We start from the raw sequence: 144,179 nt of genomic DNA on the forward strand, positions 1-144,179 counted from the left end.
GGGACTGCCGCATTAGCGCCTGCTCCTCCAAACCAGCATCCCCTGCTGTCATTAGGCTCATAAACAGAGCCAGCAATTAAGCATCTCACGCTGCTCAAATAAATGGCTGGGCGTGCATGCACTGCAGCATACACCATCATGTGGCGAATCACATACTGCCTGGTGGGGGTCCTTTATTCAGTTGTTAAGCCCCCAGGATATTCAACGTTCTGGTCTGATGGTGACAAGGGAGGCTCAGCGCTAAAGCAATGAGTGGGAGGGGGGACCTTGCTATCCCATAAAGGGCTCTAACAGACTCAGTCCTCTGGTTTTACAAAAGGTAGATCGTTCCAAACCAACCTGATCTCCTTCTTTGAGAAAGTAACAGATTTTTTAGACAAAGGAAACGCAGTGGATCTAATTTACCTAGATTTCAGTAAGGCGTTTGATACCGTGCCACATGGGGAATTATTAGCTAAATTGGATAAGATGGGGATCAACAGGAAAACTGAAAGGTGGATAAGGAATTGGTTAAAGGGGAGACTACAACGGGTCCTACTGAAAGGTGAACTGTCAGGCTGGAGGGAGGTTACCAGTGGAGTTCCTCAAGGATCGGTTTTGGGACCAATCTTATTTAATCTTTTTATTACTGACTTCGGCACAAAAAGTGGGTGTGCTAATAAAGTTTGCGGATGATACAAAGCTGGGAGGTATTGCCAATTTAGAGAAGGACAGGGATATTCTATAGGAGGATCTGGATGACCTTGTAAGTTGGAGTAATAGTAATAGGATGAAATTTAATAGTGAGAAGTGTAAGGTCATTCATTTAGGGATTAATAACAAGAATTTTAGTTATAAGCTGGGGACGCATCAATTAGAAGTAACGGAGGAGGAGAAGGACTTTGGAGTATTGGTTGATCATAGGATGACTATGAGCCGCCAATGTGATATGGCTGTGAAAAAAGCTAATGCGGTCTTGGGATGCATCAGGAGAGGTATTTCCAGTAGGGATAAGGAGGTTTTAGTACCGTTATACAAGGCACTGGTGAGACCTCACCTGGCATACTGTGTGCAGTTCTGGTCTCCCATGTTTAAGAAGGATGAATTCAAACTGGAACAGGTACAGAGAAGGGCTACTAGGATGATCCGAGGAATGGAAAACTTGTCTTATGAAAGGAGACTCAAGAAGCTTGGCTTGTTTAGCCTAACTAAAAGAAGGTTGAGGGGAGATAGGATTGCTCTCTATAAATATATCAGAGGGATAAATACCGGAGACGGGGAGGAATTATTTAAGCTCAGTACCAATGTGGACACAAGAACAAATGGATATAAACTGGCCATAGGGAAGTTTAGACTTGAAATTAGAAGAAGGTTTCTAACCATCAGAGGAGTGAAGTTTTGGAATAGCCTTCCAAGGGAAGGATTGGGGGCAAAAGATCTATCTGGCTTTAAGATTAAACTCGATAAGTTTATGGAGGAGATGATATGATGGGATAACATGGTTTTGGTAATTAAATATTCATGGTAAATAGGCCCAATGGCCTGTGATGGGATATTAGATGGGGTGGGATCTGAGTTACCCAAGAAAGAATTTTCTGTACTATCTGGCTGGTGAATCTTGCCCATATGCTCAGGGTTTAGCTGATCGCCATATTTGGGGTTGGGAAGGAATTTTCCTCCAGGGCAGATTGGGAGAGGCCCTGAAGGTTTTTCGCCTTCCTCTGTAACATGGGGCACGGGTCACTTGCTGGAGGATTCTCTGCTCCTTGAAGCCTTTAAACCACAATTTGAGGACTTCAATAGCTCAGACATAGGTGAGAGGGTTTTTCGCAGGAGTGGTGGGTGAAATTCTGTGGCCTGCGTTGTGCAGGAGGTCAGACTAGATGATCATAATTGTCCCTTCTGACCTAAATATCTATGAATCTATGAATCTCTTTTAGGGCTCCCTTCCTCCTGCAGCAGATCTTGGCTGGTCTCTCTCTCTCTTCCAGCCCAGCACCGTTCTACCATAATGCATTGGACCCACGTGTGTGTCTGATGTGGCCTGTGCAGGCCACAGCCGTGCTCTGGGAGCGTCTGTGCCACCCTGGTGGCAACCCCACATCTCTAAATCATGCAGACCAGTGTCTCCATTTAGACTGTGCCGTGCTCAGGGGAGCTGGCCATTCCCCTCTGTATCCTGGGCTGGTTGCCTTCTAAATATAGGAGCTAATTGGAGCCGGCTGCTTGCCTTTCCCTGCGGTTTCTTCATTTCTATCAAAATTGTTTTACTCTGGCAAAAGTCCCCATCCCATAATCACTGGCTTCGCTGCCATGGCTGCTGTGGAAGGAATTAATGGGCCTCAGATAAGAAATTGACTCCAAACCCTGTGATTACATCAGACATTTAAGTCAGCTTGAGGGGCTCTCCAGTCGGACTGGGAAGACGTGCGTCTGTGTTACTCTTTCTGCTGTTTACGTGACCAGTGTGGGAAAAGACCCTGGTAGCCCCTTCACCCCGCTCTGGAGCCAGGTGTTCAAGTGCTCAGCACCGACAGTGTGAGGCCTGGTTTTCCAAAGATCTAAGCACCCCGTATGCACCCGAAGTGCTGAACGCTTTGGAAAAACCAGGCCTCTGTCCACACCCCCAATGCTGGAGCCAGCGTACTGCACTCAGGACGCTTTGGCCAGATCCTCTGGCACAAATCCTGGTAACCTCCACTGGAGCGGTGCCAATTTATGCCACAGGTGACCTGGCCTATTTGTGTCTTTTGCAAATGTATCAAAACTCTTTCTCCGGGGTGGAGGTGCTGATGGGTCTGCATGGGACTTGCCTCCTGAGCAGTGTAGCTGACTGGTGCCAGCCCTGGGGATAACCTGCCCTTAGGTCACAGACTTTAGTTAGAGCCATTGGCAGAGCAGAGCATGGGGAGGAGGGAGCAGGGCCCCTGTGAGCAATCCCTGCCTTGGTCCAACTGGACGAAACATCCTAAGAAAGAAAGGAGGCTGAGCATTTGGACTAAGAAACTGCAGAGCTGGGGTTTGAACCTTCTTTATATCCCAACATCCTTGGTGAGCCTCTCCCTTGCGCTCCCTTGGGCTTTGAGGCTCCTGAGCTGCCGCCTTGCTCATCTCCTGATTGCAGATTCTTGGTCTTGTCAGACTGCCCACGCTGGTTTAGGCCCTAACCTATTGCACAAGCTACATTGCTGAAGACAGCCAAGCCCATGGGGCTGTGCGCCAGACCCCCAGGTGCCCTGCCAGTCGGCCCATTTCAATCTGAGACTGTTATAGAAACACTCTCAGAAATCACCCTCTCCCGGCAGTTACATGAAACGAGCCTATGGGGTCTCAGTTCAGTTCCCTACTGCCCAGTGTCCACGTCACAAAAACCACCCTTCCCCTTGGCACGAGCTAGGAATTGTGTTGGGAGTGATGGACTGAAGGTATTTCTGATGTAACATCGGAGCATCCCTGACTCTGAGAACTGGACTTGTTTGGGGCACCATATAAATGAATAACTCAGTAAAGCTCAGGACTGTCTCTGATTAAAGACCAACCCTTTCACATCACTGGGAGAATCCCTGAGATCAGTTTCCACTTGCATCCCCGCCAAGATCTGTTTGTACAGCTCAGCCCAGCATGGCTTAATTGAGGCCATTTGTGTGGACTGAAGCTCTGTTGTGAGATGATTTCCCCCCGACGGCAACCTGGTTTTGGTTTTCCTCTTTCTTTCTTGTTAATCTTAGCAGCAGAGGGGGTTAACGCAAAAGGGGCTGGGCTGACAGCCTGGCAGGCCAAACTCCTCTCTGTGGCCCCAAATCAGAAAAATGCATCTCACTAGGGTGACCAGATGTCCTGATTTTATAGGGACAGTCCCGATATTCAGGGCTTTGTCTTATATAGGCCCCTAATACCTCCCACCCTCTGTCCCGATTTTTCACACTTGCTGTCTGGTCACCCTACATCTCACTGACCTCAAATGCCTTCCTGGACTGGGGCCTTCCTCGCCTATTCATGTGCTTAAATGCTTGGCTGCATCAGGGTCTCCATCCCCAGAACAGCTAAAGAGGGGTGGGTCAGCCCTTTTCTGGAAGCTGAGAGAGGTTACGTGAACCTCTATGCGACTCCCTCCCTGTCCTCTCTGCTGAGGTTGCTGAAAAGAACTCAGCCTGCTCTTACAGACATGTGGGAACACACAGGACCAGATTCTCAGCAGCTGTAAATCAGTGTGCACTTCCATGGAGCTTTGCAGCTGCTGAGAATCTGCCCCCGCACCCTTCTCCCACCAGAACTTTGCTGTTTGTTCCCTTTGCAACTGTGTTTCCCTTCTGACCCTTGCAAAGTAGCACAACTGGTGGACCAGTAGTTTTGCTTTCTGTAAAACCAGAGCATTCAGCAACTACCAGCGTGCTAGGGTGCACGCAAAGCCCCCCACAGCAAGGCTTCTGTGACTGGTGTCCAGCATAGGGACTCATGTTAGCTGGCTGGTGGCCAGCTATCAGCACTCCCCCCATCTGGCTGCCAGACCTGCATTCCAACCCAGAGTCAAACAGGAGACCCCTGGCAGACACTGTGCCTGCTGATCCCCAGGGGATCCTGCCTTCCCACCCCGGCTCCCAGCAGCTGCCTCCCCTGGATGTTACTCTTTGCAGTTGTCCGACCCTGTCACTGCAGGGAGGCACAGTTGCTTTTGTCCCTCCCATCTGTATTTAGGGAACCTTTTGGGTTACTGTTCTGAGGGGTTGGCTTACAGAACCCCCCTTGGGAACTGCCACCTGATGTGCCGAGACTACCTCTGAGCCCGTTTTCCCTGGCAGCTGGGGACTTCAGTGCCCTGCCTGGTCTGAGCCAGACTCGCTAACCTGCTACAAACACAGACCCAAGTCTGAACTACGTCCCCTAAAAGCTGCAGACTTAACTGAAAACAGCTTAAGAAGTGTTCCTGTCTCCAGCACTCAGATATCCAGCTCCCAGTGGGGTCCAAACCACAAATAAATCCGTTTTACCCTGAATAAAGCTTATACAGTGTAAACTCATAAATTTTTTGCCCTCTATAACACCGATAGAGAGATATGCACAGCTGTTTGCCCACCCCCAGATATTAAAACATACTCTGGGTTAATTAATAAGTAAAAAGTGATTTTATTAAATACAAAAAGTAGGATTTAAGTGGTTCCAGGTAATAACAGACAGAACAAAGTGAATTACCAAGCAAAATAAAATAAAACACGCAAGTCTAAGCCTAATACAGTAAGAAAGTGATTACAGATGAAATCTCACCCTCAGAGATGTTCCAATAAGCTTCTTTTACAGACTAGCCATCTTCTAATCTGGGTCCAGCAATCACTCACACCCCTGTGGTTACTGTCCTTTGTTCCAGTTTCTTTCAGGTATCCTTTGGGGGTGGAGAAGCTATCTCTTGAGTCAGCTGAAGACAAAATGGAGGGGTCTCCCAGGACTTTATATAGTTCCTCTCTTGTGCGTGGACACCCTTCCCTCCCCCTGTGTAGAAGTCCAGCTACAAGATGGAGTTTTGGAGTCACATGGGCAAGTCACATGTCCATGCATGACTCAGAACTTTAAAGGTAGAAGCCATTGTTTATATACTACCTTGAATGTCCCCAGGTAGACTTCTTATGTGAATTGGAGCTTTCCAAGGTCCATTGTCTGTTAAGAGTTTCTTAATTGGGCACTTAACTTGCAAATTCCTTTCTTAAGAAGCTGACCAAATGCCTTACTAAGGCTACATAAAATCAAACAAGTACACAGCCAATATTCATAACTTAGAATACAAAAATGATACATTCATACAAATAGGATGAATATATTCAGTAGCTCATAACCTTTGCAGAGATATGTTACATGGCATATGTAGCATAAAACATATTCCAGTTATATCATATATACATTCATAAGCATATCTCCATAAAGCATTATGGGGTGCAATGTCACGACTGTGTTTGCAGGTTCCAAAGGGGTCACTGTTTTGTGATGCACATTCCCATGTTCAATGCAGAAGTGGTGTCTTTTGGGGGTATCTTGGACCACTGGGCCTAATGGTGTTGAACATGTCTGGCTAGAGAGAAACACTGCTTGTTGGGCCTTCCCAATGCTCTTGTTGGGGGCACTCAGTTTATGAGTTTCAAAGCACATTTTCTTTGGTGCTTTCAATCCCCTGGGATCAAAGAAGCCAGAAAGAGCCAACCTGCCCTCTATCTGCTTCTAGGATATCAGTTTCTGTTCTACGTCCCCTGCCAGGGGGCCATTGGCCTGGGTTCAACATCATTATCAGGCCACTGGTAATCAGGAAGAAAGCAGGAGGAAATGTTAAGGGGGAGCCTGGAGGACCAGCCCTCTTTGAAATCCTCAGATCCTCCGGCTGCGAGGGACGGTGTGTGGGGAGGGCAGATGGAGGTAGTTGGGTACCAGAAGGATACTGTGCGTGGCTTATCATCCATCTCTGCAAAACTGCAGCTCCTTTTCACAGAGAACAACATTCTCCCTTCAGTTAATGGAGCCAGAAACCTTCTGACCAGGATGGAGTTGAGTCAGGAAGGAGGGCGCCTCCCCAAATCAATGCAGGGATGGCACCGGCCCAGCATGGGCAGCTGTGCATCAAGTCCCTGTTTTGTGCTTGGAACCCAACTGGGCATCATTTATTTTTCCTCCAAGTGAGAGTGCAATAGTTATGCTGATCAAAGGGCTCGTTCCTTAGGCAAGGAACTCTGTGGCCCAGTGTTCATTATCCTTCACCTTTCAGTGCTGGCCGGAGTGTTTACTGCAGTCCATCGCTCAGACCCTATGGACCAGTGATCCATCTTGGTTGCTTTTGGTGCCATCTCCCCTCCTGGGTGAAGCATCTCTAGCCTGTCCATGTATATCGGCTGCCTGTGCCCCCCCTGCAATGGAGAGCACAGAGGCCTTCGCATGATCGCTGCTGGTGTCCCTGCATAATAACAGTCTAAGTCCCTGACTTTCAAGTCAGCTGAGCAGATGGGCACTTCCAGAACTGTCTGATCTTGTAGCCAGACATTAACTTAAGGTCCATGCTCTACATTTCTGCCCTCCCCCCACCCCCCTGCTGCGTCGTTTGCCCTTGTTTGATGTCTGGCAGCTAGTTACCATGGCTTTCCTCGCAGTCACTGTTTTCAGATCAAACGCAGTTTAGTTTTGAGGCCAAGATAAGTGGACTCCCAAACCTTTTATGCAAGTTCTGCTCCTGCTGGGTTTGCCTTGCAATGCTGGGCTCCTGGGTCAGCCCCTAGGGTCTGCATCCATTAGGGAACCCTCATTCCTAGCTAAGCTGAAAGTGCGGCCAAGCAACTGCCCTGGCAGCAGGTGGCAGTTGAGGTGGGCGAGGTGGAATGGGGCATATTCTCTGGCAGGAATTTGTGCAATAAGCCCACCAGGTGGAGTGCTGTGACTGAGACTAGAAGAACCAGGCGACTGGCCTCCAGGCCTGTGAATCAGCTGTGATTGACTCTAATCCAGAGTGTCAACGCTGAGGCAGAATATTACATTATGGGACAGGCAGGTGGCTGGTCCTTCTATCAAAGAACAGAGTCCCATGATATCTAATTGGCTAAGGGCATCTGTGTTTAACCAGCGATGCTGGTTACTCTACTGGGCTTAGCTCATCAGCTGGGCTACTCAGCGCTGCACTAAAGAAGTGCTTATCTGAGTGCAGCAGAGACAGGGAAAACTGAATTTCCCAGGCAGATACAGACACCTCGCCCATGCACAAACATCACACACAGGTTCTATCTGCACGTGTGCCATTCACAGTCAGACCTCCAGCTTTGGATGGGGTATAACCCCTCATACATGAGGGCATGAGCCCTCTCACTAACAAAAACTCAGTCCCCTGGGGCCAGGTTATCCCAAAACTGTAGGGTTTCTTTCATATTTCTCTCAAGCAATTAGCTCTGGCCACAGGCTGAGTCAAAATTTTCTGTTCAAACTTTTTTTGATAAAATGCTGTGCAAAAAGTATCTGCTATCCTTGAAAACTTCCAACTTTTCATTGGGAGACCAAAAACTGAAAATGTTTTGGATGAAATTGTTTGTTGTCAGCTGAAAATATTTGGATCTCAGCCACAAAGTCAAAATTTGCTAAAGACCTATTTTCTAGCCACCGCTAATCTCTCTCTCTCACTATCTACAGATCTCTATAGATACACACATACATCTCTGTTCGGGCTGGTTTCCTGTCTGCTTTTTCAAAGGGTAAACCTCTTCATCTCAAAATTCAAGAAGAATAATGGTCAAGATAAGAAAATGTTCATTCTAAATCTATGTCCCACCTGCTGCCCCTGCCTCCTCCTCCTGGATTGGATCTCCACTCACTCGCCTACTTCCCCATTATTAGAGCCACTACTGCAGTACCTTGCTTTTTCCTTTTCATGGCTCTGCCATTTAAAGGGTGAATATGAAGTGGTAACAGAGAGGGCAGCCACTATTGTGGCTTTGTATACAAAAAATACATAGAGCATTTTGTTCAAATGTTTGTCTCGAAGGAACCGCATTTGTGGTTGCAACAGTTAACAAAAAAGATTCTCTCGTCTTCCCAGTAGCTAGCTGCGTCTTGGCTGCGTGCCGCCTCACTGGAAGACAGGATTAGGGACTGAAGTTGCAGACACATAAGAGAAGATTTGTTCTTGTGTTAGCTGGACTGGAAGATATTGTTTGTGGGGATTATGTTGCTTGTACATAGAACAGTCCTGCTTCCAAATTCTGTTGGCGACGTAGAAGAAAAACAATGTCGTGTCCCTCTTGAGATCTGACAACAATGCCAGAACAATGCTTTGCAATACTAGGGGGATATTGTTTTAGGATGGTTTTATATGGAGCTGCAGTGTCTGGCATTTCCTTTGCTGCAAATAGGCTAGAGCCTGAGCTATAATAGAGTCAGCGGGCTCTATAGTTCGTTAGTTAAAATGATTCATTTAACTGGGAAATTAAAATGATTATTAGTTATATTACAGGAGGTACTTTGAGGTCCCATTGTGCTAAGTGTTGTACTAAGGCATAAGAGACAGACTGCATCTCAGAGAGGCTCCAAAATAGACAAGACACACACACACACTGAGAAAGCTGGAAAACTAAATAGTACAGGCCGGATCCTCAGCTGTGCTCCTTTGACTATACTGATTTACGCCAGCCACCAACCTGAGCTAATACATCTATCCCAGTACATTCTCTTTTCCAGCCTGGGGCGGCTGGAAGCCTGCAGAATGTGAGGCAATGCAGAGGGCTGCCTGAGGGGGAAAATATACGTAGTAAATCTGCTGCAGCATAAAACAGGTGCATTCCATGCAAGGTCCTGGGGGAAAGATGAACTCTGCCGGTGGGTGTTTACTTAAGGGCGAGTTGTAAGTTGTAGTTGCTGGTCTGTCCCTACTTGTTAACTCTTGTCTTATACGTAGATTATGAGCATTTTTGCAGCAGGGACCGTCTTTTTGTTCGGTCTTTGTACAGCACCTAGAACAATGGTGTCCTGGTCCATGACTGATGGGTCCCCATGTGCTCCCACTAATAGAAAATGCTGAACCCCAGCCCCAGAATAATACAGAATCCCCCCACCCCAATTCCCTTTCACCGTCGGAGTCTGCTTGTTACTGGTCCTGGCACTTCATTCTGTAGTATGGTCCTTCCCACTTCCTGGACTAGGGATGCCCAGATGGCGGGTGGCCCTGTGCTCTCCCCTAAGTTCACAGCTCTCCACAAATAGGTAGACTCAGCCAGTGCCACCCAGAGGATTCAGGGGGCCTGGGGCAAAGCAATTTCAGGGACCCCTTCCATAAAAAAAAGTTCCAATACTATAGTACAGTATATTGCCCCGTGGCCTGGGGCAAATTGCCCCACTATTCCCCCCCTCTCTGGGCGGCTTTGGACTCGGCTGCAGTCATCCCTGAAATGTGACTGGTGGTTCGAATCCATTTTGTAGCCCGGGACTGTACGGCAAATGCAGTTGCTGTGAAGTGAAGGAGAAAGGGTGGCATCAGTTACCTGCCTGCAGGCCTGACACACAGAACCCTTCGTGCTTGGGAATGGGGAGGTGTTGGGACTGCTGGGGCTGATACCCATCTTCCAGCAGAAAGCAACTAATCCTAGATGGAATCCTCTTGCCGAGTACAATGCCTACCATCACCCAGCTTGTTTATACTTGCCTCTGGTAAGAACATATTCTAGCAAGTCGGGGCCTCCCTCCCCCCAGGCAGGTGTGTTCAGCACAGGCTTCTCCTGTACTCTGTACAATGACACTGGGAAAGCTGCACACACGCCACCATCCTCCTTCCCCACTGGGTTTCCCGCATGACTGTTGTCTTCTCCATCCTGATCTAGCCTAATGTGGCTTTGGGGTTTCTAAGATGTTATCGAAACAAAGGGGCACTTACAACTCCCTCTGATTATATGCACCCAGTGTAAGATCTGCAAGGAAAGTCAGCCAGCAGAGGTCAGCTGAATATGAACTCACCCAGGGGAGGTGACTCCCCAGCAGAGACCAGCTCAGCACAAATCCTGCAGGGATATAGGGAGCCCCCCTTTTAGCTCATCTGGGAGATCTGCTGCTTATAGGCTATAAGAACATAGGAATCGCCAGACTGGATCAGACCCAAGGTCTACCTAATCTAGTATCACGTCCCTGACAGTGGCCAGCAACAGATGCTTTAGAGGAAGATGCAAGAAATCCTGCAGCAGGCAGTTTTGGGATAACCTGTCCCCAGGAAAAGTTTTTTTCATCAAGTTAGAGTTGGTTTGTGCCTTAAAACATGGGGGTTTATATCCCAAACAGAACTCTTGGGGTTTTTTTATTCCCTTACTATTGAAAATAATAAATGACCACTCCTTTAAAAACAACTTTTTATACAGGCAAAGTTACAATAAAACGTTAACATACTACATTGTACATTATGTATTCCTTGTTCTGGATCAGGTTAATATTCAAAGAACCTGGCTAAAGGTTTTGGCTTGCTGGCTGGGAAGCCGTCCTCTGAGTGCACTAAAAGAGGTGACCACATTTCTAAATAGCTATCTTCTTTTTGGTGTTTCTCTTGTGTATGTATTTGGTCTGAAAGCTTTTCCATTACAAGAACAGTCCATATTTTACTATACACAATTCCATAGGAGCAGAAGTCACATTTTCCCAGTGCAATACAAAGCCTAGCTGCTAACAAATACAATATAAATTGATTAGTCATTCTGTTTAAAATGTAGACCCTTCATTGGCGTGGTATTGAAGCCTACTAAAATCTTAGCATCAATGGTATCTTGTGGCAATGAGTTCCACATTCTAATTTTGTGTGTGTGTGTGAGAGAGAGAGAGAGAGAAGATTCTAAACCAAGTTTCAGCTACAGCAAGTTCAGAGAGTGGGCAGGTTGCTTACACTAATGAACTAAGACCGCTCTAGTATCTTGGTACCAGCCAGCAAACACAGCATCCAATTCATGAAACAGATGCATTTTGATAATGTTAGAATTGCAAGGTTTGTTAATAAGAAAATGACATTCCCCTCGCCTTCCCCAAAAGTGACGTATCGGATGATGCTTTTTGGTCTGTCCGGATGAGAGCCGGTTGAAAATTTTTGATTGAAACTTTTTTCCGGTGAAAAATGCAGATTTGGAGATGCTAAAATGTTTTGCCAATTTGTGTCCGTGTCCCAAAATTGTTTCAGTTAAAAAACCACACAAATCAAAAACCAAACCTAAAGAAGGAAAAATGGCCCCGAAACTAAAATGTTTGATTTTTCAGTTCAAAATGACTTTTTGTTTTAAAAAAATCCTTTAATTTTATTTAAACAATTGAAAACATTTAAAAATGGTCAAACCTGACATAAAACACTTTTTTCAACCCAAAACAATGTTTTTTCAACTTTTCAGTTCTCCAGAAATTCTGAAAAAATTTTGTTGGGTTTGACCAGAAATGAATTTTTTCAACTATTTTTTGGAATTTCCCCTGAGCCAAACAAATGGGTATTCACCCAGCTCTACACACAAAGCACTGGGGATGAAGGAACAACAGTGTTTTATTGTCACTATAAAAACCACTCTGCAGAGTCATCTCAACAGACCCAGGCCCTCTGAAACGTAGCTTGCAATGTCACATACGCACAACAGCACTGCCTACAGGTGAGGGAAGTTTGCTAGAAGTTTTTGATCAAGGCAGCAATTTTTCCACTGCAGTTCAATTACAATGTAAAATCAAGCACATTAGGCTGAGGCTCTCAGGAGCTATTAATTCTCGAGAAAAGGATAATGAATCTAATAAAATTAGATTTTCCTGCTCCCAGAGGGCCCATGTGAATTATACACAAGGTATAGACAGCCGTGGCCCCATTTTAATGCATCATGTAGGCCTGAGGCTGACAGTAGTGCATAGTATGTCATAGGGATTGGTAGTGGAAAATCTCTGATGCTTTCGTATAGAACCTTGTTTGAGTGAGCAGTGAAACAGACATTCTTAATGCCTAGGAGACTAGAGATCAGAAGGGAATATAAGGTAGTATACATCAGCTGGGGGTCTCTGCTACTGTTCTAAGCAGCCAGAACCCACTATGAACCCCAGGGGCAACCTCAGCCAGTTATTGAATCTATCTATCTACTGATATGGCCAGCCAGAGCACTACAGGATCTGAGCATTTGGAAATAAAGTGTTTAACTACAGTCACTAATTCGGAGCTGCAAACACACTGTGTTGAATAAGATATTTGTGACAAAGGCAGTGTGGGAGGAGCTCCAGCATCAGAGATTGTAAAGCAGCCACTGCCCAGCTGCACTACAGGGCTGACACTTAGAAGCAATGCTAGAAGTGAGTATCATTTAAGGAGCTGGGAGACAGGGCTCTTGAATCCTATCCTCAGCTTTGACACTGTGGGACCTGTAGTATGTCACTTCACTTTTCTGTGCCTCAGTTTCCCCAGCTGTAAAATAGGGCAAATGATTCCAGCCTCTATCACAGGAGTGCCTGAAAGCTGTAATACTGTGTGTAATGTGCATTGGGATCCTCAGATGGAAGGGGCAGGATCTAATTTTTGATGCACAATAACCTTCTTGTTATGCTGCAGGGACCTGATCCAGTGCACATGACAGCCACGACAAGGATCCTATCAGTTTCTATGTGGGTTGGATGAGACCCTAGAGGCTCAGCCACAACTGGGCAGACAGGCCCATTTCTGGTTCCTTGGGTTAGGGGGAAGAGATAGTAAGTTCACCTGAGCTACTCAAAGGGCTTGATTGTAATCATTGCAAGCTTATGCTCTGGAGAAGCCAGAAACACCTGCTATCAAGCAGAGCCAGCTCCTGCTCACGGGAGTATCTTTGGTGCCAGCCATCATCACCATATGTAGGAATGTGAATTGCATTGCCGTTACAAAACCGCTCTCTCTTTCCTCTTTTTCTCTCACTCTGAATCTTTGGATTTGGCCGGATGCTCAGAAGCTGCTGGGAAGCCAGCTCCGCTCCCTGGCCCTGGCTCTTCACGTACTCCTGGGTCCTGACTGGTTTGCGAGAATGAAGATTAATGACTGCTGCTCGGTGCCTTCTGATCCACTTCATAGCACCATCTGTTGCGTGTGCTGGGGAAGGGATTAAAAACCAAGAGGAGTGGAGAGAAGACACCAGGTTAGAAAGGGAGAGTGGAATAAAACAAGCCTTCCCCTAACCATCAGACCTTACCCATACTATGAAAATAGAAAGCATTCCCCAGGCAAAAAGTGTTGTCAAGACAGATAAGGCTGAGACTTTGCCCCTAAAATCTCCACTGGGCAAAATGGTGCAGCCTCTGCTCAGACCCCATCCCCTCGCCCCCAGTGGCTGTCAGAAAAATGGAGGTTGCCTCCTTGGTAATAGAATCAGAGAGCTGATGTTTATACAAGACAAGGAGGACATCCGGACAGCCTCTGGGCGGTTCTAACTTGAGCTGATCCAAACAATTTTTGGAGACAAAAGTGGGTTTTTGATTAAATTAACATTTTTGGCCAGGAAACATTCGTTTTGGTCAACATTTTTCAGGCTTTCCTTGAAAAACAAAACACTGGAGAAAAAAATTCCAGTTTTCAACAACTGGAAACCAGCACTTTTGGCAGAAACCTGAAAAATTGTCTGACAGATTTTCATTTGCTTTGAAATTTTATAAGACAAATAAAACACAGGTCCCAACGAGTTCTAGCTCTCCCACCCGCCTCCTCTTCCTGGCACATCCCAGACTGACCCATGTAAACTTTAATCATGTTGGGTAGCCTATGGAAATTCAAGAATTATCTTAGGCAAGATACTTGTCACAATGATAGCTACCTGCTGCTGTGGCCTCTAAATGCCCCCATACAATTCAGACCCACCCAGCTATTCTATGTTCTGTGGGTGGAGAAGATATGAGTTATGACCTATTGTGGGAGGGTGCTTGGGGCATGGTAGAACCTGGAGCTCCTATGTGTAGGGTGGGACACACATGAGGTTCTGTTCCAGATCAGAATCTATAAAGATGGTGATCATCAATTATCTGCAGGGGGCTGAGCGTTGTGTCCCGGTCTCAATATAAATACATGGTAGGGGGTATGCAGTAATTGTTCTAGTCGGTTCAATGTAATGTGCAGACAATGTTCCAGTGGGCCCAATATAAATGTAGGCAGAGTTGCAGACAGTCCAGCATACAGGGAGGCAGCAGTCCAGTCAGTCCAATATACACATAGGTTGAGCTCCATTCAGTCCAATATCTGTATAGGCAGCACTGCAGGGTTCGGGATCGTAGTTAACAAGGAACCTACTGGAAATGTAGAATGAGAAGGAAAGTGGGTTATTTCCCTCCTGCAATAACCAGTTCTGGGGGGTCTGGGCATAAGCAAACAGAATGCAGCATGCATATGAGCAAGAGGTATATAAAACAGAGAATTCTTTGATCCTGAAGCACTGAATCTCTGTGATATAGGATATACCAGCACAGAGGCTAATAAAACAGTGAGAGATCAGAGGGCCAATTTCAGGAATTCCTGCCCTAGGAACAGAAGAATTCTGATCTAAATCAGACAGGAGGGAGGTGTGTGTGTGTGTGGGGGGGGCACGTAGTTCCAGCAAACAATTAAAATCTGGAGATTAGTGCCTGCCAGGTCCCAGCAGGAGTCTGGAGAGCTAGGTAACCTCCATATCAATATATCTTTATGAGAGCATTTACCTCCTGGTGCTTCAGATGCTCTCCAGACACTCTGAGAAATATATATTAAGAAGTAAATAATTTGTGCTATTCCAAACAAATGAGCCCCCAACCCCCATCCTGAGATCAGAGCTGTGGGCATTTTAACTGGAAAAGCATTGTGTTTTGTGATATTCATGGCGGAATTGCCTGTAAATATCATCACAAGCCTTGGGGAGATTGGCTGACAGGACGGTGGCCATGCCAGCATTTGGTGGAGCTGGCTAGGACTGGAGCAAACGTATCCGTGTGGATCTTATTGGGTGGGAAACCTGATTTTTCCTGGTGTGATCCAATTGGTTATTGACACACACGCAGCCTCCTGTTTGTTCTTGTGGGTGAACTGTGCAGCAGATGAGCTGCAGAAAGCCTAGAAGGAGACCAGAGGTTCTCAGTGAGCTATGCAACAGACAGGGGGTGGGGGAGAGGGAAAGGGGGTAGGACAGAGCAGAATTAGGGGACTAATTGCCTGTGACACTGAGCAAACTGTTTGGACGATTGAAACATGCAGTGAAAATTTAGCCCTGCCATGCTGATATCTATGGAGAGAGAGCACATTGCATTGTCCCTTTATGTTCATGTTTCCCCAATGAAAAATTCACGCTGTAACTTTAGTGATACTAAGCAGGCAACAATAGACGCTTGGGGTGGGGGGACAGGGGATCTTGGCATTATCTCTTCTACAGCTGTGAACATCTGTATTAATGCCCAATGACTGTACACTGAGCCCTACAGGAAACTGACAATCACTTGGAATCTGGCTCCTTAGAAGACAAGTAGAAGGGATCTACCTGGGGGAATGCCAGGGGGACAATGCCTTGGGCTCAGTCCCTCTAGCCACTGGGTGGCACTGTTGGTTCAGAAGAATCTGGCAGGAGCAGTATTGATCTGGGAGTTAAAAAGATGATCAGCTTCCAGTAACAGAGGTTCTGAAATGGCACTTTTGCCAGCTTAATAAGTCACTTCTGCTGACTCTTTCTGTCGCTGATAAAAGGCACATTCTACGCAACTGTATGGAGTAAAGAATGGCATACGAAGCTTCAGTTTAGTGTTGCCGCCTAAGAATCGTATGGTACTGGATCATCACTAATTTAGAGACAACGCCCTTACAAACCAAATTCATTTGGGAGGGATTATGCTCCTGATAGTCACTCCAGCCTATGCGCAGAAACTAAATGCTGAAGCTGAATCGCCTTCCTTTCTCTTGGATATTTCATACCACACCAGGACTCCTTATTCAGTTCTTCTGAGATGCTCTCCAGATAAAGATGTGTGTCAGGGCATATGTCACATGGTTTGGACAAGATAACATAAGAATGGCCGGACTGGGTCAGACCTACGGTCCATCTACCCCAGTATCCTGTCTTCCAACAGTGGTCAGTGCCAGATGCTTCAAAGGAAATGAACAGAACAGGGCAATTATCAAGTGATCCATCTTGTCATCCAGTCCCAGATTCCAGTAGTCAAAGGTTTAGGAACACCCAGAGCATGGGGTTGTGTTCCTGACCATTTTGGCTAATAGCTATTGATGCACCAATCCTTCAGGAACTTACCTAATTCTTTTTTGAACCCAGTTATACTTTTGGAGTTCAGAACGTCCCCTGACAATGAGGTTCACAGGCTGACTGTGTGTTGTGGGAAGAAGTACTTCCTTATGTTTGTTTTAAACCTGCTGCCTATTAATTTCAGAGGGCAACCCCTGGTTCTTGTGTTATGAGAAGGGGTAAATTACACTTCTTATTTATCTGAGTTCCTTCAGAACTCTTGGGTGAATACCATCTGGCCCTGATGACTTCTTACTCTGTAATTTATCAGTTTGTTCCAAAACCTCTTCTACTGACACGTCCATTTGGGACAGATCCTCAGATTTGTCACATAAAAAAATGGCTCAGGTGGGGGAATCTCCCTCATATCCTCTGCTGTAAAGACTGATGCAAAGAATTCATTTAACTTCTCCACAACAACCTTGTCTTCCTTGAGTGACAATCACTTTAAAGCCCTCGGCAAACTGCCAGTCCACCTCAGTCGTTCAAAGGAGTCTTTCTGCAGTCCATAATAGGGACAATCTGAGCTCTGTCAGGTTGCTGGCAGGAGAAAAGCAGATCACACCCGGGACCAGCTCATACATCAACGCTTCATTTCTATAGCCACTAGAGGATCCCATCCGCACCAGCTGGGAGTTCTTCTGCAAGGTTCCTCTGCTGGCTTTACTAGCAGGAGGTGCTCTGAGTGCCTTGCAATCATCAGTGAATGGAAACTTTTGTGTGACCCCTCCCACCCCCACACCATTGAGGCCCTTGTTACAAGCACCAGACTTTATCTCAAGACTTGAGCAGATTCTTGGTTCTGAGCCCATCAACGCTGCTAACTAAATGGCGCGTGGGACCCCATGGGGCAAAGTGTTGCCTACCCTTACTGACCCAGGCCGAGCACACCGAGGCAGGGCTCCCACAGCTGACAGTCCCTGGGATTGTTCTTGGTCCCACTGGAGTCAATCGGAGATTTTGTTTTATTGGCTTCCATGGGAGCAAGATTGAGCCCACCAAGAAGCTAATTTCTAACATCAATTATCGCCATGATCTCAATGAAAGCACCTTGTTTTTTCATAGTTTTCTTTTTGAGTCGATTCCTTGCTGGGCTTAAAACCTCGGAGGCCTCTACTCATCCCAAGAATAGGAGCGGGGAAGGCAGCAGGGAAGCAAGCCTCGTCCATTCTTTCCCCTCAATGTGCCTCACTTCTGGGCTGCAGAGACCTCCTTGTCGAGGTCAGAAGGGAGTTCAGTCACTATGGCTTACTTAGGAAGACTGTGGTCTCTCTGCTGAGACTGCTAACAAGAGGGGGTCAGTTAGTGCTAGTGGAGATCTGGACACCCATTCCAGTAGGAAATTGACTGAGTCCCCAGATTATTTTGCAAGGCATACACAAAAGAGAGTGCATGATGGGTGCATTTTTTGGACAACCTTGCAGTGTGTACCTCAGAAGCAGTCATTTTCAGACACTCCCGGCCCTTGCTGGTTGGTGGTATGGGGATAGGTGTTTTGTTTTGGATTTCTGTTTTTGCAGACTCCAGAGTCTCCGCTGTGTGTTACTGCATGGGCTTTATGTTTGCACTGACTGAGATACTAAGGAATCCTGTGTTTTCAAAAGACAGAATCCACATTTTTGAAGCATGTTACATCTGGCAAGCCAGCAGGAGGGGCTGTGAGCTGCTGGTCCCTGAAGTGGGAAAACAACCCTCCCCAGTGAGCAGAACCTAGAGTCCCATATAGCCAGCAAATGGAACTGGGAGCATGGCAGGGGATATACAGAGCACAGGAAGCAAAGATGGTTGAGGCGAAGCTGGAAAGTCTATGTTGACAGCTAGAGGGGCAGTTTTACCAGCTACGGGGTGAAGATCTCCTTATTTGTGACCACCTTAAACATTTCAGGAGAGAATCAAAGTAGAGTTATAAGAAAGAGCCGGTAAGCTCTAATTAGGTGCATTAATCAGAACTGAGACAGTGAGGATGTTGCTAGTTTGGAAGATCAGGTCATGCCTCCATTGCTGGACCCCAGGGACGGGATGGAGCAGATAGGGAACAACCGCCCCTAGGGAACAAAATAGTAGAGAATCCAACCCCAGTGGGAGAAATGACAGCAGCATGAGCTCTGCACTATGCTCCTGCTAGAGAAAGATTGCATAGTGACAGGACAGACTGGAGGTTTGAACTGGAAGGATGGATTGAGTTTGTCAAGTCTAGCCCATCAAATAGAAACAAGACTATGAAGGGGCTAAGGAAGGCAGTGGTCACAGCAATTTTAGCTGGAACAAGTCTTTGGAGCTACATGGAAGGAAATAGTACCATGACATTACTAAATTTTGAGATCCTACTGTCAAGAGAAGGGTCAACGGAACTCTATTGTAATCTTGCCAGTGCAGCCCAGAGTCCCCTAGACGCAGTCCCCAGTTTTCGAGGAGCAGGACAGTTCTGACAGTTCAGCAGATGATATACAGATTCAATTCCTTAATCCTCAAGGCCAGAATAAAATTGTGCCTGTTAACATTGGTGAACAACATCTGGAGGGCAGCCAGACTATAATCAGCTCAATAAATCCGGATGCTGATGCCTATTGTCCAGCACTGCAAATGACTCCCAGATTGTTGGTGATTCTGCTGGAAGTGCCAAGGTATCACAAGGCTATGGGTCAAAGGGACTCCAGGAATCAGTGCCAGCAACACTGACAGTCAGTGGCCGATCAGGATGAGTAAAGAATGGGGGATATTCATGTATGATCAGCTTGGTACACCACGTTACCAATATAGGAACCCACAGACCAATTTGGTGAATCTCTCTGAGTTTGTCTCTCCAGTGAACCAGTCACTAGAATAGTTAGTGCCAGTACATTTAGTTCCAACAGTAAATACCCCAAGATTAATTGCTTAAGAGATCCTGTCATATTTAAATGGTTAATCTGAAGTATAGGCATATCTCAGTCATTACACAATACATTTATGATGCAAAATTGAACTCATGACCCTAGAAGTCTTGGTCCTTGGGCAGTGAAGGATTTGTTCATGCTGGAACCAAGTAAAAGTTTTATAACCAAGAAAGACTTACCTTTAATGCTGAAATGTCGGGACGACATTTAAAGTTGCAGGTGGCGGGGGTATGAAAGGCCTATGCAAAAAGGAGTGCACAGACACACAAAAGGGAGTGCCCAGGAGTTAAACCTGTTGGTCAACCCTCCCAGTATATTCCCCAGAGGGGGTCATTTTTAACACTCAACCCCCTTGTTGGCTGGGGTTGCGGTGGTTCGTGAGGGACATTTTGTTTGGGGCTCTGTTTTCGCACAGAACTCCAGGTCTGCTCCATGTTACAGGCGTGTCCTGTTTATACGGACTGATATAATATAGAAGCCTGTGTTTCCATGTTTTGAAGTGTATTACAATTTCACACAGCCCAGTGAATAGCCATCAGATGGGTAGCAACTTTCAGACACGACTGACCTAGTTCAGATGCATGCCGGTGAACCAGCTGTGCTATAAAGGCTGGTGTTCCAGCAAGCATAAAGCTGCCCCACATCCCATAGGGCACTATGTCAGGCCACAGTTGTTGCTGACTCCCAGACAGAGACAGGGACCAGCTGTAGTGTCTGAGACAGAGACTGTAGCCAGGCTGGGCTACAGCAGCCGTAGGGCTGTGCTTACATCATAACATATTTATTTAGCAACAAGGAATAATGTATCTGGAAACCTGCCTCAGTCATCCCTGAAATACTACATTGGAGGAGGCAGGCTCCCCACCCCAGGCCTCTCCAATACCCAGACGTCTCACACTCCCCTGCTCTCCCACAGTGCTTAAAGCACCTGATAATGGGCATGTCTACTCCGCAATTAGACACCAGTGGCTGTCCCAAGCTAGCTGACTTGGACTAAAGGGCTTAGGTGAAAGGGCAGTAGATAGTGGGGCCCAAGAGCTCTGGGACTGTCCCACCTTGCAAGGTCTTAGAGCCTGAGCATCTGTACGGCAATTCAACAGCCCTTAGCCCGAATCCGCTGGCAAAGGCCAGCCGCGGTTGTCTAACTGCAGTGTAGACATACCCAGTAATTCATAGCCAGTAGGGATCCTCACGGTCATCCAGTTGTCTGATCTCCAGCATAGCACAGGCTGGTGATTGCTGCATATAGCCCCATAGCTTGTGACTGATTTTAAGCCTCCAGTTGACGGTGGATGCAGCACATCCCTTGATAAGCTGTGCCAGTGGATAATTACCCTCACTTAAAAATTGGCACCTTATTTTCACTTTGAACTTTTATGACTCCAGTTCCCAGCCCCTGGATCTTGGAATGACTCACTTGATTTATTTCTAGGTTACATCTTTCCTGGGTCCTCCGTAAATATCCGATGCATCTAAACATGTGAACACCATCAGCAAAAACAATCCCCCGAATTCACAAGAGGGCCAAAGTCATTCCTGTCCTGCAGCTCTGCTCTGCCAGTGTGTCTAGGAGTGAATTTTGATGGTGCAGATCTCCCTGGGGTGAGAAGGTGCTGACAGACTCTTTGGGAGTAACAGTGCTGTGGAATAGAAAGCATCACTGTAATTACTGTCATTTGAGTGCCATCATGGCTAGGTAGGGACATGCCAGCAATTTAAGAAAGGTCAACGCTGCGTGGGACTGATTACACCTGCAGAGAAGAGAGTGTGGGGTGAGGGAGAGGAACAAGCGTGAAGCCTCAGCTGCTCTTCCACTGGGTTTCAGTCCTAGCAAGTTGGGTTGCTAGCAGTAACGGCGCTGATGTAAGACACGGCTGTCGGGCATTTGCCTTGGCATCCTGGGAGATTTCGGTTAAGAAGTTAGGACAATACAAGTTCAGCCTGGCATGCACAGGTGAATGGGGCAGTCTGAAAGAAGGCATGGATTTGGGCACGGGCGAAGGAAACCACGGGAGAACAGTCAGGGGTGAGACTTGCATGGACCCCAGGAAGGTGGAAAGTGTGGTGGAGAGGGGAGGGAACTCAGATGGCAGACACCTGTCTGCACCAAGTGCCCCTTCCCAGCATCTGGCATGCCTCTCTGGCTGGGGGAAAGTCCGATTGCAAGACAATTTGCTGCAGAGGGGAAAGGGAGCATTTTGGATCTGATGGGTGCAGGAAGGAGTTTGGCTTCATGGATTTTCAAGTCAGGGCCCTTTATGAGGCAGGATTATTCCTTGGGGGTCACTCAGTCATTATTCCCTTTGAACCCAGCATCTGGATTCTTAGTCATCTTTATTCTATTTTTCTTCCCAGTTCACTTGCCCTTGGAACAGTTGGAGCATGGCTGTGCGTCCACCAGCATTATGGGTATGTAAATGCCATACGGAAGTTATCATTACTCGCTGCTGCTACCATGACTGCAACACACTGTCATACAACCGTCTGCATCCTCCCAGACAATAAGCCAGACAATTACCTCTGGCTGCTAAGACTGCACTGCCAGCCCTGAAATTCTCTGGTGCATTGCAGGGGCTTCGGACCCTCAGGCTCCGAGCTCCTTCTCTGACTCATTGCGTGGCTGCTCTATTCAGGACTGAAATGAAACTGTGGGACAGGGAGCTATGGAAAATATCAACAAGGGTCGGGCTTTGCTTTTCACTCTTCTTTCAGGTCTGAGCTGATTAATGCAAAAGGGAAATGCCTGAGAAACACCAAGCAGATGATGAACTGCAAAGAGAATGGGAAATGACATCTCCTTGAATTGTGCTCTGTAGGCTTGCTGTTTGCCATCCCTTAGAGTCGATCTGAGGGTTCCTTTGAAGGTGGATGGAAGGAGGGGGAATTTTGCATGGGACCTGACTAACAGAATGATGCTGACAGAGTCCGAGCAAGAGATGGCTCCCTGGAACAGAAGGAGGGAGAGAGAGATGGATGGAAAGACTTTGTGTGAGATCAGCAAATGAAAAGTCAACCACTTGACCCACTCTGAACTTATTTCAGATCCATCAGGCATCGAGAAAATTGAGATCATAACTCAGACTGCTTCTATTGGTCGCATTACCATTTCCATTATACTGGGCTGTTTATCTTAATTGGGCCTCCACCTGTCCTGGGACTAATTGCCAGGTCATGCTGACCCTAAATTAAGGAACCAGAGATTTTTTTTTTTTTTTCTTTTCAACCACCTGAAAGTCCAACTCTAGGCCACATTTTTCCAAGGGCTGCCTATCCTCCAAGGCAAGTTATGTATTGAACACCATGCCCACATCAACCCACTTTGTTATTAGTGTGATTATTTGTATTACAGACTGTCTAGAGGCTCTATGACGCCAAACAATGGGCTCCTCCCTGAGGAGCTCACACTCTACAAAGACAAAGGAAGGGTTTTTATCCCCACTTCACAGAACTGAAGCACTCAGGGATTCACTGTCTCACCCCAGGTACCACAGGAGGGGGTAGCAGAGCCAGGAACTAAACCCAGATCTCTCCTGAATCCCAGTCCAGTGCTTCAACCATGAGACCATCCTGCCTAACAACAATGGGTAAAAATTTCCACGATGCCGAAGTGGTTTAGGGGGCCTCCTCTGTCAGTCTGCTTAAATTTCATGCGGCTGTGCCGCATCACCTTCCATGTACATAGATATCTTTTTAAATATAAGCATCCATCTTGTAGGTGACACAGGAAAAGGTGGGTTTGCCAGAGAGGGGAGCGGTTTGAGGAACGAAAGGTTGCGGGTCATTCTAGTCAGAAGTGGTTAGGCACAACTGTGACTAAAACACAACAAAGTTATTTTTCTCCTCTCCTTGGACTCACTTTTAATTCCTTTCTCCCCAGCAGAGAACACAAGAGCAGGCATACCTGGCTGGCAACGTGTGTGCTGTATCCCCCTCTAGTGGCTGCTCCACTAGATGCTAATAGCCTACTCTAGCTGCCTGCTAACGATGACCCAAGCAGTGGATTTGTTTAAAAAAAAAAAAAAAAAAAAAATCTTATGGGAGGATGCTACCTAAGGATGCAGCCAGGACAGTGTGGAATGAGGGACTTAGTCCCACCTACTCCCCCTCCCCACAAGGGACCCTCTCCATCCCTGGCTCTAAACCCACATCCTGCAAAGCTGCCTGATACTTGGTTCATGGTATTTTTTTGTGAGCCTACATTGCTTCCTGAAGCTCCTTTTGCCAGAGGATTCTCTGAGGATTTTCTGCCCATTTCTTACACTGTGTATAGATAGGCTGACTGTTAAATCAATACCTGGCAGTTTAATACAGCTGATATTTACTAGCTGAAATCCAAATGCCGCAGGTAGGAGAGGAGATATCCAAAGACAGAAGATCCATCTCTGCCTGCCATGCCATGGACCCTGGCAAGGTAAAGGGAACTCTAGAACCTAGAAGAACACAATGGAATTTGTGGCCAGCTCAGCGGGTCTTATTCATGTTGCTAAACAATAAAGATAGATACGGCCCCATTTATTTGTTTGCATGTTTCCGGACCTTTGCTAAATGGTGGTGCATCAGTTGAATGCAGTGTTAGGGCTTTCTGCCTGCACTACACTTCAGTCTGCAGCCTCCTGCAGAATAAAACAAAGCACAGGAAGAGATTGAGCATTGGCCTGCTAAACCCAGGGTTGTGAATTCAATCCTTGAGGGGGTCATTTGGGATCTGGGGCAAAAATTGGGGATTGGTCCTGCTTTGAGCAGGGGGCTGGACTAGATGACCTCCTGAGGTCCCTTCCAACCCTGATATTCTGTGATTCTAAAGGGGATGGCTACACAGAGGATTTTTTTTTTTTTTTTTTTTTTTTTTTTTTTTTTTACCGTGAGTTAATTTATTGCCAGTTAACTCCAGGTAATTAACACCCCTATAACAGCTCATCTGAACACTCCCCAGATTTTTGTTTTAGGCCACACACATTGGTAGCATCAGTCAAGGATTTGTCTACACATAAAAATTAATTTGGAATAAGATGGAGTGTGAATTTAAAATGGATTAACTACCGATTAACTCCATGTGTGGTCACTCTGAATTGGCTTAATACACCAGTAACTAAACCAAATTAAGGCCACTTTAAATTCTGAGTGAGAGGGTCCATGCAGGGGTTTACTATAGTTTAACTGATCTGGACAACCCCTGTAGACAAGCCTCTAGACTCAGATGCCCTGCCTATTACATGAGCTGCAGTGCCTAGACCCTGCCTGAGATGAACTGAGTCACTTCCACACAATTTATAGCTCATATCATTAATCAAGTGCCTCCCCTCGGTCTCAGAACGTCAGCGGGGCCTGTCAGACAGCCGTGCCAAGCAGGATGCTGTAATGACTTGTGTCACGTCTAGACACCTAATAAAAAGCCATTCTGCTCACTGAGCCAGCAGCACCAGTCAGGCTCAGACACACACAGAACCCTGGGTACTAAGAGGTTACTTGGAAGGGAATATGTATGTAAACAAGCCAATGAGATCAATGCAGTTCGCAATTGCAAGCATCCTGCTGCCGATGGGATGTCGTTATCTCCCAGCAGTCAGATTCCCGGCCAGGGCAAGATTCTTAGGCACAGATCACATGCAAATCCAGTTCCAAGAGGTATCTTTCTTCATCAGATAGCATCCCACTCAGGGCTAATAGAGAGTCTCCCATTGGCTGGTTTTCAACCGCACGTGTGTCCAAACGGGAGCATGGAGGGGGATTCATCACACACTTCCCTCTGCCTCCCTCTGCCCAATCAGCAGACATTAGGACTGTGTGCGTGCAGAATACACCAGCATAGAGGGGCCAGAAACGGCTCCATTGTTAATGGCAGTCAAACTCCTTCAAGCAGAAGTAGCTGGATAGGGCCCACCCCTCCCAGGGCTTTCGGTATTGTGTTTGAGCCGCAGAATGGCATGCTCATCGGGCTCCATGCAGCGGTTAAAGCGATGTATGGGACTCCATGTTTCTTGCACGCTGACTGGGCTCTGAAGTGGTTAGAATCATAGAATATTAGGGTTGGAAGAGACCTCAGGAGGTCATCTAGTTCAACCCCCTGCTCAAAGCAGGACCGATCCCCAATTAAATCATCCCAGCCAGGGCTTTGTCAAGCCTGACCTTGAAAACCTCTAAGGAAGGAGATTCCACCATCTCCCTAGGTAACCCATTCCAGTGCTTTACCACCCTCCTAGTGAAATAGTGTTTCCTAATATCCAACCTAGACCTCCCCTGCTGCAACTTGAGACCATTACTCCTTGTTCGGTCATCAGCCACCACTGAGAACAGCCTAGCTTCATCCTCTTTGGAACCCCCCTTCAGGTAGTTGAAGGCTGCTATAAAATCCCCCCTCACGCTTCCCTTCTGCAAACTAAACAGTCCCAGTTCCCTCAGCCTCTTCTCGTAAGTCATGTGCCCCAGCCCCCTAATCATTTTCGTTGTCCTCTGCTGAATTCTCCAATTTGTCCACGTCCCTCTGTAGTGGGGGCCCCAAACTGGACACAATACTCCAGGTGTGGCCTCACCAGTGCCGAATAGAGGGGAATAATCACTTCCCTCGATCTGCTGGCAATGCTCCTACTAATGCAGCCCTATATGCCGTTGGCCTTCTTGGCAACAAGGGCACTCTGTTGACTCATATCCAGCTTCTCATTCACTGTAATCCCCAGGTCCTTTTCTGCAGAACTGCCACTTAGCCAGTCGGTCCCCAGCCTGTAGCAGTGCATGGGATTCTTTCTTCCTTCCTAAGTGCAGGACTCTGCACTTGTCCTTGTTGAACCTTCCATGTAAATCTGCTGAGGAAAAATCTCCCCTTATGTTCAGCATTCTTAAACCTGACTTGAATGTTCTGCTAACATCAAAGGCCAGGATGAGGTCTGAAGGCCACTTCCAATCAGAGCAAGCTCAGCCTGGAAAGGCTGCCTTTGGGCTCACTTGTTACAGTTGCTGCCCGTGGACCATGAGGGCCCTGCCTGGGGTCTTAAGGGAGGTTTTTCATACATTCAGCAATTCCAAGGCCAGAAGGGACCACTGTGATCATCTAATCTGACCTCCTGGATAACACAGGCCAGAGACCTGCCCCAAAACAATTCCTAGAGCAGAGTTTCAGAGAATTCACCATGACCCTGGGTAAACTGTTCCCATGGCTAATTACTCTCACTGTTAAAAATCTGCACCTTATTTCCAGCCTGAATTTGTGTAGCTTCAACTTCCAGCCATTGGCTCATGTTAAACCTTTGCCTGCTAGAACTTAGCCAGTTTAGCCTCCAGATGGGGATTCCACTGGGTTAACCCTCTTTCTACTATCTGACCGTCATACATCCAGTAAAACACCACTGCCTTGTATCACCCTGGTCAGTGCAGAGCCCGAGCCGGTTTCATTACGCCCAAGTGTGCATGTGGAGACAGTTCAGGCCTCTAGCAAGGAGGCATGGGCTGAACTCCAAGTGTGAGTCATCTGCTTCACAGCATCATCACCGCTAAATCCTCCTCCAACATGGAGCAAGGGAGGGATGCACAAAGCTGGTTCCCTGCATCTCAGCCATCCCAGGGGGGATTCTGAAACATCTCCTCCTACTCTGGAAAGGAGGGGGGGAAAGTCTGCTCCTGATGCGAGAGCAGAGTAAACCCCCATCCTTGTCTTCTGGGAGGAGAGTGCTTTGTCCAGCAGAAACACTGCCCGCAGAACCTGTGCTGACCTGTTCCCTAAGTGTGAACTCGTCCCGTGCAGAGGCCAACACAAGATTTAGACAAAATAGGGCATGAGTGGCAGCTGAGTAGCGTATAGGTTGTGTACTGGCTTTTCCAAATCACCAAAACTCCTGAGTCCAACCTGGCAGCCTCCTCTACTGAGATGGTGTGATCATCAGGATGCACCCTGCAAACCCCAGGAGCGGTGACACAACCCTGCCCCTGTGTGACCTTGGGCTAATCACTTCATCCACCTATCTTCGCTTCCCCATCTGCAAAAGGGAGTAATAAATGCTTACTCACCACCCTCATGGGTAAGGTTTACGTTGTTAGCATCTGCATACTGCTCTCAACACATAAAAGTGCTGGATAAATACGAAGGAGGTGTATTAAAGAAGATAAGAGGCAGGATGGACAGGGTGTCCTCACTGATTCCCTCCTGCTTTCCTCATGGTGACAGCTGATTTTACACTCTCAAAACTGCCTGCGCTTTCCCCGTAGCGAGGGCAGAATATTACCGTTTGTAACCTTGCCCAGGCTTGTGTATGCGAAAGGGCTCATTTTGGAGCTGCCGCTGGACTGCAGGGGAACAGCATGATAGAAATTCATATGGCAATCTCCTACCAGGCCCCTCTGTCACCTCTGCTTGAACATCCTTTTCAATCAGAAGGAAACTGAATTTCTCTGAGGTCTTCATGTCTATTTGATTTCCTCCTAAAGTACATCTATCTATTTATCTCCTTTGTGGATTTAGGGAGGAATAACAACATCAAATGCACTAAGGACCGCTAACGTCTTTAGACCTCAAGGGGGTTGGAGACCATTTCATCAGGCTGTGGCAGGAAGGGCAGCTGTAGAATTGAGGAAACCTGTAATGGTGGAATAAGGGGCAAAAATGCATCCGATCTAATGCCAGCCAGGAAAGGAAGGTAGAAACGCAGCAAGAACCACTGAAACCCCTAGCAACACTAAATGTTCCTGTAAATCTCTTACGTGGGTTCGCATGCTAAGAAGCCTTTAAAGGGAAAACAAACAAGCAAATGGCTCATGGCTCTGTATGTAAACTAAATACCTGCTTTGCCCTGTACCTTTGTAAATGGCACACAGAGTGAAATGAGAAAACCCCGGCACCGACAGAGAGGGGAGAAAGGTTAAAAATGGAAAGGGATCTTGCAATTCGAGTGACACTACAGATTACACAGTCCAATGAACAAACATAAGGGCTGCTCAGTTCCATCAGAGGCAGTTGCCTGTTCCCAGCGGTCAGAGTTCTCATGACACATTCACCAGATCACCCATGAGAAAACGCAAGCAGGGTTTAGAAATGGGTGTTCTGCAGCCCACGGGGTGTGGACCAAAGTGTACACGAAAATGAAAGCAACTTCCTTCAGCCTTTATTTTCTTTTATGGGCAGGTGCTTTTGGGTGGAGAAATACAGCAATATTTTAGCTACTCTAAATCTGCAACCGAAAGGGACTGCTGTAATTAGTCCTTCATTACAGAGCATTCAGATAATCCATGGGTGGCAATGTGGCTCCTGCAGTCAGGATTCCGCAGGTTTGTGGACATTCAGATGCTGCATGCCAGCTTTTGTGCTTCTTGGACAATGGAGAAAAGTGGCAGGAACTTAAATGTGTTTACATGGAATTGCATGTAAAGAACTGCATTTTAAATAGCTGATTAGATCCAGGGATTTTGGATCACTTGTGTAGTGACCTCTCTGAAGAGCATAGGATGTGCTCAGAACATTTCAGACCTGTGTTCTGAATGGGGGTGTGTGTGCGCGCGCAATTTTGCGCCCGCAACGATTTAAGGTTGTGGAGAAAGCAAGAGATCTGGAGGTTCAATTAAATATTTCTGTTTAACAGTCACATCAGCACTGTAATAGATTTAGTATCAGTTCAGCTCTGTGACTGAGAATAGCAAAGGGGAATTCTGAGAATTGAAGCGAGTCAGAGTAGGGCTTCAAGCCTTCTCCACCTGCCTTTGCCTGGCCCAGGTCCGAAATCCTTCGCCATGGGCCAGCTCCTTTCGTGCCCCACTGACAGCACCTGGAATAGCAACACAACAATCTCCTTTCTTGCTGGTAAGCGTAGAGAGACGTGCAGTGTGTGAAGTGGGCCAGGTACTTGCATATGCTGTGCCACTTCCTTTGTTCCTCGGTGCTGCTGGCATGGTGAGTGACCTGGGTGAAGGAATCTCCCCTGCAGAAAGGTCGTGGCTGGAGAGTGTGCAGTGCGCAGCTGGGAATGTCTTCCAGCACTCTCATTTCCCAGGTGTGATACTTTTCATCAAGGCACAGGGAATGTATTTCCCTAAGTGTGGCAGAATGGCAGGAGTTCAGTAGGTCTGACCTTATTAGTGTCAGCCTTAGAACAAGGCATTAGAGAGGCGCTAACACCTATGTCTTGCCAGTTAGAGCTCTAGGAACCAGGTCAGTACAAACACTGCTGTGCTAACACCTTCCCTAATCGCTAGCTGCCACTCAGAACAATGTGAATCGAGCTCATTCTATTGTTCCGAGGCATCCACCCACACAGGACCACTCTAAACAATGACTATCTGTTCTTGATGCTAAGAGACCCTTCTAGGTGTTTAAAGGACAGAGGGATACAATTTTCAAAAGTGTCTAGGTGATTGAGGAGCCCAAGTCCCTTTGATTTTCAGTGGGACTCGGGTGCTGTTGAAAATTTGACCCAGAGGCTCCATTCCTGGATTCTTAAGGGTTAGGGCCCAAATTTCAGATATCCAGTCATTGAAATCTACACTGATTACCACGCCTGCATATGCTGGGTCAGATGGCAGCTGGTGTAGGTTGGCATTGCTCCACTGAAGTCATGATATCCTGTGGTTTTGAAGCCAATGGAGCAATGCACCAGCTGAGGATCTGGCCCATGAATTAGGTACTCAGATACCTTGGTGACTGGCATAAGAACCTGCATAGAATGGAATTAATCAGGAACCTGCATGTGCAAATGGACAGCTAAATGCAGAGCTAGCTATTTTCCATGAAAATGTCTAATTTGCATGAGCAATCACAGCCACTTCAGGGAGCAGATCTAGTGAGTGATTGTACCCCTTGGGAGTATCTGCAAGTCTGGAAGCTGGCTTTGCTGGGGCCGGGACAAGGGCTATGTCCACACTGCCATTCAAGTGCTCTGGGGAAGCAGGGACCAGCAGCCTCAGGTGCCCTGGGACTCAAGCATCACTGGCTGCCCCAGCCACAGGAGCCCAGATTGGCAGAGCCTGCTGTGTGCCCTGATTGGCTCAGGTGCACTATTTAAGGCCTGGTTTCAGAGTAGCAGCCGTGTTAGTCTGTATCAGCAAAAAGAAAAGGAGTACTAGTGGCACCTTAGAGACTAACCAATTTATTTGAGCATAAGCTTTCGTGAGCTACAAGCTCACTTCATCGGATGCATTCAGTGGAAAACACAGTGGGGAGGACCGGACATTGTATAAATAGGAGGATCCGGGGCTCACTACTACAGACGTTGTTGCATTCCTGATACCTCACTCCTGGCTTCTTAGCCCCAAGGTCCAGATCCCCCTGCCCTGCTGCTGCTCCCCTACCCCGACCTCAGCTGATCCTTTCACCTTCTGACCGGGCATGGCTCATCGACTCCAACCCTGACCAGACCCTTTGGCATGACTCCTGCGCAGATTGCAGCATCCGGAGTTGACCCATGCCCCATAGCCGGGATCCCAACGTCTCTACAGTTCTGGCCTTTCCTCCGTGACTTCCACTTTCCACTGCCAGCTTCACAGCCATATGCCAGCCAGTGTGGCAGATACAGAGCAGGGTCCGGACAGGCCTCTGATTGAAAGCCCTGCCTCCAGTTTTGATAGAGACCTCGCTGGTGAACTTCAGGCCTTGGCACTAAAATTAACAAATGATACTGTCAGATCTGGGGTCTGAGCTTGATGAGGAAACTAATATTATGGTGCTATCTCCACTAATAAAATCACGCATGCTGAGCCTCGGAACGATAACAGCACCCTGATAAGTGGCTTGATGCGTTTAGCCTGATGCATCAGTATCAGCACTTGTTAGCATGATGAAAGCTAAGCTTCTGCAGTTGCTCAACGTCTTTGAGAGCTTAGGGGGCTTTCAAGAGTCTTGGAACAAATGAATCCAATACTTGGAGAGCTATTCTGCTCAGCGGAGGAGTTTCGTGCGTCGTACATGAAGGAGAAGTCTGACCTTTGCTAGAATAGTAATTAACCGTACCACAGGGCAGGATCTGTGAGAGAACACAAGCAGTGGCAATGTAAACTCCGACCCACGGCCGTACCCTAGCACTGACCTGGGGAGACGAGTGGAAGCTCCACTAGCAGGAATCAGTTCTGGGACCAATGAGATCCCGTTACGCAGGAGCTGGCGACACTGGTTTGCAGAGTTATTGCAACTCAGCTAAGTGTTGCCTGACACAGTGTTTTGCCTGACGCCTTTTTGCTGAGCTGCTCCCTGTTGCTATGAGCCTTAGCAAGCCCATTCCTTATTTCAGCACCAATTATTGGGTTTGGGCTCAGCCCCGCCAGCCTCCACCCATCCTTGGGGAACAGAATAAACCAAGGAAGGAAAATGTGCAACTCAGGAAAGCAAAAAGCAACTTGCCTGGCATATTATTATAGAGGATCCGCCTCTGCTTTCCAATTCCAGCTCACATTCACTCCTGGGAATTACTGCACTATAGAACTGCAGCAGCCACCTCATTCTCTAGTCTAGCAAAGCTGTGAGTCAGCTCATCATTACCTGGTTTCACAGAAAGAACTCTACTGGTGGAATGGGAAGTTGAGGCTGAGGTTTCTCTTTTGGGAGATGCCATGCAGGGGTAGGTTAGAAACTCACTTGCATCCTGGCTCGCATGCTGCGTCATGATGCCGCTGCACCAGACAAAGAGAAACCCAACTCCTAATTCTACCTGCTCCATTAGATTTCATTAGGTAGTCTCCCCCTGGGATGTGGTTTGAAGCAAGAGCTTTTGCTGCACCTGGAGAAGTTGCCCTAGCTGACTGTCATTACAAGCTATTGAGAGTGCATATGGACAGAAAATGGCATGCTAGGACTCAGTGCAAGGGAAGGTGTTTTGTTTTTTAAAGGCTGCTGCAGATAGGGTGTAGCTGCTTGTGGGCCCCATCTCCCTTCTCTTCTCTAAACACCGCTGTTTTCAAATGCCCAGGATCTTCCCTTTTATCTTATGTATCTGGCCCCATCACCACAGTATCTGAGCACCTCAAAATCTTCAGCGTACATACCCTCCCAACAGCCATGTGCGATGTTATTAGATTATGAGATATTATATTATCCCCATTTTACAAAGGAGAACTGAGGCACATTGGGCCAGATTTTTAAAGGTATTGAAGTACTTAACTCCCATTGATTTCAATGGCATCTATACACCTTTGAGGATCAAGGCCTAAGTGATTTGCTCAAGCCCTGTGGTGGAGCAGGCAGGGAGACATCCTGACCACTCAGTCATCCTTCCGCCCTTTAAAATAGGGAACTCTCCTTTGATTGGCTGGTGAGTTTTTCAGGCCTCCTTGCTGCACATCAAGGAACCTGTCCCAGGGCTTGCCTACACAAATGTTTAGTTCATGGCAAGCTGGGGTGCGAGTCTACCCTACACTAGTCCCACAGGCTCCCCATGGGCAGTTTATGCATGGCAGGCTAATCGAAGAGCATGAACAAACTGTTAAGGTGCATGAGAAGGATCTACAGTTAGCCCACAGCAGGCTAGTGCAGGGCAGATTCACACACTAGCTTGCCATGGACTAATTGTTCCTGTAGGCAAGCCCTTTGTTCCCAGATGGAAGGGAGAACTGAGCAGGGCTTTCTCCAGCTCGCGTTCCACATGGACAGCTTTGGCTGTGTGCATGTGATATTGCTCACAGGGTGTGAACTGGAACTGGCAACCTCATGTGTTCAAAAATCACGAGTCAGGCACCCCACAATCATGAGATTACGTATGATTTTTAAGCCAAAGAAAACATTGAGTGCTGCTTCTTTTAGCCTCCCGGATTCTGAGCCTTGAGGGTGCACTCGTTTCCTGTTTCCAAGCTTTTCTCCCCTACCACAAGGGCTAGAAACTTTCCCCGCCCCCTTTAAATGAAAGCAGAGAGTCTCACAATCTCTTGATTCCAGCCTCTGGGGATTTCACACAACTTGCCACATATCGTGAGTCGCAGCATAAAATTCTGAAAATTGGCAACGCTGGCTGAACTCTCACCCTAACCCAAACCCTGTGTCTGAGTTTGGAGCTCAAAGCTCCTGTCTGTTAGAGACCTGGGCCGGTCCTTGAAGATTCTACTGGTGGCCAGTCATCTAGTCCGGCACTCGGGCTGTAACATTTCCATGGATCAGAGAATATACAGGTGTAATGCCAACAAACCCCGGTCATCGGGGGGCGGGATCGAACCTGGGATCTCTGGAGCTGAGTGCATGAGCCAAAAGCCAGCTGGCCCTGCTCAAATGAGTAGGGCAGACTCATTAATCTCTAAGTGGTCTCAGTGCCACTGGAGGGGACAGAACACCACATTCAGGAGGTGTGTGGGTTACATGTATGCATGGGGGAGTCGAGATATTGCTATTAGCATTCACTGGATCCGGACAGGGAGTGATCTACTACCTTCCCGGCCTTGCCGTCTGCCCCATTGCATTTATTTTCTCGCACTGGAAGGTCTGACGTTGGGAGAAAACAGCAGCCTCCCTGGGCATGGCTGCAGGAGCTTTCATTATCTGGACACATTCATTACCGTTAAGGGCCCTGTCTCAGAAGAAGTCTCTCTATAAATTGTGTTCATTTAAAATTATTATTACAAGATGTCGGGCTAATGAGTCTTTCTTCCCCTTTGATTATTTATAAGGCATTTACTTTGCATTAGCTGTGGCTGCTGGGATGGGATCCAGGTCCCAGTAAGTCAGCTGGCTGTGGAACAGGGACCGAGTAACCCTTTTCGATTGAGGAAGGCATTAAAGCCCGTCTGATGGACACTTGGCGAGGTGGCAGGATGTGTCCAGTAAACAGGGACAGAAGCACCCTTGCACTCCTGCTTTATTGCTACATGGACTGAAGAAGCTGGCTAGGTCATTAACAAGGCTTTGTTGTCACCACTGTCTAGCCCTAAAGGTAGTAGAGGACTCTGGTGGCTCAATGCACCTGCCTGCAGGAGACTGGCTTTGGTTTCAGACCTTCTGTTCCTGTAACCAAAGTTTAATGAGGCAACGTTGAATTCAGGGTTCCAAAGCAGAGCAGCCATAGACTTCAATGGGGATATCCTAGTGCCCCGGCTGCTAGACTCAATGGCAAAGCTCCCTTTGACTTCAACAGTGGCAGGATTTCACCCACGTATTTAAGGGGAAGTGAGCAGATGTGAAAGAGCCAGGTGCACGGACAAATGCAAAGAAGAACTAGTCTAGCAAGGTGTTGCTACTGGCTGTTCCTGGCTTCCCGAGGGTGAGACATGGGGAACCAGCCAGTTCTAATCCAATTATTGCAAAACATGACCAAGTGCCAAAGCGAAGGAGGAGCTCTGCAGAGATTAGCCAGAGACAGGAAGAGTAGTGTTGCAGAGGAGACAGCAGCTACAAATATGGTACCCCACGTACCCATATCTGCCACGCCATGTCAATGTCTAACTGTGCTAATCCATGCCAGCAGGAGGATGCTCTTGTGGTGAAGGCACTGGACTGGGAGTTAGGAGATCTGTGTTTGATTTCCGGCTCTGCCGCAAGCTCCCTGTGTGACTCTTGGCACGTGACTTAATCTCTCTGCACCTCAGTTTCCAATCTGCAAAATGGAGGGGGGTAATACCTAGCTCTACATAGGCCTGTTCATCAGTAGCTCTCTAAATGCTTTACAAATGGAGGTAAGCATCATTGCCCCGTTGTATGGATGGGGAAACTGAGGCACAGAGCAAGGAAATGTCTGGCTCAAGGTCACCCAGGAGGCCAGTGTAAAAGCAAGGAACAGAACCTGAGTGTCAGTCTGGTACTCTAGCCCCTAGGTAGCACTGCCTCTACACTAGCATTGCCCTGCTGCGGAGGGGTGTTGCAGCGATGTCATTAATACAGACGTGGTGCTTCAGGACTGTAATGGTGGGGTCCCGCGTGTGTACGGAGGCTAATAGAGCCATCTCCTACGCTGCAAAGATAACAGTGGTGTAAAGACTGTTTACATTAGACTGAGACACTAATGCAGACCCAGAGACTTATGTAATTATCTACCTATCCGCACCAAAGAAATTAACGCCCGCTGTGTGAAGTGTCGGGACATTCATTCTTACAAACCAATCCTCTTCATACTGGATATTGCTGATAGATACAGACGCTGTCACAATACCATTAATCGTGAGTTAAGCTCACTGAACCAAAATTAACAGCAACAAATTGAAATTAGAAGTAGCACACAGCCAGCCTCAGGCAAGGTATGGGCTTTATATTTCAACCATTTCCAGGATTTGTTGGGACAAAAAAGCTCCCGACTCCCCCTGAAGTTCTTGGAACAGCAAATAAATTAACACTGACAACCGTAGATTCAGCTTCCCAAGCACCTACTCCTGTGCTTCCTCTTTCTCTTTTGGTGGCTAATGCTCAGCACAAGTTATGGATTCAGAGGAGAAGAGAACAGGCACTGGATGGATAGCACCAGCCTGCAAAGCTAGCATGCAGTATCCGACATGCACCTTTCCTTTTTTGCAGTATGGCTGTTCCAGAGAAGAGTCTAGCAGGGAAGGGAGGGGATTTGTCATTTCCTCTTTGCTTTCCTTTAACTGGATCCCTCCCAGTCTATCCCCTTCCCCCCACCCCTTTGTTCTCTTTCATTTTGTGGGGCTGGCATGACTTGAACTCCAGGAAAGCTTTTGTTACTCCATGGATGTGATTTGTGCAACCATTGCCACCCAGATGCAAGGTGTGCACGGCATGTGAACGGCAAGTCACAGACAGTCAGGCGCCGGGGTGACTTTGGCATGGGAGAACCTGGTCTAAGATTTTAGCCACCTGGACGTTAGCCATTTCCATGAGGCCCTTTTAGCGCTAAACTCCCTGGACTCTGAGTGGAATACCAAGGAACTATAGAGACAGTCATTCTCAGGCCATTATGTCTGGAACCACCAGTCCCATAAGGCTTTGATCCTACCCCAACAGGACTGTGGAAAAGGACTTCCAGAAGGCGATTTTCACTTTGCTCAGTGCAACATCTCGACAACAAAGGAGCACTGCCTCAAAGTGCTCCCTCTCTCTCATTGCTCCCTTCGCTTTGGAACAAACTCGCTCCCGGCCCGGCCACGCCGCGTGCAGGATAAATGGGATGTGTCTGGTAGATGTCAATGGTAGTAGCAACCTCAGCCCTAAGGACTGATGGGATAATGCCCAAACATTCCTCAGCCCGTTCTGTCTCCCACTGATATGTCATCTGTCTCACTAGCAAGTCCTTCGGCTCTGGAACGTGTGGCTCCATCTACACCTGTCAGGGCTGCCTTCTTATTGTTTCCTTGCTGCTTCTCCAGGAGGTTGACTTCCCCTGAACCACAGAAACCTGTGAGAATTGGATCCATGGGAAGAACCTCTCCCCTGCTCAGTTGTCTGAGAAAGCACAGATCAGCCTAGAGGCACCCAGATCCTCAGCAAGAACTTGTATCCTTTTCCGATTACAGCTGCTAGTGTGACAAGCTACAGCAGTACAGCTATGCAGATTAACACTGGCTGAGGAACTTGTCTGTTGGCTCAGCAGTTCTCTAATACAGCGTCAGTCAGCGTCATCACAGCTCACGAGATTCCCAGTTTTCACTCCTCATCTTAATTATTTGTCTTACAGCGATGCCCGAAGACCAATGACAGGTCTCCATTGTGCTACTGAAGGGAGACAGGCCTTAAAAAAAAGACAAGAACCTTGTAAGAACATAAGAATGGCCATACTAGCCCAGTATCCTGTCTTCTGACAGTGGCCCATGCCAGATGTTTCAAAGGAAATGAACATTGTCCAGTACCGATAGAAGTAAACAAACTCCTCTGAAAGAAAAGGTCAAGAAGTTATCAATAGAAAGGTTGCAAGGTGGCGGCTTCCTTAGATTTGATTTCTATGAATATGTCTTGTCCAATTAGCCTTACATTTTCCATCTATTACAGAAGTGTATTGTGTCAGAAACCATTCTCCATGCTGAGAAAACTCCTTATTAATTCTCAGGCCCTCCGGGAGAGCAAGGGAGTGGGACTGTATTGTGTGAGGGATGAATCAGACTCCTGTTCTGTCCCTGTTGCCCAGAAGACATTGTTCCCTGATCTGGACACACTTCTCAACTGACTTTAACAATCTATTTTTCTTCCCGTCCAAGGGGTCCTTTGTGCCCATTCTTTCCTTGTCCTTTTCTAGCATTAAAGATCGCTCTGAAGAGAACACGTTCATTTGTCATCTTCTTTTCGAAATGTGTATATGAATTCTTGGTCAATGTTCCTAGCCAGTATAGCTTGCACCTGCACTCAACTGGACACATGAATAGAGCCAGGGAGGCAGACTGAAGGATCACTGAGCAGAAAGAGGAGTTAGAAAGCAGATCAGATTCCCAGAGGACTTAAAGTTTCAGCTTTTCCATCCCTTTGTTGGGAGTACGAGCAAGACATTTTGAGTAGGTGCAAAAGACTGCGCTGCAGTTGATTTGGAGCATTGCAGTAAGACAGTGACAGAGAATGGATTAGAGTTGAAAAACATTTAAAGCATCTGCCTATATCGCTATTTTACCAACTTCTTTCACCTTCCCTTGTTTCTTTTTGGTGTTAAATGACATCTGAAGCATTTTCAGTTCACATTTGTGACCAGTAAGCATTAGTTTGGTTAACTAAATACTAATAAGCTCACATTCTTGGTTACCTGGCTGTTGGAATATCAGCACTCTCTGTTACAGCCACTCATCTCTCTTGAGTTGCCCCAACATGGTCAAACCTCACACCCGTTGAAGTCCGTGAAAGTATTCCCATTAACTTCAAAGGCAGTTGGATTAGGGCCCCAGCTCTTTGCCAAAGGGAAAGAAACTTGGGGCTTACTCATATGAGATGCTGAGTAACCCATTATCCCATTGACTTCAGAACTCATTACAGTGATATTGAAGGCAGGGGTAGCATTTTCAAAAGCACTTAAGTGGCTGAGGGCAGGTCCACCCTACAAACTTTTGCCATGCTAAGAATGTCAGTTAGGAGTATTATATTTTGCAACATTTCTAACACCAGCAAAAGCCCCAGTTTATGCTGGAATAAAAATGCTTTTACCCATATAGCTTTTCACACTCAGGAACTGGTATAAGCAAAAGCAATTTTTTGCTGGTTATAAGCTGTGTCTACATTAGCAGCTATACCAGTAAACCCTTTTCTAATGCAGATCCTGACTTAGAAGCCTAAATCCCATTGACTTTCACTTTTGAAAATAGGACTTAGGCTCCTCAGTCATTTAGGCACTTTTGAAAATTTTGCCCAGGGCCTGTTCTCCTTATGGACTAGACCTGTAGAACTGCCTAGAAAATTATCTATGTACAGAATTTTGGAACCAAACTATCAAATTTTATAGCCAGGATCTCATTCTCCATTGAATTGTTTGGGGTTTTTAAGAGTAATTTCTATAGACTCCTATTTAATTTCAACAAAAACATACCAGTTTATTTCCTCTTGAGGACTTCTTAAAGTTTAAGTGGAGGAAGACTGACAACTAGAGGTTGTCATAAATTAAACGTTCTTATTAATATTGTTTTAGCACCTGCAGTTCTCAGCCAGATTGGGGTTTCACTGTGATAGGCACGGTATAAACATACAGGAAATGACAGTCACTCCCCCAAGACTGAATTGTTCTATTTACCTCTGATCTTGCTCCCCATCTCTGTACCAGCTGGGGCCCAGATCATAGAATCTTAGAATATCAGGGTTGGAAGGGACCTCAGGAGGTTATCTAGTCCAACCCCCTGCTCAAAGCAAGACCAATCCCCAACTCTCCAGATCCCTAAATGGCCCCCTCAAGGATTGAACTCAATCCTGGGTTTAGCAGGCCAATGCTCAAACCACTGAGCTATCCCTCTCCCCCCAGATATTAAGGATGTGGGCATAAGCACCTCAAAGTCCCAATGAGATAGGGAAGCATTGTTCAAGGAAATTTATGCCAGAACCGGGAATCAAACTTAGATCTCCCCAATGGCTTCCTCACAAGACCTTCCTTCCTCCCCAGACAGACCAGCCTGGAGCTGATACTGTAAAGAAGGGGTTCTCAAACTTCATTGCATCATGACCCCCTTCTGACAACACAAATTACTACACAACCCCAGGAGGGGGGACTGAAGGCTGAGCCCCGCTGCCCCGGGCTAGAGGGCCAAAGCTGAAGCCCAAGGGCTTCAGCCCTAGGCAGGGGGCCTGTAACTTGAGCCTCGCCACCAGGGCTGAAGCCATCGGGCTTGGACTTCAGCTCCAGGTGGTAAGGCTCAGGTTCAGCTTCGGCCCTGGGCCCCAGCAAGTCTAACGCCAGCCCTGGTGACCCCATTAAAATGGGGTTGTGACCCACTTTGGGGTCCAGACCCACAGTGGGAGAACTGTGGTTGTAAACATTTCCATCCAAACTTTTCCCCCCAGAACACTGGGTTTTCAACAAAACAGGACTCTCCATGGAGAGTGTCTGCTTTCCTTGAAAAATTTCAATTTTGTTGTCCGAAATGTTTCAGTAGCTTCTGGCCAATTTTTTCCCCCCTGGATTTCAGTAGTTTTCAGCTGAACATTTTTCAGGCTTTGGTGACCAAAAACCAAACTTGTTTTGGTTTTTAGTTTTTGTTTGTTTTTTTGACAAAGGGCTCTTCAAACTAGCAGAGAAAAGTAGAACATAATCCAGTAGCTGGACATTGTAGTCAGACCATTCAGCCTGGAAATAAGGCGTACATTTTTAACAATGAGAGTCAATAGCCACTGGAACAGTTTACCAAGAGTCGTGGCAGATTTTCCATCACTGACAATTTTTGAATGAAGAATGGAGGTTTTTCTGAAAGATCTGCTCTGGGAATTATTTTGGGGCAGGTCCCTGGTCTGTGCTATACAGGAGGTCAGACTAGATGATCACAGTGGTCCCTTCTGGCCTTGGAATCTGAATCTACAAAAAATGTCTGTGGGAAAAGACTCCTTTTTCTGACCGGCTCTACATCAACCCCTCAGGGAATCAAACTCCATCTGTGCCTGAGCTACAGGGGACACTTTCCCAGAGGTAGTTATTATTCATGCAGTTAATTTGCATTATAGCAACATCTGCAGGCTCCATCCCTGATTAGGACCACACATTAGTAGGTACTGCATTAACACATCACATGTGACACCCTTTGCCCCAAGGAACTTGCAATGAAAACGGACATGACAAAGGAGGTGACACCGCCCCCATTTTACAGATGGGGAACGGAAGCATGTGGATGACATGACTTGGTTAAGGGCCCATGGGAAGTCTGTGACAAAGCTGAGATTTGAACTCAGCTCTCTTAAGTGCATTAACCACAAGATCACCCATTCTCTCTAAAACACGGGCAGCTAGATGGCTCTGAGCTAAGACGTTTTGCTCCCAATGACACAGAGAACTGTAACTATAACTTAACAGCAGATAAGCTTCTGCATTGTACCGGAGTTCTGAGTGTGACATTTTAGCAATGCCAACAAAGACTGTGTGCGCGCGTGTTTGTAATAAGCGGTGACTGGCACATTAATCAGATGCAAACGAGGTCTAAGTATTTAAAATAAAACAAAACTGAGCCTCCCCACTTCTCCCCCTGCAATTCAGAGCTCCCAGCCCTAACCGTGCCATAGCAAACACGGTTTTAAAGGGAGAAAACATTACTTTCAACATGACCTTTAAAGATTAAAAACATTTGTTCAGCACATTATTCGGATTTACAAAGCAGTTTTGACAGCTCCATTATTGAATTTTACAAACCGTTGCTCAATATTGAAATCCTATCATCATTTTTTTTTTGTTTTTTGGCTGTTGTCATTTGGGTGGTGGGTGGAATTAAGAAAGAAGGAATCAAAGAGGGAAGCTGTTGAATGAACTTGACAGGCCTATGTTTGTCTGCCCCGTTTGTGTGCATGTTCAGGAGAGATATGCTAACTACACATACTAGTCAGATCACAGGCTCAGACGTGCGTCGATAACTCGCTTCCTTCAAGCCAGGGTTTTACATTATCCCCAGGGAAGGGATTTATTTTTCAAAATAAATAAATAAAAATATTTTTTAAATAAAAAGCTAACACACACAAAGTTATAATAAAATGTTGTTCTGATATTCCTACATTTAAAATAAATAAAGAGATGGTGCAGAATAGGCCACTTCCTGCTTTGTGTCGGGTAGGAGTTTTTAAATCAACATGGCCCTCTCTGCAAGAATACAAGTGAAGGAAGCTTATTTGCTGGAGGTGAATTTGGCACAGACGTTGATTTGATTTTGAGGAACTCTTATTCCCCCCACCCCTTTGTTACTTGAGCTTTCAGGCAGTTGTAATGGGCTAGGGGCTTTGCCTTGCTAGTTTTTTCTGTATTTAGCTAGCTGTTTTATTGTATTGTGATTTGAGAAACACAGCACTTACAATCTCCATTCAAGACTGGGAACCCCTTGTACAAGGTGCTGCACTTGTAGGAAGAACTGGTCCGTGCCCTGAAGACCTTACAAACGAAATAGACAGACAAGTGGTGGGGAAAGGAAGTCTGATAGTCTCCGTTTTACAGAAGAGGAACTAAGCCACTGAGAGCTTCACTTGTCCAGGGGGTTGGTGACAGAGATACTGAACCCACATCTCCGGAGTTCCAGCCCAGTGCATTAACCACAAGATCTTTCTTTTGGTGGCCTCACATCTTCCGTTATCAGGTTAAGCTTATCTAAGTTTAACTGCACAGCTCCTAACATTCCTCTGCTAGCACAGATAAGGGGAAATTCTTCTCCAGGCCAGAAGCTCCGACTGAACAAAGCCCAAGGTTCCAGATCTCCCCAGTGCTGTGCTACCATTATCTCAACTCAGATATTGAATTGTTCCAGCTGTAAATTAATCTCCTTTCTTCATGATTGTCTCCTCTTAGCATCATTTAAATTAGATCCACTTATTAGGAACGTTTCCTAATCTCCTCTGCAACGCAACAGATTTTGCACCCTGGCACATCCAACTTAGAACTAAACAATGTTGACTGGGTTTAAAATGCTGCTTCTAACATACTCCCTCACCAATTGACGCATTAGTTGGCAACATTAAAGGGGAGGGGGAAGAGACTGAATTTGCACAACTTGTGTTAACTTTTAGCAAAAAATAAACGCTTCCCTCAGGCAAAGTCTGTATAATTAAAAGTCCCCATAGCTCAGGGTCAATGGACTGAATTCTAGCAACTCAATATCAGGACTGGGCAGCCATTAAGAAGCACATTTCCTGTGATCCTACATAAAAAACCCCACAAGCTCTTTCCTTCTCTCTTTATGGAGCCCTATCCTTCAGGGGATTCTATTGCCTGCTTGCATTTTAAACTGATGCAACCTAGCCTCTGTTTGCCAGACGCAGGGAATGGGTGACAGGGAATGGATCACTTGATGATTACCTGTTCTGTTCATTCCCTCTGGGGCACCTGGCATTGGCCACTGTCAGAAGACAGGATACGGGGCTAGATGGACCTTTGGTCTGACCCAGTATGGCCGCTCTTATGTTCTTATATTCTTATGATTAAGCAGCAGGAGTTTCTGATAAAGCTGACAGGCCTAATTGTTAACAGCTTGGAGGCTTCTGGCTACCTGAGAGAGTTTTAAACCCTGATTTGCTAAGCCCAGTGTCCAGCCCCAGCCACAGCAAATCTCAGAGGTAAAAGGTTTAATTTTGCCCTCTATTTCTATGCCTATGGTTTTACACACATGGTGTCAATGCCATGTGTCCACTTCATACTCTGCACAAAACAATTCTAGCCCTTTTTCTCACATCCTTTTAGTGCCTGAAGATGCCTTCTTTATCTATTTAGAATGCAGCAACATCTGGAGGCCCACAGTGCTAGGGGTGGTACGAACACATACTAAAATCTTGCAATCCTAATAGATGAGGCAGAGAAAGGAAACATCTTCATTAGCCCCATTTTAACAGGCAACAAATCACAAAGACATTGAATAATCTACTCACGGTCATGCAGGAAGTTGGCAGCAACCTTTGGAATTGACCAGGGCCCGTCCAGACCATCCATCCCAGGTCTCCATCCTTCCTCCCACCTCATCTTTCTCATGCATAACAAAGGACACTGCCACAGTTACCCAGTGTCACCGTCCAGGGCAACTGCACCTTTGTCCCCTCCTCGTGGCCCAACAAGGGCGTCCAACTCTAGGCTCCTCAATCGCCTCTCTTAGGTAGAGACCCATGTATCTCTCCCTCCTGACTGGGGTTTTTCCAGGCTGCACAGTTCCTTGCCTGCACTGTGATAGCCCCAGCAAGCCAGACTGCCTAAGCAGGTGAGTGTCTACACTTTGCTTTCTTTCCAGAGGTTATGAACAGCTGTAATTACCCTCAGTTGCAAGTCCCCACACAGCTTTTTCTTATCAAGCACATGTATTCTTAAGCTGAAAGTGTTAGAGTGAAAACGTATTCTAAACAATAAAAGAACCTGCATGCATGCTAAGAAGCTTACCAGAGGTCACCCCAACTCCAACCTTGGGCTCTGGTAGGTGTCAGTCTTTCAAATCCCACAAATCAGTTTTCCCCGTAGTTACATGTTCACAACCAGAACAATCAGCAGTGCAGAACATCCATTGCTTTACACAGTTTTGGCCTTTGACATCTAGCCTCTGGGAACAGGTTATAAGCAGACAGACTCTCTCCTCAGGGCACAGCTTCAGAAGGCTGAGTTGTTGTATAACCAGAATTGGGGAATTCACCTTCCCCTAGACATTTCCCAGGAAATCCACTTCAGATGTATTTACCTAAAAGTCCATTCTTGTCTGGCACAGTGTTCAATATAGTCCTTTGATTATCCAGTCCTCACATCCCATCTCCCACCTAGAGAGGTTTCATGAAATCCCAGCCCACAACAATACAGAACATTGGAGTCCATTGTACTAAAATGCAAAAGATACTTAAACATAATTCAGTAAGGTTTTTCAAGAATAATGAAGGAAATTACCATATCTGTCGTCACCCCCAGACACAGGCAAAATTCTCATTTCTGTCAAGCTGCTAAATCAGTTTCTGCAGATGATTTTCCTATCTGAAGTTACTTTCTGATTTGAACACAATAAGAGTCAAAATATTTCATCTCCTTTCCCTTATTTTTGAAAGGGAGGGGAGGACAGCTTTGATTAATGAATGAGGACGACAGCAACGTTAAATTTTCCTGTAGAGCAAGAATGGTTGATGCAACGTACCTCACCTATACAGAGAGGAAGCAACAGCAGCTTTCATTTATTCAGCAGGATGACTCAAATTTAATTGAATTTTGAACTACAGTTACTGTGTACACTGTATCAATTTATCTGCAATTAACTCAAGGCTCTCATAGAGCTAATGGTATTTCTTTAAAAAAGCCAAACCAAAAACAAACAAAAAACCATCCCTCCACCCCCCAGAAAACAACCGCAGGTCATGGAATCCTGGTAATTTCAAATCCAAATCCCAACCAGCTCTGGTTAGTTTTCCCAGTATCTGGACAGAGTGGAGGATATTTTTCTTCTTTGTTGCTTGGGTTTTTATTAAAAATGCATTTAGATAAAATTATACGTAACTAGAGAAAGTAACTAAGGGTGTGTGTGTTTAGCTAACAGAGCTCCATTAGGACTTGAGCATCCCATTGTCTTTCGTCCTTTTGAAAATTTTCCAGTTAGGTCCCAATCCTGCAACGACCTCTTGCCCAAGAGGAGGCTGGTACTTGCCTGGAGCCCTAACAAAGCCACAAGGATCCACCCGCACACACTCATTGTGGGATCAGAGGCTAATTTTTGTCCCTCTACAAAAATCAGTTTCCAGGTAAGGTCACCCTATTGCACACAATTCATGCAGATGGAAATAAGATGTGTTAATGAACTGGGTGACTGAGTTTTAATTAATTGCCCCGTATAAGGAAGAAAAGAGAACAAATCCCACCCCCAGTTTGCAGATTCTTGAAATAGCCAGAGCTACACAATGCAGCCTATTCTCCTGTCTGCACAGGCTCCTGCTCACCATCTGCAGCTTTGGTTATATTATTATTTGTGTGTGGTGTGGTGCCACCAGGATTAAGGTCCTGTTGTATTAGGAGCCCTGTGTGCATGTAAGAGAGAGAGAGAGAGAGAGAGAGAGAGGGGAAAGGTCCTGTCTCACATGGCCAAGGAAGAGTAAGGGGGCAGATTTCCAATGGTTCAGCACTCAACATGCGTAGATCTTTTGAAACGCTGGCCCTAGTTAGGGCTGCTGGCCCCTCCTGATAATTCCATGCTCAATGCTTCAAGCTTCCCCTTCCTTCCAAGCTGCTCCCTCTATGGTACACTATTGTGATATGCAATTAGCAACTTCTCCCTCTATGTGGCTGTTCTGCAACAGCCGCTGATGGCAAAGCCCCAGAAAGCACACATTTGGGGCAGCAGCAGGGTCCTACAAGAAAAGTGCTACTTGGGCTATGGCTCTGTGGTTAAAGCATCCCCCACATGAAAAGAATCCCCCGCATTAAGGGTGGTGAAGCACTGGAATGGGTTACCTAGGGAGGTGGTGGAATCTCCTTCCTTAGAGGTTTTTAAGGCCCTGCTTGACAAAGCCCTGGCTGGGATTATTTAGTTGGGGATTGGTCCTGCTTTGAGCAGGGGGTTGGACTAGATGACCTCCTGAGGTCTCTTCCAACCCTGATATTCTATGATTATGTGCTGTCACAACGCAGAGCAGTGGCTGCCATTCTGGAATTGCCATGCAGCAGAATTTTACTTCGTGTGTGATGTGGGATCCACAGGGCCTAGTCCGTTTGGTAATGACTGAGGAAGAATGGGTTGGAACTGCCATCTGCTGTATTTCTTCTTCTTTGTGTTCCAGTGCACACCTAGATCGGGACCCTATTGTTCCAAGAACTGTAGAAAAAGAGAGAGAGAGAGCGAGAGAGAGAATCTCCGACCTGTGAGGATTGTAATCTAAGTAGGCAGAAGCAGCATTATTACCCTCATTTTACAAATGAGGCACAGAGAGATTAAGTAGCTTGACCAAGATCCCACAGGAAATAGACAGAAGAGACAGAAACCGAACACAGCTCTCTCAAGTCACAGTCCAATGCCCTACCCATGACACCATCCTTCTCTACACTCCCTCCCCCTTCTTTCTACTAAGATTCTTGCCTCAGGATGAGATAAAGAGCTGATATGGCAGATTTGGGATGGTTGAATCAGGCCACCTTTAACATTATTTATCTTTGAAATAGGTTTTTGTATTTAATTTTCCTGCGTTGAGTCAAAAAGCTGGAGGCCATTTTATCAGGATGTTCAGATCTTGTTACGTGCGCTTCCTCTAATCCCCTTAAGCCTTAATTATATTTAAAACTATAATTAACGTTTAACTCAGTCATGATCTTTCTGTTACTACTTCTGCTGAGACATAATGGAGATTCACCACCAAGCTCTGATGCTCACAGACAAAGTCAATCATCTTCTGCTGTGACCTTGACATAAACTAACCCCTTGTTCTCCCTCTCCTGGGAGAAAGTAGAGGGAAACTTAGTTATAGGAATTTGCATTGAAAAGAGCCACTCCCAAGTGAGATCAGCTAAATCCAGGTCTTGCCTGTGACAGGTCTTCTGTGACAGACAGGGCTGAAGCAGACACACTGATGGTGTCAGCATGAGCCTTGGTTGAGGAACTGTGCAAGACACATGTACACTGTGGGGTCCGGTTCCTGGAAGGGCATGCTCTGCTGGTTGGTTAATCTCCCCTACCCCCATATGGGCTCTGTCTATCAGCTGAGAATGATAACAATGGTCTGCTTGGAATCAAATGAGCAGGAAGCCGAGGTCCCCTCCAGTCTAAATAGAGCACCTAAAATACTGCAGCAGGCAGCTGCCTCGAAGGACTCTCTCTAGGTGATGGAAGGCATATTTGAGTGCTGGTTATTTGATGGGCCTCCTGGCCTCTCCGCCCAGCCTTCCAACAATGAACCATCCTTTCTCTGGGTGTGGTGGAAAGCCTGGAGTGCCTCCATGCCAGCAGCATCACACCAATGGCTTTTTGTATGGTTCTCTTCAGAATCTGCTGCACCCTAGAAACAGAGTTGCTGTGACCCTTCTCAGAGTCAGACACAAATTTATACTTGCAAAGGGTCTGTTATCCTAAAATCAGCCCTGCTCTTCAGACAGCAAATGAGTGCAGTGCCCCTCTTAGCTCCACATTTCCCAGAACAATTTAGTTCCATCCTGCCTTGGTTTTAGCCAATTGCCATTACTTATGCCTTTTGAATGAGTTGCCCATCAAGATAATCTTCAGAGCTGAATGCCATGCTCCTCAATGACTATTTGGTGGGAAATTGCTAAAAACCAGCAATTTCTCCTTCAGGTTGCAGAGCAGGTGCTGGGAGTAAGATCACAACCTGGGAAATAACCTACCCCTCTCCCAAAAGGCCTCAGAGGTTAAATAAATAATATGCTAGGAAGAGAAAGTGTTGCTCATCAAGAGAGCTCTCTAGAAAATTAACCTCCCATGCTCATGCCCTTGTGAATGCCCTTTTGCCTTCACTTCCTCCCTCCCAATGCTGTGCTTCCACCCCTGGTAACACACCATTCCACAGGAGTTAGCAGGCCCACGTGTGTATGTTTCTGTGCCAGTGTAACAACCCAATGTCCTCCAAAATTGGGTCTTTGGTAAAGTCTGCATGCTGGACCTTCAGCTCTCAAAGAATGAGTGTCTACCACTCTAGGCCTTTAGTTGGTAGCTACAGTAGGTTCTTATCCTCTTACGTGTACCAGCCATTAGATGGCAGGACAAAGACCCATCTGCTCCTAGTATGGGCTGTGTACACATCCTAAAATTACTCCATTTAGGGCCCAAGCCTGCCAGGTGACTTTTGAAGGCCATTTTCTTGAGTTAGAACATTATTCCATGAAAGTGTGAGGGAGACAGGTATCCTTCTGGTTCATGCAATGTGAGGAACCAGTCAACCTTTCCCATAAGACTTGCTTTGAAAAGCTGATGATTGGCATCTATTCTTTGGGACACAGTAGCATTTCCCAAGGATTTCACCCTATTTAGCAGCTTCAGGTCTTGCCGTTCTGACAATTTGGCAGATCTTGTTATGTGCGCCTGGGATAAATTCTCATGCGCCCAAAGTCTAGATTTATCTCCATGGCCCCCTGGCTTGTGCTACATTGACGGAAGAATTCTTCCTTCGACCAGGCACACGCTACCTCGGGGGTTAGGTTGGTTTAACTCTGTCTCACGGGGGTGTGGATTTTTCATATCCCTGACAGCACAGGTACTGGAACTAGGGGTGCTGGAGGTGCTACCGCATCCCGGCTTGAAGTGGTTTCCTTCTTATGCAGGGTTTTCAGTTTGGCTCAATGGCTCCAGCACCCCCACTACACAAGTTGTTCCAGCCCCCCTGCCTGAGAGATGTAGTTAGGTCTGGTCTACACTGAAAAGTTACATCAGCCTAAGAGAGTGAGGAGCTGAGCCCCATTTATTTCTCTTGGGCTGGTAATTTGCCCTGTATTTAATGTCATAGAACCAGATATTTTTTCAGCACTAATGACTCAACCCCAAATATAATAATAATGAACAGGAAGCTTTTACCACTTGGCTTTAACACTGCAGAGCTCCCTGCGACTGCAGCCTCGACAAACCCTCGGGAAAGTCTTCGATGCTTCACTCCCCTCTATATCTCCATCCAGCATCTCTACATTTCATCCACTCTAAGGCTATGTCTACACGATTCCCCTGCTCGTGTCCAGACTCCTGCCAGCTCTCATCAAGCTAGCGTAAGTGTAAACAGCAGCATAGCTGCGGTCACACAGATAGCAGCAGCCACCGCACGGCTTAGCACGTACCCACCGGTTTCAGGCAGCTTTGTATTCAGCACAGCTGAACCATGCCACTGCAGTGACACTGCTATTTGTGCAGGCACCAGCTTGATGAGAGCTCGCACATGCGTGTGTACACGAGCAGGGGAATCGTAATGTACGTAGCCTAAGATGGAGGCATCACCATTACCACGGTTTTGGCCTTATCTAGACTAGAAACGTGACTGAGGCTAGATGATGTTAGCTAAGCCCCACCTAAACTTGACCCATTCCCGAGTCTAGGCAAAGTCTGAGAGACTCTGACCTCTGGGGTGATCATGTTATATGAATGATAAACAGGTGACCCGACTGTGACTTTGCCTTTCATCAAAGGATCCCAAGGTATTTTGCTGATATCAGCTACTTTCGCCACATCTCACCTCTAAGAGGCAGGTACGTAAGGACAGAGGCAGTATTCCAGATGGGTAAAATGAGGCACAGAGAAATTAAAGCTTTCCCAAAGCCATAAAGTGAGTTAGTGGCAGAGCCAGGAGCAGAGCAAAAAAGTTCTGTCTACTGTCCCACCCCTTCTTTTACCACTAGGTCACAGACCCTTTTATAGCTAAGAGGAGCCCTGACTGACAGTCCAGCGCTGTAACTGCTAGGACACATTGCTTCCCACTCATTTCAATAAACAAACGACACTTTAGCCAATGCATTAAGAGACTTCAAAACCCTTTACAGAATGAGGCCAAATCTATTTCAGGCCACATCGTTATTTTGCATGGGAATATTTTATTCAAGTTGCTATCTCACTCTGCCTTGCTGCCAGCCACCTCGACTAACCAAAAATCTGGAATTCCTTCCTACCGACAACCTCTCTGTTACCTGTATTCCACAACAGTGCAAGGGCCACTTTGTAAGCAAACAGATATCAACTTGAAAGCAGATGAGGTTCTTTTTGGTCTGATTATCATCTGCTTTGCTCCCCTCACTCTTCCCTGCGCTGCGCCCCATCCCTGTGAACTGCAGAGAGACAACTTTGATCAATATTTTATAAGTGCTAAATGTGAAGGCGAAAAAAATAAAACCATGCAGTTTACAAACTACAGCATTCAGGAGAGCAAAGGCAAATGAGATTCAGCCCTACAAAAATTCTGCTTTGCAACTCTCGTATCTTGTGAGATCTATGGAGGAGATTTTATATATGCAGACAGAGAGAGCGTGAGCGAGCATCTTCAGTGAAAGGTTCTGGCTGGCTTTGACTGAGAGCGAGAATGGTGATCTGCTATTGACATAGATTTTAATGTATATCGGTTAAGCCAGCTGTAGTCCGTGGGCGTAATCTGAAATATCTGACAATTAGTATTGGCTATGTATGACACCTACCATATGGATTGGACCACGATCTGCTATGTTTACCATAAAACATAACTTTTCAACAGTATTATTTATGCAATTAAACAGGTGAGATACCAGACATAGGCTACATCCTCGACAAAGTGATTGCTGCCCCAGACAACATGTTTGGAAATGTCAAATCTGATCAGGACACTTAATTCCGACTGGCCAACTGCCACGGTTGGATCTGTCCGTCGCTCCATAGGATGCATTAGGGATCTCTCTGCAGCTATTAAATAGACAGCTCTTTAACTGATGTGCATTTGCTCTCCTGGATTAAAACATTTTATCTTTTACAGAACAATCAGCACAGTGCTCTCCTTGGTGTCTAATGGCTGCAGAATAAAATGATTGCTAGGGATGGAAGGGGCCAAGGAGGGGTAGCTAGTCTAGCCTGCTGTTTTCATCTGGAACTCACTTCTGTCCTGGATTCTCTGCTCCAAGAGCACAGGGAGAAGGCAGAGTGGCAAGAAAAGTGGCTGTGGCTTCCTAAACCCCAGGCTGGCTCTATGCAGGACAGCTAATAACTGGTGACCAAGGGGATATTCACCATCGGAGACTAGTGGGAGCACTCCAGCTATTCTCTTCCCCGACATGACTTGCCACCAACATTGGGACCAAAAGGGCAGTGTGGGACCTGGATAACTCCCCCAGTGCTGGGGGGGATTCTTAGCTGGCTGAGCCAATTTCTGTCTCCTCTCATAGTGGCTACATGGGGAAATTGACTGAAATAGCTATTCAGGAATGAAAGTCACTTTATTCTGGAATAATTAGTGCACTTCCAAAGCAGAGTAATTATTCCAGAATAAAATCACTTCTATTCCAGAATTGAGTGCCCACACAGGATGGCATTCTGGAATAGCTATTCCAGTCCACTGCCGCATATAGACTAGTCTTTAGGGCCTGATTTTCAAAGACTCTGAGCAGCTTTGCTTCCCACTGAAGTCAATGGGAGCTGCAGTGCTGAGACCCGAAGAGAATTCAAAACCTTTAACGCATTTGCCACATTCTTATTTACACACTGGAAGGGACAAAATCCACAGTACATTAAAAGGAGATTCCCCCCATGTTGTAATAAGGAGCATTAGGTAATTAGGGTGTAAATGAGGGGCCTTGTGCTGATGGTCACTGATCTTACCTAAAATCCCATGTTTTGCATGCAAAAGCTGTTAACGATGCAGGGAGGAGGCGTAGCTAATGTATCCAAATGTGCTTTAATTGTGGATCACATCACAGTGGCTTAAAAAGTCAAAGAATTCCATTGGACTATTACAGGTTATAATGGCTTTGCAGACAGCCTAATGGCAAATTATAAACAAAGTGCAAATGTAACCAAGGAAGATATGCTCTGTACAGGTGGCGTCTGCCATGCTGTCTTCAAGGAAAAAGTACAATTGAAAGATAGCTGGTGTGTTTGAAACACAGTCTCTTTGCCCACCAAGGCAGCTTTGCTACCTGGTCCTTCTACTCACTACCTATGGTTAGACGATGACCACACAAACATAGAACACTTCATGGGCAACATACAAAGGCTGAGATAGATACATAGATCCTCAGCTAGTGTAGCTCAGAAAAGCCCCCTTGACTTGGCTTTTGCCAATTTACATCAACTGAGGACCAGGCCAAAAGACTAATATTCCCACAGCATCTTGGTGATGCTTCACCCCCACTTCAGATCTATATTGAGGACTTCAGTGGTGCACAGGCCCTGTGCAGAGAACTTTCTCTCTAGGAATGTATTAAAAGCAATCAAGTCAAACAGAGGTGAGCTAAGCTGAAGGGCACTGCACTGCTGTGGACTAAGGACCCCGACGCAGACTGAAAACAAACCACCCAAAGCAGGATCCCACATCGAGGACAGCCCTTGGCTGGCTTGAGACTAGGGCATTAGCCCTGGTAGCCAAGGTTAACCCTCACCTCCATCCTTAACAGGGGTCAGATTCCAAGGCCAGAAGGGACCATCGTGATCATTCAAGCTGACTTCCTGCAGAACACAGGCCATAGTGCTTCCCTGAGTTAATTCCTGCTTCAAGTCCAATAGCCGTGGCTGAACTAGACTGAAGAGCCCTCTATTATCAGATTTCTGCTCCCCATGTGGGAATCTGTAGGCTGTGATCAAGCCACTCCTCAACTTTCTCTTTATTAAGCTAAATAGATTGAGTTCCTGGAATGTCTTGCTGTATGGAATGTTTTCCAATCCTTTCACTGGTCTCGTGGTTCTTCTCGAGAAACTCTCTGCGGAGACTCAGAAGAGCTTCCTGGAAACGTAGATAGAGGCACAAAGATGCTCTGAACTTGGACTGCACACTCCCAGGCAGATGCTAAGACTTCTACTTACACGTGTTCCTTGGGACAGGAATGCCAAGAACTGACAAAGGAGACATTCCAGAATTATCAAAACTGATTTGGAATAAAACACACTCCCTCTCTCATTTTAATGGAGAGATTTACAAAGGGCTCCTCTGCAAAGTCTGTTTACTTCATGGAGTGTTTTATAGCAGAGATTTTTAAAGCCACCTCAGAGTTTTCAATACCCAATTTCCATTAATTTTTATGGGAATGGGGCATCCAAACCCACAGTGAAAATCTCATAGGTGCTGAGAATTTACCACTCTTACCAATTTCAGCTGGAGTTCTGAGTGCTCAATACTTCTGAAAATCAGCCCCAAGTTTTGCTTGCAGGGCACTATCCAAGCTTCTGCTCTCTAGATAATTTGTTAGAGTCTGATCCTGATCAGTGGCAAAGACTTCTACTGATTTCATTGGGCTTTGGACTGGCCCTTAATGGGCAAAGCTTTTGAGCTTTCCTTATGATAAAGAGTTGAGAAGAGCTGTGGAGAGAGAGACAGGTCACGTGCTCAAGAATGAAAAGAAACACGGGGCCTCTCTCTCTCCCCTCATTGCCGTATTGCCTGGAGAATACAGAGCTAAACAAACGGATTTGGGAAGCCAGAAAAATTTTCAAACTCATGAAAAGAATATTTGGGGAAAAGTCAGACCATTTATACACAGAATGAGACTGCATTCCCTGCCATCTTCAAAGTAAAACAGAACAATGCAGGCTCGTGTCTCCAAACAGCTTGTGTATTTAACCATAGACATGACCAATCTTTCGTGGCTTTGGGCTTTTTGGATGGAATGTGTCTGTTTTCCAAGCAAGATGGTTTCAAAGCATTCTTGGGAGATAAAGGACAGTGGGCTTTGAAGTTGATACTGCAATTAGGACTATATTTATAGGAAAGTAAACATTAAGGATGAAAACTCAGAGGGCTCCTCTATCCACCCTTTGCATATCTGGCTGCTATGGCGCAATAAGAATTTTGCTTTCCAGTCCAGAATTCATTGATCAAAAGGCTTGTCTTTAGTGACAAACCCCCAAGGTTAATGTAGGTCACTCTGGTTTTCAAGAAACAGCTGCTAACATAGTTGTTTATATGGCTCTAGTCATCACCCTACCAAACTCCATGACCCAATTTGAAGGTCACTTTGTAAGTTCAACCTCACAGAGTTTTCCTTTATCATTATGAACTGTATTGCAGTTGCACCTAGAGGCTCCATTATGCAAAGAACCCTAAAGATGCAGCGTATGAGGCAGCCCCTGCTCCAAACAAGCAATGGAAGAGGAAGAGAAGCAGAAGCACAAAGAGGTGAAGTGACCAAGGTCACACAGGAGGTCGGGGCAGAGAGCTGGGAGTAGAACTCTGGTTTCATGAATCTCAGTCTAATGTTTTAGCGACTGGATGACACTGCCCCTCCGGCCTCCTGGAGAAAGGTGGTCTGGGCCACACCTCTTAAACTAGACGAAAATCTCCCCCTGCCCAAGAGTCCTGGGAATCCCTAGTAACTGATGGAGTCCCGGCTGCATGCATCATAGCATTTTCTGCTCCTCATAGAACACTTGAAATGTATTGCCTTTTGCTCCAATCAGAAAGTGGTGTACCATGCTAATAAGCTCTTTCTGCAAGCACCATTTGTTTGCCTTCAGTTTTAAGTGGTTATGTATTTTCCAGGTCACAGCTCAGCTTTATCTGTCATGTTGGGAAGTGAGAGAGAAACAGTTAGAGAAGTGGTTTGATTCTACTTGGTGTGGGGGGCGGGAAATAGACAATTTACCTGTAAGTGGCACTAGAGTATACAAGCCTCAGTACCAAGGGAAGCACAATGCATATCATTTAAACTAGCTGTAGGAGAAAGGGCTTTGGAAGGATGGGAGAAGTTCGTGTCTCTACAAGTCCAACCCTGCACTCTTCTGGGGGTGCTACATTCACACATACGGGAACGAGTGCACCACCACTTCCATGTGGAAGCCAACGGATACCCAGATCTGAGCTGGCAGGATCTACTCTTCTATGCTAGCACCGACAACAGAAACTTGGGAGCAGTCCATCACCCTTTGCTCTGTCCTTCAGCCTCCCTAGCAGATGGCAGTTTCCCCCACTTTGCAAAAATGCAAAGGCTGATTGAGGCAAAGTGGTCTTTATTCCATCAGGCCAATCAAAGCTGTGAGCATGAACCTGAGGAGGGCTGTTTAGTGATTCAGCCCATACATATGGTTCCGAAGATGCACCTCGGAACCCTGTGGCTGGGGTTTTCAAAAAGCCAAAGGGTTTAGCTACCCACATCCCACTGGAATTCAATGGAAGTTAGGCAACTAACTACTGTAGGCCTCCCTAGAAACCCTGGCCTCTGAATCGCCATACTGTGCATGGCTCCATCACTGTGACACCATGACAATGATCTTACATTGAATTTCACCTCTCTGCACAAGGTCACAAGCCCCATGGTTAGGTCCGAGTTGGACACAAGTGATCCAGGAGGCCCTGGGGAGTGAAGTTTGTCCTCACTCAATGGGTGACTCTAGATAGGGATGAAGGTAGCTAAGTGTTCTGATGAGTCATCGGAGGTAATTCCCCAAGCATCCTAAGGGTCCAGCCAATCCACAAGGAAGGCTCTAACCAGGTGACCCCTAACAGGTATATAGGCTCCTCATGAAAGCAGCCACTCCAGTCTGCTCAATGTTGCTACCTTGTTGGGAATACTCCCAGCTGCCTGGTAGTTTGACAAGCTGCTCCAGCCGGTGCCGGTTCCGGTTCTGCAGCCAGTCGCCCAGCTGTGCTAACACCGGGAACTCAAAGGTCTGTGTTCCAGGAGAGTACTGAGCCCAGGCGGTCCCATGGCAGTGCACTGACACTGCCCTCTTGACTTATTCTGGTTTTGAACTAGAACAAAAGGTCTTACGTGACTCAGGTGCCATGCCCCAATGGAGGGGCCCATTCTCCTCTCCCTCACAACCCTGTCGCAGTTGTGTCACTCCACTGACTTCCACAAGAGGGAGGGAGGGCAAGAACAGGAACCTCAGCAGCTACCCTGGAAAGTCACCCGGTACTGGGAGGGAAGCTCTCAGATATAGGCCAGCCGCAGCAGAACTAACATGTCCAGGGAAATGCAGCCAACTATACAATTCTGACATTTTTCATACAACATCTACTGCTCAATAGGGTAAAACTGTGTAGTGCTTCCCCCCACCCCAAAGCATTTAGCAGGATGTTTTCAACGTCAACAGCAGGCAGCATCATGGTGTCCATTACTGACTTTATAGGTTTTTTTTATCCAGGGCCAGGAGAATTCAATCACAGCTAGAAAAGACCCACGGAAATGGACATGAATGTCTTAATTTGAATACTCAGTTAATAAAACATTTTAATGGGCCAATAAATAATCCAGTGCACTGCCAGCAGAGCACAGCTCTGTCCAGAGTGCTGCCAGGGAGGCGGGCCTTGGACTATGATTGAGGGACTGGAGAGATTGACTTGCAAGGAGAGATTAACGGAACTAAATGGCCCAGATCCTAGGCTCAGTCCCAGGCTTGGCACAGCTCAGGAGGGCGGTGCAAAGGTAGGAACCGCTGGAAAGTAGAGGCACTCCAGCCATATCCCCTTCCGCCCATCCACCCCTCTGATGCTGGAGGCCAGGAAACAGGTTGGGTAGGAGCAATTGAAGGGGCTTTATGCAACCAGAGGATTTCCTTATTCAGGGGGAATCCTCCACTAACCATATCTGACGCCAGTACAGCCACTTTCCACTGGTGGGTTGAGGCAAAGCAGCCATGGTATGGCCAAGAATCTGAGCCAACAGGCATAGCTTGGCTGAACAACGAGACTTGGACATGATAAGCATCCACAAAGCTGCGAAGGGTGTCAGCATTAAGGGGGGAGAAGAACAGTGTCGGGGGTCTGAAGAATTATGGGATAAAAGTGAGCATAGAAATATATAGCAGGAACAAAGTCAGGACATTGGAGAGCAGGATAGTCTCCCAAGGGAAGGGATGGAAAGCTCATTGCTTGGTGTATTTAAAGTCAGCCTAAACAATGTTCTTGATAATACAGTAGACCGTACAGAACAATGAGCATTAATCATCATTTGTGTTAGGGCAGTGCTTAGCGGCCTCAACTAAATCAGCTCCCCATGACTCTAGGTGTTGTAAGGAGTCAGAGTAGTTCACGTTCCAAACAGCTTGCAACTTTGGGCACCAGTCGGGTAAATGGATCAAGGAGTGCAGATCCTTGTACCCTTGCAGGGCAGCCCTGCAGTCAGGCCATTTCCATTTCTGATTTCTAGGATTCCATGGCTCAGGACTGGCCCATTTCTATAGCCCAAGTTTGGCAACAAAGCTGCTGCCTTCCTATCTCCTGAAGAATGAAAATCTTGGTTTCTGTGGTTGTGACCTTCAAGTAAAGTGAATGCTCCAGAATAAGCAGGAATCAAACTTCACTTTTGCGTCTCATTTCATGAAAGAAACAAGAAAAGGGAAACCAAACAATGTAAAGTTCCCTAAGGGAACAGAATTTAATTATAGCAAACAACTGCCAAAGAAACTTAAAATAATTTCTACCAGTACTTGAGTTTTTGTTTTTTTTTAAAGTTCCGTGAAAGATACAAAGAGAGAGCATTTATAACCCAGAGGATCGGAGTAGAATTCAGGAGGCTGTGTGGGTTTTTCTCAAGGTATTGAACGGGCTGATTCCAACTGCACATATTTTACTGTTTCAATTAGAACAGTACCTCCCCCACAAGCCCACTTTCTAGGCAACCAGGCAGTAATTATTCCTTGTGATGAGAAAGCTTTGCAGGTTTCCTAATTTGCAATGTGCACACTGACTGAAATACAATAATAAACTACAATGAAATGAAGGCAGATTATTTAAGAGCCCAGCCTCTCAGTATGGATGCGTGGCTCAAAAATATATTGTTAGAAATTAATGGCATGCACGTATCAAATGTATCATAAGGTAAATTAACAAAGCATTTACAACCACATAGCAGGAAGCGATGGTTTTTAAAATAACTTACTAGGGGAGAGGTAATTGTGCGATCAGTGCTATGGTGTATTTGTGTGAGACATACTGTCCTGGCTAGGATGGGCTTCAAAGAGGGATTTGCACATGACAGCAAAATTTGGGGATGAGAGGTTTCATCTGAGAAGGGTGGGCTTGCTGTTAAGACACTGAGCCGGGACTCAGGAGATCTGGATTTGGTTCCTGCTCTGCCACAGACTGTGTCCTCGGACACGTAATTTAGGCTGTGATTTTCAGAGGGGCTCAGCACCCATAATTGGGACCAGATTTTCTAAGGAGCTCAGTTCCTATTTAGGCATCTCAATAAGTAGCTAGAGTTTAAAAGTGCTCATCTGCCACTGAGAAAAACAGAATCTTTGTGCTTTCTCCCATGCTGCCCTTCACGCTTGGTAGAAATCCCCCATAAACATCCACAAAACTAACTCATCTGCCTTCAAAACTCTCCGTTGCTGTGATGCCTACAAAAAACTTGACAATGGTTAGGCCACTGGTGTGCTGTGACAACTGCCAGTATTGTCTCATTGGTTCCTTGTGCTCCCCCATCTGTTGTCTCTTGTCTTATACCTAGGTTGTAATGTCTTTGGGGGCAGGGAAAGCTTTGTGTTCTGTTTGTACAGCACCTAGCACAATATGGCCGTGATCCATGACTAAGGTTCCAAGGAACTACTGCAATACAAATAAAAGAATTCCCCTCCCTGTGTGACAACAATGGGAGCCTTTGGATACCAGGTCCTTTCAAAATGTGACCCAACACCTCTGTGTGCCTCAGCTCCTCATCTCTAAAACAGAGACAACAACACTGCCTTTCTCCGTGTCTGGTTAGATGGTGTCAGCTAGTCCATGCTCACCAGCACCACGGAGCTCTGCAGACTACCAATAAGGTGTGACTTGACCCTCTGACTAAGCCCCAAATTTCACCAAGCATTGCCTGGTGGGCCAGGATGTCCTGACCCTCACAGAAAGGGTGGGGAGAAAGGACGCAGGGGTACTTAATAAAGGGGTGTGTCAGTATTTAGTTTAGCATCATCTACATCTGAAGTCTTTTGTCCCATTTCCCCATAAGTTCTCCTACCCCTCATTCCAGAGTTTCCTGGGGAGGCAGGCCCCAGCTGTGCCCAGCTCTCCTCAAACTCAGTACCTTTTCTTCAAGGTGATTGCCTCTCCTCCTGCCCCTTTCTCCTCTTGCCACTCAGTCTTCCTCTTGTTTCTTCTCCCTCTCTGGTATGACCTGGGTCTGGCTTATATAGGCCCCAGGCTCCTCCCACTCCCAGCAGCCTCTGAGAGGAGTGATTAATTGGATCAGCTGCTTGGGATTCTCCCCTCCCAGCCCTATGACAGTTCACACTATCACTCTGAGCCCTTTGAGGCAGGCTCTCTAAATATTATTGTTTATTTGTATTGCAATAATCCTTAGGAGCCCCACTCATGGAGCAGGACTCCATTGTGCCAGGTGCTTTGCGAACGGAGTGAAAAGACTGCCCCACAGAGCTTACGATCTAAGTGTTTGGACAGCTTCTAGCACGATCCCAGTTGTGGCTTTTAGGTGCTACTGTAATACAAATAATAAATAATATTAATATATATAATATATATATTATATAATAATATATATAATCAACTGGTCAATAATTTTCTATGCAGCCTGGTCTATCATCGGATCTATTTCTGTTCTGATAAGATCAGAGAAAGCTGAACCAAAACCATGGATCTACACGCCCACAAACTTCGGAAGAGTCGACTTATCTTGGAACAGGCAGGGCCGGATTTCCAATTAAGCACAGTTACAGCACAGGCCTAGGGGCGTCTTACCTCTCTAACTGTGTGCAGCATGAAGGTCAGATGTAGGGGGTGAGGGGCATATAAGATGTAAATCCGGCCCTGGGGACATAGAAGGCTCGTTGTGATGCTGGTACATGACATGAAGATGCACCTCGTTACAAATGACAGAGGCTGCTGGGATGTGGCCAGCTAAGTTCTCTGGTGCTAACCCTTTCTGTTGGAGTCATCCTCAGCACAAAGCTGGCAGAAGCTTTTAAGGATTAATCTAATTTAGAACCCATTTCCCTCAGTCTTTTAGGCCAGGCAGAAGGTTTTTCAATGCGACCTGGAGAGGAGAGTGACTCTCTCTCCTCTTGAACCATGTCAGCTAAACTGAGAGAAAAGGCTCCATTTGCCCACCAGACATGCTGCCTCAAGGCACTTAAAGAAAGAGAAAATTTATCAGCCAGCAATTATCAATTGGCAATTATAATAATAATAACCACCATAGCCATGTGTGTGTCTCAGTTGAGATTAGTATCCTATTGTTCTAGGTGCTATACAAAACACAAAGTGAAAGACAGTCCCTGCCCCAAAGAGTTAACTAATGAAAGAGACAAGACAGGGATGATTATTCTCCCTATTTCATGGATGTGGGATCTGAGGCAGAGAGATTAAATGACTTGTCCAAGGTCACGCAGCGAGTCTGTGGCAAAGCCAGGAATGAAGCCTAGATCTCCAACATGCCAGCCCAACATCTTAACCTCAAAACTATCCTTCCATGCAACCAACTAAAAAAGGCATGAGAACTGTTCTCAATCTATGGCTTATAACAAATAATGCAACAATCATTTTGCCCCTGCTTTTGGAATGGCGCAGATGAAATATCCTGCTATTTGTGCCATCTCTCTTGAAAGCTCTTGTCTTTTCTCTGAGGAGTCGGTGAGACAATTTTCTGCTGTTGATAGGGCCTGGAGGTCAGTTGAGACCTCTTGGCATCTGTCAGTCAAGTTAGAACTTTTTCTCCTGACAAGTAGATTCTAGAGGGCCAGACTCTGCTCTAGTTACAGCTGTGTGAACTCAGTAACGCCATCCTGGTATAAACTATCAGCACAATTTGGATCTATCTTCATCAATCTATTTCCTCCCCTAGTGAGGGACAAGGGCAAAAGGAGGCCTATGTGACCCTTTCCGAGTTGAAAAACCAGCTGAGCAATGAAAGCTTGTGGCGTTCATGAGAGAGAAAAGGCTCCACCTTCTAAACAGAGTTGTGAGTCCACCCTGAAACAGAGGCTATGCAATAGGAAAGCGATTCCCAAGGAGATAGGCCACAGAATCCGCAGCCACATCTACTGCAACTTCTGGCAGACACGAGAGAACACAAGCAAGTACCGATGGAAGCACCAGCCTTTATTTATGACAAAGACTCAGTTTGGTATCCGACCTCTAGAATCCTGCTTGGCAGCAGGAAAACAAGAGACAAATCGATCAAGGGGCTTGCCTTCCCTATTGATATTTCATAATCGTGCTTTGCAGTGCTGTGGCTGACAAGCAGGGCTAAAAGCTATAAATTCTGGTCCACCAGTCAAATTGACATTTAATATGATGACACAGCAGAAGCCTTCCTCCTCCTCTTTTTTTTTTTTTTTTAAATCCACCCTGTTTTGCATTGCAGCTGAAGGACTCCAGAGATGAAGGGCAGAACCAAGACAAGTCCACAGCTTTCTGGGGGCATGCATGATGGCATTAATCTACAGAGAAGTGATGTAGGCTCAATGGCTCAAAAATGCCATTGTGGGGGAGATGTGGGTTTGATCATCCCATTCTACTGGATTGTTCCTTGGGGGTGATTTTGTTGATTCCTCTGGGATCTCCCCATCTTCCCTGAAGAGTCCCATATCACCAGGAATTAGGAGAGCTGGCTAGGGCTCCCCCCTGGAGTCTGCCAATGATATTTGTTCTCTGGGTGGCTAAAGGTGGCAGTAGAGAGAGCGAGTCCATACACTTTCCCCCAAGGAGTTGAGCTTTGCTTGCTCTGCTGCATTCCCAGGTGCAAGAGGAGGGACCCTCTGTCTCCATTGCCCCAGCCTTGGATTCTCTGGGTGGCAGCTCAGAGCTGTGCCCCTATTCAGCCAGACTAGCTCCTTCATATGAACCTAATGCACTCCAGTTACCAATGCACGCAATGCAGCCCAGGAAGTAAACACCAGTTGACATGCACGAGGCAGGCTAAGCACTGTAGCTCCAGATCTTGCAAAGCCCAAAGAGTTGTTGGGTCCTGACACCCTGCAGATTAGGCAGCCATTAGCTTGATGGGCCACCACAGCCCAACGGAGCTTTCTGGTGCATTTTGTGTCACAGCTACACAGTGCGCTGGAACAGCGTGACAATGGAAAATTACTACCAGAGGCATCCATAGAGCGCGCCACTACCTACTAGACTCCTGCCTCCCACATCAGAGCGCCTTGATCTAGTTTGCTTTCGTATTAAAAAGGCAAGCCCGGAAACATCAGCGGGATTGGGAATGAAAGAGCCAGGGCCTGAACTGTGACATTTCCTTAAGAGCTGGGAAATCAGGATAAAATCTGCTGAGCATTTTTAAAAGGTCCGCCAGGCATCCCAGCTTCCTTTGAGAAGGGAAGAAACCAATAAATTAAAGGGTAAACAGATAGACGGGAACACACTCGTATTTTTGGATGTGTGTGTAGGCATGGGTGCGTCTGTATAGTCCTGGGTAAGGCTTTTATCTTTTAAATAAACCTGATTGTTCTTTCCACTAGTAGAATTGTGACTTATTGAGTTCAGTGGGCTCCTGCTATGACATTGTAACCAAACTGAAAATGCCATGTGTTCCAGGGCGGAATCTGTGGGGTTAAATTAATAATGATACTTAGGCCTTGTCTACTCCAAGGGTTCCAGCCACCATTAGCCAGCAATTGGGGTCGGCTGCCCCAGTGTAACCCCTGCTACAGAGAGGTACCATCTTTTTGCCCTGGGGGAGCTAACTCCCACTTAAAACCTGGCAAGAAGGGGATGAGGGAGGGGTGAGGGTTCATACATTCATCTCTACCAAGTATGTTGAGCTCCTTAAATGGCAGGAACTATGGAAACAAAACATTTTCTCATCAATCAGGGTGATTTACCAATGGAACAAGCCACCAATGGAAGCTATGGATTTGCCATCACCTGAAGCTTTCGTATAATGCCTGGATGCCTTTCCGAAAGACGACTTTAGACAAAGACCAGTTGTTGAGCTCAGTACAGGGGTAATCAGATGAGATTCTCAGGTCTGTATTGTACAAGAGGTCAGACTAGATGGATCTAAGTGCCCCTTCTGGCCTTAAAATTTCTGAATTCAGAACATAAAATCCAGGGCAGCAGCCGCCACCACATACGGGAAAATAGCTGAGGTTGGAGAACAATATTTGCTGCTGCTTAGAGCAAAATGGACTAAATTCTGCTCCCTGTTTCAACAGGGTGACTTCATTATTTGCATGGGGTCATGCTGAACTTGCACAAGAGCAGAATCGGACTCTGTCCCCAGGGGTGCTGGAACGATTTGTACAGTGCGGGTGCTGAGAGCCATTGAATCAAACTGTAAACCCTGTACATGATGGAAACCACTTCAAGCCAGGGGGTGCAGCAGCACCCCAACACCCCTAATTCCAGCACCTATTGCCTGTCCCAGGACAAGTAAAAGGGACTCTCTTGCTGTTTGTTTCAGGGTCATTCACAATGCAGCATTTCTGTGATGAAAGGAGATGTGTCTTTCACTACCAGGGAGATCTATAACTCACCGATTTGCTCTTCCATGAGAAAAACAACGTGGCTGGAAATGACAAGTATAAATAGTTTTAACTATAACTGCGCCCCTTCTTCCAGCCTTCCTAATGGACTGTAGGAAATAACTCTCAGCAGTGGGAAAATATAGAGATAAAAATACAGCCTGGCAACCAAACCAAGAAAGCACAGAAATTGGGGACCAAATGGCTGTCCATGACCTCAGCCACAATAGATAGCCAAATAAATAAAGGTAAGTGACATCTTTAGAACCCTGTTGGTGAATGATTTCGTCTAGAGAGCGTATGCATTTATCCAGCTTTCTTAGCCCTACTTCATGTTTTTACAAACCCGGATAATGTATTTTCACTTAGAACTGTGGGAACAGCTGAAAGGTTGAGGCCTCATGGTCATATTTATCATCTTATTGGGTTGGAATCTCCTAATCTTTCATTGGGAAGTGTTCTGATCAGGGCTATAGTATTTGTTGGATCACACATCTCTGTTCCTTCCCACAGTTATAAGGTCTTCTGAGATTAATATTATTTGTGATAGTATTTGGGGGGAGGGATAGCTCAGTGGTTTGAGCATTGGCCTGCTAAACCCAGGGTTATGAGTTCAATCCTTCAGGGGGCCATTTAGGGATCTGGGGCAAAAATTGGGGATTGGCCCTGCTTCAAGCAGGGGGTTGGACTAGATGACCTCCCTGAGGTCCCTTCCAACCCTAACCTTCTGGGATTCTATGTCCTAGATGCTTGCCTAGCACTCAAGGATGATCTGTGCTTATAATTTAAGGTCCCGATTCAGCATGGTACTTGAGCATGCCTCTAACTTTAAGCGCATTTTTTTTCCATTTTGTTTGACATTGTCTTTGCATCTTTGTTTTTCAGTGAAATATTTCATTTTGTTTCCATGGGCAAAACCCCATTCTCTCACTTTTTTACTTTTTTCCATTGAAAAAAAATGGAGACGTCAAGTAGTAAGAGAGTGGATTTTCCTCCCACACCCTCCAACATCCAAAAATCAACATTTCAAGATGAAATGAACATTGTTTTCTTGTGTTCCAAGTGTCATTTTTCGCTTTGGTTTGGTTTTCGAAAACTAACGTTTCAGCTTTTGAGAAACTAAGTGAAAACTTAATTTCATTTGAATTTGAATAGAAAATGTTTTAGATTCAAATTTTAAAGTGTCTTTTTTTTCTTTCCAAAATTTTCTACCAAAAAAATTTTTCATTTGAAAATTTTCACAGGAAAACCGACCAACCAGCCATGTTACAGCCAGCTCCAGCTGGGACTGTGTCTAAAGTATCTGACAACCATTTCCCCTTCAGAAATGGATCCACATAACCTCCCCAGTGTCTGCCCTCTTCACTGACTTTTTGCCCAACTACAATTGCAGTTCAAAAATATCTTCCTTCTTAAAAAAGAAAAACAAACAAATCTCAATGGACCCTCTCTGCCCCATCTCTGACTTCCTATTCATCTCTTTCTACATTCACCAGCTTTTGTCTTGCCTCTGCTCTTGGCCCCCCGTCCCCATCTCAGATTCCTCCTCTATCGTTAGATGTGAGATGGAGAAATTGCTCTTTCAGTTGTGTGCCTCCTAAGCCATCAAATTGCTCCTCCCTTTAAGCCTTATGGAAAACGCTCTCTTTTCTTTGTAGCTTATGTATGGCTAATATACAGACCCCACATACTGCCCAATAAGTGTGTTTTGTATTTGTATCACTGCACTCGGTTATATTTGTTTTGAATGGTGAGAGGTTTGCAGGAATGAAATGCAGGCTGGCTTGAATATGGGAAATGACAGACTTGTTTTCCTCACACGTTTCCAGAAGCTTTTGTTAAGACATGCCTAGAATCAGAACAGTAGCTCAGTTCTGAGAGCTTGTCAGCCACATTAACAAGAGGCACTTATGCGTCCCTAGCCAAGGCTGTGTCTAAATCTATCTTTCTACAGCATCTAGCACAATAGTGTTCCCGATTTCAGTTAGGGCCTCGAGATATGACTGTAATACAAATAATTAGAGCTGGCTGGAAAATGGAATTTCCATTCCCTGGGAAAGACTGACATTTTGAAACTTCTCATCCTCCTGCTTTGGGGTGCAATGGTGAAAATTTACCACAAACAAAAATTCCAAATCTTTAGTTCCAGAAAGATCTAAACAACCCTATCAAAACATTTAGATAATGTTGAAACAATTATACATATACACACACACAATATTAAATTATATTAAAAGTAAAAGTCAGAACAAAATGGAACTGAAATGAAATGAGAAAATCATAATTAAATACTCCATTTTTTTTCAAAAAAATTACAAAATTTTACTGTTGAACTCGCCAAAATCAACACAATCCCGCACAACATTTTGATTTCCACCAAAGAATTTTCTGATGGAAAACTGTACCATTGAAAATTTTCCCATCAGCTCCTCAAATAATTATAGGAGAAAACAGGCCCTTCCAGGCCTCACAGGGTTACTGTGCTCCCACAGAACAGAGTGCAGTTAAAGCTCCCAACTTCTGCACACCTATTCAGCAGATCTGCCTGCTGTAAAAATGGATCTTTGTGTTTAGTTGCTGCCCATTGTTTCCCGTCAAACAGATCCATTGCCTGACATCATGAGAACATGCACGCATATGCCGGACAAACACTCCAGACACCTGAGAGAAATTTATTGGCCCTTTGTTGAGGGAGAGAAGGCAACTGGAACAATTCTATCTCTTCTGGTGGTATCTCATGGTTGCCTGGTGTTTTGACGGGCTGCCATTCTTCTCCAAATAAATGTGATAGCTCCGATCTGAGCGCTAATAACAAAGGGCTCCAAATAACAAAGGGCTCTGATTCTACACGGCAATTGTGCGAGACCCTTATCAGCCTCTTTGCAGTGATTATTCTCCCAGCTCGAGATGTCACTGCTTTAGTCAAGAAAATCCTGTGTGGAACTCCTCTTTCTTGGCAGTCTCCCTGTCAGTCATAGGACTACATAGGTGTGGTACAAAAAACAAGTAAAGAGCCTCAGCTGGTGTAAATCAGAGTACCACCGCATTCTTCAATGGAGCTATGTCGAGTTACACCAGCGAAGGGGATTGTCTCTTTGCAGCCAAACACCCCTGGGAAATTGAGAGATAAAGCAATAAATATTTGACTTTCTCGTGGTGAAAACATCACTTTGATGGCCAGGCCAAATGATATGAATCTTCGCCTGCTGCCGTGATTGTCACTTCAGCAAGCCCTCATAGGAAAGGAGCTGGGCAGACACTAGGTCTGCGATTTTGTGCTCCCGGCCATCTGTCTGTCGCTACCTTTCTTGTTTTATACTCTCACTGTGAACTCTTTGGGGGCCCAGATCATCTTTGTGTTCTGTGTTTGTACAGCACCTGACACAGCAGGTCCCTGCTCCATGACTGAGGCGCCTAGTCACTGCCACAGTACAAATAATAAGTGACAACTGAGTGACATAAGGGTGCCTTGTCAAAATTGCCCTGGGGAGCTGGGCTAATGAAGGTGTCTGCACAATGCTAGTAGCAGGGAGCAGAGAATCTACCCCGATCATTATTCTGCTGTGCAGCTGGCTACAGTAGCTTCAGCGGAGCAGGGAAAAAAGACCCTTCCCATGTTTGTCCAGGGACACAAAAGGTTGGTAGAAATAGGTTTCTGCCTCCTGCCTCTCTAGGGCCAAGGAAGCTGATGGCCGATTGCCTTGGCTGTGGTTTACCCAGGGAGCAATGGCTTAGGACAATACTGTATCTCAAAAGATAGAGCTTAATCATCTTTTTCCCAGTTCCTTATGGCAGAGAGACCTGGTTAATCTGGGGATGGGTTGGTGCAGATCTGGGTGGCTGGAAGGTTTAAGCAGTAATCAGACAGAGCACAGTGTGTGCTATTTCCTGACTCGCCCAGGATGTGGAGAATACAGGAGACAGTTGGAATGCATCAGCTGAGGCCCCTACTTTGCTTTCCTCAGCTTAGGGGTAACTGTTCTAATTTTATCCCTTTGCAATGCTGCTGCCCTGTAATTAAGGCTCCGGCTTGCTGTTTCTTCACTTTTCTTTTTGCTCTGAGCTGACGTTTGCCAGGAAGGGAAGAAGAAACGCCTGCTTTAAAAAGGTGCCGATTTAGAAGATGTAGGTTTTAAATGTTTGCGGCCTGTGAACCACTCCTGACCCCTTCCAGTCTCTGGCTCTTGGCATCATTGTCAGGTGTGGGGCAAGTTAGGGATGAGGAAGAAATTGGGATGTTGGCAGGACCCAAGAGATTTGGGCTCAATTCCTGTCATATGTAACCTTGGGCAAAAAAAAAAAAAAAAAATCTCTCCATGCCTCAGTGGGGATTATAATCCTTCCTCTCTCTCTTATACTGAAGGAGAAGAAGGATATTTAGATTGTAAAATCGTCAGATTCCAAGGCCAGAAAGGACCATTGTGATCATCTAGCCTGACCTCCTGTGTAACAAAGGCCAGAGACCTGCTCCACAATAATCCTTAGAGCAAAGCTTTTAGCACAACAGCAACTCTTGATTTCAAAATGGCCAGTGATGGTGAATCCACCATGACCCTTGGTAAATTGTTCCAGCGGTTAATTACTCTGACCAGTAAAAATTTGCACCTTATTTCCTGTCTGAATTTGTCTTGCTTCAACTTCCAGCCATTGGACTGTGTTAGACCTTTCTCCGCTAGATTGAAGAGCCTGTTATTAAATATCTGTTCCCCATGTAGATACTTCTCGATGGTAATCAAATCACCCCTTAACCTTTTCTTTCTTAAGTTAAATACATGGAGCTCTTTGAGGCAATCACGACAAGGCATGCTTACTAATTGTTCTCAGTGCTCTTCTCTGAACTGTCTCCAATTTATCTGGATTTTCAGGGCAGGCACGGTCCCTTATTGTGTTTGTACAGTGCTGAGCACAATAGGGCTCTGATTTCAGCTGAGGCCTTTAACTATTACTGTAACACAAATAAATACTACTATAATCTCCAGTCATATGGCTCTAGAGGAGCACAAAGATGGATGAGGAGGATAGGACCTGCGTTTCAAAACCTCTCTCACCCACTGAACTAAAATCCTGGAAGCCCCTCCCAGGATATCAATGGGTCTCAGGTCCTTCACCGGATGTTAATTACTTGTTTCCTACCAATACTGAATCCACTAATAAATTATTTCATTCAGTGACCTGCCTGTCACATCACCTCACTTTCCCTGGGGGATAATGATACTTATTTTCCTTTGCAAAAAGTGCTTTGGGATGAAAAGGGCTAGAGTACATAACAGCTGAGCTAAGTATTAAGATTGCGGGACACTGGTTTAATCTACAAGAGCACATTGGGATGCACTGCTTTTGTGTCATCATGACTGATGATTTACTACTGTGAATTACCAAAATAGATGATTAATTGCCTTGCATTAGCGCCGCATTCTCCAGTGAAATTAGCACTTCAGCCATGGAGTAAAAACATATTTCATCTCTTCCTCAAAAAGGGAAAACAGTGGCACCTTATCTATTAATCAAGCCTTACATTAATCAGGATCACACACCATAATTGTGATTACAGTTAGAAATCAATTAATGCTCACCTTAAAATAAAGTGTGGAGAGGGAAGCAATTAAGGTAATGGAACCGGAGCATCAGGAAGACATGAAGTGTATTGACAATTATGAAATGCATATTGAACTTTTGTGTTTCCCTAAATCTTGCAGAGGCTAGGGCGGGAGAGCAAAGGGTTAGATCACATCTGTCCTGACAAGGCCAGATATGTCCACCTACTATATTCTGGGCTAAATAGTGGCTTTGCCACAAATGCTGAACAAAGCCCAGCTACGGGCTGCCCTAGGAGCAGGCTAGGAACCAAGCTGTGATTCAGAGTCAATATCTGGTTCCTTATGTCCCCCTGTCTTAAGAGGCCAGGGCACTAATCTGGACCAGCACGATACCGGTGGCAGTTGGCTTCCCCTTGGCACGTTGGGGGGAAGGAACCAAGGCTCCAACTGTTCTCAGCCCTGCCCACCTTCTCCACACCCACCTACATAGGAAAGGGAGCGGAGGTTCTGCAGCGGCTGCTATCTGCACTATGATGCAGGCAGTGAGTGCAAGGATGGGCTACAACCTGGCCTCTGTTCGGGCTGCGGTCTTATCCATAGCCTGCTTTAGCCTGTATGGATTTTGGCTCCTTCAGATCTTGGATGCTTCTGTCAATTAAAAGAGTAACTAGAAAATGGAAAATGTCCCAGCCAATCAGAATGGAGCAATCACAGCTCCCTTAAGCAACTAGACGAAAGCACCCCAGCTGGCTGTGGCCGCACAGTCTGGGTTATATCCATGGGAAATCAAGTCCTGACAGATAAGGACCAGTGATGGTCCTGGATTTAATCAGGAATTTGGCGATTAGTGTACCATCCTTCCCAAACTCCCCACGCCTAGGAGCTGAAAGGCTAATTCCACAAGATGAGATGTACAGGAGGTCTGGGTATCTTATACATGCCTGGGTATCTATCCCCTTTGCAAGAGCCAGTTTTCAATGACTGGTAGGTCAGGGTATGAAGACCTCCGGATCGCCTAGATGGCAACATTCAACTGACCATAGCTGGATGGGAGAGGCAGCCCTCCTCTGACAGCAAGAGCATCCCACCGCTGCTGAGTCATTAAACCAAGTGTATGGAAGTGAAAAGGGTCTCTGCCCTACCCCACTCACTAAGGAGTGGGGGTAAATGCTAGGGGCTGTTTCTAACACTTCACTCACAGCCCCAGGATTTATGAACCAAATGGGTATGTTGTGACAAGGAATGATGGTCATGCAGTTAAGGCACTGGATTGGCACTCAGCAAGTGTGGCAAATCTGGGAACTCAAGCCAGAACCTCTCTGTCTCTCTTGGGAGAGTACCACGGCTCTCCTCACTGCAGAGTTCACTCCAGCTTGAGTGAGAGCAGCCCATCCACAAAACACTCAGGCTGCTGTGCTCACACTGACACTGCTCTCAATTGTGTGTGGTGCTGGGACTTCTGGGGGCACATCCCCTGGGTCTTCACATGGCAGTGAGCTGAGCTGGTCTATGAGTTCTTTCCCAGTGGATTGTGGGAGAGAACTTTTCTGTCCTTTAAGGCCACATGGGGGGAACCGTGGAGAGGCACTGGAGGATTGGCAGCACTCGAATGGCATTGGCCTGCATCCACAGCACAATCTGGTTGTGTTAGCAGCTGATGAGATGTGCTAACTTGAAACTCAGCCTATACCCCCCCTCTCAGGCCAATCACCATGAGTTAAAAAGACCACCACACTCATGTTAAGGGTTTTTGTATGTGAACACGGATTGAGTTAGGAGCAACATTCCTGTTAACTCTGCAGTAAAGGCGAGTCCTTAGTTTCCCTGGGCCTCAGATCCCCTTCTGTCAAATAAGGAAAATAAACCTTTTTGATGCTCTAGCTCGACTGTTTAGATTATACATTTTTTGGTGCAGGGAGTGTCTCTTGCAATACATATGTACAGCATACACCAACTGGTCTTAATCTGGGATCTGTAAAACAAATAATCTGAGCTAGTCAGTGTCTTTGTCCCTAAGGCAGAAGCAGGCATCTCTCACCCTCTGGCTTCCCCTGCCTTTCCCTAAATCCGTTCTCTCTGTGTTGCCTTCTTTTATTTTTTTTTTTTTGTTCATTTCCCTTTTCAAAACACTTTGGCCCCATTTCCAGCACAAACATTTCCATAATGCAGACATATAAACACTCCTCAGTTGCAGTGAGATTAACTTTTCATTCTAATAGCTGTAGAAGCTAAAATGTGGGTTGTGTGTCTCCCTGGTCTCTGGAACTAATTCCTTATTTGGCATTTTGGTTAGTGCTTTCACTCTTCCTGGTTTCTGTAGCCTGATTAATAGTCTCATCATCTGGGTTCACAATTCCGTGGAATCCTTGGGTTTAATGTAAACATTTACAGTCAGACAAAGGAGAGGGGTTGGCCTTGAGTTTGGTGTTTTAGGCCAGGCCGAGGGGACATTTATACATGTCACAAAACCAGTACATAATCTGGCACCGTTGGCTCACTCTGTTCAGAGAAGGCCCCAGCTACACAGCAGCAAAGAAGGTTGCAAATCAGGATTGAGGGGCATGGTGGCAGAGATGCTTGTATGGTCTGGTACTGGAATACTGGGGCTGCTGCAAGTCAGGATCAAGCTACAGTGACAAGAGGCATTTGCAATTAGGACTGGAATAGGAGGAGGTTTTTCAGTTCAGCATTGACTGACTTACTGGGCTAGATCCTCTATTGGTGTAAATCAGCATAGCTCCTTTGAGCTAACAGACTTCCCCCAGCTGATGACCTGACCCTTTAGTTATTTCAGGTGAGTGTCTGAGAACCTTCCTTTCCTCCCCCCTCCGACACACAGAAAGGTTCGTGAGACATCCCAGAATGCACAGAGCCTAGCGCCAGAACATTGCACCACAGGGTATCTGTCAAGAATGCGGTGAGGTTATTTTGAAAAGTGAAGATCTGTGTGGATTGCATGATCATTGCAATGTAGGGCTGGGAGGGATTTCGAGAAGTCATCAAGTCCAGCCCTGTGCTGAGGCAGAACCAAGTAAACCTAGACCATCCCTGACAGGTATTTGTCCAACGTGTTCTTAAAAACCTCCAGTGATGGGGATTCCACAACCGCCCTTGGAAGCCTGTTCCAGAGCTTAACTAGCCTGAGAGTTAGAAAGATTTTCTGAACATTTAACCTAAATCTCCCTTGCTGCATGTAACAGAAGGGTGCTCTTACTGCTCTGGCAACTCCTAGTAACCCATCTGGGGATTAGCTCGCCACACGGTCTGACACCCCTTCCTGCAGTTGCTCAGCCTGTCGCTCCCCTCATTCGCTCCATGGCCTCTCTCATGCTTCGAGCTGCAGCGCTTTCCTTTCCAGGGCTTAGCCCTCCAGCCCAGTCACAGCAAAGTTCCCCCCTTCTGGGGTTCTAGCATAGAATTGAAGGACTAGAGGGGACCTCGAGGGGTCATCTGGTCCAGTCCCCTGCACTCAGGGCAGGACTAAGTATTATCTAGACCATCCTTGACAGGTGTTTGTCTAACCTGCTCTTAAAAGCCTCCAATGAGAGATTCCACAACCTCCTTGGGCAATTTAATCCAGTGCTTCACCACCCTGACAGTTAGGAAGTTTTTCTTAATGTCCAACCTAAACCTCCCTTGCTGAAATTTAAGCCCATTGCTTCTTGTCCTATCCTCAGCAGTTAAGGAGAACAGTTTTTCCTCCCTCCTCCTTGTCACAACCTTTTATGTACTTGAAAACTGTTATGTCCCCTCTCAGTCTTCTCTTCTCCAGACTAAACAAACCCAATTTTTTCAATCTTCCCTGAAAAAGTCACATTTCCTAGACCTTTTATCATTTTTGTTGCTCTTCTCTGGACTCTCTCCGTTTTGTCCACAGCTTTTCTGAACTGTGGCACTCAGAACTGGACACAATACTCCAGTTGAGGCCTAGTCAGTGTGGAGTAGAGCGGAAGAATTACTCCTCGTGTCTTGCTTACAACACTCCTGCTAATACATCCCAGAATGTTTGCTTCCCCCCTCGTAAGTGTTACACAGTTGACTCATTTAATTTGTGATCCACAATGACCCGCAGATCCCTTTCTGCAGTACTCCTTCCTAGGCAGTCATTTCCCATTTTGTGTGTGCAACTGATTGTTCCTTCCTAAGTGGAGTACTTTGCATTTGTCCTTATTGAATTTCATCTTATTTACTTCAGACCATTTCTCCAGTTTGTCCAGATCATTTTGAATTTTAATCCTATCCTCCAAAACACTTGCAAACCCTCCCAGCTTGGTATCGTCCGCAAACTTTCTAAGTGTACTCTCTATGCCATTATCTAAATCACTGATTAAGATACTGAACAGAATTGGACCCAGAACTGATCCCTGAGGGACCCTACTTGATACGCCCTTCCAGCTTGATTGTGAACCACTAACCACTACTCTTTGGAAGTGATTTTCCAATCAGTTATGCACTCACCTTATAGTAGCTCCATCTAGGCTGTATTTAACTAGTTTATGAGGAGGTCATATAAGACAATATCAAAAGCGCCATTAAACTCAGACTATACTACACTGAGCGCTTCCCCCAAACCACAAGGCTTGTTACATTGTCAAAGAAAGCTACTAGGTTGGTTTGACAAGATTTATTCTTATCAAAGTCTCCTTCTGAACTGTCCCAGGCAGTCCCCAGATAGGCTGCCCCTAGCCTGCCACTCCCGCAGTGGCTTGTAGGGGAACCCAGGCCTGCCCTCTACAATGGGTTTCAGGCCCAAAACCCTCAACCCAGCCACTCAGGGCTTTATTCTCCCAGCCCTCACAGCTCCCTCCCTGGACTGCTTCCTACAGTGCCTACCACAGGCTCCTACTCCCTCCCCGCAGTATCAGGGAGTGTGACTGCAGACACCCCCCTTGGTTACCAGTTCCCTGACTTTATAGGTGCTCCACCTGTTCTGTCCAGGTGAGCATCACCTCCAATTAAGCCTTGGTGCTCCCCTCCAGCTGCAGCCTATGGCTAATTAGCTTCTCTTGCCTATATTAACCCCTACAGGGCTAGTGTGGGGTGAACACCCCATCAAACTGCAGATTAAGCCCTTTTCTTCCTGTCCCACCACCAGTGGGCACAGAAAACAATATCACCAAGGAAATACCTTAAACCAAGCTATGCAGACACACTGACTATAGTTTCACTATAGTTATACTGGTATAGTTATAGTGGTTAACCAGACACTAGAAAAATGTACATGTTTAGACAAGGTCTGAGTCAAGACGACCACCCCACTGGCCCATTTGTGCCAGCAGGAGCATGGAGTTGGGGAAAATGCTCATTCTGAGGAGCCTGACCACCCTGGAGCATGAGGGAGGAACACGTTCCCCCTCACATTATAAAGCTGCGGTGTTCTCGGCTAGTGCCAGGGGATCAAGGTTCTACTATTTACTGGAAAAGAAATTAAAAGGAATTTTGAAAGGGCCCCATCCAAAGGATGACTGTGTTCAGCAGAGATGGAGACTAGATGCAAACAACTAGAGGGTGGGAGAGAGCTTCTAGAGAAAGGAGCAATGGTACTGTTCAAATAGCTTTGTTAAAGTGGCTGCTGTCTGGGTAATTTCATACACATGTTCCCAAAGGAAAGAGAATGCGGTAGCCTCTAGGAAGAGGTGATGAAGGGTAAAAACACTGCTATGCAAGACCTCCACCCCCACCTCAATCTCAGTCAAGAGGCATGGGCAGCCTCCCAATGAGTTGTGCTATCAGGCTACAGCAGGCAGAAGACCAAGGGGGAGAGCGGAGGTGGAAGGAGAGTTGGGCACCAACTGGTTGTGCTTAAAGAAAAAGATTAATTTGGCTAACATGGATTTTTTGGTGTATACAAGAAAATCAATTTTATTTTAAAGCATAAGGGTCCTTGTGATCTTCTCTACACCTTGCATCATCATTTCTCTCGCTGCAACGTGCGAGTGCATCTGCATTGGGCTTAATCTCTCTCAAACAAACATTTCCTTGCACAGGGTTTTGTTCAGAGTAAAATGTAAGGGCACAAAGTTCCTAGGTACCACCGAGACAAAATGTAATGCAGCAGCTAGTGTGACTGATTGGCAGAGACAAAAGTTACGTCACATTGCAAAGAGTTTTGCTGACTTGCTCTAAAAATCAGCACGACATTATTATAGCAGCCTAGAATAAAAAAAAACCATGTCATTTGACAAGGTCTGAAACGACTGATGTTGCTTTACTAATAGCCCTGGGATAAGACTGATACTGTGCAGCATGTTGCCTGACATGCAACTTGGCCAGAAAGAATGCTTTGCAAAGGTTTTCAACAGTGCTTCAAAAGATTCATCCCTCAAGACATTGTGGACCAGATCCTCAGCTGGTGCAAAGCAGCGTAGTTGCATTGAAGTCAGTGAAATAGGAGGGTGTGTTGCAGGTCAAGAGTGAGGTGCACTGGCAGAATTCTGCATGTGGTATGGGGGTAGAGGGAGGAAGACTGGAATAGCAGGGGTTGTGGTGTGTGGTGGGATAAAATTGAGTGCATTGACAGAACTGCACGTACGGTACTGTACCTGCTATTCCAGCCCAGTACTGGAATAGTAGAAGGGGCTGCTGGTCAGGAATGAGGTGCATCATCGAAGCTGTGCGTGGAGTTCTCTTTGCTATCTGGCAGGCTCCCTGCATTGGTGCTTTGGGATTTATTTGCAACAGCTACTTCTGATTCCTTGTCATCACCAGTCAAATCCACCCCCTTCTCTGTCCACCAGCGAGAACAGAGTCATTGTATAGCGAACTGTGTATGAAAGTTTTTGTTTTTTTTTAAATTAAAACCCACCCAAAAGCAAAACCAGATGCTTTTTATATAAAAAGCATGTAAAGATGTGGGGGTGGTGAGAGCAACACTTTAAGGGAGAGAGAAAGCAATTAACATTTGGAAAGGACTATGCAGTTATCATGGCAACAACTGGGGTTTGCAGAGGTTGTCTGAGAACATCAGCTTCTCCGGAGACCTGTTCTACTTGTACGTGCGTAGCAAATAGGGGAAGCCCAGTTTGAATGGCTTATTTAAAAGGAGATGCTTGAACAGCGAGATGTGTGAAGCTCACCAGCCTAGCTTAGGGGTTGAGGTTTGGCCTGTGTTTTGGGACAGACTCACGGTCAGAGAGAGCCCATTTCTCTACAACACTGGGGTATCAGTGGGAAAGCTCTCAGATTCCACGATGATGATAATGACAAATAAGTCATCTCAAAAATGTGAGAATGAAGACCTCAGGGACGAGGAAAACAAGGAAGGTGGGAGCTGATGTGCACAGGAGGAAATAGGAGGACTTGGTGGAAGGAAGAGAACAGGAATCTGCCAGATGGGTTAAAGGAATGAAGTCTGGGCCCCATTGACATCGATGGCAAAACTCCCATGGGAGAGGCCTATAAAAAGGGAGAAAACATGGGTTGACATTTTGCTGATTTTCCTTTCCCCCCTTTGTATTTTTCTTGAAATATGATTTTTTTTTTCGTGGCGGGAAGGGGAGTTGCTGAAATCCCCCTTTTTAAAAAAAAAACAGTCCTACAGCTGGTATAACCCCAAATTTGTGAACATTAACTCTTACAGAAGAAAAAAATTAATGTTCTATTTTTGTTGAATCATTCCCCCCCCACCAAAATCAAGAAAATTTTGGACCAATTCCACCTGAATGAAAATCAGGAGTCAAACGGTAAAGGAATGGAAGGGCCTGATAGCATGTGGCATTCACAACATGGCTAGAGCACCTCTTTCTCCACCAACTATGCTAGACAGAGCATCAGGAGTCTGAACTCTAGACCCCCATGAGGTTCCAGAAGGTTCTAAATGCATTCTGGATTTTCCCAGGCTCCATCTCCCACTTGTTAAAGTTTTAAAACAAGCCCATCCATTCTCTCCCATGTGCCCCTCATGCTTGGGAGAGGATCCCCATAAAGATCAGTAAAGCTATCTCACTACCTTCAAATCCCTCCTCAAAACTCTATGCTGTGATGCCTACAAAACCTAACAATTCAGCTGCTGGCATGCTGTGACCAGGGCCTGTCACCAAATTGTCTTATTTCCTTGTACCCCTCCCTCAGTCTGTGTCTCGTGGTTGTCTCTTGTTTTATACTTAGACTGTAAGCTCCTTGGGGCAGGGATCATCTTTGTTCTGTTTGTGTACAGTGCCTAGCACCAGGAGTCCTGGTTCACGACTGGGGCTCTAGGTGCTACAGTAATACAAATTAATAATGCAACTAGAAGATTGGGGTTGATTCAAATAGTAGCTCAGCTTTGCTACCTGGAAATATTGAGGCTGCTAAAGCCACACTATGGAATCCAGGGTGGAATATATGTTGAGGACCAAAAATAAGGGTCACATCTTCAGCTGTGTAAATCAGCAAAACTGCACTGGATTTATATCTGCTGAGAATCTGGATCAGAGACCAAACCTGGCAAAGGAAGACTTTGGGGAGGACTCATTTTGTCATCATAAATACCATGTGACCTGATCTCAGCTCCACCTTTCAGCTATTCTGTTGTCACCACATTGCAGCATTAGGGAGGAGGGCAAGTCTGGGGGCAAATTTAGAGCCACCCTTGTCATAATAGGGAGTAGCTGAGATCATGCAGCATCGGGTGCTCATCGTTCAGCTATCATTCTCCTACAGTGACTATTTTACTGCTCTGACAAGGGTTAATGGAGCTGTGCCTAGTGACAAAATGCTGAATCAGGGGAACCTGCTAAAACAGAAGCTGGAGTATTGTAGTGAGAGGAGAGTAGGGGCATGTTCAGAAACCACCTCCAGGAAGCAGACTTCTTGCTCATCAGTTTATCAAATGGAACTTGGCAGCCCCCCATATTGTTGGGAGAAACACGTTCATCTTGACATGAATACAGTAAATGAAGTGAAAACGGGCAGAAATAGCTTTATAAGGAGAGGCAGAGCCTTGTCATGGAAATGACTCAAAGCAGCACTTCTCCTGGAACAGCGAGAGAGGAGACAATAGCACAGAAGGCTATTGAACTAACCTCTCATCTCTGGTATTTAAGTTTAGCTCAACCTCTGACCAAAGTGACTGCAAATCAATTAGATCTGATGGGTCCTACTTTAAGTGCATCAGCAGGGCAAATGGTAATGTCTCGCTATTAAAAAAAATCCCCAGCATGTTTGACCTTGGATGAAGTAAAAAGCCCACATCAGCTAGTCAGCCTTCAAGACTCTTTCTCTGTGAGGACAGAACAATAGTGCTGGCGTGCAAGACCCACCGATTATGGAGCACAGACAGAAAGAAAATATTTTTCTATTAATAGATAGTCTCCTCCAACTCCCCTATCTCCCAAAAGCCCTTTGAAATAGCAGCCGGCTCACTTCGGCTCAAACGTGGCCACTTACTCGATTAGCCATTTGGAGACAGAAACTCCATTCACAGCGTCTCTCGTTCCCATCTGTTCTCCAGAAAGGCCTGGAGAATGTGTGTCTCACACACAGCCCACTCCGCCTCAGGGAAAGGATCAGTGTTCAAAATGCCAAATCACAAGAAATTAGGAGATCTGGAAAGTAGGAATAAGCCCTGGCATGTGCCTCTCTGGAAAGCAAGAGCAGCAGGGCTAGAAAGGGAAATTCAATTCTAGTTTTCCTGCTTTGAAGCTTCTGTGACACTGGAGCTAATAGAGGAGGGTTCATATAGTTCCTTCTCCAGGAGCCCTGGGCAGCATTGCTGCTGTCAGTGCATGTCCAGTCTAGCTGTCAATAGCCCAAGCAAAGAGCTTCCCAGCCCCTCCCCCAAGAAGATTGTTCCATAGTCCGATAGATTTTACTGTCCAAAATATTTTCCTGCTGTTCAAATTTAGGGCCAGTGGGTGTAACCCTTACTGAGCTCTGAGAAAATGGACTAGCACGGTCACTGGTGTCAATGAAACTTAGGAGAGCAAGTATGCCACCCTTAGTCACATGGGTGAGCAATCTTCCTTATGCACATAAGTGCTCACCACTATATAAACTGCACATTAATCTAGTCCAGACATTTTTCCTTGGCTTCATTTCATTCCATTACCCCTATTTCCATCCCCTTCAACCAACCTAAGCTCTCTGGGTGCTGGGAGCAACTGATGATCTCCGCCCAATTTTTTCTACTTTCTGGTACTGAGGTGCCCAGAACAGGCCCTGGATTTGATCCCCTTGTGCTACAAATCTTCACGAGGTCAATACCCATGCCTCATGGCACCTGGTGGATGCAATTCATAGAACAACAGAGTTGGAAGGAACCTCTGGAGGCCATCTAGTCCAACCCCCTGCCCAGAGCAGGACCAATCCCAACTAAATCATCCCAGCCAGGGCTTTGTCAAGCCTGACCTTAAAAACTTTTAAGGAAGGGGATTCCACCATCTCCCTAGGTAACGCATTCCAGTGTTTCACCACCCTCCTAGTGAAAAAGTTTTTCCTAATATCCAACCTAAACCTCCCCCACTGCAACTTGAGACCATTACTCCTTGTCCTGTCATCTGCTGTCACTGAGAATAATCTAGATCCATCCTCTTTGGATCCACCTTTCAGGTAGTTAAAAGCAGCTATCAAATCCCCCCTCATTCTTCTCTTCCATAGACTAAACAATCCCAGTTCCCTCAGCCTCTCCTCATGACTCATGTGTTCCAGTCCCCTAATCATTTTTGTTGCCCTCCGCTGGACTCTTTCCAATTTTTCCTCATCCTTCTTGTAGTGTGGGGCCCAAAACTGGACACAGTACTCCAGATGAGGCTTCACCAATGTCAAATAGAGGGGAACGATCACATCCCTCGATCTGCTGGCAATGCCCCTACTTATACACCCCAAAATGCCATTGGCCTTCTTGGCAACAAGGGCACATTGTCGACTCATATCCAGCTTCTCGTCCAATTCAGGCAGGGGGAACTAAGAGGAATGCTTTTTCCTTCAGGGCAGCTCTGACTTTCCTCCCTGAACCAAACAGGCCATTCGAGTCTCCAATTCCCTTTATGTTTACATGCTGTTTCAAAGTGTTTGCTCATTTATGGACTAGACAATTGATTTTGACTCTCCAGCTATGACGAATTGCTGCTTCTTTGTATCACTCTGATGAAATAAGTAAAGCCTCAAACAGGGAAAAGCTTGTATTACTTTTTAATAAGATTTCTTTAACAGAAAGACGTAAATGTCTCTTTCTATTGCTTGTGGCTCAGCACTTCTGGGGTCATAAATTCTTCTCCCACCAGTCTGCTATTACTGACATATCAATCCTGTCTACGTCTGTGAACACTAAAATTGGGGGCGGGGGACACCAGGTTGTGGCTTTATGCATTTTTAATTTAATGAAATTCAGCTTGAGGTTGTGGAAAAACAATACTTGGTCTGGAAGAGCAGAGCCCTTGGAAATCCCTCACTAAATCGGAGCAATTGGAATGACAGTCAGTATGGCTCCTTCTCCAGAAATATGCAGGGTTTTCCTTGCTGGCTTTGTCATTGCGTGGCTTCCTCTCTAATTCCAAACAGTCCTTTTACACGTTAATTTTGGTTGCTCAAATCTTCTGCTACCTGAGTACCCCACACGGAGGCAGGAAGTGTGGGGAATCCCAGTTTCATTCAGGAGCTAGGTTAGAATCAGAGATATGGGGCCCATTCTATCTAGGCACATCTATGCCCCCATCACAGCAGTAGCCACCACCATGGTGTATTTAGGCTCACAAAACACCTGAGAGACAGAACGATTAATTAAAGTGGAGTGAATAATTGATTTCTCAGTTTGGTGGCTGAAGCAATCTTAAAAACTTGTTTCATTTAACTCAAAAGAATTTTATTATTTCATTTCATTTGTGAGGGTTTTCAACCTTGGGATTTTTTCCCCCCCATCTAGCTAAATTTTCTAAAATGACATGTTGAAATATTACATTTCAAAAATGTCAAAATTACAAAGAGGTTTTCCAATGATTAAACCATATTACAGTGATGGTCTGACGTGAGATCCAGGCTAGGAGATTCCCCTAGCATGGTTGGGAAAGTGAGTCTGTCCTATTGAACCCTTTTATTAGCACACATTTGCTATGTAAGATCAGCCACTGTTTGGTGACTCTTTCACAGACAACTCTGATACCACAATCTTCTACTTCCCCTGCTTATAATTAATTTTATTCATACAAGATGAAGTGCTTATATCAAGAGGAACTAAAGGCAGGTACATGAAAAGAGAAGGAGAGTGGCAAAGAATGATTGGAAAACAGACGAGATAAAGGAAGGAAAAAAACAGAGCAAGATGAGATTTCTGAAGGAGCGATATTCTGTTTGTGATAGAATGCAATGAAGAGATAAAGATTAAACTTGCTATAGCAAACTGTAGGCCAGTCCCAGAGAGAAACAAAGTGAGGAGGAAAGGAGTGGTACGAATGCCATTGTGTACATGTTCTAAAAGCTCATACAGCCACAAACCAGGTGGAGTGCAGTGGAAATGATCTCACATGGAAAGAAGCCTTATCAAAATACCATGGAAAAATTCATTATGTCTGATCTTGTCCATTTCCCTGATGTCCAATGGGAGGTTCCCCCCGCAGAATTTCCATTCTGCAGAACTTTGTCCAAGTGAGCTTTGCAAATCTGAGCAATACGGCTTCCACCACTTCTGTTGGAAGACAAAGAAGTGGAAAAACCAAGAACTGGGGGAGCTCTAAGACGAAGATTCAAATATATATATAAAAATTCCTTATTACTCCCACTGCTAATGCATAGTATTGCTGGTACAACTGCATAGCTACATTCACATTGTTTTCTGGAGTTTTCACAACATCCACATAGTATCAACGTATTAATGGAAAGCTGGATAAAAGTTTGTACCATAGCAAGGGGGAAAATGTCCTGATCAGATCCTTTCCAGCTTTCTGACCCAAGCTTTGGAAGATCCAAAGTAGAGAAACCATCTCCAAAACCTCCATTGACTGCTGAAGCTGGGATTTGGGAATTTAACAAGCGTAGCGTGGATGCCCACAGAGGGTAGAAAATCAGTGTTCAAAAAAGCTGATTTAATTACCCTAATGCCAGTTCACTTGCCATATTAATTCAAGCAGCACTCAGTTACCAAAGGACAGTGGGTTTCAGAGGCAAAGCTAGCGAGCTGCAGAGAGAGATGCAAATCAGGAGTTTTTAAAGAAAAAATTACAGGAGTAAGAGATAAACGGGGGCACCTGTTAGGTTGGGCAAACCTGTCAACCTGTTGGCCAGTTAGGTATTTGGAAGTCCCTTCACAACCACCAACCAAAGATTTTGCTTAGATGGTGAAAATGGGCCAGATGCAGCCCTAGCTTCAGTGACTATCTAATGAAATACATTATAGACAGAAAAACGTGGGCTGAAGAACCATATGCCCTTGGAAAATTATAGCTGTGAAGTCACCTCATGAACTTCAGCTATGATGGAACCCACAGTTGGCAGGCCAGCCAAGCTGCCTAGCCACCCAAACAACACGTCTTCAATTAGTTGGTCATTACTGACTAAATTGCCCTGTGCTCTCATCCAAAAGCCAAGTTGGGGGAGAGCTAAAACTGCCACACTAATCACAGGGACCAACAGGCTAAGCAGCAGTTCTGCAGAAAAGGACCTGGGGATTACAGTGGACGAGAAGCTGGATTTGAGTCAGCAGTGTGCCCTTGTTGCCAAGAAGGCTAACAGCATATTGGGCTGCATTAGTAGGAGCATTGCCAGCAGATTGAGGGAAGTGATTATTCCCCTCTATTTGGCACTGGTGAGGCCACATCTGGAGCATTGCATCCAGTCCACTACAGAAAGGATGTGGACAAATTGGAGAGAGTCCAGCAGAGGGCAATGAAATGATTAGGGGGCTGGGGCACATGGCTTATGAGAAGAGGCAGAGGGAACTGGGCTTATTTAGTCTGCAGAAGAGAAGAGTGAGCGGGGATTTGATAGTAGCCTTTAACTACCTGAAGGAGGGTTCCAAAGAGGATGGAGCTCGGCTGTTCTCAGTGGTGGCAGATGACAGAACAAGAAGCAATGGACTCAAGTTGCCGTGGGGGAGGTCTAGGTTGGATATTAGGAAACACTTTCACTAGGAGGGTGGTGAAGCACTGGAATGGGTTACCTAGGGAGGTGGAGGGGTCTCCTTCCTTAGAGGATTTTAAGGCCTGGCTTGACAAAGCCCTGGCTGGGATGATTTAGTTGGGGACTGGTCCTGCTTTGAGCAGGGGGTTGGACTAGATGACCTCCTGAGGTCTCTTCCAACTCTAATCTTCTATGATTCACTTCTTTCCAGTATGGGATGGGGGAAGGGGCGTGCAGGGGCAAGCCGGAAGCTAGGTGCTTATTTGCACTGGAATGGAAATGCATGTCTTACTGCAAAAGAGTAACAATCTCTATGGCTAACCCCAGGAATAAAGTAACTGCAGCTGTAAACACCACTGCCAAAGGGCTGAGCATTCATATTTCTTCCTTCCAGGATTTGCAGATGACCCAGTTGGTTGCATTAGATTTCAGGTTGGAAGGGGCTATGGACCACCGACTGCCAGCTGAGAACTAGCATTAGAACTTGCACCAAAAAAAACCACCCCAACAAAAACCCACCTTTCTGCAAATACTCTACTTTTAGCATTAACGCATTTGTAACGCTCAGGAGGAGTAAATGTATTGCTGCTACGAAGCCCTGTCCCCTATAGAACAACAGGCTTCATACGCTGTGGGTGGGCCCAGTGGGTGCCAGCTGGTTGTTTATCTTGAAATACAAAAGGAAATCAGCATGCCCGTGCATTCCTTTCCACCCCTCCTTCAAGACCACCATTTTGTTTACTCCTAGCTGAGTTGCACACACCAACCCTTCTTCAAAGTTGTATTTCAGAAGAGAATATCAGATCCTCAGCTCATGTTGCTCCTTTGACTTCAGAGCCACGCTGATTTACACCAGGTGAGGAGCTGCCCTGATTGAGAAGTTCTATGTAATACATTTATTTTAACAGCCTGTTGTGGAGCAGGACACTGGGTTTTCAGATAGTGCCAATTGAGCAAAGATGACGAAATGAGCAGGGGTCAGCAAGGCTGTCATTGATGGTAGAGCAAAGCAGACAAGGTGAAAACAAAACTGGAGATGCATGGTGCCTGTCTCTCTGCAGCAGGATGAGGGCCAGGCAGGGAGGAGAACGGGGGCTTTGTAACAGCGACATGTTTTTGTGGAGCATAATGCACGAAGCAGCGGCAGCAAAAAAGAATCTGGAATTAGTGTGGTCCTGTTAGTATAGGGATCAGCAGCCTCAATAGGCAACAGAGTCATTTCCATCCAGAGCAAGACTGGCAGGGCAGGGTTCTGTTTCTGAATTTCTGTTTGCATCCTGCATAGCACAGAAAGGAATCCAGGAGGAAGCAGAAACAGAAGGGAAGAAAGTGCCTTCAGTCACGCATAGAGGATTGTAATTACATTGCAATTACAGGTTTCAGAGTAGCAGCTGTGTTAGTCTGTATTCGCAAAAAGAAAAGGAGTACTTGTGGCACCTTAGAGACTAACCAATTTATTTGAGCATAAGCTTTTGTGAGCTACAGCTCATGCATCCGATGAAGTGAGCTGTAGCTCACGAAAGCTTATGCTCAAATAAATTGGTTAGTCTCTAAGGTGCCACAAGTACTCCTTTTCTTATTGCAATTACAGTGTGATCACACCAGGCTTATGCTTTTCATTATGCAATTCCACTGATTCCTATAACCAGAAAGTGAACTATATAAGCGATTTCCTTATTACCCGTTAACACATTTGAAAATCTTAGCTTATGAGTATCCGTATTACTAGAGCCATCAAATTAATCATTCGTAGAGTTTGTGGCCAGAAGCTACCCCCAGATCTAGTCGGACCTCCTGCGTACCACAGGCCACCACTACCACCCACACACTAAACCCAACAACCAAAATGAGACCAAGTATTACAGCCCACAGTGGCAGGGAAGTGACGAGGTGAGATAGAGCCAGATAATCCTGGGAAGTGACCTGCTCCCATATGTTGCAGAGGAAGGTGAAAACCACCCAGAGTCACTGCCATTCTGACCTGGTTGGAAATTCCTTCCTGACTTCACTTCTTGTGATCAGTTAGACCTTCAGCACAAGCAAGGACCAGCCAGTCAAGCCCCCGAGAGAGCGAATGCTTGGTACCACCTTAGAGCCCTGGCCCCGTGTCCAATGTCTCATCTCCTGCAGTGACCATCCCTGATGGATAGAGATAAAAATACCCTCCTTGAAGACGTGGTGGTGGGGAAGATGGACTACCCCTTCCTGACCCCTGCTGGTGACCAGCTGAAATGCTGCAGCATTAGCTGTTGGAACATAAGACATAAACCCGAAGTGTGCTAACAAGGCTGTTGAGCCCTGTCCCCTACCATCACGAACAACCCATTAGACAACTGCATTCATAAATTTGTCCAGCCCAATCTTAATTTCGGAATTGGTTGTCCAAATCTGTTAAGTGGCTATGAAAATTTCAACTGTCGTGTCTGGGTGTATCAAGGACCTTGAATTTACACTGCAGTTATTTCCCACCAGTAGTTAACTTTCTGATATATGAATTAGTGGTCATTTTAGATAACCAGAACCACCAGATAATTGTACTGAAATTACAATGTAACTACACTGAAATTAGGTTACCTTTATTACAAAGTATGGTCACTACATCTATGCAATAAGTAATACAGCATTAAAAACAATTTCTCAGGAAATATATGGTTACAAATATATGTGTTATTACATTTACTATCCCCCAGTGACTATAGGGTTAAACACTAAAATACATTGGCAACCGCCTTACCAGTTAGGAGGTGATTACCTGAATGTCCCACTGGTTTGGGACAAGTTATTTTGAAATAACCAATTTTCATTGGCTTTCAGTGGCATCTCCCCTTGGCAATCTTTCCATGTAGCCCTTGGCTGGGGATGGGGCTCTTGTGGAGCATTTAGAATCTGACTGTTTCACTCAAAATCACAAAGGTCATTGTTTGCATAGTGATTGGACCAAGAGGCAGCACGAAAGGGGATTCAGACCGGGCTGCTGCAGATTGAAGGAACCTCCTTTAGATGCATGTCTGATTGCTTTGAGGTAGGCAAGACAGCCTCCCAGGGGCCCCAATTTGGAAACAATTAAAAGAAGTTATTTTTAGTTGCCATAAAAAGAAAAATCAAAGCACCAGATACAATAATTCTAGCGGTTTACATAATTCCCTGAGAGTTTGTTCAGTTGGTCTTCACAGCTGTGGCTTGTTACAATTGTTCCAAAGGCCAGGAGATAAATGTATATTTTAATAAGAATGTTTCTAAAGAGAATTTGGGCCCTTGTGCTATATCTAAATAAACAGTTGCATTATATTGCTGCCAAGGCAGAAAGATCCTATCACACAGCAGTCTTTCAGTCTCTTCCCCGGCAACAAATGAACAGAAATGATACAAAGTGTGAGGAGCAAACAGTTTGCCTTCATGAAGAGGCACTAAGCAAAGTCATGTGGTTTCAAAGCCAACATGCACATTTCTGCATGGTGTGTTGTCCAGGTGTCGGGGGACCATTCCCATCTCTGAGCCAAAGGAGATTCTGCTCAAGGTTCATCTCACCCAGGAGAAAGTGCAAAAATGGAAAATTGAAATGAGGGCAGAAAAGGTTTCACTTTTCCCCCAAACCTTTAAAAACATTTGTGAAGGTGTGAAGTATGAGTGCGTGTTTAGATGTGCACGTGCAACTGTTTCGGGGTGAATTTGTACATGTGTGTCTGAGGGAGTACAGGCGAGTGTGTGTAGGTTTGCAAGAGCAGGGGGTGTTGGTGTAGTTTTCAGTATATACACTATATATGTACATAGTGAGCTTGTCCAAGCATTAAGAATGCTAATTACAGTAGCACTTAGGAGCCCTCTATAAGGAACAGGGCCCCACAGGGCTAGGTGCTGCAAATACAAAGCATAAGAAAGTCCCCAGAGAGCTCAGTCTAGGTTTTTAATGATACACAACTGGTGGATGAAACAAATGGGGGACGGGACAGAAGGAGGAGGACAAAACAGCAGAAAAGAGCATATTTCAGACAATTCTTGCAGCTGCTGCTCAGGCTGCAGAGACCACTGAGCACGCGCGCTCTTCCCACTAGCATTGTTTCTGGTTTTCATTGCTCCCCCCGCGCCCCAGTTGATTTTTGTAAAACAGCCCCTTTGGCCCATGGGTGAGCATCCGACATGGATGTTTCCTTGTGGGAACATACTTCCCAATGGTTCATTTAGGGAAATGGAGTTACATCTATCCTCACCCATGTGGCGGGGGAGTTTAGGATTAGTTATAATTCACATCAATCAGCTTCCATCTACTAACGCCGGCTCACGGCGTGAACGTTCCAGCACTGGGCAGGCAATCCTCTCCTGGCAGACTTGTGTTCCCACAGGAGTCACACTGCCGGTTGTGTAAGAGCTGGGGAGAGAGAGTCACTGGCTTAATGCAGAAAAACACCCAGCAAGCAATAACGTGTTTCATAAATGAAAGGGACCTAACCTCACCCCTCAAGGAGGATCCTGGAAAGAGTGAAGGTATCTCAGGAAGCCTCTGCACTGTGGTGACCGTACAGCTAAGCAGAGTAACAGCTCTTTGGAGTGATGTCAGTCTCTCAGCAGAAAGCATTTGGGAGCATTGATTGCCTGGGCGCATTTTGCACATCCATGGGCAAGCCACTCTGCCGCAATGTGAGATAAAGGGACCTTTCTAGTTCCGTTGCGGGACAACCTTCACCTCAGAGAAACCGGATGCTAAAATAAACTGCTCCAATGCTCAGCATCAGGGTGCCATGTATATTCCACTGGCTGGGGCATGGCTGTGACGGGAGCCTGGATTAGCATCTCTGCTGGAGTTTGAAATGTAGTGGGCTGTCCCTCCAGCTGCCTTGAAATACAGTAACCCAGGGCACCTGTGCCACTGCTCAGCAATTCACCTCCGTCTGCCTCTATGCCATTTTGCTAAATGCAGCCCTAGCATTGGCTGAGGAAGAGATTCGCCCGCCCCCAAAAGGATTTTTTAAAATATGGCTTAGAAAATGAAGCGGGGGGAGGGGTAGGGAGAGGGAGAAGAGAATTAGTTATTTTTAACAGTCAGGAGCTGAGCTGAGGAAAGCTCCCTGAACATCTGCCATACGAGCTGCTGTCAGCCAAAGCAATGGACTCCATGCTGCTCTGCAGAAGGGGATATTACTTATGCTTGCAAGGAGGAATGGCTGCGTCCTGTCTGGTTTGACAGGATTAGGGCCATGTAGAAGGTTAGCGAGGGCCCCAAAGTACATGGAAAACTGCTACAATGTCACCCCCCAAACTTCTGTCTCGTGTCACAGAGGGAAGAGCTTAGAAGTTTCTTCCTCGAGGCTGGAATTTTAAGAACAGATCAAACACCCACAACTGGGGACAGATTTTTAACAGTGCTCAGCTCCCATTTCTGGTCCTTACCCCCCCATAATTAGGCCAGATTTTCACAAATGAGGGGTTGAGAGCTTTTGCAAGTTTGACCATACATAAACGTCACAATTGGAGCTGCTGGGGGCTAAGCGCTTTTGAAAAATCTGTTCCAATTATGGGGTGTGAAGACTGGAAAAAACTTCAGCTATTTTGAAAGTCTGGTTCTACATGTTTTCCAACCACTGATCGCATATGCACTCAATGCGTCCAGTCAGAAAATGCCGTCTGCTTCCAAAGCTCTGCAGAGCCGTTAAAGAAATTTATACCAATCCACACGTTAACAAGTATAGTACAGGAAAAATCCTGCATCCAAATAAAATCAGCATGGAAGTAGCTTACAGCAGGCTTGTTGATGACAGCAGCTTTCTTTCTAAATGATGCGGGAGCCCCAAGATCAGCATTCATGTGGAGTATCCATAAAGGACACCCAAAGGTTAATTAGCACATGCAATGGCATCATTACCAGGTTAGCCACAGCACCACATGCATCATGGTCCTAGCTGGCTGCCCATTAGGGGCAATAATTGAGCGAATTGAACCATCATGAGGATATTGTACTATCAGGTAATGAAGGATGCAAACTGAATCTTAGCAATAACCATCTGGAGACAAGGAACCAGGACAGAGAATTTATATAGCACATGGGAGGGAAGGCAAGAGGCCAGAGATGGCTATTCACACATTCATGTTGGCGCTCACGCTCTTCTTGTGCAGCCCTAAACATGCAAACTTTTGACCAGTTACTAACAATGGCATCTATTCATTTGCACCTTAGTCTAGCTGTCTGAGCCAGGATTGTCTGTGTTTGGCTCACACTTGCTGCAGGCTCCTCTCTGCTCTCTGGACCTCTGACAAATAGGAACAATACTGACCTGCTGCCCCATGGGGCTGTGAAGAGAAGGTAATGTTTGCAGAGTGCTCCATAAATGCTACCAAGTTTTAGAAGGAATATAAATCCTCCAGCTTCAGGGTATAAGCCAGCTTCCAGTTGAGAGGGATCAGGACGGAACTTTCCCTGGGAAGAGGTTATCCCATCACTGCAGAGTTTCTTATGCCTTTCTGTGAACCAGCTGGTGCTGGCCCTTGCTGGTAAAAGGATACTGGGCTTGATGGACCCCTAGTCTGATCCAATCTGGCAATGCCAGAGTAGTGTGTTATGGATACTGGCAGAGTCCGGGGTGAGATTCTAAGTCTCACTCCAGCCTCTGTCCTGGAGTGAGCATAAAGGGGCCTCTAAAGGCTCCACATTCGACAGGGAAAAATTCCCTTAGCACAGAGACGGAAGATGACAGGCCGTCTCTGGCATAGGGGGTTTGCAAGGGGCAGGAGGGGTGTATTGGGGTGGGGCCAGAGCACATAACACTGCAGAGATTTCGAGCACTGCTACTGTCTGTAAGGAGCCGGGGAAGACTGCTGTAACTTAGGCAGCCCCCCAGCACTGTCTGGGTTGTGCTAGGGAGTCTTTGGAGTCTTAAGGCAGCCCAGAAGCCTGGACACAAATGGGGCTTGAAAGCACCTAAAGCGCTTTCTCCTCAGCTGCACCTCTAGAGACTCAGCACAGACTTCCACCCCAGAGGACCTTGATCAGACCCTCTGAAGTTCCTGCTCCAGACTATTAGCCCACTGTCCCAGCTGAACTTAAGGTTCCTTAAATTCTCATTTCCTCCAGCACTAAAATGTTGCATTCAACACAGGCCACATCCCCTCCGTGCGCCAGAACTGCTGCTGCTCTAAAAGAAAGAGGAAACTTAAGACATTCATGCTTGAGCATCTGTGAGTGAGTCTCCACCCTTTTAAAAGGACATCTCCTTTAAACTGGGAGCCAACCGCTCAGCATCCCCCCATGCTGGCGTGATGCAAATCTACCGGCTCAATCAAATTATGAAAGCTCAGTGTAAAAATTACTGCCACTTTGAAGCCAGCGTGACCCAGGATGCATCAAACTTGGGCAGAGTGCCAAACTACCACTTAACACAACAGCGTTGAAAAAGGTGGCTAAATGACAAGTGTGTGTGTGTATATATATATATCTTACACACACACACACACACACACACACGTCATCCCATGCCGCGCCACAGGTCAAACTCAGCACTGCTGAAGAGTATTCCAGGCCTCTTGCTACGGCCAATTTCTAGTTGTGTTTTGGAATGGGGGCAAAAAAATGAATCATGTCCAAATGAATTCAGACAACTACATTAAGTCTCAGTGTTATCTGAGACTGTAGAGGGGATGAAGAGTTATTTCAATAATCCTCATGACATCGAGTTCCTTCTCTCCACCACACAGTGGGTGTGGAAAGAGGGGTGGGAGAACAAACACAAATCAGTAAGTCAAATGCATTCACTTGATTAGAGTGTGAAGGACTAATACCATTCGTATCCAAATATAGTGTGAATAGTACGGCCTGTGCAAGACTGATTTTTGCCAGCACACCTCACTCCTTACCTGCAGAACCCCATTCTATGCGACCTTCCCACTCTCCCAGTCGAATTCACTCCTAGCTTACAGCACCCCCTGTTCAAGTGCTGAGCTCCACAAAATTCTGCTAATGTAAGCGATTCCCCACCTGCAGCACCACCTGCTATTCCAATCCTGGGCTGCCGTAGAACAGAAACTGCCAAATGGCTGAACTCCGTGTGCTGTTTTTATGATATGCACAACAGGAAACCGGCATGAAAACCCAAAGTCAAAAGAAAAACTCCTTCCTCCCCCAAAAAGAATGCTGATACCTTTAAACTCGGCAAATTCCTTCCCCCTGCAGATAGGATTAAGGAGCATCCAAATAGCAACACTATATTAAAAGATGATAATGTCTGCATCTTGAAGACAATGAGACAGCATTTCACTCATCTTAATTGCTTCCAGTTTAAATCACTAGCAAGATGTGTGTTCATAAACAAACACCACTTTCCTGAAACAGCAGGGATTGAGGTGTTTGGGAACAATTATAGCAGCAGCCCTGGAATTTCCAAGCCCATGTTTCCAATGGCTTCCTGTAGTCCCAGACTTAACACCATTTAATTTTAAAGCTCTATTTACTGTTTATTGCAATTTAGAGTTTATATTCCACATCACCAGTTCTGTGAGTTATTAGCGTCACTTTCATTTTTATTTTGACATGGATGCGGTGCTAAACATTGGGTCAGAACAGGAATATACTTAAAAATCGAGGGTGAACAGGCTTGCAAAATTAGCATAACTGCTTTAATGTAGGTGAATTGTTTCATATATGGAACAAGTTAAACTCTAGACCAAGGGCATGAGTGGGCATCATACAGAACAGAGAAAGGTGTTAAAATTATACAAAGGACTGATCCTGATTGACACCAGCTGAGGATCTGGTTCAAAAAGTTAACCACATGGCTTCTGGCTTCAGAAATGATGGGACTGGGTTTCTCAATGCTGGTCCAGTGAATCAAGATACAAGATCAGCTTATTGATTCATCATGTCCAATGATTTATGCTGAACAGTGGTTGGGGAAGCAAAACCATCCATGCAAGGTAGCTAGGCTGTGTTGTGCAGGGGTTTGGTGAGTCTAATTTCATGTTATGGAGAAAGATGGCAGTTGTGTATGTACAGTGAATCCTGTGCCTTGCATCAGTGTTGCATTGGTGTATTAAAATAGTCTGTGGTTATTCTTTCTGGCACCTGGAAATTCTTCAGTGAGTTATTAGAGTACAGTGCTGACCATGCACCCTTCTAGTCTATTATCCTGCAGCATTTCTCTGAGTCTTATTTGAGCTGGAGTGAATTCCCAGTATTGCTATAATTCTGTCTCAAGGAACAGAGTCCAAACGTACATCTGAACAGTCTAACATCTCTCTGCTGCTCCCATCTACTGTTAGAACTAGTGTCGCTGCGTTTCCTGCATTCCCTGAGCATAAATATTTAATGGCCATAATGATGCTGTGGTAAGAATTCATTTAATTAATCCAAACGCCACCAGACAGCGTGCAGGTGGATTTGAAGGCTAAATGGTGCTTTGTATGTGCATAGCTGTGACAATTAGGGGCTGGAATCATATCAAATCTCACATGGCTAAGCCCAGGCTGGCTTTGTGGGTATTCAGGTGGGGGAATTTTGAGCATCCTATAAGGAAGCAGTGTAGGTAATGCTCTTCCCACTATCATGTAAACAGTGCCCCTGCTTCATGGTAGGGGGTGCTGTGCTGCCTGAGGCTCTGGGTTTCCCTGTTGTATAAAACCCTTAAAAATCTCTTGGACCTAAAGGCAGAGTCCATCCAGAGGTAGCTGCATTTCAACGATGGGTACTGTGATGCACTGAGCCCTAAGAGACAACTTCCAGAAGGGCTTAGCAACCAGAACTGGGGCCAGATGTTTTCATAGGAGTTCAGCCCCCAGCAGCTTCCCAGAGAACATAGATTCATGTATTTACTTGACTGATCTACGAGCATATTTATGGTGCTTGTCACCATATCACCAGAGTTCCTAGTGGAGTGATTTGATGATGACAAACCCTGGGAGATGCATCATCTTTGGTTTGGGTGGAATCCATGTCCTCCCCCTCGACCCCTGCACTGTAACATATGCATTCATGGGCATCACCACCGTGTAGACTCACTTATGGATTTTCATTGGTCATCTCCACCTGCTTCTTCAAGTTTCCACTTCATGCACCTTGCCTGGTCTCCCCATTGGGTCTTCATGATTAGCTGGCATAAGGAAAGCCACCTCTTTCCTTTGCTGAAAGCCCCAGCTGTCAGCTCTGTCCCCAGGATCTTGTGTGGTGGCTGGCACAGCTCCGTAATGGCAGCTTGAGGTTGCTTGTGAATGTGAAATAACTAGTCAATTTGAAATGCTTCATTAAAGGCCTTTGGGGTGGGTCTGCTGCACAAACGCACAGCCCATTACGGTCAGATTCCAATGCTTGATAGGGTGACGTGACAACAGCCTGCGCTGGTAGTCTCTTTTCAAACCTTTGCTAGCTTTAATGCTGTTTTTGGGAAGCCTCTCTACTGCAGCATTGAGTTGGGCAGTTGCTGCAAATGGCGCAGAATCCCTCCCTCAGGCGGTCTGGCTCTTCACGGATCAGTTCCATTTTCCTTTCCAATTATGCCTTTGACCCTAATCCCAGCCGAATTCCTCACATTTGCACAAAGAGGTAAGGTTACACCAGTAGCTTGTTTCACTTTTGTGATCCAATCTGTTAGCAGTTACCAAGATATCAGCACTCAGGCCAACTGCAATAGGATTCCAAGCCAGGACACTCATCTAGCCACAGAACAATGTCCATTAATGCTTCCCATGAAGACAGAAAGAAGCAATTTGAGCAAGGGTATTTTCCACTGAACCTACCAATAATCTCTCTGCAGGCTTGGATGCAAGCAAGATCACCCTTCATACCCTGTCACAGAGGTGCCATCTCACAAGGCACTCATGTCAGCATGGGCAGCTAGACATCAAGTAGTCTCCCAAGCTGCAGGGAGGCACCATCACTTGACTTATTCAGAGGTAAGTTGGACAAAGCACTTTGGAATGTCTTTCAGGGAGCCCTCCTATATTCTCTGAGAATGCACTAATACAGCTACATGGCCAGTCTTGTGAGACTTCACTGTCATTGGTTTGGGTCACTCAGGCCTCCCTCAGCAATGCCTCTGAAACTTGGTTGGTTATAATGCAGAAGACAGTCACTTGACTCAGTCTGAGTAGCCTGCTGTAGTTCCTATGGCAACCAGATGGCATTCTCCATTACCACAGGAACTTGCTGCCGTTTCTAACTACACCTTAACACCACAACAAAAATTAGGCTTGTTGTCATAGAGATAAGTTTATTTCCCTTTATTGCAGAGGTGCTTACAAAGTAGGGCAAAAAGCTACCGAATGGCACAACAGCCAACAAACTGCACAGGTACCAAGTAACGTGACTTTTCTAGAGGCAAGAGACAGATTCCTCAAGCCAGAATGCTGACCTACAGCACCATGAGGGACCTTTGGGATCCCATTGGGGTTCTATGCATGCAGGCAGACCCAGAAACAGGTCAGTAAAGCAAAGGTTCAGATTTTTATGGGGAAGCCTTGTTCTGCTACTGGGACAGATGCCGGTTTCTTTATGAATTGCATTATATATGAGCAGTGCACAATGCATCCATATTCAAACATCCCAAACAAAGCCAAGAAGCAAAGATCTGTGCCTTGGTGGGATATTTACATCCTAAGCACTGGATCTTCCCTATATACTCGTGTGAACTGGTTGTAGCTGAATGGACTTATTGTGCAACATGGCTTGATTTCAGAATCAATTAAATACGCCACTGCGTCTGCTTCCTGGAAATTGGTGACCGTGCATCTTATTTTAGCATCTAGGAGACACGGGCCAGGACCCATCGTGCTAAGCACTGTACAAACAGAACAAAGACTGTTCCTGCCCCCAAAAGTTTACAGTCTAAGTATAATGCATTGTTTCAGACCAGGGGATAGCAGGCATCCATCCCTATGACGCATAGCCATGGGTCTACAGGGAACAAATGTGATGGCAATGTTCTGCTGGCTAGCCCACCAAGAGAGCTATTCAAAGGCACAAATGGGAGTGAGGGATTCAGACCCCCTTTGGCTGCCAGTGGGAGCTGTGAAATCTCCCTGACCGCTACACTGTTACTATTAGAGCCGGTTGGGAAATTAGCTTTCTCCCCCCCTCACAAGAAGTTTAGATACTGAATTTTTCTCCCCCCATTTAAAAAACGTTCAGCTTTTGAATCCCCCCCGCCAATGTTTGACAAAACCAGATTTTTTTCCAGTGAAAATGTCCATTTTTACCAAACAATCATTATCCATTGAGAAAATGTTTTCATGGATTTTTTTTTGACCAGCTCCTAGTACCCACAGCTCTGTGCTTCCGTAAGGGTTAGCACAGGAGGGGAACATAAGGCACTAGGGAAACCGATGAGAAATTATGCTAATGCATCTGGCAACGAATCCGAGCTGTGCGCAAGAGAAGAGCGGTCACAGAGTACGATAACATGGAGCTGGCTGGAAGGGAGAGTCAGGGTGGTCTACACTGGAAAGTTAGGTAGACCCAGATATGGGTCAGAAATTCACACCCCGAGAGATGTCGTTAAACACACTTAAGCCCCCAGTGTAGACCGCGCTAGGTCGATGGAAGACTTCTTCTGACCGAGCTACTGCCTCACAGAGAGGTGGATTTACTACAGGGATGGAAGAGCCCCTCCCGTTGCTGTTGAAAGTCTGCATTACAGTGCCACAATGGTGCCACTGTAGCATTTCTAGCTTAGACGAAGCCTTCAGCAGAGATACTTGTGGTGAAGCAGCCCAGCAGAGAAAAGCACCAAATAGGCACAGCTCCCTTGAAGCACCCTGCTGGTAAGCTGGCAGGCATCTGACATGAGGATGGGGGCAGATCCAGGGCAAGCCCAGCACCTGCTGACTTCAGTGCACATCAGGATGTGGCAAGGCGATAAACCTCCTGACACGGTCTGAGGAGTGTGCGCAAAAGTGGACACAGGAGTACGGATTACTTCTGCTGCCGCTGCTTCTCCTCCTCATAACAATGACAAATCCCTAAGCAGTTTAAACAACTGGGGTTTATGCAAAGCGCTAGCCACAGAACGGGCTGGCAGAAGGGCTATGGCAGACCTGTGCATGAAGGAAGGAAGCACTAAACTGACAGTCTAAGATTGTTTCACTCGCTGGAGCTCTCTGCTTTCCATCACTGTGCAACTAAGAAAGGATACTCTAGGTAAACATTGCATCCACCACTTTTATGTTAGATTTTGAAGATAGGATAGGAGCCCAAATTGTATTGGCTTTATACATACGGTTAAGTTACAGACAATAGGATCAGAGAGAAATTGCCCCCACCATAGTCAGATGCTGCTACACCACTAAGTCAGCAATGGCAAGGTCACTTGATGATGGGGTTCAGGGAAGTCGGCAGGGTGGATGGGTGTCAGAAAGAACAGAATTAGACCCGGTGCACTTTGCCAGGCACATGGATGGGAATGCTTGCGTGACAGCCATCCTCTTGGCTGGCACACTGAGAACTGAACCAGGGAACTCTGGAGCAAAAAGCAGGAGCGGTGACGGCTTCAACTAAAGTTCTGTCGCTGGGGGCTGTGTCAGACTCCGCCTGCAGAGCAGCACAGAGGGAACCTGTAACGCTCACTCACCAGTGAGTTACACTTGTTACAACATGCTGTGTGGATCATTAGGAGATGAGAAGAGCCCTCGTCACTGAAATAGAGCTCGATGGGAGTCATTCATAAGGGTTCAGGCTGTGATGTGGCAACACCCTAATGCTTTCCTTGCAGGCAGGGCAGGGCATGGCGTACCCCATGTGCCCCACGTGAATGCAGCACCGTCTATCCAGGGACTTGGGGCCTGGTATAAAATAGGCAGTGCTGCTCAATGGATGGGCCCCTTTGGCCAAGCTTCTTCACCGCTCTCTTCCTCCATACCCCCCATCTGTAAAATGGGGATAATGACCATCACCCACCTCTGTAAAGTACCACTTATCGGGGGGGGGCGAGACAGCAGCAGAGCGAGTTGAGAAAGCCATCAGGAGAAATGGGGAGTGGCTGTCAGGCAGTTTAAGATGTAAGCACCCAAATGAGATCAGAGCACTGTGGTCCAGGCACGAAGATGCATACAGGCTGTAGACAAAGCTACCTCAGTCTGCAGAGCTCTCAGAATAAATGATTTGCTAAGGATACAAAGGATAATGTAGTGGCTGGAATGTGACTCCAGCCCAATGAGTGTGAATGTGATTTGCAAGTAGAAAGAAGCAACCTGGTTTACATTAGATAAATGAAGTGATTGGCTTTCTGCTTTTTCGCTTTGTTTAAATGACACAAAGAACGAGAGATGAGGCTGATTTCAAATTGTATGGGTTTTGTTTCATTTACAGCAGCTGGCCCTGGTCTTCTAGAACAGAAGCTCTGAAAATCAGCATTTGAAATTCCAGCCTCCAGAATGATTATTGCCCTCCTTGCATTTCACCTTGTTCTTGGGAAAACATTTGCTTTATAGCAAAACAACTAACCATAAAAGCCCCATTACTTGCTTAGGAGATGTTGGGATAGATCCCCAGCTCACGGAAATAGAGGAAGCTCCATTGACTTTAATGGATCTACACCCATTTACACCAGCTGAAGATCTGTCCCTTTAGGTACCATTATATATATATGTTTTAATCTCTCCCAAATGTGCTGTGAAAACAAGCAACTGTTTAGAGCTTGTTTGTTCAAAGGAAGCTTCAACTCTCCCTAAACTCCATAATACCAGAGACCGACTGGATTTTTATTTCCTGCTATATTTATATTCCAGCATGTTTAGAGCATTAATACTCTTGGTATTTAACTGGTTATGATTCCTTTCAAAAGCATTAAAACCCAACTGTGTAAATGTGCCCAGCTCCCTGGTTGCTCTGGATAAATGAGCTGGAGACAGCAAAAATGCAGACATTTTCTTTGGCTATTTAACAACTTTGCCTCCTGAGCTGCATCATCCTGATTTTGAACTGTGACACTTGGCTGCTAGCAGGGGCCTTATGTCAGCACAGACGAGGAGGATATGCCTAGCTTATTCCCAAAGGAATTCTGCTGGCTCATACTTCATAGCATTAGAACACCATTTTGAGCACCAGACCCATCTCCCTGAATTGTAATGCCAGGAACGCTTTTGTTATATTGGCCCCCAGGCATCACTCATGCAGTTCAGCTCACGCTATTCCTAGAGTGCTTTTCACAGAAGCCATTGCTAGACATTATGAGAGGCTGCAGAGAGCTCTTCTGAGCTGCATTAACACTCTTGATCACGGGCACTTGATATTAAACACTGACTTTGAAAACCCCAGGAGAAGTTGGGCTCAAAAATATAGGCCAGCTCTGCACAAGTGTCCCTTTGCTATATATTTTCCAGACAAACGTCTGCCTCCCGTGATCCACCAGCCTTTGCAGACAGGTTCCCTACCCCCACCAGAAGCCAGCCAGTAGTATTTTGGCTAAATGGAGTTATCTACCACACATCAGCGGCACTGTAGTTATAATGGTAGCGCCTCGGAAAACGAGCCAAGATCAGGGCCCCACTGTGCTAGGAGCCATATAGATACGCAATAAGAGACCGTGCCTGCGCCAGAGAATCTATAGTTTAAGTATGCAAGACAAAGGGTGGGAGAAAGGAAGGCTTCTTAGCCCCCCTTTACTTGCCCAAGGTCACACAAAGCCTGTGGCAGAGCCAGAGAAACTGTACCCAGTCTCTCAACTCCCCGTTCAGTGCCTTAACTCCAAAGCCAACCTCTCCCTCTCAATGCTGTGCACAGCCACACCACCAGCTTCCAGCTCAATCGCTCACAACTTTTCTATCTGGAAACTGAGTTTCTACAGACATTGTGACAGGTTGACAATATCCTGTAGTTTCCTGAACAAACTTTCTGGCATCAGATACGCCTTACTGAATGAAGGCAGACCCATCTGGGGTACATTGTATTAGAAATGCAATTGTGTGTGTGTTGTGGCATTGTATGCACCTTCTCTAGTAGGGAGAGGTGGATGCTAATGAACTTCCTCCATTACCAACCTTCGAAGCTACCCCCAGGAGATATGCATATACCAGTAGTCCCAACTGGATTCTCCAGAGACCCACAGGCAAAGAGACTTTTGGATTAAAAGCCTGAGTTTAGGCTGACTCAGGACCCTCATCCTGATCCAGCAAACAGCCAGGACTTCTGGTTTAACAAGGGACCCACTCCTTAGAGTAGGGTTGGAAGGACTTGGCCTACTGAGGCCTCATCCGATTGTGTGCTTGTTCTGCGCTGAAGCGGTGATCAACTTGTAACCACAAGGAAAACCCTAGGGCAGGTGTGGTCTCTGGTAAGCTTATTAGCATGCATGTAGGCTCTTCTCTTGTTTGTAATATGTTCCCTCTATAGTGCTTCGCACCTTCAGAAGCAAGTAGGCTTGCTTAGAAAACTCTGGAGTAACTTATAGTTGCAGCCATTGCTCTGCTCAGGCGCTGAAGAGAAAGCAAGCAGGTCTGTTTAGGCAGACTGCCTTGGCTGGGAGATGCATAGCACAGGCAGGGAACAGCACAGCCCGGAAATACCCTGGTCAGAAGGGACAGAGATCTGTCTCTCTGCCCAAGAGAGGCAACAGCTGGGGAGAACTGGAAGGATGAGAGCAGGTGCCCTTGCTGAACCGTCAAGGGGAACGTCAGGTGTGGCTGCCCTGAACTGAGAGAGAGGTGTCAGAGCGACTGGTCTTTAGGGTTCCAGCCCTACCTACACGTTTCCTCTTGAACCCCCACTTCCATTTTCCTCCTCACCCCTTGCACTGGGAACGCAGGTTGACAGAATTACCTTGAGACCTGGAGTTCTCAGAATGATGAGTCCTTCACGGGTTCTGAACTGAACCGGTGCCTTAACATGGGAGCATATTACATCGCCGAGCCAGAAGGGCTAGTGGAGCCAAGGACACATTCAACCTTGGTTATTAGGATGCTGGCAGCTTGTAGGGGGTTGGGAGAGGATTCTTCAGCTTTCCCAGGTTTTCCAAAAGGAGAGCAACAATATTCTACACTTAATGACACTTCTTACTGGGGGGTTATTAATTTTTATTACATGTTTGTGTTCAGTAGTACCTGCAAGGTGCTAGCCCCTTTCCAAAGGGCTGTCCGCAATGGTGTTCCAGCCAGGAGACAGGACGTTCAAGCGAAAGGCATCAGAACCCTGATTCTGGGCCCACTAGGAGCTTGTCTACACTTGCAAGTTTACCAAAATGGCTATTCTGGAATAGCTCGCCATGTGGAATAAGAGCGCCCACCTGGGAGCTTATACCACAATACATATTCCAAAGAGCAACATCTAGTGTAGACAAGCACTTACATTCCTGTAAATCTGGAGTAACTCCACTGAAATCAAGGCAGTTACACGAATCTAAAACCTGGGTGAGCGACAGCTGAATCAGGCTTTCAGATTAAAGGGATGGGGCTTGCTCCACCACTGCATCTTAATGCCGCACTGTTTTCAGTTAAGTTATGCCATCAGAACACTGGAGCAACGCAGTGGGGAATTAAGTAAAAAAATGCAGCACTTGCTTTGGGCTTTTGAGATAGCTGCATCCCTGCTGAGCCCTGCTTAGCTCAAGTATAGAGACTCTCTCTCTGAAACACAGGCTTTGAACTCAGCCTGAAAGAGTGCCTACCACGAACGCTGCTCTAAGGATAGAATGTGCTGCTGTGCCTGAAATTACACCATGAGCTCAAGCAGGTGGAGCTGGAGGCAACTCACACTCTCCTCTCCATCTTTTAGCTCAGCCCGAATACAGACATTTTGTCACTCATCAGTAGACAAAGGCTCTTGCCTTGCAAGGGGCAGGGAAGTAGTTTTCCCAGTGAAAGGCAATCTAGACACTTGCAGTCTCGCTGATTAGCGTAAGAAGGACACTACCTTTATGTAGCACCTTCCATTATGAAGGATCCCAAAGCTCTTTGCAAACCAGGGGCCTGAATCACAGCCCGCTGAAGACAGCGGTAAGATTCCCATGAACTTCAACAGGCTTTCGATCCAGCACCTTAGACAAATACAGCATTAGGAAACGTGACCACCTTGGGCTGGAGGGTAGCAGCCAGCTGGTGCACAATGCATGACCGCCGGATGGAGGGGAGACTTTGGCCAGGGACATGTCTACTCCACATGAAAGCACAATTCATTAGCTCTCAAGGCACTGGTACCTGAGAAGCCCCCTTCCGTCAGCTGATATACAAACCAAACACATGAACTGAAAGCGCAGCACTTATTTTATATGCAATTTAAAAAAAACGTGCAAGGCTAGGAAATCACATGCCATAGACAAACTATGGAAACCCAGCTTGAGTATTACTTCCCACCTTGGAGCGTAGTGCCTACTGCTGCCTTCTCCAGAAGCAAACTGCTAGATATTATACCCTTAATGATGCACTGAGGAACCCTTAATCGCCTTTAAATGGATCTATCTGAATTGATCTAATTTTGTTGGCTGGGTTCATGTCTGAGTGTCACAGCAAGACATCTGGCTGCCTACTGGCAGCAGAGAGCGGACAGAAGGACAGCTGCGGGGAGCCATGCATTTGGGGCTGATTTTCCTTAGGGGACTGTAGAGCTGGGTAGGAATGGTCAGAAAACGCCAATTCATCGAAAACAAAACCATTAGTGGAAGAGGATCTGTGTCAACAAATCTCTCAATTAAAAAAAACCAAAAAACACGTGAAAGAAAAGGTTTGAAATTATTGCAACCTCTCATTTTGATGTTTTCTAAATGAAAAGCTTCATTTTCAGTTAATTTATATGAAAAAAGTTTAAGATTAAAAATGGTCACAATCAAAGCAAAATGTTTCAAAATTATCCATACAAATAATTTCAGTTACCCATTTGAAATTCTTCTTTGCTTATTGGTTTTAGAAGTTTGAGATTTCGACTTTGACACTTTTTCCCACCCCAATGGGGTACAATCTCGAAAGCTCATGGGATTGGCAATCCATTTCCGGCCCCGCTGTAGCTGACTGTTTGCAGGCAAAGGCTGGAGCTAAAGAGACAAACAGCAGATTTAAGCTGTGAGGTTTGGGGAAGAGCAGGAGACTCAGGGGCGTTGGTAGCCCTTTAGGATGGGTAGGATTCCCCTGCATTCAACACACCCTCAGCAGTCCCTGCATGTCTCCAGTTGCTCCTCTGGCATTTGATTTCTCTCTGCACCCCAGGCAGTGGCCTGGATAGCAGTCATCTCTTGTTCATCTCTGATCGTGAATCTAATTCACCTGCTTTTGCCAGGGCTGCATTTGGTCTGGGACTAAACGGTCAGCTCATCATCCCTTTAGGTTCTTCATTACCTGCTCATTCCCTCTGAAGCACCTGACATCAGCCACTGTTGGAAGGCAGACTCTGGGCTAGATGGACCTTTGGTCTGACTCAGTATGGCCGTTCTTATTGCCAGCTTCCATTGTACCTTTCCTTGGGCTTGTTCTCTTCCCCCCCTTTGTTCTTCTACCATTCCCTTTGATATAATGAACAAGTCAGGCCAGACCCACTGTACAGAGGAGGAGTCCTCTATCGTATTGGCTCCTGCCACCTCTGTTCCATGATTTTGGAGAATATCCCCCAGTTCTGCCACTTCTCTGCCATACCGGGGAGTCCCCTATCACTCATTCATCCCTGGAGAGATGCCATCACTGTCAACAAATTTGGCCCATGATATCAGCTTAAGAAGCTCAATCTATTTAGGTTGTCAAACAAGGTTAAGAGGCAATGTGCTCACAATGCGCAAACACCCACAGCGGGAGCCGATTTCTGGTAGTGGGAGGGCTCTACAACCCAGCTGACAAAGGCACATCAGGATCCAGTGGCTGGGACCAATTCAAACTAGAAATAAGGCACATCCTTTTAATGGAATACCTTCCTAAGGGCTCTTTAACGGGAGTCTGGGTTTGTTTCTAAGAGATGTGAGGTAGTTCAAACAGAAGTTATGGGCTTGAGGCAGGAGTCACTGGGGTGAAATTAAATGGCTTGAGTTATAAAGAGTCAGATTAGATGACCCTTTAAGGCCCTTTTGGCCTTAAAAAAAAATATCCATAATCAATGTCAATGCTGACATCACCAGCATTGACTCTTCTGAACAGAGAGCTGTCTCTGAGTGAGTTTCCCAAGTGTTCCTTTCTGCTTTGATTCCTCCGTTTATCAGAATTTCCCCTTGTGGAACAGCACCTGGAATAGCAACATTCTCTTGTGCCATTCAAAGGCTGGGCCATTCGCTCTTTCCCAGGAGTTTCTATGACATTATCTCAGCACAGGCAGGGAGATACTTTTTCAATGGCTTCACCCCTCTTCTCTCAACCAGTCGATCTAATCGGTCCTGAGTATTTTTAATCTTTTGTTAGAAAGAAATTAAATTCTCTCCATTTTCTGTCCCCTTTAACAGAGGGAAATGGTTATTATCACAGAATTGTAATAACCAGTCTGTTCTTGTTCCCTTTGTGCTAGGTATTATTAATACTTATCAGTTTATTGTGCTTGGGAAATTAAAAGGACTAAACTAGCCCAATGGGACAGAATATGTTATTTGAGTGAGAAATTCAGCATAGGGAAATTCTTTGTTGTTAGCATGAGAAATTGGAAGTGATTACGTTCAAGTCTGAGAAATTACATATGGATTTTTTCCCCCTCAGAAATAAACACTTAGGTCCCCTATAGAGGGCAACAAAAAATTGCTAATCGTGCCTAAAATGCCATTTTCACCTGCATAACAATGGGGCTAGATTTGTGGAAAATGATTCATCTGCAATATTCAGCCTTGAAATCAATTAAAAGTGAGGCAAATGTTTAATTTGAGATCTACCCCTGGGTTCCATGTAAAAATCAGGAGATGGGCTTTGGTCAGCGACTCTCCCGCGTTTCTAGACCGCGATCCCATGTCACCATGATCCACTGGTGAGTGTATGTTAGTGTCCCCTCCGAATCCTGCTGCTACCAACTCCGCTATGGAGCTTTAGCAGCTCATGGTTTTAACTCCAGACGCCCCCAGCGTATCAACCCATATAGCAGCTGTTATATTACAACATAAAGAAGTTCCAGGACCCCTCTTCCTTCTAGGCGTGAAGAAAAGGGTGGTCGTGAGCCCGTGATACCTGTTCATGACCTCCGAGTTGAGGTAATTGCCATGCAAGTGACCAAAAGGAGTTATATTTGTCCTGCAACATGTGGGCAGAAAAAGGGGCAATGGAAAACATGTTACTGGCTCAACTTGTAGTGATTTTGGGGACCCAATTTGAGACACCTTAAAGGGGTCTAATTTTCAGACTTCAGGTGCTCAGGACTCAAGAATCAGGCCCCTTTAAGGTGTCCCCAAAGTTGACCCTCCCCAAACTAATCCATACAAAAGTCACTAGTCATATATGGAAGTCCTCACATTTGCCTCTTGCTTGTATCCAAAACTATCCTAAGGCACCAGCTCTCACAGATCCCCATCTTATTTACTCCAGTTATCAGATCACTTGGGTGTCACTCCCAGGCCTAGGAACGGATTCTGTCTCCATTTCTCCACAGCTTCCAGTTGAGAGATTTGTTCAGCAGAAGTGTTTCTGAAAACTTCCTTTTCCTCACACTTGGCAAACCCAGTGTTGGCCCAGCTCTTGCTTAAAGGGGGTTGTTTGCTTCCTAGGGGCAGTTTTTTCTTACGTTTGTATATTGTTTGCGATAAGTTGCCTCTGTTTGACTAAACCCAGAGACAGAATTCCTTTGAAACACTGAATGGAGTGGGGAATGCAACAGTGTGATAGATGGTCCCATCATCCCCACAAAAACAAGACGAGAAAAATGCAACTTACTTTTGCCTCCTAGAAACGGCGTAAAGCCTAAGGGGTGGGGGGGAAGAGACACTGTAGGCAGTTATTCATGCGAGAGGGATAAGATGATTTACCATAAAGGTAATGAAGCTATAGGCTGGTGGTTAATTTCAACATGACCCTCTAGGGGGGAAACTGAGGATAGGGAAGCGGTCACAAGGGATCAATGGCTTCTTTGCCATTGTTTTGTTTTCCCTCAAGACACACATCCCTGCGTGCGCATGCATACACGCTCACCCCTGCAGCTCTCTTTTCTCAACATCAGTAACTAAACTCCCTGCTACAAACACCATTGCAGCACATTTGATTGTTCTGTTTCCTGTTCACAGACAAAAGGACAAACACTTCAATTCAGCCCTATGCAAATAGAGCAAGCACACTAAAAATTATCGTCCAAATGCAAAAAAAAAAAAGCTCTCAATGCAGTCCCAAGACTGAACAGGTCCCCGATGACTGACTGCCTGACCCAGGTCATGGTTTCTAATAAAATTAAATATATCAAATCAACAATATGCTATGTTTTGACTGAAAGGTTAATATTAGCCAAACTGTCCAATTAATACCAGCCCTTGAGGTGAAAGCTATTGGCACTCAAATAGAAGCCAATATGATAGATTTCATGATTCTTAGGAAAGAAGTGAGAGGACAATGGACTTCAAAAAAAAATCAACAGCATTTGACAAACTGAGAACTGGTAGTTAAGGTTCTATGGAAAGAAAATCTAGGGGGAAAGAGTTCAAGAAAGCTTATCAAAAGGTGCCACAAACCCAGGACAGAGAAGGCCTCAGCCCTTAACCATAGGGGATGATTAAAGAGGCTTTAATTTTTCAGTGCTTAAATGAGATGTCTCCTAGCCATACTATCTGACTGTCAGAGCTGGCACAGTTTAACAACACTTTTGTGTTTTCCAGGAAAGCAGGAAATAGAAAGCATTTTAAGTGTAAAAATATTAAGCTAAAAGATACTGTACATTTAAAGAAAAAATCTGATAATCCAAAACAGATTTTGGAGCATAGTTACCCCCCAATCTTGCAAAATATTCAGGGCTCTGTGCATCTCTCGGTTATTAAAAATTTTTAAGCCCTTTAATGTGGTTCAGGCTTTGTTGGTATTTGGAGAAGAGAAATGTTTGCTAACAGCTGTGGGATGGTCTTTGGCACCCAGAGATGTGAAGCAGCCACATGCTGCACAGCAACTGCAGTCTATGGGCTAGATTTTCACTTCCCTTGTGATGTTCTGAAGAGTGCACTCAGATGCTCCCTACAAAATCAGCCTGCTCGTACCTTCCATGGGCATTCAAATTTCCCACTGGGAGATGTGAATGTGCGAAGAACACAGGCCCAGATCGACTAGAATAACTGCAGTTAATTCCTCTGGCCCTCCTCTGAGGATCACAAAGTGCTTTACAAGCATTAAGCAACTTCACGGGGCACTAGTGACAAACAAGTATTGGACTCTGTGTAAGGGACTTGGACTGAGATTTCATGGGTCTCTCCCCTGCTCTAGCTATCCGGGACAACATTTTGCTCATTTATACAGGTGGAATTACTCCAGATTTGTGCCAGAGCAGCCAAGGGGAGAATTTAGTCCTGGATCCCACTAATACCCACAGGGGTATTTTGACAGCATAACATTCCTCCGGATACCTATTAGCTATTACAAACACAGCAACGACAATTTGTGCTACTCTAGGGCCAGCACCCTGTGACATTCCTATTGCTAATAAATTCAGCAGAGGGGAGGGATCCATTTAAATTATGCTGTGCTTTTGAAAGGGCTACAGATGAGACTCCCTGACCCATAGTGGGGCTTAATCCAAAGCCCACTGAAGTCAATGTGAGTCTTTCCATTGACTACACTGGGCTTTGGGATCAGAACAACGGTGAGCAGTGGGTAGAAACTCTTTTCTCCAAAGGTAGCCGACGGAGATCTGGGTCATTGCAAAGTTAAGAGGTTCCATGGCATTCATCAAAATGGCTTGTTGCTTCAGGAGCAAATAAGCAGAGTCTGGTTATTTTATATTTAGCCTTCACTGTTTTATAACTATTTCCTCAACAGAAATACCCCTTACAGTGAAGGGAGATCTGGTGTTGCACTCAAAAGGCTCAACTCAAGGCTGCATAAGAACCTCCTCCTGGTTTCAAGTGGCAGTCCCGAGACCCATTTCCAGTGCCATTATGATAGTGTTAAATTATGACAGCAATACCAACTTATTGCAGATCTGCAGAGATCCCAGTGGCATGAAGAAAACAGGTCTGAGCTAGTAAGTTAGAGAGATGCCATCAAAGAGAACAAAAGGGAAAAGAGATTTAATTGAGCAAACAGCTAAAACATCCTTTGTCTCCTATTCTACTGGTCTCTGCTTGACTAAGTGCCTAGGTAGATGAATACTGGAACCAGCTAGGAAATTAATAGGTGGTAATAAGACCACTTGAGCCAACCACAAAACCTGCTCAATGCTCCCTGACAGGGAAACCTGCCCAAATAAGGAACCTGGGTTCCATGAGTCACATGCATGGTGCTGAGACACTTGTCCAACTCCTAACCCATTTGTTTTGCCCACCAGTTGTGATCTGTCATATACATACTCCAGGTTGGATCAGGGAACTGTACGCCAACATAACTAGCCATATACCCTGGTGCAAACCTTAAATGCTGACACTACAATGGTGCAAAATGGATCTTGTTATCACCACAAATAACTCTGGTACATTTCCCTGACATATGCACAACCCCTAAATTGTTGCCTTTTTGTGGGCCCTGATCTCTTCAGAACTTTTAGGAGCCACAATATATAAATATCTTAATATTCAATCATCATAAAAATAATCCCTTCATATTTTTATCCTTCTGAACAGCAGCTGGAAGGATACTATGAAATATGTAGAAGTATATGTATGCCACCTGCAAAACCCAGCACACCTGTCCTTTAATATTAACTTTTGATAGACATGCCAGATTTGTTAAATGTGTAATCAGTTCACTCAGTTCAATAAAACAATTAGAAATCATATGTCATAGGTGTAGACACACTAGTACGGTCATATAACACCCTCTTAAATAGATAGCTCTGATGATTACATTACTGTATATTTCCTAAACAAAAGCTGGCTGTTGATTGATTTGTCTGATATTTCCCTGGCAAGGATTTGTAAACCTGTTGTACTTTCAAAAACACTATGTATTTATTTATTTAAGAAGTTCCATGTATTTAATTAAGCTCTTAAGATTCTACATGTCAGTTTTAGAGTGCTTTACACTGGTTTCATGCCAGTGTAACTCAACTGATCCAATGGAAAAATCCGCCCTCACCTGTAAATTGCAAGGGTCAAAGAGAATCTTTCCATTGGATTTGCAGTTAGGTTAATTTCGTCAAAATTCCTTTAATTTCTTTCCCCTGCCGAAGCAATAAATACTGACCAGAGAGAAGAGTGTCATGTGGTCCATAAACACACAGTCTTCAAATCACCAGCTCCAGTACTGACCCTAATTATTCAAAGAAACACTCCCCCCAGCAATCTTCTGAATTAAATCAACAGGACCAACAGTTTTGTTTTTAGCATCTGCCAAATTTCGCTAGGACTCGGGTAACAGCCTAATTGCAAATATGTGCATTTATTAACATACATTCGACTCCAAGATGAGTTTGTTTCCTGCGTAGCTGTGAATGCTCATGGAACTTAAATCAGACCTTGATACATTGGTACAAAGCAGCAGCACTATTAGGGACCCCCATTACGCTGATGCCATCCATCAGAGCTGCTTGGCTTAGATCAACTGAGCTCTGAGAAATCTCTCCAGGAATAATATGGCCCAGCAGACATGCCATTGGTATGGAAACCCTCAGTGGGCAGGCAGGAGAGAGGAATGTAGGGAGTTATCTGGCCCGGAGAAGAGGAGGATGAGGAACATGAAGGCGCAAGCAGCAGCCCAGCGGTATCACACGAGCAATGGCATTCTGCCCTTCTCTAGGGAATATGCAGTGTAGAGATTTGAGTTTATTCCTGTTGCAGTCACTGGGCATTTTGCTATTCAGAGCCTTAACTGCATAAGTGAAGCCTGGCCTTGGGCTAGTTCTTGAGAGCGCTCCTTAGGGGTGATCTGGGTATCCCTCCCTCTCCTCAGGGAAGCTCACGCTCCCATTCTGCAAGAGGGAGAAGGCGGCTCCGAGGACGAGGGTGACACACACCACAGCTGGCCTGCCAAGCAGCGTACAAAGCAGGAGTGTGAAATGTTAGCGAATAAGCTTCTACATCAGCCTGTGATAAATGCCCAGCTGAGAGCGAGTGCCTCACTTGGGGACTGGTGATGCAGCAACACCCATGATACAAAAGGGATTCTCCAGGGAGACCCAGTCCCTGCTCCAGGAAGTTGAGTTTCTACACTGATCCCAGCTGAGACAGACCAGGCTACAGCCAAACAAGCATCAATCCTTTGCAACTTTTCTGCCTGCATTAAAGCAGCTCCCGAAGGCACAGCTGAGCCCTGGGGCCGGCCACCCCTTAGGTTGCCCCAGAGCACAGCCTGCTTCATTCTTTACTGGCCACGCACTGTGGGCTAGTGTGGAGTGGCTGGTCCCAGGGCCAAGGTCCCACCACCGTCCAACTTGGGGTGGGAGGAAGGAGAGGTGCCCTGAGCACAGGGGCTGCGATTGTTAAGAGCTGCTGTAAAAACCTGCCAAAGGAACTCATTTGTAACTGGCCCTTGTGTAAGGAGGGGCATGCTCGTGCACACTGCCCTCCATATCACTGTGCAAGATCCCCTGGCAGTTTTGCCTCCAATATGTGCAGGAGGTTCAAGCTCTTCGCTCAGGATTAACCTAAGTCTGCTGCCTGCCACATGGCCTGCTTGTTACAGCCTTATCTCTAAGCCATACAGTAGCTCCAGTACGCCCTGCTACATCCCTGATTCTAGAGACCCTCCATGCAACAAGGAGGCTGTTCATGAAGCTCCCAGCTATCCAGCTGCCCACAGCTGTGCTACCCTCCTTTGTTCCTCCGCCCACCTCTCTATGCCAGGGCTCATGTTTTGTAATGTTGATGCCAGACACTAAACAACCCCGTGGTAAATCCTTGTGACTCCTGCCGTTAAACATTTCTCTATTAATATAAAATCATCCTGATAAACAGATTAGAGGCACATTAAACACCATAGCTAGGAAGACAAGGAGAAGGGTAATCCAAGTTCCCAGGGACGTATGCGTTTGATCAGAGTTTGTTTCTAAAAAGAAAACAAAATCTTAAAAATAGAGACCCTGACTCTCTTCCTCAGCTTTATCTGGCTTAACTGCAGCTGCTCTGTATTCTAAGCATCATAACTCACTATCACTGCAACTTGTAAATTGTTACCTATTATTCATGATTAGGTTCCGGAGCAGGAGATTTTTGCACATTTAAAGAGATTGCTGTTCTAAGTGTGCTGATGTATGCTGGAAATAGAATAAGTCAATGTCCATTACGATAACAACCAAATTTGGAGAAGATTACACTGCAGCTCAAGGAAAAGATTAGGGGCTAATAAAAATATGAGACTGGCAAATAGAAAGGAGCACCAAGGACTCAAAGGGGGCATCAGGCAGGAGAAGGGGGAGGAGGAGAAGTGGTGAAGTCGGAAGTAGCATGCCTTCTGCATCAGGGATCTTGCAGCCTCTGAGTTTGCAATGTGTGCACGTTTGCATGTGTGAGCACATGCGTGTGTATTGCTGCCCTGTACTGTCTGGAACGTGTTAGATCCATTCATTTACCTATCCATCCCCTGGCCAGGCACCTTCAGGATGAAATTTGCCCATGCAGAAAAAATGCTATCCACCATGTAAGTCCTCTGACACACGATTGAGGCCCTCCGTGAGTGGCAGGTGATGCACAGTCCTAGTGGTGACTCTCTTCCCAAGGGTGTATTTCACCCTTTGAGAGCAGTGCTTTTGGTGCAGCAGTTGTGAGCGTGCCTCCCTGCAGGAATACACGCTGTTAGCGGATGACTGTAGTGGTCACCAACTGATATCAGAATTCAGCTAGAAGACACCGAGTGCACAAGGCCACATTCTGATTGGCCAGCGAGGCCCTTTTGATCATGTCACACCCATGCACCAACCATGGTGCAAAGACAAAACCTCTCTGTGGATTATCAGCTCACTGGAAGAAAACATGGAAGGATGGATATATTTCTTAGCTTTAATGTAGTCTTGAGCTGCCAAACCTGAAAACCTCCACCCACTCCTCACTGGCACTTCTAGAGCACATCCAAGGAGCTCAAAGCACTTTGCAACCATACATTCACTCAACTTCACAACAGGCACACAGGACAGGTATGGTTATCCCCATTTACAAGTGGGGAAACTGAGGCACAGAGCAGGGACATGACTTGACCGGAAGACAGACAGTGGCAGGGCTGAGATTAACTCTCAGATCTCCTGCCTTTCAGTCCTGTGCTCTAACCACAGGTCCACCAAAGGGGGCATGTATGCTAGCTGATCTGCAGGAGATGTAGCAATACGTGAACAGGATTATGTCCCCAATGATCTTTAGGAAAGGGGATTATATTAAAATTGATAGCCGCTCAGTAAAAGCCTGGAAATGTTTGCAATGATCTATTCCATTTCACCCACAGCAAAGAGGGAGCTTTCCCCACTCCCTCATCTGAAGACTTGCAGGTGCTACTGCTGTTTCTGTGCCGGAGCAAAGAGAAACAATTTATCCTCTCTTCCTTTCAGATGATTTCCCCAGCTAGCTATGCCCCTACTCCAAGACTACTCCAGCCACCATGTACAGAGACAACACTGCCCCTCAATACTATGCACAACAGGGAGCAAAGCTGCCCAAGCAGAAGCTGCTGGAGACATTCAGAATGCAAGAGAAACAGGCTCATTGGGGTACCTGGTATAAAAATGCAGGAGACACATTCAATTTACAACTATCTCCACACAAATAACGTTTTTTTCTTGTTGTTCCCTGTCTATGCAGATGAAAATGGATGTGGATCCTAGGTGCTCCTTAAAGAAAAAGCTGTTATTTCCTAGGTCTCATCTGTGCACTAAATGGAACTGAAAGCTCTGCGCTATAATTTAATGTCCCATTTTAGAGGTTTCTACAGACGCCGGATGAATATATATCTATGTTTCATAAAGCCTGCTCCATAAAGAAACAAACAATCGACTAAAAACCACCAAAGACCCAACACACTCTTATTTAGGGAGAGGACAGGCAGAGGAAAGGCATTAGGAGAGAGAGTGGAGACGCACTGAGGGGTGACAGTAAGAGTCTGGCATTGGACTAGAATTTGGGAGATTCCAAGTTCAGTTCTTAGCTCTGCTGTGTGACCTGGTACAAGTCACCTAATCCCTCTGCACAATGGGGTTAGTGATACTTCCCTCCCTTCTGGGGATAAATTCATTAATGCTTGGGTTTTAGGGCCTGATTTAAAGCCTGTTCAGTCCATAGGAGTTTTGGCACAGACTCTAATGGGCTTTGGATCAGGACCATTGCCTCTCAGTGCTTCAGTTCCCCCCATCAATGCAACGGGGGTAAGAGAAACACCTATCATGAGGATAAACACATTAATCATAGAATATCTGGGTTGGAAGGGACCTCAGGAGGTCATCTAGTCCAACCCCCAAGCAGGACCAATCCCCCATTTTTGCCCCAGATCCCTAAATGCCCCCTCAAGGATTGAACTCACAACCCTGGGTTTAACAGGCCAATGCTCAAACCACTAAGCTATCCCGCCCCCATAAGTACAGTCATTATGTGCCGGGGGCCTGTAATCTACCCTAGCTTCGCCTGTGGACACAGGTCTCTTGTAAACTCTCTCTGATTGTAAAAACCACATGTGGGTTTTTTTTACAGTGTTCCCCGACCACCTTTACCATGTTATGCAACACAGTGTTTATAACAGCAGAGACCACCCTCGGCTTCCTAAGTCAAGGATAGAAGAGGTAGGAGACCTCGTCCTCCAAGATGTGTTTTGGGACTTTAGAGTCTGGTACTCTCCCCTGCAGCACCCTGCCCTTGGTACTTCCTTGTGCTTTTACCACTTCCTGGAATGGGTTAATTAGCATTGTAGCTCTCTCCAGCCATCCCCACTCTAGCAGTTAGGTTTGGCTGCCATCATCAGGTTTATTCCCAAGCAACTAACTGGAGTTGCAGTGACCAGGGTGGTGGCTCAGCTGGTCTTGCCCTGCATTCTTTCACAGGCCCTACAAACATGTAGGCAGATAGGTAAATAGAGTGGGGAGTTTTTATTGCCTAGTGGAACTCCTCTAGGCACCCCACGTTTCCACCTAGGTTTATGATCCAGGGAAGGTTACCCGATATGTAAAGCCTCCAAAAATAATGACTGGGCAGTCTGGAGATAGATTGCATGCTGTAAACTCATATCTGGTGCAGGAACTCAATTGCAATGTATAGAAACCAGAGCATGATTCTTTGCAGGCTCTTGGGACTCCCAGCCCCACGTACAACAGGGCATTTCCCCAAACACTTTCCAGCCTTGTTATAGCTGAATTCACATCCACTGGTGCTAGCTATGTTGCTTGCCTTAGTGTATGTGTGTCGGGGGGTGGGGGAGGGGGGAGAAGAGAGGTTTGGCTATCTTTGTCCTCTTCAATGCAATGCTCTGTAATTTCGTTCAGAAATATTTAATCAGCATGGCTCAAAAACCCCAGGGGAGCCACTGAGTTCCCAACTTTCCAAAAAGGGGGGCATCAGACCCAGCTGTTAGCAGCCTTAGGACCCCTAGTGTAGACAGGGCCAAGGAGAGCCCCAGCAGGGCTACACACAATTCAGTACTGGGGATTGTCATGGTGTGCACTTACCGCTAGGGACACCTCCTCCTGGCTGCTCTGGGGAGTAGCTTCTTCCAGGCCCCTTTCTTCTGCTTACTGCACGCCTGCTCCTGGTCTCACTCTGTGGTGACTCTGGGGGTTCTTTATGCCTTGGCCCTCCAGCCACCTCACTAGACAAGTTTCACCCACTGCAGGGGATCAAAGCCTTTTCTAACAACCAGACTCAGGCAATCTTCCCATTCACAGCCCAACCAGTGCCGCTTCTCCAGGGACTGGTATAGGAACCCAGGCCCACACGCTGCTCTGGGTTCCACCTCAGGGACCCTCTAGTCAGCAGTCAAGGTCTTCCCCCTCTAAATCTTGCTGCCTTTTCCTTGAGCCTTTCCTAACCTTCTGGCCCTCCCTCCTTCTCTGGGTTTGCCACCCCACAACTCCCTCCCCAACAGGGAGTAACTGTAGGCTACTTGCCTCAGTAATCTGAAACACACCTCCCTTCGCCTCCTAGGCAATGACTGCAGCCTGTTTCCCAGCTGCCCCCTCTGCTATCAGCTTCCTGCCTTTATAAACTCAGCCCAGCTCCTTCTTCCTCAGCTGGGCTCCCTCATTATTCAGTCAGGGGATTAGGTAATCCACCTGATTCCCCTCAGATGTGGCCTGTCCAGTTAATTGGCCACCTTCTTAGCCTAGATTAACCCTTTCAGGGCAAGTATGGGGTAAACATCCACCAAGGGATGAAAATGAATTACTCAAACCCTCCTTAATATACAAGCATCACACCCAGTTGTTTCCATTCTCCATAAAGAAATGCACGGAGAGACGGGCACTGCTTACTTGTCTCCAGTGGACCCAGGACCTGAGGGATCCATCTTTAATCCAAGCTCTTTTGCTCCGAGCTAAGAATGTCTTCAGGTTTGGAGAACTTTACCCGCAGCACAAGGATCCAACTGTTCTGCTCTTGCTATCCTGGCATTGCTCTCTTCCAGTTGCCTGGATGCACTGGTACCATCATTCTAACACTGGCCGCTTTCCGCTGAGCTTTGGGATCAAAAGGAACAAGATGGTTTCTTTGTAGACACTCATTCAGTTGGAACATTTCAATAGAAAATGAATAAATGCAGATAATAACAGCCCCAGTGAAGAGTCAGACTGATGCATTTGTCTGAGTGAAGAACTCTCCTAGTTAGTATGGAAATCTATAGAGGAGATCTGAAGGGGAAATTAAGGTTAATATAATTAGAGATGAGTCAACAGCCTTGCTCAGATTTGGGCAACCATGCAAGTAGATTGCCTGCCTGGTGGAAGGCTGAGAAATAGCTCCCCCTATGTGTGCTATGCGCTGTCTATCTGGTACGCTGGTATTGCCAGCAACCATCTATCAGGCTGTGTCTAGCAGGGAAACAGGCAACAGCAAATCTGGCAGACAAAGAACGGCCTCTACTTTAGCAACAAAAAACATCCCACGTGCTGAGAGTTTAGAAACTTCTCAACGTCTACAGCCCAGGGGCCAAGGATTGGTAAAAAAGAGTCACACAATCATTAGTCCCTTAATGTTCCATATCATGGGTGACTTATCAAGAAAAAATAGACATCCCCTTCCTGAAGGAATTTGAAGGCCCCAGGACTATGTGGAGGGAGACTGGATATTGTTTAATGGCTACAGAGCCTTTCTAATATGCCCCAGTTTGGTCACAGTGGTTGGAATGTTACCGGGGGGTAACACATAGCTGCTGGGTGGGGTGTGTTAAAAGGGCAAGGTGATGGCACTCTAGTTCCTAGCAGACACATGTCCCCATCACCACTGACGCTAACTGGCCTGCTTGTTGGCAGTGGCAGTAGACAGCCATGGATTGAACAGAAGGGCCACGCTTTGCCTCTTGCTTTCATGGAGGCATTCACACTGTCTTGGGCTCTGTCTCCTGTTCACTCTCTCAGTGGTGAGAAGCTGCCTTATTATAATCCTGAGTCTCCTTCAGCTTCTCAGGCTATAGATTTGCAAAGGCACTTGTGTTTGCTGAGTGTGCTTGTATTCTCCTTTTGCTGAGCTGCTTCACTCTAATTTATTGGCAGGGACATGGATACCTGACACCTTGCGGCTCCACCTGCCCCTTTTGGGAGATGTTCCCCAGCCACCATGCCCAGGCTCCGAAGAACTAACCATAACTGTCTGTTGGCATCAAGAATGTCCCAACTTGGACCCTTGTTCCAAAGGTTTAAACAATCACTTAGCAGCCCCAAAAGTGTCTGAACGAATCCCTACCCCTGAGGGATGGAGTGACTTTAATTTGAATGAGACCATAAAGAACAGAGAGGTGCCTCAGCAGGAGTCTGAGTCTCTGTTTGACTCTGTGGGAGCCTCTGGTTATAGTTAGACATCTATACAAAGAGAGGGGCTGGATGGCGAATACCAGACCTGTGCTTGGAGGGGAATCTCTCTGACTACATGGCAGGGATGCGAGACACCTTCACAGCACCATGCCCAGTCAGGAACCAGGTGGAGGCTTGGGTTGTGAGGGCTGGGGGTGGTGAGTAAGGGGATGGGTTCATAGCGTGCAGATCACCTCCTCTGGCCCTGTGGAAATTCCCTCAGATGGATAACGCATCCTGCAGCTCTGTTATCTGTTCCACTAAGTTCTCTCCACAACAGAGACCCCCCTTTAGGTGCTCAGACCCTACGGGGTGCAGGTGATGTAAGTATCTACATAGATGCTTAAATGAGAGGGGTGCAGGGGGTCCCTGGGCAGCCTCATCCAGGGAACTCGCTGGTAGCACGGCTGCCCTAGAGCCACGCTGCCGGGGAGCCGAGGGAGGGAAGCCTTGGACTGCACACAGCTGGCTCTAGCTTGATAGATATCCTGGTCCTGATTCTGCCCAGTGATCCTTTCCTATCAAAAATACACCCTCCCTCCACTGGTATCGTGCATGCAAAGGTCCAATCTTGGAAGATCAGGACATTCAGAGAGATTACTTTGGCTTTTGGAAAGATGGCAATGAAAAAAGTCAGGAATAGTAATTCCTGGCCTCCATCCACAATGATTTCTAATAGTCCCATACCCTTATCTGTCCAGCGGCATGAGAATAACAGTGCTTCATTCCGCCACAGTAATATAAACCAAACCGTACTCAGTGAATGAATATTCGATTTTTTTTCTGTATTTCATTGCCTGTTATTTGTGAGCTCTCATCAAATGGATTAGACTGCATCATTCTGTGATATAACTTGTCATGCTTGGGGGTTTTGTCAAGGAGCTAATCAACGGGCCAGAAATGGAATCACCTCTCCTGGTCAGATGCAGCATATCCAATGAGATTCTTGGGGGATTTATAAAGCAGAAGGGGAAGTTTGCTGAGACGGAGGCCTTTCTGTTTAACCCAGGGGATAGTTTCCAAATAAAAATAACTTAATGGTCACATCGTTTTCATTCTTTTTTTGGGAGCAGTGTCTGCATTCTAGGCACATTTTAAAGAACATACCGCAGCGCACGTTACTAAAGCATGCCTCAAAATAACATCAGGCTCATTTAAATGGTATCACTTCAGAGACTTTGGGAATTCTGGAGCATCTTGAAGGCTATTCAATTGTGATCTGGAATTTGAAGATGCGAGAGGTCTCTGGATCAAATGCATTTGCCCTTTAGATAGCTTCCTTGTTTAAAAAAAAAAACATCAAGGAGGTTCTAATGTGGAAAATGAGGACCTTTAAATCCTTAGATTCAACATGGAGGCTACCTAAACCACCACAGTGGAGTCCCAGATGTTATGTATGCCTCCAAAGGAAGAAAAAAATCTGTATGGTTGAATGGTAAGGTTCAAAACGTTATTTAGGCCAAACAGGTGTATCCTTTGCAATTGGAAATCCAGCCCAAGTGAAGCCAATAGGAAGAAGTAGGCAAGATGTAAGATGGAAATTAGGAGAGTAAGAGGGAGCAGGAAGAACAAATAAAAACAAATCTCAAGACATTTTTATGTGTAAAGGAAGCAGGAGGTTTGCCAGAGAACTGGTGAGTCCACTGGATCAGCAGAGGCTAACGGGAACAATTAAGTAGGATAAGGACATTATGGGGAAGATAAATGTTTTCTTTGTATCAGTTTCCACAATGGAGGTGCTAAAATTAGGTGAATGTTTGTATCTTCTCTTCCTACACACCACAGGACAGAGAGCGGAGAGAGACATAGAGAGGTTCAGTGATTGTTAGTATCCGTTGGCGAGGATGACTTCAAGGGCCAAAGCAAACAAAGGATGCTGAGATCAGAACAGGATTCAGTGACAATGACGGAGTAGCAGTCTCTTCTGGTCAGAGGCTAGGGCCTGCAAGACCTCACAGGTTAGCTGTAGAACATTTCCAGAGCAAACCTCAGAGAGTGAGACCTGGTTTTCACAAGAGAGTTAAGGGAATAAGAAAAGGAGTACTTGTGGCACCTTAGAGACTAACCTGAGTCTCTAAGGTGCCACAAGTACTCCTTTTCTTTTTGTGAATACAGACTAACACGGCTGTTACTCTGAAACCAGTTAAGGGAATATACTGGTGCAAATTCAGCTTGGATGGAAGTGGCCCCAGTTTCCCTTGTACTCAATGAGACTCAAGGGCACTTGCACCTATGGGGTTGTATGTGCTGTGGTCTCATTTATCTCATTTCATTAAAAGTGGACAAGTGATGGCACCAATCTACTTATTAAATTGTTGCTTTTTAAAAAATGAATGGAAAGAATGACTCACAAATCTGAAAAGGTTCCAAACAACGACCATCGCCCTGGGTTTCTTGAAATTAATTTTCCTGCAGCATCTGTAAGCTGCAAGTCGTCCATTTTGTCTTTGTGTTACTTGTAAAATCTGACACCAGTTGAACTGTGATTGTCCTCTTGTGGATCCAAGCCACGTTTTAATACAATACAGGGCACTGAAACTACGCTCACCTACACATTGGTTGCTGGTTTCACCAAAATCGTTTTATCAATTTTGCCACTTCAGAGAACAGTTTGTCTGAGTGAACTGAGATATTTCTGAACTGACTTCAGTGATCTTTCTCTGAGCTGACAGTTGGCTTGCAGCAGATGAAGCTGATTAATCAGTCGATCCTGGTTGAAATAGGAACCAGACACCAGAAGCATATCTTGAACCTGAGTTTCTGTTATGTTTGGCATTATGAGTGTTTCAAGTTTTTGAATAATTTTGTAGCCTTTCTGTTCATATATTGATTGAATAAAGGAATACTTGACCTATGTAAAATCAATTACTTCAAAGTCAATGTACTTATAAAATTCCTTTGCTGAATTTGAGTAGCTGGGTTCATCTGTCCCTATTTGCATTTTCTTGGGAACTTTTCTCTTCCTTGGAAGGTTAGGCATTCCAACTGTCTCCAACTTTAAAGTTTTCTGTAGATTTGCTCCCAGAATAAGTTATAGTGTTCATCCGATTGGATGGACTGATGTGAATTCAGTGTCATTGCCATTCGAGACTGGCTTTCTGACTTTTGCAGAGTTTTGGACAGATTTTCTAACACACTGAGGACTTTTTTACCTTGTTCAACACCAAACAAGAAGTTAAACTTTTCCATATGAGCTACTATGCCACCAGTTCAGGGTCTTTCATTACATTCTTCCCAACCTCCCAAGTTGCACACCGCACAAGGCAGTTCTCAGAAACTGAAACCAAAGCTTCTGCACAAAGAGGCCATGTTGGGTAGAGGACACAGGTGCCTGGTGATGTACTTAACACTTCAGATTTTATATCTTGAAATAGAACATCTTGTTCGGGTATTTTTAATTAATTTTTGATTTAGTAAGCCGTTTTAGGAGTATCTCTGAGGATAGTTGGATTTTTAATAGTGTCGTTGGCACGCCAAGTTCAAAGCATGACTATAGCAATGAGTATATGTTGCTTGTAGCTCCTTCGGTTGAGTCTGATTGCTACACCTGAAACCGCTACGCCATTACAGCATTGTCTGTGACAGCTGTTGATCCTCAGATGTAGACGCAATAATATTTCTTTAATTACTGATGCCATTACCTCCACTGATGTACAAGCTACATTGCACAACCTAGTAAACGCCTCATAAACATTTGTGTCATCACCCACATGATGCAGGTATAAAACCACTTGCTCTTTGCTGGAGAAGTCTGTTGTTTCATCTACCATAAATGTATACCACTGTCCAGAAATTTTCTCAGCAATATCCCTCCAAATTTTAAGGGACATGATTTCCTTTATCTCCTCTTGAAGAGCTTGATTTGGGAAGTAGTCTCTGTGAACGGTCTGAATCATATTCTGCCTGCAAACAAAGCAATTGAATAAAGTTACAGTCAACATCTCCACTTAACAACATATGTTTAGCTTGTTCAGTATAATGGCCATCCAAGTCCTTGTCTGGTAAAATAACATGTGCTACTTAGTATTTTCATTCATATCTTCCTGTTTCCTTCTTTCTCCTGAGAGTACTGGAAACTTGGTTTGTCACCAACATTCTCTGTGGCCTTTGGCAGGATATCAAGTGCTTCGTGATGACATGAAGAAGCTTGGTGCCTCTCATATTAATCTGGAGCCTTTTTCCACTTAGGGAATCCAGACTGTGTGAAAGCTTAATCGGTGTACTTTGTCAAAAGTAGTTTGCACCTAAAAGCTGTACAATAGCAGAAACAATATGCGCTGTCACTAGCTTCAGAATAATGGAACCAATGGAAATAATCAGATCACGATGAGGAGAAAGAATGGCCTTTATTTCCAAAGTTACGCATGGGGAAAGACGTAAGTTGTAGTTGATGAGGTGTCTCAGAAATGCTAACAGAATCTGGCAACTGGCCTTTGGTTCCAATTGCAGGTGATGGAAGAGTCAGCTCGTCACTACAAGCAGCAGGAGTTGATCCATTTGTTGTTGGAAGGGTAGTTTCCTCCCTTTCGAATAGCCACGTTTTAAGCAATTTCATGTTAGCACCTTGAAAATATACACTTGGTTTTTGTACTTTGCTTGGTCACTACTCAGGAAGAATGGTGCAGGATTGCAAAACACACACACACACACGCGCACACACACATAAATTCCCTCTGGCAAACTGAAACATTTAGCTGGCCTCTTGGTTTTATACAGTCACTACATTCTTTGTAGAACAATCTTGAATGTGGCAGAATGAGGCAAGGAAACACCTAAACCCGATCTGTGGATTACCCTGGAAAACAATTTATGTTTTGCTTAGGTAATGCCATAGGGTTCCTCTCTCACCCAGAGATCACGACAAGGGAAATACTACAAATAAGATGATAGCTGAAGGCATGATGAGACCCCCAGGCATGATGGGACTGGAGTCAGAAGCAAAAGGACAGCCAAAAAAATCACAGGCTCCATCATATCTCACTTCCCAGCCCCCCTTGCGGAAAAAGCACATGGAACATGTGCAGAGGAAGTGCTGGGAGGTGGGGGAGGAGAAGAGCCAATCAGGAAGCTCTGGGATTCAGTCCAAGAGAAGTGGCCTCTGGCGGGATCTATCCCAGGATCAGAAGTCCTCATGCACAAAAAAGAGAGAAAGGGGGAAACAGCCAGCCTGGCTGCAGGTAGAGTGGGAGAAGCACAGACAACTAAGCTTCATCCAGTCACGCGAATGTCCCTTCATAAAAAGAGAAGACCTTGCTTGCTGAACCATTTTCCAGGCAGGGAAGAACGGAGTCAGAGCCTGCTGCAGGAGATACCTCCAGCCTGGTCCTGCTACGAAGAGCCAGCTGATTCCCTGGGGGCAAGAGAGGGATTTTAAACAGCTGAGACCATCAGAGGATGAACTGAATTATCGGATCGTGCCAAACCAATTATCGGACAAACTGAATTATTGGATCGTGCCAAACCAATAGTTAACAGCTAGCTTTATTTTTTAACTCTAGGCACCCCCCTAAAAAAATAAAAAAAGTTGTCTATGCCCCTAGGGAGGGGCTAAGGTCCACCTTTACTCCTCTACAATGAATACCGACACACCTTGAACCCGAGAGGGAAGGAGTAAGTGTGGCTATGTGTTGCTGCCCCCCACCAGAGCAAGTGGGCATGCAGTAGGAGCAGCCTTGGCGCCACTCACTGACCAATGCAGCTGAATCAGCGTGGATGGAAGGAGGGGTAGCAGTTGACTGCCGGAACAGGAAAGCAGTCAACTTAAGTACTACCCCCTGGGAAAAGAAAGAGAGAGGAAAGAGAGAGGCTCCCTGAGCTCCAGTTCCTTACCTGGTGTGTTCCTAGGTCTAGCAGCTATGGGCTGTCTCCTAAGGACGTCTAGCCCAATGCAAATGGGAAGAATGTAACATACATGCCCAAGCAGTTAGATCTCAGGATCTCTTGACATGCTCCATTTCCCTACTGAGGGGTTGTCCCCCCACTGGTGGTCTGCTCCCCCGATCGCATAGACACTCTGTCTACACTGCAGGGGAAAATCTTGTACCATGGCATGTGTGACACAAGCCTGCCCTTTCCTGCTCAAACTGTCGGCTTGGACCCTGCCATGCGACAGGCGCGCTGGGCTCTGATCCTCTGTTGCCAGGGAAACACAAATCCGAACTCGGATCTTGACTACAAGCTGGGGGAGGAACCTATTTTGCCAGTGTTTTGTTGTCGGCTGTAAATGCCCAGAGATGCGGCTAATGACTCAGGATCCTAAACAACAATTTTTATTTTAAAAAAATTATCAAAGCTTTGCGGTTCTGCTTGAAAGTGCCAACAACAGCCGCCGTTACGAGCTTTATCTCACTGCACTAAAGGCTGTTTTTAAAGTGGCGCATTGTTGGCACCAGCACTGAGGTGGGAATTAACGAACACCCCCATTGACAAGGTACCACTGTATATTGCATCTTCATAATGAGATTTAATGAAACGGCCAACACCTCAGAATTAATGCAAATGACTGCAACTTCACGTATTCCGAGAGGATTAAAATATCATTAATGTGGGCATTAAATATTTAAACAATATCTATATTTAAGAATTATGAAGCTTCAAAGCTAGTCTCCGTTTTATGGCCATATTAAAGCAGTCACAGTGACATTTTATGTGCTGAGACTGAGCAATAAATAAATAAAGTCTATTATCCAAACCACCATTGTATTGGATGGACAGGTTTTGCATCCCCATACTCTTTTCAGGTTACCCAAGGGCCAAAGCCATGTGGTAGGGCAGATTATGGGTGGTGCGGTTGGATATTTGAACATGCCCATTCAAAAGGAAAACATAATAAAAGCAAAGAGATGGGACATTTGCTGAGGATTCTCAATCCATTTGTAGATGGGGAGGGGGACTTTCAGATTCCTTGACATCTAGGCACACACTCCAGGTATTCAGGGTTCACTCTGCTGATGTGCGAGTCCCATGGGACTACAACATAGCCGTCCCGGGAAGTATGGCTGCAGAGTGTTTCGGTCTCAACCGTGTATGGTTTGAAGACTTATAGCTCCTGATCCGGCTCCCATTGACTTCAATGGCCATTGGATCAGGCCCATGGAGTGTAAATGCAACCCACGGGTTAGCGTAGGTTACAAGTCCCCATCTGTGCCAAATTCACAGAGACTGTGAGGCTGTTACAGCAGTGGTTAAGAAGGCTGGGGTCTTTAACTCAAGCTGTAGCAGCTCTTGCTTTTTATCTGTGGAGGGCCCCGGTTTATATATATGTGCCATGCTGTATATACACTGGGTTAAATCTGATCCGGCCGTGTCTGGGGCTGCAAGTTAATGAATTATACAGTACCCAAGGCTGATTTTTTCCAAGTGAGAGGAGGGATCTAGATGCTTGGTTTCCATTAGCTGTAATGGGAAATGGGTGTCCACATCCCTTAGACATCTTTGAAAAGCTCAGGCCAGAAATGTGCTAGGTGCTTCCATCTCCCTGAGCCAGCATGGCTCTCTGCTAGCAGTGGGGCATTCACCCCTACAGAAGGGTCGGTCTCCCACTGCTCTTCCTTGGATGGGATATGCCAGGACAGTGCAGGTTTAGTTTGGTGTAGATCCTGTAAAGGCTGCAGCTGGACTGTGCTGAATGGTGACAACCCTCTGCCAACTTTTCAGGACGTGGTGCCCCTCTGTGGTCCCTCTCTTGCCACAGAGGTTGCAGCCATTGGGCACTGCCATGACCTCCACTCTGGCAGCCTTTCTGCTCCTGCAACTCTTGTGCCATTTAGTTCCATCAGAAGCTGGTACAGCCATGCTGGACGCTATCCATTCAGTGCCAGCCTTGTCTCAGACTCAGTGTACAGGAGTAACTGGGTGAAATTCTCCGGCAGGTGCTATGCAGCAGGTCGGGCTGGATGATCACAGGGTTCCTTCGGGCCTTAAAAATCTATGAATCCGTGAAAGTATCTGCTCTAACACTGCCTCATGTAAGGCCCCAGTTCTTGGCAGCGACTGCAAACCTATCACATGCCACCTTCTCCTTCTTTGTCTATATTATAACAGCATCTGTCTATATCCAGGCATGCAGAAGGGCTTATTATCAAAAGGGCTTTAGTGGAAGCACCCAATTAGCCTGGAAAGTAGATAGAAAAAGGCACCAGGGAGGAAGGAACTTGTTTACATGCACTGGATTACACAACATGAGCAATTTGTTCTAATAAGTGATGCTGCTTCTGATTCACTTTAAAATGTGAAGCTTGGAACTGCTTGGGATCAGGACAACAATTTATTTAAAATAGACCTTTGGGTGCTTCTAACAACAGTGATGATTTTTAATATTAGCTAGTGGGACCAGATTGTGAACCACTCGCTCAGAGTGGTGGGATCTTTTTCTCACACGAGTAGCCCCCATCTGCTTCAATGGAACTACCTGGGTGAGTAACAGCTCATTACTCTGAGCAAGGGATTGACACTCTAGCCCAAGTTGGTTAAAATAAAGAGCCAGATCCTGAAAACATGTGTGAATGAAAGTCATAGATCCAGCACACGGCCTAGCAAGAGGAGCTTATGAACAGGATCAGCAAATGGGCGGGGGCAGAAGGGGTTTCCAGGGAGTGCGAAAGGCAAATACACTCAACAAACAGACTCTAAGCTTAGACCAACAGTCCCCGCAGAAAATAAACAAAACCCCTACAGAAGTAAAAATAATGCAGGCAGAAGTCCAGCAGCAGAGTGGGGCTCTCCAGTTTATTGCACTGAATGCGGCATGTAGAATTACCTGCATTGTGGTCCGGTGGCGTATGTGTGCATTCATACATTCAAACAAAAAAACACATTAGAAAGATTCTGGAAAGGTTACAGCTGATGAAAAAGACTGCAGAGAAGAGCTACCCAAGTTCAATACTCAAAACAGCTGGAGATGTGAGCCAGTGATTTAAATAGCGTATGCAAAACTTACACCCTTTGAAGATATTTTTAGCCTGAGAAATTCATTTTAAATACACCCCCCTCCTGGCCAGAGCTTGTAACTGAGGAAACCAAAACACCTGGTTGTATATATTTTACTCAATTAAAACTCATTACTTTTTTTTTAAAGTCCTCACAGCAGTATAAATATTTTGGCTTGTTTAAACCATGGTCACGAAGGCCCCAAAATGCTGACTGAGCTGACCTGGGCTGAACTCTGTAAGACAGCCTCACAGTACAGAGGACCAAGGTCGGGGCTGAATCCAACTACAGACTGTGATAGAATGTCACAACAGCAGCGCAGCCTACCTGGAGCATGTCAAAGCTCTGGTCTGCTCTCTGAGCTGGCTTTCTGTAGAGTACCAGGTCCAACTCAAGGCTTAGGTCCTTCTCATCAATGAACTCAATGCTTTGGACCCAGGATATCTAAAATATCATGTACAAATCTGGGATGAGGACTGTGGCCCACAGCTTCAGTACTCAGGCCCAGTAGAGTTAACAAGCAGGAGACAGGCCTTTCTCAGGGGCTAGCCCCAGGCTCTGGAACCATCGCTCAAAAGCATATAGAATAAATAGGTATAAATTGATGAGGAATAAATTTAGGATGGAAATTAGAAGAGGGTTTCTAACCATCAGAGAAGTGAGACTCTGGAAAATGCTTCCCACAGGAGTAGTTCAGGGAAAACAATTCACCTAGTTTTAAGATGGAGCTTGAAACATTTATGAACAGGATTTTATGATGGAGTTGTCTGTGATAGTAGGCAATTGGATTCAGTGACTCAGGAGATCCATTCCAGTCCTATGTTCCTAACCACCACAAACCTCCCCACTAGAGCTGGTAAATGGGAATGTTTTCCATCAATTTTGTGTGTGTGTGTGTGTGTGTGTGTGTGTGTGTGTGTGTGTGTGTGTGTGTGAAAAGTGTGTCCCTTTTTCTTGTGGGAAAATTGTCACATGTGAAATGTTCTGATCAGCCACGTTCTCCACCTTCCACTCCATGTGCACAGCACACTTCTTCCACCTTGCCTTTGCTAACGGAAACAGCACAGTGCTCATATCAATATATTAAGCAAAAATAAAATAAAGTAGAAATGAAAATATCACCCCAGAGTTTCCCCTGGGAAGAGGGGGAGAGCTACATGTGACAGATACTGCTCACAACACTTAATGCATTTCTGAAGGTGCTCACATACTACAGTGAGTATAAGAACGTATATCAAATAGAACAGAATTGCAGTATGATCCTGATTCTCATCCCACTGAGTCAACAGAAAGATTCCCCTTGACTTTAGTGGGTTTTGGATGAGGCCCTTGATCCATTTCTGGCGTCTTCTTATTTTACTAGGCACCGATTATTCCTTACTAGCGTGCTGCAGATAAAACTCTTGGGATGGGATTATTTCAAAAGCAACTGAATCAATGCTAGCCCCTGTTCCCCAAGATCTCGGATGCTATCAGGGCTTGTCAAATAAACTGTAGCCAAGTTTTGCTAAGTGAATCTCCATTGAGTAATGCAGATAAATAAGTTAATAAGAGTTCCCTCAAGATCTGTTCATCCCTGTTTTTCAGTAAGATGATGCAAGCTAACTAAGGGTTTAGCAGATGTTGCATTATCACATGATTACTGCTTTTCAGGAAGGATCCCTTACTGTACTGAGCAACAGTAAACAAAGGGAGGCTGTATGACTGCAAGCCACTGACACTGAACAACTTTCAGGGCCAGATCCTCAGCAGTTGTAAGTTAATGTCATTCCATGGAACCAATGGATCTGTGCTGCTTTATACCAGTTAAGAATTTAGCACTCCCGCATGTAGCATCCTGCATGGAACTTGGAGAAGCTCAGGTTGCAGGAAGGATGAGTTTGGAGGAGACCCAAGGAAGTCAGTCTGTGCACACATGGCTGGAATGCTAGCATCTCTGTAAATAGTTCTCTTAAAAGAGAGCTGGTTTAGTTTTACAAGCATAGAGTCCTTTCATGTCATAACCCAGCACATCATACATAAAAACACCACATCACACATAAAATAAAAGACAGTGAGCTATGCTCAGACAACACAGAGCACAAAACCAAGCCGCACCAGAAACATACGGCCTGAATTTCTGCTGCTTTGAACTTAGAGTAGTCATTTAAACCTGTGCAATGCAGGTGCAAAAGACTTCCACTGGGGTGAAGGGAGAGTTCTAGTTTGTAGTATTGTACATCCAGTTTCCATTGACATTGGTGCAAACTGACTCAGACCTGTGGGGAAACAGCAAGTCTAATATTTAAGCGCCTGGATGTTTCCATTTCTTTACAGAGGGACACACGCCATAGTAAAATGCTACAAAAATCAATTAATCACAAATCTAATAATTTTCTAAATCTATTTCCCTTCTCCGACAGTGGGTTTTCTCTAACTTCAACAGCTGTTAATTGACTAGGGCATGATGTAATTACATGCAACGTATGAATGACCCCTACATTCATTCATGATCTTTTAATGAGTGACAGAGCCGATCACAGCTCTCTTAGAATTGGTTGGGTTTCAGGGTTGAGAATTATTGCCTTATCTTTAGTGGCTAATTGATTAATGATGAATTAGTGCTTGACATTCATGTTACTTCCTAATAAAAATTGCTGACAGGCGACATCTGAGCAGCTCTGCTAAGGTGTGGGAAGTGATAGCTCCGCCAACTCCTGGAGTAACAGTTGTTAAGGAGCGAAGTCCCCTAGTGCTCACATTCCCAGCCGGGGGACTGATGAGGTCATCAGCAACTCCACACTAATAAGGGGAATGCTCCTGGAGCCGGAGAGACATCAGTAGTGGGTTTCTAAAAGCTAAAGTCTGTTGTTTACTATAGTTCCAGCCCTGAGGCTTTGTGTGGGCTAGTCTAACCCACATGTTGGATACAAGTAGTTTAAAGATTAGAGACAGAATTTACAGTAACTGAGACACATCACAAATATTTATTTATGTACATCTGCTCTGCATGTGTGGCTCACAGATTCCTCCAGCTGAGACCATTCCCCTTCCTCACTTTGCGATCTCACTCACTCCTTGGTGATCACATACAGGCAACTCCAAAGCCCCCCAAAAACTTCAGTCTGCACTGATTAGGTACAGGGGGTTCTCAAACGTTGTTGGTGTGTGATGACCACATCATAAGAGAGAGACAATCCCAGGGAGACCTCCCCTCCCATTCACTCCTGTACAATACCCCCCGCTGTAACCACAGCAATTGCTGATGTGGAACTGTGAGACTAGGAAAGTATTTAGGGTGAAATGCTGGCCTCATTGAAATCAAGGGGAGTTTTGCCATAGGCTGCAATGAGACCAGGATTGTATCCCTCCTGTATTTTCAGTGGCATTCTGCATGGTAAGTGATCTGTGGGCAAGTTGGTGCAGTCTGCTAGTGCTCTCCATTTCATCTCCCCCCTCCCAGCTATTCTTTTTCTCTTAGGTGGAAACGAGGAAGCTAGCCCACACCAAATGACCTGCCAGCTCGCTGCTGATCACGGGCAAATGCTCCACACACCACATGTTGATTCCCCAACAGCCTGGGGAGATCCCTCTGGGAAGGATGGCTGCAAAACCTGCTTGACAAATGTTTGATTGGTTTAAGCAGGACGATGCTGAACCTCATGAGACTGTGGGATCTAGAGGATAAGGCACTACACTGGGACACGGATTCTAGTCCTGGCTCTGCTGCTGACCTGCTGGGTGGCCCAGCCACTTCATCTCTCTGTGGCTGTCTTCCCTTTGCTGGTCTTGTCTAACCTGGCTCACTGGGGCCTCAGACCTTGGGAAGGTTGGAGCTACCATAATAATAATGGACCTCATCTCTATCCATGGGGATGGTATGTTTAGACTGTTCTGAGACATGTAACACATTCAGGCAGAGTCCTTTCCCCACATGCCCCTTTAGGAAAGCTGATGATTGCCCTGGTTAAACTCCTTAGTTCTCTAGGTGGTTCATCCCACTGCAACTGGATTTAAAAACTTACTGCAAAACACACCCGGTTTTTTGCCTCCTGAAGTTTTGAGCCCCAAATTGTGAGTTTCGTTAGCTGCACCCTGCATGAGTTAATCTACGTGCTTGGCAGTGACTGCTAATGCCTGTTTTGGAAAAAAAAAATACAATAGCAATCAGCAAAATGCTGCCGAGGAACTTTTTCTTTACTTGTAGAAATGGAAGCTGCTCAGAGGTCTCCTCTGAATGAACATCTCCCAAGTCCCAGTGGAACAATGCTGTTCACTTCATTTCCAGGTTTCCTTGCCTGATGGAAGAATGAGCTCAGACAATTAGATTGATTTCCACTCTTCAGAAGAGTGGCTGCATTCCCATCCAACAGATTTTCTGGCATGTCTGCAGAGAACTTATATTAAAGGACTGAAAGTCTCAAGGAAGTGAACTCCTGTCCCAGTAAAGCTCATTGCACAGTCTGATGTTCTCGTCAGCCTTGGGGGGGAAAGCCTGAATAGGGATTGCTCTATGCAGTGGGAGCTGGCCTCTTATTTGATCCTTTGTGGGGAGGAATCTTAGTCATTAAGGGAAAGCATTCCTTGTGCATTTGTGTAATGAAGCGCTCTCTGGTTTACCATGCGATTAGAAGATTCAGAGTGACAGATGCTCTGCCCTGAGTCTTCTCAGTTTTAATGTTCTAAGGTGCTCTCTGTTATGCAGAGGGGAGATGCGACGGTTCCAGCTGAGAGTGCAGCTTTACTGCCAAGCTGGAGGAGCAATGAAATTGTCCCCCAAATACAAACACCCTGGTTTTGCTCAGGGTCTTCTCTGCTGCATCCTCTTGAATCTTATCTCCAGAATCTTGCTCAGCAAATGCTTCTTCCTTTTCCTACTGCCTTTGATGGAACCCTGTTTAGTGTGGTGTATTGAGGACTGCACTGGAATTGCAAGCTATCACTATAAGAAGGGGTTAGGTGGTTCCAGGTCTTGCTTGCAGGCTATGGGGCTCTGTAGCCAAGTGTGTGGGCACCAGGTGGTGTCAATCAGAAAGAGTCAATTTAAAGCAAGGTAGGATGAATGGTGCCTTGCTGCCTCAGGAAGTAGCCTGTTTCCTCTCTCTCTGTTTTTGCTTCTTGTGTTATCGTTCTGAATTCTAAAGAAATAAAGTCACGTTACACGGCGACCTTCCAGCAAGATTATTTATGTTTGTATCTAACTTCTTTCTGTGTGCTGTGAACATAGCATTTAGTAGACAATGGGCCATATTCTCCTCTCAGTTACATACATTACTGCTCATTAGCCCATGGGGTTATGGTGGGACAAAATAGATTTTACTGTAGAATCTTCGTTTCTGTATTTTTTCTCCCACTTTCGTCCTAGTGTCTCTCCTCTATTATTACTGTATTTCCCTTGTTTCTCTTACCATTTCCTGAGAGATGTTCACTGCCGTGTCTCACCTGTGACAGTCCCATCTTCTGAGATTCTCAGATTTATGTCTGACAATTATGGCCATTTGAAATTTTTCTTAGCTCTCTTTGCAATGCTCAGCAGAGGAACCTATCATGATTCTTCCTATAATTTAGTTTCTTCTTTAGCTGTTTTGTCTTGTCGTAGGTCAGTTAATTAAAATGTTCATTCCAGAACCACAATGCTTTGGGAGATGCATTCAGTGAAGTAAGTTCTTCCAAACTTTAAAAACCCTTCAGTCTTTGTTTGCTGGGCACAGATGTGCTAATATATTGTGTATAAAATGAGGCAGAACCATCACTGGGAGGGAAAAGTTTTGAAAGAGTTCCTCACTATACAGCCCATAGTAATCTCCCAACTGTTCATAGCAAGGGCAACTGGTTGGGGAACCTTTGATGCCAAGAGATTCATCATCATTATTTTAATAGTCTTTAAAGTGTTACTGATGTTCATAGAAATATATGAAAAGCTCTATATAGGGAAAGGTTTGCTTTTATATCACATTTTGCACTTATATCACAGTTTTCTACATGATGGTGCTCTTTATTACTGCGGATGTTGCATGAAAACAAGAGCATTGCTCTTGTTGCATCACCCTCAGTTGAACTCACAACCTTTAGCGTGTGACACGTCGCATGACCACACATATAGCGATGTCACAGGCAAACAGTCCCTCTCAGGCTTGGTTTGCAGATGATCCAAGAGCAATCAAGTTGAATTAAATAGGTTAATACAGTTGTCAAGGTTCCTCCCCCACTCTGAACTCTAGGGTACAGATGTGGGGACCTGCATGAAAACCTCCTAAGCTTATTTTTACCAGCTTAGGTTAAAACTTCCCCAAGGTACAAACTATTTTACCTTTTGCCCTTGGACTTTCGCTGCCACCACCAAACGTCTAACAGGGATATAATTGGGAAAGAGCCCGTTTGGAAACGTCTTTCCCCCCAAAAATCCTCCCAAACCCTACACGACCTTTCCTGGGGAAGGCTTGATAAAAATCCTCACCAATTTGCATAGGTGAACACAGACCCAAACCCTTGGATCTTAAGAACAATGAAAAAAGCAATCAGATTCTTAAAAAGAATTTTAATAGAAGAAAAAGTAAAAGAATCACCTCTGTAAAATCAGGACAGTAAATACCTTACAGGGTAATTAGATTCAAAACATAGAGAATCCCTCTAGGCAAAATCTTAAGTTACAAAAAGACGCAAAAACAGGAATCTACATTCCATTCAGCACAGCATATTTTCTCAGCCATTTAAAGGAATCAGAATCTAACGTATATCTAGCTAGATTACTTACTAAGTTCTAAGACTCCATTCCTGTTCTGTCCCTGAAAAAAGCATCACACAGACCGAGAGAGAGAGGCTTTGATTCTCCCTCCCCCCAACTTTTGAAAGTATCTTGTCTCCTCATTGGTCATTTTGGTCAGGTGTCAGCGAGGTTATCCTAGCTTCTTAACCCTTTACAGGTGAAAGGGTTTTTCCTCTGGCCAGGAGGGATTTTAAAGGTGTTTACCCTTCCCTTTATATTTATGACAACAGTCACCAAACTCATTCCAGCTGGGTCAGAAAGGCAGCAGCTCACCTACACATGTCTTTGGCCTTCCCCCTTCCCGACACTTGGACTCCTTTTCTCGCTCAGTAAGCAAGCGACTGTGGATACGAATGCCCTGTAAATAGCCAGCTGTCTGCAATGCTGGATGGTGTTGGAATCCTATCCTCTCCTCAAACTGGAGCTCTCTAGAGACTTTCCCAAGTTAATCTCCCTTCAGTGAAGCCTGTTGAAGAGGCCACTCTGTTTGCTGAAGGACTATTTTGATATGTTAATGGAGATATCAGACCTGGTTCTCCTCTCTTTCTCACCAGTGTGAATCAGGGGCAGCTCTATTGAAGACAGTGGAATTACAGTGATGTAAATGTGAGGGGACTCAGATCCTTTACTCTGCTACCCCAACCTCAGAATTACCATATACCTTTGAGCATATGCCACAAAACATATGAACATTTAAGCTCCCCCTTATGTGGTTTATATATGAACAAGTTATGAAATGTTCTCTGACCAGGTGTTACAATGAGATGGCAGAAGCATGAATCCAGTACAGTCTTCTTCCAGCTAACAGTTACCCAGAAGGAAAAGAGAAGCCAAGGGGATGGATGGGATAGCCCCATTGCTGAGTGCTCGGTCATACACGGCTAGTGTAGGACAGACACTTTCCAAATAGCGAGCAAAATGTTGCTTACCTCCCATGCAATATGAGGGAAGCTCTTCTACTGGTGATGGGATGTTGGAATCCTAGTGATTGTGCAGCTGATTGGTTCAGCTTTTGACCCCAAGGAAAGAAAAATGTATTCACCCTAAGAGGCAAGGCAGAAATGACAGAGGTTTACATGGTAACTTCTTACTTTCCATTTTGGGAACCTTGTGAAATGAGGCTCCATGAACAAGTGGGTCAGACAAGGGCATGTGACACAGTGAATGTGGGGTCTAGTCCCACCACAGCCTCTCACCTGCTGTGTGATGTCTCACTGTGCCATTTATTCTTTATTTTGTCTATTTAGATTGCAAGCTCTTTGAGGCAGAGACTGCCTCTTACTCTGTGTATGTACAGTGGCTAGCGCAGTTTCAGGTAGGTCTTCTACCTGATACTGTAATATAAATAACGCTAATAACAACAACTGAGGTGAAATTTATATGCCATGCAATATGGTCACGCAGGTCACTTTAAATAGCTATAAGAGGAGCGGAGGCAAATGCAGATTTTGGTGCTTTGAAAAGTAAGACATAAAAGGCTGTTTTTCCTCTGGGGCTAGCACTGCAATTTCACACCAAATTTACTGTAGCACATATAATTCTTTTCGTGCACACTGTTTCTTCCAGAAGGGTTGTCTTTCCCATTTGCCTTTTCAAAAATACAGGCGGTACCATAAAAGTTCATGAATTTGGAGGCAGGGGGAGGGGAGTGGAAGAGATTAGATAAGTGTGATTCCCACTGGGGTATAAGCTCCTATGACTATACGTTGCCTATAAAGAGGCCTCCCAGAAATCACCTCAGTGTTACAGTAATGCTGTCAGTTTGGGAGGCTAAATGTTCTTTAATAAGCCTTTGGTGAAGGCATTTGCATAAGCGGCATACCATTACCCACAATGCATCAGTGCGGCTGACAGCTTTAAAAGCATCTGATGAGAAGCCAGGGATTGGGTGGGTTTAGCAACGTCAGGTAATGTCCTTTCAGTTCTCCTTAGGTCCTCCACGTGGGGCCATTCTTTGACAGTGCAGAGACATATGAAGGTTGCATTCTTGCCTGGCTCCAGCCTGCAGATCTCCCCCCTACTACAAACTACCACAAACCTCACTGTATTCTGGTCTAAATGCATGCTGCATCACCTTGCCTTCCCCCGGAACGACACGTAGCATATTGATATACTCCAACATTTCTGCACATGTACGCTGCATGTAATAAATGTGGAGAGGAGAATGGGGAAGAACCGTGTTTGATAGACATTCGTCTCCTTGTTTAATGGGAGTCCTGCATGAGAACAGAATAGAATAAAATCCTAAAACCAGTGAATTCTGATACCTGTAGGAGGATAGAATTGAAACCTGAGGATCATGTGCCTAATAACACCACTGGTAAATCGATGTAATTGCCACCCCTCAGGCCTGCCCCTTCTGGTGAGGAACACAGCAAGCGAAGCTGTAGTCTTAGCTGAGTGTGGAAAAGCCTGTGAAATCTGAGCGGAAGAGCTACCTCTAATGCTGCAGGTGCCGCCTAGCCCCCATTGGCAGAAGACATGACAGTCACATACATTTCCGAGGCACCTTTTGGTTCTGCTAACCGCTTTCTAATGCACAAGAGACTGCTGGGGGCAGGAATGGCATTGTTCAGATCCCCGTGTTTAATGCTTTTCTCTTTTATTTCTCATTTTGTTTTACTGCCCTTGACGCACATTTGTTTTGCTTTGCCTCAGAATAAAATGAGGACACTCCACCTTTCCTTTTCTTCGCTTTGATCGGAACACAGTTTCTCCAAACAGCGCTGCTCTGATTAAATCAAGCCGAAGACAAATTGAAAGGGCTTGTGTCTGATTTGTAAAGCTCATGTAGGCATTAAAAAAAGGGAGACAGAAACATCCAATTCCATTTTCAGACTAACGAATGCATCAGATGCAAAAAACAAATGTCATTAGCTTGTTCTTTGAATAGAATGAGGATTTCTCTCATTTACTCACACAAGTTTTGATTAACACCGCATCAAAAGAGCTCAGTGAACCTGCGAACCAAGCGGCTGTGGCTTAGTGTCTAATTATCAGACAATACTGTCTGCAGCTAAAGCAGATAGGCTGTTATCTCTGGGGACAGGCACTGTTTCTCCACGGTTTCTGCAGAGCTGGTTGGAAAGTGCTGAGAGTAATGCAGTACTTGTCAAGCGAGGCTCTGTTGGACACGGGGTGCAGCTGGTTGTGTTACTTCCTGGGATACACCCTGGAAAAATAGCATCTCCAAGAGCCATCGGCAATGCAGTGCTCTCCCTCTGTGGGTGTTCGTGTGACTTACTTTCTTTGGCAGTGATTGAGTCTTGTGGATTTGTTCTTTCCCGGGCCCCCAGTAAGCTGCACTTTAAGTCCAAAATCCCAAAGCAAAACAAAACACCTATTTGGAGAGGTTGATCTTGTGATTAAGCCAATGAACTGGAACCAGGAGATTTGGGTCCAGTTCCTCCTGGCTCTGCCACAGACTCACTGTGTGACCTTGGGCGAGTCACATAATCTCCCTGTGCCAGATCCTTATCTGTTAAATGGGGATACTAATCCTTCTTTTGCAGTCTATTTCAATTGCCTACTAAGTGTTTGTACAGCACCTCACACAATGGGGCCCAGATCTCATTTGAGGCTGCTATTGCAGTACACATGATACTAAAAACAGGGTCACTGCACCCAGGCACATTCAGAAAGTTCTAGTGAAAACTGACCATAGACTGATGACCCCAGAGACTGCTGGCTTAGAGAGGACAGGTGCCACATGGACATTGCAGTTTCCTCCCCCACCCTACACCAGCCAATGGGCCTTACCCCTTTGTAGGAGAAGGCAGTTCTCTTTCCAAGGCCCATTCAATCCTTGACCTCTCTGGTTCCTCTAAGCCAGTCTGTGGAGGGTGTTTTTGACATGAGCACTTGGAAGGCTGGACTCAGCAGTCTCACAGTGATTTAGCTCCTTCAGTTGTTGAAATGTTTCTGTGCCTTTTACACGATCCTCTATTGAGGTCCCCCTCCTGTTCCAAGAGTGGTTTGCGCCAGTTCTAGGGAATATTCAAGACGGAGATATTTCTGTATCAATTCTGGGAGGCGAATGAGTGGGAGGAGATTCTGAGGGCTTAAACTAGTGCTAAAAATGAGCTAAAGGCAGAGGCATAATTTCTACAACAGCTGCCCCCAGAGCCCCTCAACTGTTCCTATTAATAACTCACAGCATCTGCGGAAGGAGGAAAATAAATTTGATGCCACAGAGGTTTTTGATCGTGTAAACATGAGATTTTTGTTCTCTCCAATGTCTGTATTCCAAGCCGCAACGCTTGGCAGCAGAACCCCTGTGCTTTTTGCTTTCCTACAGCCTCATAAATCCATCACTTATCTGGCTTTTTCTTCTGAGCTCCTGTAGTGGAAGGCAGTGGGGTGCAATGGCTAGAGTCCCACCGTAAAAGTCGTCAGACCTGGGTTCTGTTCCCACCACTGCCACTAATCTGCTATGTGACCTTCAGCAAGTCATTGCATCTCAATCCCTTTGCTCTAACCACAGCCCCTGGAAATATTTCTGCCCCAAACTGCAAACTCTTCATGGAGCACTGGCTGGAGGCTGCCTTGATCCACAAGATCAGAATGCCCATCCTGAGAAAGGAACCCCTTGTGTGGCTGAGACACTGACTGCTCAGAAGTGTTCCTGAACCCTGGAACAAACTGGTCAATGGCACCCCTTCTTGGACCCTGCTCACTGTAGTTCATCTCATTAAAAAAAAACCCATGTGTCTGAGTTGGCACAGCCTGTGAGATCAAGCCAAACCCTCCCAAAATGCGAGAGGCACTTTTCTCTTTTTGCTCATGGGGCTGGTTTTTGGCTCCTAAGCTGCATGCTTTTTGGAACAATTCTGTATTATTTATTCGGAGATTAACCTCCCACGTTTACCAGTTCCCTCTGAATGGCTCCAGTTAATTTCCTCCTGGAAAGCGCAGCATTATGGAGATGGCATTCATACAAAAGGAAGTTCTTCTTCACACAACACACAGTCAACCTGCAGAACTCACTCTCATGGGATGTTGTGAAGGCCAAAAGTATAACTGGGTGCAAAAGAGAACTAGATAAGTTCATGGAGGATAGGTCCATCAATGGATATTAGCTAGGATGGTCAGGGCTCCAATCCCATGCTCTGGGTATCCCTAAACCTGCTAGAAGCTGGGACATGATGACAGTGGATGGATCACTTGATAAGTTGCCCTGTTGTGTTCATTCTCTCTGAAGCATCAGGCACTGGCCAATATCAGATATTGGGCTTGATGGAGCACTGGCCTGATCCAGTATGGCCATTCTTATTCCAGATGAAATGACAATGTCAGAGCTTTTCTTTTCCAAAGACGACTTTGTCTAATGATTTCACGGATGCAGTCCAGTGATAATCAGAAGGCAACTGTTGCTTTGATGGGCAGTGCCAGAAACCAGGCTGGGGTAACTCAGGTAGCTCACCATTCTGATCCGAACATCACTCATCTCATCCCCTCCCCTTCCCTCAGCGCCTGGAGACATATGCCTGTCGGGAGCCTTTGGCACATGTTATTAAGCATGCGCTCGCATTTCATGGGATGCCTGCACAGGGCCCTGAGTGACTTTCCTTTGGGGCATGTCTCCTGTTGGGGAATGCATGGGGAACCCGTTTGTCAGTGGTGGAGTGCAGGAATGGGGTTGTGAGCACTTTTCTACAGGTAGTTCTGCTTGGCGCACCTACTCACCGGCTCCTTAGCAAAGGTGGATTTGCACAGGCTTGTTGGGCGACGCAAGGCAGCAAATCCTGTCTAAGGGAAAGGGTCTATGTTAAAAGCCACAGCCTCCCAGGAACACAGGAAGGATTATACACTGACATATGTTCTGGATGGACATGTGGGGTCAGATCTTCAGTGGATATGAGTCGATGCAGCTCCTTTGCCTTGTACTAGCTGAAGATCTGGCCCTAGGTGGACTGCGCTAAAAGGCAACCTCTGTGTGTGATTTATACAAGGGAAAGCCGTGCCCTAAGCCAAGAGTTAAACAACATGGACATAAGATGCTGGTGCAGCAGCAGCTAGAGGGTCCCCAGTGCAAACAAGATGCACTGTTACTAATCACATACTGGTACCAAATGAAGACCTTTGCCTTGTACAGCAGCCGAGGGCTGGAACTACTGCTTTATCAACCTATGCCATAACCTGACTGATGCTGTTTTAAGCTGCTCATTGATCTAAGTGATTGCAGGACCAACAGTAGCATCACTAGGATAGGGACACCAGACAGCACCCTCTGACAGCTTTCTTCTTTGAAATGGAGAGATTTCAAAATCCTCTATACATTCAAATGAACAACAGTCCTTAGCATTTTACTGCATGTCATGCTATACGGTGAGCCAATGTCTCCTTCTAGCTATGCTGCTACAGTTCCGCTAAAGTCAAGGCACCAGTGTAAATGGACACAACTCTATCCTCACAGCCCCCCTGCCCTGGCGATAAGATTATAGTCCCCATTTTACAGATGGGTAAATGGGGGCATGGAGCAGGGAAGTGATTTGCCCAAGGCCATGCAGTGAGTCAGTGGCTGACTCTGGAATAGAAGCCAGGAGTACTGATGCCCAGTCACATGCCTCATGAGATGATGGTCACACTCCTCCTGACGAAATTAAAGGGAAAAGGGGGAGCCGGCCCAAAATGTGCTGCTCTGCTGGGGGGATCCTGATCCCTGGGCCAGTGCAGGAAGCACCCTGCAGGAGGGAAGGAAGTATACCATGACTCAGGCTAGCTGACTATACCAGGTATTATCACTGGGACATGGGGTGCAATTATGGTGGCCTGGGCTGATGGGGTGGTGGGAAGGGCATAAAGGAAAGAGAGGCAACGAAGAGATTCTGGAGGAGAGAAATCAGTATTAGTCAGTGCAAGAGCATGTCGGCATTGGATTAGTTACCCAGCTAAAGACAGGGCCTCACTGTTTTCTCACTTACCCTGGTTTTATGCCTGGTGTGACCCCCCCACCCTTCACTCCATTGCATTTGTTCCCAATTTACAGCAGGGTGAGTGTGATCACAGTCAAAGGCAGGAAAGAAAAGCACCAACATTTGTTTCTCATCAGAAGATGGATTGTAAAAAAACCTGTCACAGTTCATTGCACCTGGAATTCTGTGTCTGTTGATTTCAAATGAACTTTGCCTCTTTAGGTGCAGAGGGCACTTCAAGCAGCGACACACTCCATGTCAGATCTGCCCTGGGACAGCTCCTTTTCTACTTGACCCAGGGTCAGTTCCACATATATTATGCAACTGAGACCCATGAGTTGCTGTCTGGGGCAATAATTTGGCCCAGAGCCCTAGTATCTTTATGTAAACCCTAAGGTTCATTAAAATCATGTCTGTAAATATTTGCAGTTTTGAATCTTATCCAGAATAAATCTACCAAGACAAGTAAAATTCCCCCAAACCAACACTCCATAAACTGTAACTTTAGACACCGTTGAAGCAAGCTAGGGTCAGACTCTGCTTTACGGATGCACAACTAGGATCAGCAAGATTCTTCCTGGTTGTAGTATCTGCTCTATTGTCAATGAAAATATACAGAGGTCAGCTCCGATGATCATTTTTAAATCAATAGCACAACGGATGTCCACCAAACCTAAGCAGCCTGCGCAATCATTCCATCTGGGTACCTGCACCAACAAAATATACTCCATGAGTGAAATTCAAACACTTTGTTCATGTTCACCATCAATATGAGCTGGAAGAATATCCTCAATTTCAGCATATTTTATGGGATACCCTTTTTCATACCTGACAGAGCGTCCGAGGAATGGGTACACTCAGTGTAAGTGAGTTGGTTATGAAACTAACAAGAACTTTTAATTAATTTTAGCTTTGTAAATTAGCAGAAACTCTATTAAATCAAATCAAAAGGTATATTTCACAGTATATTACCTGCAAAGAGAACATCAGCCCAGCATGATATCAAGGACATGGGTATTGTATCTGAACAGAACTGAAAGTCTCGGCCTGGAAACTTATGCACATGAATAACTTTATGCTAGTGATTACGGGACTATGCCTATCAGTAAAGGTAGTCACGTATCTCCGGGCCTGAGTGATGGGGACCATGTTACCTCCAATATCTGCACATCAGTACATTTATCTACGGCACATTATAAATAAATATATAAATTACAGCAAACATATCCAAGTGCTTCTTGCAGATCTGCAGAGAAAGTCCCCTCTCCCACGAACGTTTGAATTACAACCTTTGACTCCGTACAGTCTGTGTGGAGCTCATGCCTTGACCATTGACACAGCCAGAGAGCTCACATTCTATAAAGACAACGATTACGCAGGACGTATGATTAACGCTCTTGGCACCACCCTCAGCTGCTATATGTGCCCGGCGTTATCCCAGCTCGGCTCTGATTTAGTTCATTCTTCTTCAAGTGACATTTTGGTTGTCTTCCGTAACACCAGCAAAGCCGGTTGCAAACAGCGATTTCCAGGTTGCCATGGATAAGGAATGAAATAGTAAAAGGTCCTTGTGTGGTAATAAGCTCTAGCAGGTGATTTTTAATTAAGTTGCACCTACCAAAGAGAGTGCCAGTGGTTTCATCACCTTCTCAGAGGTATTTTCCCCAATCCAGTGCAAATCACCTCTTCACGTGGATTATCTTCCACGCTGGTGACAGCCCTGGAGCGTGAACTGTGCTATGTACCCAGAACATCAACAAGCAGGATGCAGGCTCCACCACCACTTCCCCCACAGAATTCCTTCCTCTGCCAGTGTGCATCACCCTTGACTAGAAGAGGCCACCAGAAGAAGAGCATCCCTAATATAAGAAAGGGGTTGATATCCTGTTCCTAATCCCTTAAATTAGCTATTTAAGGATGGTCTAGTGGGTAGGGCATAGCCTGTGAGTTGGGTGACCTGGGTTCTATTCCCTGTTCCATCACACACTTTCTGTGTGACCTCCCACAAGTCTCTCTGTGTCTCAGCTCCCTATCTGTGCAATGGGGATAATAACACGGCTCTACCTTGCAAGGTACATTTAAATATTAGGGGGTGCTCAGATACTGTGGTAATGGGGACCCGAGACAGGTTCCCTCCAGTGCTGTAGACTATGAAAGGCCCATAGAGGGGCGAGCCACTGTCTCTGCCTCTTGCCAAGTTTACAGTTCAGACTAATGGCAACTTTGGGGAATATACTGAAGATGGACTGAGCACAATTGAGGTGATCTTGGTTTGCAGCAGAGAGGAGTTCAACGAGCCTGTGGGAAAGACATTTACCCCGTGGGGAAGAAGGAGCATCCCTGCTTGTTCTCAAGCAACTCTTGTTAGCTGAGCAAACACACACTGAGCTCAGGATGGGACCCTCAGTCATAAGGATGGATCAGGCCAGGACAAGGCCCTTCTGGGACACATGGGTCTATTGTATGGCTCTCTTCCCCTACTATAAAAGCACTGTCTAGCAGTGGCAATATTTTATAAATGGTGATACTCAACAGGTAGCCTTTGCCACAAGGACCTCATGCTTCTGCCAAGGGAGACCTGTTTCCTTCACCCATGGTTTGTTCTTTAAAAATTGGCCTCAGTTTGCACACGGTCCTTACCAGAGATGAGCCATGAAATTCAGATCTGGATCCAAATGTCCCCTGAGTTTCTGGGCCCATCTCTCATCACTGCTGATTGAACACCTGACTGAGCGGAAACACAAACGTGTCGTCCCCACTTGGCCCCATCGGAATTCACCCTCTAGAGCTGTTGTCGCTCAGCCAGATGTTTGCACTGCAGGTAGCTGGCAAATATTCCCTCGTGGGAGTTTTGGGTAGCAAAGTTGCTTTCCCTTCCTGCTCTTCACTCATCCATTGTAGCTCTTTTAATAACAGCCTGCCTTCTGCGTACCTGCCTATTAGGCGATTAGAGAGATAGTAACTGGGATTGCTTGTTGAATGGAAATACGCAGCCCCACTTGACACCACTGTCTAATGAGCATGCCTCCCGGCGCCACTCAAACATGGAGATAGAGACAGAGATGTACAAATTGTAGTTACAACACTTACTCACTAATCTTACTTCTGATACCAGCCATGGCTCTAGGCAGGTAATTACAGTATTTGTGTTATCTCCGTCTGAAACGGTTGTCGTTTGCAACAGGGTATGTTCTCAGAGGAAGCAAATCATAGAATCATAGAATATCAGGGTTGGAAGGGACCTCAGGAGGTCATCCAGTCCAACCCCCTGCTCAAAGCAGGACCAATCCCCAATTTTTGCCCCAGATCCCTAAATGGCCCCCTCAAGGGCTGAACTCACAACCCTGGGTTTAGCAGGCCAATGCTCAAACCACTGAGCTATCCCTGAATTCCTTTTACCTATTCCACATTTATGTGATTGATCTGACATGGAGCAGGAGGACAAGATCAGATTCCCATCAGTGTTTGCTACATTCCATGACTTCCCCAAGGAAATGGATTTACCTGGAGCACTATCCACAATTTAGCCTTATTTTTAGAGTTCACTGGGAAAAAAACAACATTTTTCCTACAAGGAATATCAAACAAAAAAATGTTTGAAATGTTTTGGTCAAAAATGTCTGTTTTCTCAGAGGAAGTTTTGAAATGATTTGAAACATAAAAGATTCTTCAAATGCAAATGTGGAGATGAAACATTTTATTATTAATTATTCTTATTATCGTAGCACCAAAGAGCTCTAGTCATTGATCAGGACCCCACTGTGCTAGACATTGTACATACACAGAATATTAAGATTTGGTCCAAGCTGCAATGCACTTACACTGTCACTACAAGGCAAGAGACAACAGATGGATACAGACTGATGGGGGAATGCAACGGGACAATGAGACAATATAAGCGACAGGCAGTTGTTAAGTTTCTTTAGTTTCTTTTTTGGTTTAAAAAAAGAAGTGACAGTTTAACTTAAAACAAAATGATTTTTTCCATTATTTTTTGAAAGATCCATCCAAAATCAAAATGATTGTGCTGACAATTTCAGCAGGAAAAAAAGAATTTTTTGGTCAGTATAGATATTTTCCCATGAAAACTTTCAGCTTGAACAAAACCGTATTTTCTGATGGGAAATATTTTTGCACTAAAAATGTCAAGCCCCTCTACAAGTTTCCCTTTCTGATTTACTGACTTGTGCCCATTTGGACTCTAGTCTGTAGCTGATCTGGAAGTGATTCTCTTGCCTCTTCATTGTCCCATTTTAAGGTCAGGAAGGCTGCCTCTTCTAGTTTCCTCGAGTGCCACGGCATCGGCCTGAATTGACATTCCCTTACCTGGCTCTGTTGCGTTAGCAGCCGCTACCCCTGTTTGGTGTAATGAACTGTCACTTTTAGCTGCTGATTGCTATATCATCTCGCCACAATACCTTGTTCCAGATGGAATGCACTTTTCCTGTTAGAGATGGAGCCGGGCCCATTTGAATGCAGCATAGATAGGGCAAAGGGAGGTGTTAAGCTTCTGACAGTGTGGTAAAGATTTCAGGTGCTTTTCTACAGGTGATGGCTCGAAGATGATTATCTCACTAAAGAAAACAGGTGGTGTGGCAAGGAGCCTTGAACTTTGCCCTGGGACATTTTCCTCACACTGGAAATGTATCTACATTGGGCAGATCATTGCTTCTTTACTATGTAATGGACTTATTTTTCCATCTTCTCACCCAGCTGGCTCTTTGTCCTTCCCATCCCCAGTTGCAACCCCATGGAATCTCTGCCATGTCAGGAGATGGAAAGGGAAGGCGTGTAATTCCTGACAGCTCCCTACCAGGTTGCTGGGTACCAGCCAGCCATGTACACTTCTACAATGATCTCCTCTTACTTCCATCCACAGAGGACAATGGTAAAGATGTGTGTTACAGTCTTCCTCTGTGCCCGATCCATGGGGGATGTGAGTCTATTACAGCCCCAGCTGCTATGCTTTTAGTTCTGGGAGTCCCTGGGGTGTCCAGCCTGACCAGAGGAGAATATACAGGGCTAGGCATTGGTGGGCACAACCCACATTACTTAGCACAACTGCCACTAAAAAAGCCCCTAGCTGCTGGGCTGTACAGAGAGGCCCAGAGAGGCCAAGCGTTGCGTTCACACAGCAGCATTTAAGAGCAGGTAAAATCTGGTCTTGATGGGGGCAGGGAAAAGAGGCAGAGTCCAGGGATCAGATAATTAATGAGCAGGTTATGATGGTACCTGCCGGCAGAAGGTGACTCGGACCTGTGGGGACCAGCAGCTCTAACAACACCTCAGCTCTCTCAGCTGGGTGGCTTGCAATGTGCATGTGACCATGATGGAATGGAGCTGTAGGGAGAGTCCTCCTCCCATGTCTAATCCTGGGAGCAATGGCTTCCCTTTCCTATGGCGAGCAGCAGCCTGCAGCTCATCCGCTCCCCACCGTTCTGACTCATGTCTCACTGCACAGCTCTCTGGTTTTGCCCTCCCAGGTCTCTTCTGCCAGACTAACTCAGTAGCCTTTGCTTCCTGTCTCCACACTGCAGGGCTTAGCTCCCGCTTCCCCATTGCCTGCATCATGCTTGCCTGAGACTTGGTGGCTGAGGCTGTCACCAGTACACTGAGTGCGGCTGGAGTTTTGTATCATAGA

The 144,179-nt window shown here is 45.8% G+C and overlaps 1 long non-coding RNA gene across 2 annotated transcripts; it reads right to left on the reverse strand.

Moving 5' to 3' along the window:
* Positions 1–10,809: 10,809 nt before the first annotated feature.
* Positions 10,810–113,775, reverse strand: LOC122463572. 2 transcript variants are annotated; one of them, XR_006287051.1, is made up of 5 exons: positions 113,618–113,775; positions 23,859–23,994; positions 20,982–21,204; positions 14,253–14,721; positions 10,810–13,534 (listed from the first exon to the last, which is right to left on the reverse strand). It is a non-coding gene; the product is annotated as an uncharacterized LOC122463572 (long non-coding RNA). The 2 variants fall into 2 exon arrangements; XR_006287050.1 differs by lacking the exon at positions 10,810–13,534 and having other exon boundaries at positions 13,576–14,721.
* Between the last annotated feature and the right edge of the window lie 30,404 nt (positions 113,776–144,179).

The sequence above is a fragment of the Chelonia mydas genome, chromosome 22 (assembly GCF_015237465.2).
Source record: "Chelonia mydas isolate rCheMyd1 chromosome 22, rCheMyd1.pri.v2, whole genome shotgun sequence".
Taxonomy (NCBI): domain Eukaryota; kingdom Metazoa; phylum Chordata; order Testudines; family Cheloniidae; genus Chelonia; species Chelonia mydas.